Genomic DNA, 139,842 nt, shown 5'->3' on the forward strand with positions numbered 1-139,842 from the left:
CTGCCCCTTCTGCTTTTCTTCTCATCTTGGTTGCATTGCTCTTGTTTGTGCAAAACCTTTTTTATTTCATAGAACCAAAATCACCTGTTTTTTACCTCGTATTGCTCTCTGTCTCCCGTCTGGTCACAAGTTCTTCCCTTCTCCATAGATCTGACGGGCAAACGATGCCTCGCTCTCCTGATTTGCTTATTGGGTCCCCCCTTGAAGTCTAAATCACGTGTGCATTTTGACCTTATCTTGGTATGTGGTTTAAGCCAGCCAACAGGGTTCTTCACCCCGAGCCCATAAAACGTTTGCTGCTGTCCTGCATGTCCTCATTAACCAGTTCCATTTTTCTCAAAAAGTTTGCCTTGCAGATAGACAATGCACATCTGAAGTGCTACCCCTTCACTGAGGGGAAAAAGGTGGTTGCATGACAGGTGCACTCTTGGTGACGAAAGGGCCCTTTGGTGCAACAGTAAACCACAGGAAAACCCAACCTTGTGTTCTATGACTGACATAACTGAAATTCTCCCCCAAAGAGGCATCCACAGAACTTATCATGGAACTTATCCAGGGCGCGGCGCTCAGAGCAAGGAACTATGATGGAAGGAATGGGGGACTGCAGAGGGAGGGTGTGTGTTCAAATCCTGCCTCTGATGGTTACTTCCTGTGTGACTCTGCAGTAAGTCACTTAATCTCTTTGGGCCTCAGTTTCCTCATATGTAAAACCAGGAGGTTGGGCCAGATGGCCTGGAAATCCTGTCCAAGGTCTATCGATCCTATGAAATGCTTTTGCAGGACTATTAAAATGTAAGCCTGGTCACCTAACTGGCATCAATCATTGCCAGGCCCTTTGCTAGGTGCTTTGTTGTTATTCGGTCACTTCAGCCATAAACGACTCTGTGACCCCGTCTGGGGTTTTTTTTGGTATAGACACTGGCGTGGTTTGCTGTTTCCTTCTCCATTTTACAGATGAGCAAACTGAGGCAATGGGGGTTAAGTGACTTGCCCAAGGTCACACAGTGTCTGAGGCTAGATTTGAACTCAGGAAGGTGAGACTTCCCGGCTCCAGGCCTGTGCTTTATCCACTGCACCAACTTACCAGGCACTTGGGGTACAGATAAAAAGAATGAAGCAGTCCCTGCTCAGAAGGAGCTGATGAACACAGTCATCGTGGCCCTCTCCCCACCTGCTTAGTATTCTCAGGGGGAATATGCCCCGTTCCTCCCAATGACAGTATGTGGAATGGAGGCCCCTCCCCACCCTGGATGCCTCCTCTGGACACTCTCCAGCTTATCAAAGCCCATCTTGAACTATGGCACCCAGAACTGAACCACCCATTCTTGGGATGAGACCTGCTGAGGGCAGAGAACGGTGAGGTGTTGCCCCCCCTTCCCCAAAATGCCCCTCCCACTGAAGTCAGCCTTTTAAGCTGCTGCGTCAAACCGTTGATCTGCTGTTTCACAAAAACCCCACAATCTTTCCCCCGACAAACTGAGGCAAACAGATATGGAGCCACTTGGCCAGGGTCACAGAACTGCTGGGGTCACATTTGAACTCGGGTCTTCCTGACCTGGGCCTCCAGGCCCTGTGCTCTATCCACTGCACTATCCAGGCCCTGCCATGGTTAGAATGAATTTTTTGAATCCAAGTATAAAACCTGGATTTATATTTTTTCCCCATTGAATTTCGTCTTATGAGATCTGGCCCCGTGCGTTAGCCTGCCAAGACTTTTTTGGATCTTGACTGTCATCCAATGTGCAAGCTACAACTTATTATCATCCAAAAAATCTGATAAGCATGAAGCTGGGTGGGCAAATCACTTGACCGTACTCAGCCTCAGTTTCCTCATCTGTAAAAGGGGGATAATTATAGCCCACCCACCCAGGGTTGTTGTGAGGATCAAATGAGATCATGATAATTATAGAGCTTTGCACACTTTAAAACGCCATATAAATGCTCGTATTTATGGAAAATGACTTTGGCAGCAGTGTGTAGGATTCGTGCCATGTGGATTTTTCTCAGACTTTTGAGTCTAAGGTTCCTGGGAACTTGAACAGACCATGCTTGAACCTCTCTTAGGGCATCAGAAGACTGTTTTTAGATTAAGGGTTTAGATAATGGGCTTTAAATGTACCTCAGCTCTTTGCTAAGGACAGAAGTGTGAGGAGAGTTAGCTGGCTTGTGAGGGCCAAGCCTTGAAGTTGGCCCCGATGTTCCCTGCTTCGTTTCAGTCCAATAACCATAGGGAACCTTGGAAGAAGAGGATTTGTGCTCATGATGCTGAAAAGTCTTCTGATTGGCTGTGGAACTGGAAGAAGTGATGATTCATGGGCTGCTAAGCCAGACCTACATAGGTATACAGAAGCCGTGACCCTTCCCTGGGTCTCTTGGCTTTGAAGTTTCCACTGAAGTGAGACTACTTCGAGCCGGTTCTGAGAGTTGGGTGAGGGAGGGACAGAAGCCCTTTCTTCTTCTTCTTTTTTTAATTTAACATCTTATTTTTTCCCCAAATTTTCCCAATTTTAACATTATTTTTTTTTCAAAGTTTGAGTTCTAAATTCTTTCCCTCCCTCCTAATTGAGAAGGCAAGCAATTTGACATAGATTATACATGTGTAGTCATGAAAAACACATTTCCATGTTAAGTCATGCTGGGAAAGAAAACACAGATTAAAAAAACAAAACAAGAAAAATAAAGTAAAGAAAAAGTATCTTTGTCTGCATTCAGACTCTACCAGTTCTTTCTCTGGTGATGGACAGCACCTTTTTTTTTTTTCCTGCTTTTGGGTGATTGGGGTTAAGTGACTTGCCCAGGATCACACAGCTAGTAAGTGTCAAGTGTTTGATCTGAGGCCACATTTGAACTCAGGTCCTCCTGACTTCAGGGCCGGTGTTCCATCCACTGCGCCACCTAGCTGCCCCTAGACAGCACCTTTTATCATGAGTCTTTCAGAATTGTCTTGGATCATTGTATTGCTATCATTCACAGTAGACCATGATACAATGTGGCTGTTGCTGTGTACAATGTTCTCCTGGTTCTGCTCATTTCACTTTGCATCAGTTCATGTAACTCTTTCCAGGTTTTTCTGAGAGCATCCTGCTCATCATTTCTTATAGCTCGCTAGTATTCCATCACAATCATATACAACAACTTGTTCTGCCATTCCCCCCTGGACGGGAATCCTCTCAATTTATCAGCCCTTTCTTCTGCCTGGATGTGGTAGCTGTGAGCACATCACCACCTCAGTTTCTTGGTGTTTTTTTCCTTCCCAGAGTTTAGGTGAATGAATATTCCAAGATGGCAGTGCCCAGGTGATCTTGTGAAGTCAGGAGATTCAGAGGTGCCATCGAAAGTTCTACTGGAAGCTGGAGACGGATGGCAATAGTTGGGGTTGGCCCCAGATGGGTGGTGGCTGACAATGGTAGGTAGAGTGGATCAGTCCGGCAGGGAAGCAGACTGGACTATCAGAGGAGCTGCCTAGCCCCACAGCAGACCAACCCAACTGAGCAGAAGAGCAAATCGGCCATTATTGACACTTCATCCTAGAGTAGACTTAATGAGCACTCTCCAAAGGGAAAAATATTCTTCTAGAGCCAGGTTTCATGAAGTACCTGTTCATTATACACGTTCTCTACGTTCACTACTTAAGTTAGATGCCACTCTCCCTTCAGACACTGGTTTTATTGATAGAAGGTCTGGAGGGGAATGTTTGGACTACCTTTGCTCATGATACTTTCTTAGTAAATCTCTTTCCTAAAAATTAGTTGATGTCTACTGGCTAACTAAGTTAAGGATCACACTGGTGAGGGCTCATGAACAACATTACTAGAAACTTTAGGTAAAACTTAGGTTTACCCTTAAACTCTAAAAGAGTAGAAATCACTTCTCTGGAGACTCAACCTACCAGCTGAAATAGGAGTTGGGGAGGTGGTACCAGAGTGGGCGCGACATGTGGAAACATGGTAAGTTCTCTTTTTGGTAGGTGGAGTTTGAGTTGCCTCGGGGACATTCATATAGAGACAAGCACTGGATATGTTTATATTGGAGTCATCTGCACAGGAAAGATGGTTGAATCTATAGGAGTGGCTGAGATGACCTTGAGAGAGTCCGTAGAGAGAGAAGTGGAGAGTCAGTCCACTGGCATTTATTAAGCACCTACTATGGGCCAGGGACCATGCTAAATGATGGGGTTGCAAAGAAAGGCAGAAAGCAGTCCTTGTTATCACACAACTCATAGTCTAAGGGGGGGGGACAAACACAATATGCAAATAACTGTATAAACAAGATGTAGACAAGATAAATTGGAGTTGATTCTGAGGTTCAGGAGGGCTGGGAAAGGCTTCATGCTGAAGGTGTGCCTGTTGCTGAGACGTGATGGAAGCCACCAGAGGCGGGAGCTGGAGATGAGCAGGGAGAGAGAGTTCCAGGGACGGGGGCAGCCAGAGAAAACGCCCAGAGTCAGGAGCGACCTGGGCGAGGAGCCGCCGGGAGGCCAATGTCACTGGGCCAAGGAGTATGGAAAGGGAAGGAACATGGGAGAACACAGGGTAGGTAGGAAGGAATACCATCATGAAGGGCTTTGAAACCCAAACAAAGGATTTTATATTTGATCCTGGAGTAATAGGGAGCTACTACATTTTACTGAATGGGGAGGGAGAGTAACACGGTCAGATCAGTACTTCAAAAAGATCCCTTTGCTGGCTGAATGGAGGCTGGACTGGAGGCAGCAGACTCCCCCTCCAGCGGCTACTGCAACAGTCCAGGGGTGAGGGGATGAGGGCCTGCACCAGGGCGGGGGCAAGGGCAGAGGGGAGAAGGGGGAGTATTGGAGAGATGCTACAAAGGAGACATGAACAGGCCTTGGTCACAGCTTGGATAGAGGGGGTGAGAGTGAGCAGTCCAGAAAGACTCCTAGGCTGCCAGTCTAGAGGACTGGGAGACGATGGTGCCCTCCACGGTAACAGGAAGGTAGGATGGAGCAGGATCTGCGGGGAGAAGAATGAGTTTTGGACATACTGAGTTTAAGATGTCTACTGGGTATCTAGTTTGAGATGTCTGAAAAGTAGTTAGAGATGGAAGACTGGAGATCAGGAGAGAGATTAGGGCAGGAAAGATGTATCTGAGAGTCATCGGCGTAGAGATGGTAATTAAATCACGGAGCTGATGAGATCTCCAAGTGCAGTAATATAGAAGAAGCCCCGAGGGATGCCTGCATAGTGAGAGGGCGTGATCTGGCTGGACATCCAGCGAGTGAGGCAGAGGAGCGGTCAGAGAGGCGGGAAGAGAACTGGGGGGGAGGGGTGCCCCGAAATCCTCATATCGTCTCATTTTATCCCCACATCAACCCTGCCAGGGAGGGGCTATTATTATCTCTATTTTACAGATAAGGAAACTGAGGCAGAGGTAAAGTGACTTGCCTAGAATCACACAACTAGTAAGTACGTGCAAGCACAGAGCAGGGGTTCCGAGCTTGGACCAGCTGGCAGGGAAGGCCCCGCCCCTCCGCCCCCGTCACACACAGGCCCCGCCCCCGCCCCCGCCCGTCTCCTACGCCTTACAGTCACGCACAGGCTCCGCCTCCTCTGGCCCCAGGCCACGCACAGGCCCCGCCCCCACGACCTGCGGCCGCCCTGGGCCGGGCGGAACGCGAGCGGCTCGGCGTCGGGGCCGGCGGAGCGCGATACCCGGGACACCAGGCCGCCAGGCGCGTGCGCGGGGCACGGGTGCGGACCGAAGACAGGGCGGGCAGGGCGCGGAGCGGCGGCGGCGGCAGTAGGAGGAGTCGGAGCCAGAGCCGGGGCCGGGGCCTCGGCCATGGCCGCGCTGGGGGTGGCGGCCCGCGGGCTCGCGCGGCAGGGATGCTCCTGGGGGCCCCGGGCCTGGTGAGTCCGCCGGGCGGGGGAGGCGTCACGTGGGCTGAGGTCAGGACAGGAGCCCCTCCCCCTCCCCGGGTGACCTTGGCTCGCTCTGCCCCTCCCCGTTGGGGCTTCCTGTGCTCTGGCCTCACGGCGGGAGCACCCGGGTCACAGGGCCCAGCCACCGAACCTCCCTGGGCCTCAGTCCCCCCCCCCAGGGCGTCCCGGCCGCCTCCAGCTGTGACGCCGTTTGCGTGGGCGATGAGGCAGATCCCGGGGGGCTTCGAGGAGGAGGCGCGGGAGCTTATGGGGCCCAGAAGCGGGGAGATGCGCGTGCCCGCCGGGGTGTTGCCTGAGGGGGTGGGGGGGACGACAAACAGCCTCCCCGCCTTTTACACTGCCTGTTATGGGACCCTTTCTTGTCGTCCAGTCCTGTCTGACTTTCCGTGACCCCATTTGGGGTTTTCTTGGCAAAGATACTGGAGGGGTTTGCCATTTCCTTCTGCAGTTCACTTTATGGAGGAGGAAACTGAGGCAAACAGGGTGAAGTGACTTGCCCAGGGTCACACAGCTAAGAGGAAGTGTGTAAGGCTGGATTTGAACTGCAGGCCCTGGGCTCCACCCTCTGAGGTGCCCCCTAGCTGCCTGTGGGAACCCTTGGTGCAGCAGTTCCCAAACTTCAATGGCCTACGACCCCCTTTTCAAGAGAAAATTACTCAGGGCACCCCTGGAAATCTGCTTTCTTTAACCCTTTAACTTATTTTTAAAATTTGCATCATTTCTAAAAAAAATTGAAACTAATTTTTTAAAATAACAGTTTATTGTAAATTGTGGGTTTTTCTGCATTGGGGTTTTGATGATGCAATATTGCATCACGCAACCACATATTATGGTATTGTAAACAGGTCGTTACACACACACACACACACACACACACACACGTCGGTCTGCCAACATCTGCTTGTTAAGACCCCTTGGGGGACTTGACCACGGGTCAGTTATCACGTGCGCTTTATGTGTTTATTTGGAAAATAATGTAGTCACTAGGACTAACTCTGTTACCCAACAGATGAAACACCTACAAACGGCTTTTCAAAATTCTCTTCTTTCCGTATGCTTCTACCACTCCGTTATTTTTATTCTGGCACCCCAGGCTGCTGGGTGCCCCTGGATCGTTGCAGCACCCCCCCAGGGGGCTTAGTGAGTGGCCACGGTGGCCGGCAGGCCAGGTAGCATTGGAGCCAGAGTTTGCCTCCCTGTTAGAAGGCCTGTCCCAGGCCGGGGAGGACTGACCAGTGATTGGGATTGCATTTACTGGTTTACATGGCACTGGGGACATGTCCTTGACTCTCACGAAGGGGGGGCTCACGAAAGCCTGACCATGTCATTGTCTTCAGGCTGGGCTGGCCTGCCGCGCAGGCCCGAGAGAACCACGTCTGGCACACGTCGCTGCTGTCGCTGCGAGCCGCCCTCCCAGTGAGGTGAGACCTGGCTGCACGTGGGGTTGGGTTTGTGATCCTGGGAGTGTGTGGAGAAGAAAGGCCAGCCGGCTCCCTGGGCTCTCAAGGCCCGGGATGGAAAGGGCCTTGGTGGTGTCACCCCGGGGCCAGCCGGGCTGACCGTCCTTCCGATGCCTTTTGGGAGCCATGGGAGCCTGTGAAACTTGGTCGCTTTTGTCGGTGGATGGAGAGGGCCTGCGCCAACAAAGCTGCCAACTCTGGTGCATTTTCAAAGTGAGGATGGAAAGCAAAGCTCCTCATTTAGTGGGGGGCCTGGGGGCACCAAGCCGTAAGCCTTTTGCTGCCTGGCGTTCCTCGGTTCCAAACACTTTCTTACCTGAGACCAGCTCCTTCCGTGTCTAGTCTGTGCTAGACTGAGGAAGATGTCTGGCCTGGTGTGAGTCTCAGTGGCCTCTGGTGCACGGACCGTGTGCTCCACAGTGTTACAGGATGTTTTGATGTTTCTTTCGAGAGTCCGTCTTGTAGTATTAAGTCATTTCTTGTCTTGGCGATTTTTACAGTCTCTGGTTTACAATTCAGGGTCCCTGGCAAGCGTGTCTGTGAGAAGTGGGACACTGTGTCCATCACACATTGTCCGTCTTATTGGAGGACTACTGCTAGTGGAGGGGGGACGCAGGAGCTGAGTGTCTGCAGGCCCTCCCTGCACTTATGGCTGTTCTCATCAGCCTGGGGCATGGCACACGACTGTGGGACTTCCCCTTAATTCACAGCTGTGATTCAATGTACACGGTTGCACGTGGCTTCTCACGGAGGGGACAGTAGACCTTTGTTTGGGCCCCGGGTATACAAAGGAAGACAGTCCCTGCTCCCACACAGCACACCCGTGTCTTGGTGGGTCGTGTCTCACGCTCCCTTCCCCCCCCAGAGGAGAGCCTCTCAGAAAGAAGAAGAAGGTAGATCCTAGGGTGGAACAAGCTGCCAAGGACCGGCTGAAGAAGAGAATTCGGAAGCTGGAGAAGGCCGCGCAGGAGCTGATCCCCATCGAAGACTTCATCATTCCTGGGAAGTACCTGGAGGAGGAGAGGTAGGCCCGGGAGGGGCCTGTGAATAGGGAGCAGGGGCTTGCTCTGCGTTGTCCCCTTGGCCTTCTGGGCCTTGCTTTGGAAACCAGGAGAGTTGGAAGGTGGAAGGTAGACATAGACGTAGGTGCCCGCTTTGCGCTGGGCAGCGTGCTGAGGCTGCAGAGGAGAGAGAGATGGCCGCACAAAGAGTTTGTGCTTACTCTGTGCTGGGGATACAGATGGGACAGACAGGACAGGCCCGTCCTCAAGAAGCCTCCATTCTAGGAGGGAAGGCACCCATAAAGCAGAGCTAGAATATGGGGGAGTAGACGGGCCAGGCCTGGCTCCAAGTGCACTAAGTCAGAAAGCCACCCACACACCAGCCCCTAGGGTGGTCCCAGGGTGGAGTCCAAGGCTCCTGTGGTGAGGGCATGGTGGGGGGGGGTAGAAGGGTGAAATGGAAGGGGCAGTGTGGGGGTGGAGATTGGATCAAAACATAGCCTCTCTGTGTCCCCAGGCAGCGCCCAGATCGGCAGCTCCCCTTAGAGGACAGTGAGAGGAGGACCTTTCTCATGAAGAGGTGGACCTTTTACAAACAGCAGGAGCATGAAGCCGAGCGAGAGAAGATCAAGTCCCTGCTGGAGGCCCAGCAACAGGCCCTGCGGGAGCTGCGCCTGGAGTCTGAGCAGCTCTACGAGGCCGCGGCCCGGCGAGATGAGGGCTTGTTTCCCTTTGAAAAGGAGGGCCCGACCTACACCCCAGCCAGCCCCGGCTACCAGCCCCCCGAGGGCAAGTACAACGACATCACCAAAGTGTATGTACAGGTGGAGCACAAGAGGTAGGCCGGAAGCCAGGCACCCACCTTGTCCTGTGGACCTCTGGGAGAGCCCAGGCCCCGCCCACCCAGGAGTACGGCCTCTGTCCTGCAGTGTCTGGGCCTCAGAGACCTCCCTTTGTGCTGGGGAGAACAAAAAAGAACCTGCAGGGAGTTCCATGCTAAAGGAGGAGTCAGCCTAGACTGGAGAAGGCACCTTCGAGGAGGTGGGAGGGGGCCTCCGGGCCTCCCGCAGGGCTTGGGGGAGCAGTGGGTCCTGGAGGGTGTATTTCTTTTAATAAAAGAACTGTGATTCATAAACATCATGCTTAAGTATTTGAATGAGTTTTTATTGTAGAAAATGAATGGAAAGATTGCTGTTAAAAACCCCCAACCCTAGAGTTGCCTCTCCTGACCTGTCCAGGGTCACCGTGAGGGAGGATGGATCTGGGGTGAGCCCAGGCCTGCCCACCTGCAGCTCCTCCATCCCTGGTGATTACGAGGATCGAGATGGCAAATGGGATGGATGGATGGTGGCTGTGGAGATGTAGGCCCCGCTGCCTGCTGCCAGCCTGTCTACAGTGGAAAAGTGCTTCGTGTCTTGTGGGACACCCTGACACTCAGTGCCTCAGGCCCCCGCCAGGAGATTGGGCTTCTGAAGGCCCTCAACATTCCGCCTGACACGTCCTGTTGCTTTCTGTCTGTGGTCGTTGGTCTGGGCCTGATTTCGCCTGTGTGGGGGGGTTCAGGTCAGAGCTTGGGATGCAGAAGTTAAGGGGTTTGCACAGGGTTGGCCAAGGCTGGTCATTCCTGCCCCTGATCCTGGCCTCACACCCGAGGCCTCTCTCTCTCTGGGCCCCTGAGCCCCGCTTGCAGGGACAGCCTGGCCTTGGGCTTCATCCTCCCTGCTCAACGCAGCCAGCAGAAACGCTTCCCAGGAGCCGGGCACCAGGGCCCCCAGCCCAAGGACCACCGGCTGCATGTGAAAGACATTTTGGGCACAAAGTGGGACAATACGAGTGCAGATACATTGAAGGTTCACTATCGTGTGTGAGACCATGGGAACTAGAGAGCCTTCCCCAGCACTTTGATTTTTATTTTCCTTTTGGTGAGGCAAGTGGGGTTAAGTGACTTGCCCAGGGTCACACTGCTGGTAAGTGTCAAGTGTCTGAGGACGATCTGAACTCAGGTCCTCCTGACTCCAAGGCCAGGACTCTATCCACTGCACCACCTAGCCACCCCTGCAGTTTGATTTTTTAAAAATGAGCTGCCACTGGGTCCTTAGGAAGGTGCCAAGCCCATGTGCGGGCCTGTCATTTGTTTTCCATTGTACCAGGACCACCCACAAAAGTATGGAGACATTGGATGGGGATGGGTTTATTTTCAATTTTTGTTTAAAATCTGTTGTGAAAAGCCCGGCTCTTCGGGAGGGTCCTTCTCCAGAGCATGAAGTACATATGCACCTCTCAGCAAAGCGTGGCGGTCTAGGCTTGCCTCCTCTGCCCGCATCTGATGATGCCAGGGGAGGGAGGGCAGCTCAAAGCGCCCCAAGGAGCAGAGGCAGGTGCTGGGTGCCCAGGCTAGAGGGGGCAGGCAGGGCCTGGCAGTGGTCCCAAGCCTGAGCAAGCATCACGCCAGATGAGGACAGGAGGCGCCCTAGAGGTAACGCCAGGTCACTTCACACATACGTGTGAGGCGAGGGGCATTCTGATGTCCCCAGAACACAAGACCCTGGTATTCTGGATGCCTTTTCCCCAGGAGTGGGGGAGAGGGGACGGTAAATTGTGCTGTCTGAAGAACGTGTTGACCACCAGCTAACTGGGCAGGGGCTGGCTCGTGGCTCCGGATCTCTTCTGAGGGCACACGGGATGCCATGCTTAACTCTGAGGTGGTAGGGCCGGCCAGCTGGGCACGGGGAGCAGGAGAAGCCGGGTGGCCGCGGCCTCCTCGATGACATCAGCCCGTCTCCTGCATGGCGTGGCCCCTCACTTGGATTTCTCCTCCCCGGGCAGAGGCAGGTGCCAGTCCCTGGGAGGGCTCTGCCTCATGTGCCACACTGGGGCATGCTTCTGCTTGGCCAGGATGCGGGCTTGCTCACTCTTGCAGAGGCACTGCTGTATAAACAAGAGGCCGGCTCAAACCTGGCTGCCCGGATCCCTGCAGTAGAGAGCCCCTCCTCTGCCCTTGCGGACCTGGGCCTTCCGGGTGTGTCCAAAGGCCCGAGGAGGATTGTCTCCAACACGGTAGGCAGGTGCCTGGGGCAATTTGCCGAGCCTCTCTAAGCCTCCCAGAAGGGAAGCCCCTGGAGGGCAGGGCCTCTGTATCCCCAGCAGCGAGCATACAGTAGGAGTTTAATAAATGCTAACTTGAATGCAATCTGTAAAATGGACTTACTGCTTTTACTTGTACCAGCTAAAGGGCTCTGTAAGCCCTAGCTGGCCCTGGGATGGGGTCTCCTCTTACTGCTTAGCCGCCCCCCACAGCCCAGAAAGGTGCTGGACACACCCACCAGCACTGCCTGTTTTCCCAATTCTCCCTCCTCAGCTCCAACACCAAGCTGTGAACCCTCTCCGCCCCCCCCCAGCTACCCTGCCTAGCCCTGCCCCCACGGAAGCCCCCTGGAGAGCTCCAGGGGAGGGCGAGGCCTTCTGGTTCCATTGGTTTTCCCATTTCCCACCCGTGCTCCATTGGTGTAGACAGGCGTTCACGTCAGAGCCCAGGGCAGGAGGGTCACGCTCTTCCCTTTTCTGTAAATCTGGGTAACTGTAAGCCCCCACCACTCAGGTGCAGAGGAGACGCACCCTTCCCACCCCAGATCTCACGATCCTTCCTGTGGCCCAGCCCACAGAAGGGCACCTTCTCCTTCTCCTTCCCCAGCTGATCCCCCTCCCCACCTGGGCTGAAGGGAAGCCCCAGCCCCACTCCCTGGGCCCCTTCCTGACAGTCCCCGGTTGGGGTTATCTGGCTGCCTTGCTCCATCTCCTCTGTCCCCCAACTGCTCCCCATCCCTGGACCTTACCTGTGGTCCACACAGAAGCTCTCAATTGGGCTTCCCCTGTTCTGCAGGACAGGTGTTAGCCCAAAGGCTGGATCATTGCCCTCCCCCCCCACCAAGTGAATCCCAACACTGGCCCAGGATACCTTGGCCTCCGGGCTCCCGCTCTCCTCCCACTGCCGGCAGTGTCTGTAATCTCGTTTCCACTGGTCACAGGCCGGGGTCTCCCCGTACGTGTAGTAGTGGTGCAGGAAGTTCCTCACCGTCCGGCAGTGCTTCCACTCAGCCCAGTAATGCTCGCAGCTCCGGGGAGGCTGCAGAGGCCAAAGACAGACAGGTAGGGGAAGGCTCGGAAGGAGGGCCGCAGCCCAGGGGGGCCGTGCTCATGGAAGGAGGTGGCCATCAGGGTGTGCCGGCAGGGCCCCCTCCTCCCTGCCTGTCTCAGGCCCTCACAGTAGCCAGTCACAGAGGAGCTGAGAGCCCTGCAGTTGAATCTGGCCTATGAAACGCCAGGAGTGTGACTTCGGGCCTCTGGGCCTTGGTGTTCTCATCTGTAAAATGGAGACAACCTCCCATGGCCTCCCAGAGCGGACAGATGACTTCATTCCTGCTTTTCTAACCCCGGCCCCTAGCAGTACCTGGCATATAGGAGGTCTTTAACACATGTCTGCTGAATTGAAAGTGCTTGTAAAGAATGATGACAGCTAGCCTTTATATAGTGGTTTAAGTTGTGCAAAGTGCTTTACAAAAATTATCTCATTTGATCCACACAGTGACTGTGGGCGGTGGTGCTACTATGATCCCTAGTCTACAGTTGAGGAAACTGAGGCAGACAAAGGTTAAGTAACTTGTCCAGGGTTACACAGCTATTAAGAATCTGAGGCCAGGCGCAGGTAGGTGGCACAGTGGATAGAGCACCGGCCCTAGTCAGGAGGACCTAAGTTCAAATTGGGCCTCAGACACATAACACTCACTAGCTGTGTGACTCTGGGCAAGTCACTTAACCCCAAATGCCTCAGGAAAAAAAAAAAAAGAATCTGAGGCCAAATTTGAATTCAGTTCTTCCTGACTCCAGGTCCAGCTGTCAATCCACTGTGCCACCTAATTTACCCATCTTTAAAATTATCTTTTGGGCTGCTAGGTGGTGCAGTAGAGAGAGTGCTGGGCCGAGTCAGGAAAATTCATCTACCTCACTTCAAATCTATCCTTTGACACTTCCTAGCTGTGTGACCCTAGGCAAATCATTTCACCCTGTCTGCCTCAGTTTCCTCATCCATAAAATGAACTGGAGAAAGAAATGACAAACCACTCCAGGATGTCTGCCAAGAAAACCCCAAATGGGGTCAAGGAGAGTCAGACATGACTGAAAAACAACTGAACAACATCCCTTCCAATTTTAATATTTCTTGAGTCTCTTGGGCTTTGAAACTTACTACTTGTGTGGTTCAGCTCCCAGAACCTTGTTCCCACCCCCCTCCCATTCAACTTCCCCCCATTAGACTGTAAGCTCCTTGAGGGCAGCAACTACCTTTTGCCTTTCTTTGTATCCCCAGTGCCTAGCATATAGTAGGTGTTTAATGTTTATCATATTGTATCTCTCAACCTCAGTTCCCTCATCTGTAAAATGGGGATAGTCATCTATGTCAGAGGAAGGCTGAGAGAAAAGTACTTTGAAAACATTTTCAAAAGCAGTTTGGAATTATGCATATAAAGAGTCTAAAATGTCCACACCCTTAGACTCTGAGATTCCATTACCAGGCTTATCCCCAAGGAGGTCACTGATAAGAAGATTAAGTCCTCATATACACAAAATTATTTCTAGCAGCATATTTTGTGTTAGTAAAGAACTGGAAACAAAGTAGAAGCCCACTGATTGAGGAACAGATAAATAAGTTGGGGCACCGTTACATGTTTTAAGGAACAAGAATATGGCTTCCACAGAGAAGGAGGGGGAAGATCGCATGATCTTATGCAGAGTGAAGTAAGCAGGGACAAGAATACAGCATACACAGTGAGCAGTCCTGTAAACCCAGGAGCCACAACACAACATCCCAAGTGAATGCCACACAATGACATGGAGCAGGCATGGGGAGAGCTCCACCCGTGGACTACGCTGCATACATTTTCTTTGTTTTTTTTTCTCAAGGCATTAATCTGCTTTGCTAATTTTTTTTTCCTTAAAAATATTTGTTATACGGAATGGCTTTCTGGGAGGAGGAGATAAAAGGATACTGGGAGAAAATTCTGGTGATGTAAAATACAAGATATCAATACAATTTTATTTATTTTTATTAAAAAAGAGCCTACAGACACACGGGGGCCGCCATTACTATGTCTCCCCTCTGAGCCTGTTTCAAAGGGAGAGAAGATAGTCCCAGGGGTGTTGTTACTGTCATCACCATCATTATCACCTAGCCCTACTGATGGGCTCAGTGCAGGCCCTCAGCTCCCAGGCCCTGGCAGGCTACCCCCTTCTGTACCAAGCTACTCGCGCCTCCTGCCCCTAACCCAGGCAGGCTTGGGCCTCCCACCACCCTGACTCCCACCCCTCAGCTCTCCCCAGGTCCCCTCAACTGTCAGTTTCCTCTTGACCCCGCCTCCAGCCTCAGGTCCACTTCTTACTCCCGCCCCTTCAAGAAATCAACTCAGTTTCCCTCTTAGCCCCGCCCCTAGCCTCAGTCCAGGTCCCCAGCATTGACCACGCCCCCTCATCACCCTAAGTGCTGATTTGAACTCCTTAGCCTCACTGAAAGCTCCCATCTCAGACAAGCTCCGTCGGCCCCGCCCCCCAGTCTTAGCCCCACCCCTTAGCCCCCTGCTTCTGGTCTTGCGGGCTCAGGCTTTATCATCTCAACTGTCAGCTCCGCCTCCTCATTCATGAACACGCCCTCCTCCCTGCTAGCCCCGCCCACCAGAACACTGCCCCTCCCCAATTCCTCCCGCCCTCAGCCTCTCTTACACGGCACCAGCTAAGTCCCGCCCCTCGGCCCTTGGGCCCCGCCCCCTAGCTGCCTGTCCTAGGCCCGGCTCCCTCTGTCTCCAGGCCTGCTCGGCCTCGGGCCTCCCCATTGTTCCTCCTCCTGCCCCTCGCCCTGACCCCAACCCCAGCCTCGCTCCCGATCCCTCCCAGCCCCTCAAGCCGCCTCCGTGACCCCTCACGAACCCTCCAGAAGCGCTCGTTAGCGTCACCCATTTTGCAGCTCATGACCTGTCCCGTCTCTTTAGCATATTAGCCAATAGAAGGGGTTCAGCCTCTTGTAAGGAGATTGACATCTCTGTGAACCAATGATCTTCCAGCTCCAAAGCGGCCAACCCTTTCCCCGGTGAGGCGGGACTTGAGGGGTTACCTCCTGTCGGAGTAGGTGGGGGTGGGGGGTGGGTTCTGTTGCACGGAGGAGACTTGTACGTGCGCGAAAATTAACGCGTAACTCCTCCTGCCTCTCACTGGGTCCCATCCCGCCTCTACTTGAAGACTTTGTCTGATGGGGAGCTCACTACCTTTCTCCTAGTGTTTGTGCCTTACACCAAACAAGGCTGAGAACGGGGGCGAATGGAGGACCCAGATCCCCTCGTCCCCTCCCCCTTTCTCCCGGTGGTCTCCCCTTCCCTCCGGATTTGGCTTTTAAATAGTCCCGCAGGATACCCTGGTTCCCCTCTCCGAGCCTTTGCACTGGCGCCAGGGATTCCCTCCTCACCTCTGCCTGTCTGAATCCCTGGTTTCTTTCAAGATCACTGAGCTCGGCTCCAGGGGCACCTTTCACGTGGAGCTCATCGTGTCTCACCCCCAGCCTGGGGCTCGTTCACCCCCAAAATTCCCGTGTTTATTTTGTGCACAAAATGCACGTACATGTCTGTCCACAAGCGTCATCAAGCACCTACTATGTGGCCCACGACAGCCCCTTCCCTCGAGGAGCTCGCAGCCTAGTGAGCTGTGATAATGCTCATGATTGCGCATCATAACGTAATGACAACGACCCCGGCGTCTCCCTAGCCCGCCAGCCTGGGGTCCGGGACCTTATCCCCAGTATTTGTAAAGCGCGGGGCCGGGCACACAGTAGGCGCTTCATAAATACCCGTCCCCTTTCTTTTTCTCCTCCCTCCCCACGCCCAGGAGAGGGCTGAGCCTGGTTCTGGGCAGGGCCTGGTCGGCCGCCCCCCAGGAGTCAGGAGGGCGGCCCAGCCTGCTCACCCAGGGCAGGGGGCTGGTCTGGGGCAGGAGCAGGCTGCCTGTGGTCCTTGTGGGGCTGGGGCTCCTGGCTCTGGATTCATCCCGGGGGTCCTGAGGGCCGGGGCTGTCCTGTGCCCGGCTCCTGGACAGTGCAGTCTGGCACTTAGTCTGGTGGCATTATTGCCACTATTTTTATTCCTTCACCTCATCCAGAAAGGAGGGGGCTGAAATCAGATGGCTTCCTTGAGGTGACAAAAGCTGGACTTGGAAGGCAGGCCTGAATCAGAACTGGCCAGCCTCAGCTTTCCCTTCTGTAAAATCGGGTTATACAGTGACAGCTCCTGCCTCCCAGGGTGCTGGTAATGAGGATCAACCAGACCTTTGCAGACAGCAGGGGCGAGCCAGGAGGCCTTATGGAAATGCCGGCTTCTGTGATTGTCATGGAAACAGAGAAATCTGGGGCACTTGGAATTCCTGCGGACCGGGAAAAGGGAAGGGCAGGGCCAACAGCCTGAAGCAGCTGGGGGGGCTAGGAGACTGGTCAGGCCCTCAGACCCTGGACAGCCCATCCGGGACCCCTGAGCAGAGCTGATGGACCCAGGGGCAGAGCGAGACAAAGATGTTATTTTTGGGACATGGCAAATGAGGGAAAAGAACCGTTGTTGGGTCTTTTCAGTTGTGTCGGCCTCTTCGTGGCCCCATTTGGGACTTTCTTGGCAGAGATACTGGCACGGTTTTGCCATTTTCCTTCTCCGCCTCATTTTACAGATAAGGAAACTGGGGCAGAAAAGGTGAAGTGACTTGCCGAGGGTCACACACAATTGAACTCAGGAAGATGAGTCTCCCTGACTCCTCTATCCACTATGGCGCCCTCTAGTGGCTCTATCTGCCTACACATTTTCTTTCTCTGGTGAAGGGAGAGTGGGAGAAGAGGTGGATTTTCCTAAACTGAAAATAAAAATAAAATGTTTTCAGAGAGAGAGAGAGCCAGCCTTTCCTTTCCACGTGCTCCAGGCGTTGGCAGGCCCCCGGGTGGAGGCAGGCTATCGGCAAGCATTCAGACGTTTCCCAGAATGGGCGGCAGGCTCTGCGCAGCCAGACACGACTTCGGTCACACCGCTGCTGCGGGCGCGATCCTTGGACTCCAGTCCACGTGACATTTGAGGCGCCGCCATGCGTACAGGACTGTGACCCCAACAGCTCTCTTCTCAGCAGAAGACGGGGACCCTCCGGGCTGGAGCTGTTAGCTTGCGGGGCACTTTCAGATGGTTCGTAACCTTCGTGCCTCCTGGACCCCTTGGAAGTCTGGTGAAGCCTAGGGACCCCTTGTCAGAATAAAGTGCTTAAATGCATAAACTACATAGGGTTACAAAGGAAACGAATTATGTTCAAATTGGACATTCCGTCGTTTTCAGTTGTGTCTGACTCTGTGACCCCATTGGGGGTTTTCTTGGCAGAGATACTGCAGTGTTCGGCCTTTCCTCCTCCAGCTCATTTTACAAATGAGGAGACAGAGGCAAACAGGGTGCAGTGACTTGCCCAGGGTCACACAGCTAGGAAGTGTCCGAGGCCAAATCTGAACCCAGGTCCTCCTGACTCCAGGCCCAGCACTCTGTCCACTGTACCTAGTCGCCCCTACATTGACCTAATCAGAAAAAGATGTTTTTAAGTTCATGGACTCCAAGTCAAGAGCCTCTGATTTGGTGCCAGGGGACCCCTCAAAAGCAAACTTGAAAACGCTCTAAAAACATGGGCTGCCAAGGTTTAAGGAAGCCCTTTCCTTACAACCACACTGGGTACAGTTCGGGCAAGTCCTGACGATTCCCATTTTACAGATGAGGAAAATAAGACGGGACAGAAACCACAGCCCTAAGTCAGAAAGGATTCTGGCAATCATGTTAGAGCCGAGAAAATCAAGGCCGAGTGGTGGTGACCTCCCCAAGGTCCCAAGGCACTGAGCAGCACAGCAGGGCCAAGGATACCAAGGCCAGTGCCCCTTCCTCCGGCCATCGCCAATGATCAGAGCTGGGAGGGGGTGCGGTGCCCTCCCTCCTGCCTCCAGCCTTCGATAGTGACAATGGCAGAGGCTCCCCTTGGCACACAAACGTGGCTTAGAGTCACGACGAACCACCCTGGTGCTACGGTGATGCCCTTTATTATCTATTTAATCACCAGGTATCAGTTATCCAAGGCGTGAGAGCGGGCCGGTGCCTCTGGCTCCCGTAGGGTCTCACTGTGGCCTCTCAGCTCTATCTGATTCAGAGCACACAATCCTCCCAAGGCCTCTCGAGGGCCCCACACTGGGCCCCGACTCCAGACAGAAGGCATCTGTTCTGGCTAGGCTCAGGATGCCAAGATGGCATATGCTGCTGTTCTATCTAAGGAGCAGGAGGCACACTGCCCTCGTCAGAAAGACCTTCAGTGCCCTCCCTCCACGGGGGCCTGCTCAGCTAGTCTCTTCTCTTCTGGGGTGGGGTTTAATAAAAGCACAAGAGAGGGTCACCACCCTATTTGATTGACATGGCCAAGCCTGGCTGCACAGGCTCTCAGGATAGGCCAGGCACCAGGGATCGAGAGCCAGAAGGGACTCGGCATGCCTGGAGGGTCCAGAAAAATCTATCTCTGTGATCTCTGTGACCTCTTCTCGTCAGCTGGTACGAAGGGAGCACTGGCAGAAAGGAACCTGATGTGGTTCAGGGGCCCAGGACTCCCTGTTCTCCTTTGTGAATGCAGACTCTGAAAGCTCTTCCAACAAGCCAGGCCAGGATGTTGGAGACCCCACAGCTGTGCCAACACATTTAAAAAAAGCAAAATCTCAGAAAAGCCTGGGAAGATCTGCATGAACTGATGCAAGGTGGGGTGCGCAGAACCAGGAGACCATCATGCACAAACAGTAACATTGTACGAAGGCCAGCTGTGAGTGACCAAGCTCTTCTCAGCGATACAATGAGCAATACATTTCTGAAGGCCTCATGAGGAAAGGTGCTGTGGAGAAAGAACTGCTGAAGCCTCAATGCAGATCAAAGACACTTTTTCTTCACTGTCTTTATTTTTGGTTTCGTTCTGTTTTCTTTCACAGCATCACTTACATGGGAATGTGTTTTCCATGACTACACACATATAACCCATGTCAAATTGCCTTCTCAGTGAAGGAAAGAATTTGGAACTCAAAATTTGAAAAAACAGAGTGTTAACATTGCTTTTTAAATGTAATTGGGGAAAAAATAAAATGTTAAATTTTTTAAAAAAAGCAAAAAAAGCCAAGACCCAAGTCCAGAAAAACCAGTATTAAATCAACAGCAGAACTGGAGAGTCTAGAATAAGGCAGACCTCTTGTCCAACCAGCACGAATGAGACCTAGAACATTTAAGTGAGGCCAGTAATGAAGCCACATCAATAATGCCGATGAGAAAACTGGGAAATGTCCTCGGCAAACATCTGCTCCAATGTTTGGGTTCTTGAAACTCTACAAGCATGGAGACAGTTGCTACAGAACATGTTTATTAAGGGAACACAATGATTTCCACCATCAGCCTCAATAATGAAGAGTTTGCCAATTATCATCTTCTTTCTGGGGGGTTTGTGGCTTGGACAAGTTAAGAGAACAAACCCTTTCTAGGGGTGACCACTGCAGTCAACTCCACAGAGCTGAGCAATCGGCATTTCTGGGGGGGATAAAAAAGAAGCATGGAGAGAAGGTACTTGGGCACCCCCCACACTCAGGCCACGCTATCCCTCTCCGACCAGGTTAGTTGGAGAGATAGAGCCCATGCTCAGACCAAGCCAATGGAGACCCCCAGCTGCAGGGGTAAGGTGCAGAGGGCTCGCCTACTGCCTCAGTGACTTGGAGACAGTCCAGTCCTGCTGGTCCTTTCCCAAAAAGCACACTGCCACCGAGTCCTGAATTCTGGGCTGGGCAGAGGAGGTATTTCTTAAGAAACTCTAAAGGAAACGAACAGCAGGTCATGAAGTATCCTCTGGTGATCATCTTCTGTCCCTGACAAATCCAGTAACTAAAGCCAAAAGATTGAAATAGATTATTTTATTTTCTAATTAGCCAGGGCCCAAATTCACGGCTTCCTTCCCTTTTTGCGTAAAGACTGTCCTTCTCCTGAAAAGGCAATGAATCGGCCTCCAGCTTCCTCCTAGATGGGAAGAAAAAGGATCAATGTTGGGGTAAATCACCTTGGCTTCCTCCAACAGCCTAAGGGCCCCCCACAGACCAGCAGAGAAGCCTAACTCTGTCACCAGGTTTGTTACCATAGGGCTATACCTTCATTGGGCGCTGACCCAAAGAAAGGGGATACAAATGTAAAAACCGTCACAGGCCCGGCCCTGAAGCAGCTTACAACGTACAGGAAACGTGTACAGACACACAATATAAGGTACGGAGGGGGGGAGGGAGGAAGAGAGCCAAAGCATTTTGGGAGAATGTAAGGAATGACAGAGACTCTGAGCTGGGGATCAGGGGCCTTGAAGGGAGAGAAAGCTTATGAGATCTGGGAGTGGGCAGAGCAGCCAAGGCTGGCAAGTGGTGGGAAAGCCTGTATCCTGATTTGGCTGGACTGCAGCAAGCCTTTACGCCAGGCCGAAGGATCTGCAGAACATTCCTCCAAAAATCATTCGACCTAGAAAAGTGTCTGCTCCAGCAGGGCCCAAGAGAGATGACATACCGAGAAAGGGGCCATCACCCCCAACACCGCTCATCAGACACAAAGGATTCAAGAGTGTTCTGGTTTTGTTTCCAATTACAGCCATGGGATGCTTCCAGGATGAGAAGCATCAGCCTCCGCTCTAAGCATGCCAGCCAAACCTCACCTGCCTCTGTCCCAGGGCTACCAGACTGGCAGATCAGAGCCGGGGCCCGGCAGACACACTTCATCACCTTTTCAGCCAACACTCTGACAAAGGCCCTCAGGCCTGTCTTGTGGACAACACAGAGAGAATCAGGCTGGATGATTTGGCAGCTAGGTGATTTGGGAATGGAATGATGGCTGAACTGAGAGAGGCCTGAGAAGAGGGAAGCATTTCTCCAACTCCTTTATCAATGACGTGGATGACAGAGGCATACGTGCATCTTTACCACATGGGCAGGTGACCCAGAGTGAACAACTTGGATGAAGAAATCAGGGCCCAAAGATCCTGACAGGCTGCAATCTGGGCCTGAATCAAGACGGAATTTAATAGGGCTGAATGGAAAGCCTGACACGGGTTCAGAAAGTCACTTTCACAAGCACAAGGCTGATGAGGCGTGTCTACATAGCAGTCTGCTTGGACAAGATCTGCAGGTTTGCACGGACAATGCAAAAGTAAGCCAATTTTGGCCTGTGTCATGAGAGGAACAGCTTCCAGAAATAAGGAGGCAGTGGCTTTGCTGTACTGATCCAAGCAGACTATGCATGAAGAATTCTCCATTATGGCTGCCATATTTTAAAAAATGATATTTTTTTCTCCAATAAATGAAAATCTATTTTCTCTCTCCTACCTCCCCTTGAAACAAATGGAGTTAGACAAAACAAACTCATGCCACGCTCACATCCACAAAATATGTGCCTCCATCTACACCTGGGCACCCTGTTTTAGGAAGGACAGTGCTAAGTTCTGGACCACCCAGAGGAGGTGACAAGGCAGTGAGAGGACTAGCAGGTCATCTAAGAAGACCCAGAAGTGACGAGGACCACGCAGCTGCCTTCAAACATCTGACGGGCCATCGTGGAAGAGTGATCAGAGCGCTCTGCTGGGTGCCAGAGGACAGGTGAGCAGCGATGGAGGGCGGGAGGTGTTCCCTGAGAAGCAGACCCAACCTTCCTACCATTGAGTGCCTGACCCCAAGTGGGACAGGGCTGCACTGGAGCTACTGGGTTTCCCTTCATGAGGGGGCTTCCAACAAAGCCTGGGTGGGGGGGGGTCACTTGGGGATGTTGTAGAGAAGTCCTGCTCAGGCATGGACCAGCTGCAATAGATGGCCTCGGAGGGCCTTTCTGCACTTGGAATTCTGGGGCTGGGTGGCCGACAGGATCCCTTCCCACTGGGCCGCCCTGCCCCAGACCTGGTGTCTGGGAGACCCCCTGGTGGTCTCTGGGTCCCATGGCCCCATGGGCAGTAAAGAAGCAGCGTGCTTGACGCTTCACTCCCCAAAGCCGTTCCTAAATCTGAGGTGACGTCATCTGTCTGGTGACATGGACCAGAACCAGGCAGGTCAGCTGTCTTGTCACCAATCATGCCATTCATGTAAAACACCCCAAGGCAGACCGTTCTCATGTCGTACTTTGAGCTTGGGCTATTTCAAATGAAACTTCTTAGGCCGAGGAGGAAGGAAAAGGCACCTAAATGTAAGGGTGGAGAGGCCCAGACAGGCAGTGGTGATGCCCAATCCGCCTACTGGACTCTAGCATCTGGAGGGCAGGGATCTGTCTCAGCAAAACTTTCTCCTGCCCCCAGTAACAAATGTAACGTTCTAGACCCAGTAAGCCCCTCACACTTAAAAAAATATTGTAGGATGTAGACTTAAAAGGGATTATTCATTCTGATCATTTAACCCACAATCTTAGTTAATTCTGTCCCCACAGTGCTGAGTCCAACCCTTCCCTCCCCAGAGGTCTTGCCAGTCCTGCGGCACGTGGCACAGGTACCTCTGGGCACCATGAACAATTTCTTCATCAGGGAACATCTCCCAGCTCATGGAAATGTCTGGACTGTCCTTGTCTAGAGTCTAAACTCTGAATTTAGTCCTCTCCTTTCCTTTTTAGTTATTTATTTACAAAGTCCAACAGGGCTGGCCTGCAACAACCCTGTGGGTGATGGTAGAAGGCGATGTAGCCAGGCTTCAAGGCCTTGTGTTCTAGCCTCAAATGCGCCCTCAGCCCATGCCCTCATGCCCCAAGGGTGACCACACCATGTGAGCCCAGCTCAGGCAGGTTTTACAAAGAGCGCCAGTGACAGACAAGCGTCACCTGAGGACAGACCTTGCTAAGGAGAGAGGCTCATCTGCACTGGGGGTAGGCTCTGTGCCCGTCTCGGCTCAGACCTCAGAAAGGTAGGTCTAAGGAGTGCAAGGGAAGAAGCTGTTTGGTTTTTTCTTATCCCTGGTCTTTGATCAGACAACTGAGAAAAGCTTGGATTCAATATAAAAGTAATAAAATCATGAAAACTCACCTCTTCAACTTTTTTGACCATTGGACGTGAATTTCGAATGAAAGTGATCTTACCAAGTTTAAAGTCATAATTAGGAATTCCTCTGAAGAAAGAAGGAGGAAGAAACATTAATTGAAGAAAAACAACCCAACAATCCCCCCCTGGAGGCCCAAAGCCAGAGCAGCCCCCAACTGAGGCCAGGCTCTTCTGATCTACTGGCAGGTGGAAGAGTGAGGTCCTTGCTGTTTGGACGCGTGGGCTCATCAGAGCCTTGGCTGGAGAATGCAGAGGTAGGATAGACGACTTCTCTGACTCCAGATCATACTTGGAAGGGAATCACACCTAGATCGTCTGACCCTGTGAAATAAATTACCCTAGATCCACGGCAAGCCTGTTGGACGGCTGGGCTCACCATACACAGTATGTGGGAATCTGGAGTCAGGAGAGTTGTGCTTAAGTCCCAATTCTGACACCTACTAGCTGCACCTCCTTGACTCAGTCACGTCATCTTTCTGAACCTCAGTTTCCTCATCTGTACAATAGGGTTTCCATACTTCCCACTCCACAGGGCTGCTGTAATAGGATACCTGGGATAGGGCACACATGTTACAAAAAGAGCAACCCCCCATTCAAATTGTGAACCACTCGCTCAGAAGGTCGCAAAGTCAGGCCTGAAACCCAAGCGTGATTCCAAATCCAAGGCCGACCTTTCAAAAGGGCCAGAGGCCCAGAGAAGGCTCGAGCCTCCCGAGTGTGCTGCAGAAGGAGTGCCCCGAGGAGCCAGGGAGGCAGAACTATGCACAAACACTCACCTTTTAATGTCTCCAGGCTTAATTGGGGAAGGACTAGGTTCTATGCCTTTCTTCTTCCCGTCTAGTCTGTTTCCAGAGCCAGAGAAGGCCTAGGAAAGCAAAGGGCTATGAAATGCTCGTAGCCAACACATTCTATATTATGAGTACTTATTAAGCATAGACCTTGGGCCAAGCCCTGGGCTCAGTGTTGGGGACATGGAAAGGCCCTGTAACGCCGGAGGTAGTAGGGAGGAAGGTAAGCCTTCCAGGGCTGGGGGACAGCAGGTGCAGAGGCTGGAGTGGGAAGAAAAGCCTGGAGGCCTGCCTAGCCAGTCTAGAGGGGGAGAAAGGGAGTCACCAAGGCTGGAACAGTAGACTGGTGCCAGACAGGGTAGAGCTTTAAATACTAGGCGTTTGTATCTGGTCCTAACAGGGAGAGGGAGCCACAGAAGTTTACAGAGCAGTGCAGAAACACAGACAGCCCCTGCATCAGGAATACCACCAGCAGCTATGTGAAGGTTGATGCGGGAAGGCCTCTGGGAGCCTAGAGGCTAGATGGGGGCTGGCCCTAGGCTGGTGGCTACGTGAGCAGAGAAAAGGGGATGGATGGGAGAGATGTGAAAAAGGCAGAACTAATGAGGCTCAGCAGCCGCCTGGTCATAGGAGGCTGACGGAGGCCAGAGCCTGGCGGTGCCTCCACAGACTGGCTCAGGAGGGGCCAGACTGTGAGGGCAGCAGCCGGCATCTTGTCTGGTGGTGCAGGTATAACACGGGAGGGCTGTGGTCACGGAGATGCCTGTGGGCGTCCAGCCTGGAATGCCCAGGAGGTGGTGGGAGACCCTGAGGACGGCGCCACATCCTGTACGTTTCCTTGTGAGCCTGAAGGCACACCTTTCACGTCAGAAGTCAGAGGAGGTCTGGCTGTCCCCAAGGGGCAGTGAGGCAGCACAGTGAAAGAGAGCTGGCCTCTGCCCCTGGAAAAGTCCCTTCTGCACGCCCAGCCTCACTACCTCATCTATACAGTGAGCACAATGAGACGCCCGCCTCTCAGGGTTGTGAGGATAATTTAATATTTGTAAGTTCTTAAGCCTTAAAGCATTCTTTATATGCTAATAAGCCACAACCATCTTGTTGCTTAGCTTTTTTCAGTTGTGTCCTACTCTTCATGGCCCCGTGTGGAGTTTTCTCAGTAGAAATAATGGACTGGTTTGCTACTTCCTTTTCTAGCTCATTTTACATATAAGGAAACCGAGGCAAACAGGGTGAAGTGACTTGCTCAGGGTCACACAGCTGGTAAGTGTGTCTGAGCCCAAATCTGAACTTGGGTCTCCCTGACTCCAGGCCTGCACTCTGCACTGTGGCGCCACCTAGTGCCCAAACGACAATAACAGCCCTCTTGAACTCAAATGTGTAAGTTTTTGCTGATGGGAAACAGGCGGGGGGGGGGGGGGGATTGGGGGTGCTAAAAGCAGCTGTGGGGAGGGCAAAGCTCCAGGGGCAGACTGAGGCCAAGACCCCAGACCCCATGTCTCCTTGGGGGCAGGGTGGGGGTGGGGCTGGTGCACTAGTGGGCATCTCTCTGCCCCCCTGCCTTACAGACAAAGCCAGAGAGGCTGGCGGAGACCCAAGGGCCCCTGGCCCTGCACCAAGGAAAGAAGAGGGAGCAGACGCAGCTGGGAGCGTGTCTCCTGCCCCACAGGCCTGGGGAGGGGCCCTCACCTGTCCCCCCCAGCATGGAGCCTTCCCGCTACTGCTGGCATTTTTATTTCCCAAACCATGACCCTGCTTCGATCTTCTCCCTGGGTGCTCACGGGGCAGAGCAGCCTGTTCATTCAGGACCCTGCCCGCACAGCCCTGAAGGTTGCCCAGTGGGCCTCTCACCTGCCTCACTTTCTCGGCTTCTGCTAAGGCCCTCTCAGGTCCCCTCCCTCTGGCTCTGGCACAGGCAGCTCCCCAGCCGTGTCTCCCCCATTCTGTGCCTGGCCAGCCAACCCAGCTCCCCCACTTCGGCCTATGCCATGCCACATAAAGGAGCTAGGGGTTTTTCCACCCAAGTTTCCTGGTAATGTTTCTGCCCTCAAAATGCTAGACAAATGACTTCACTTCCCATGCCCACGAGGAGCTGGGAGCTGTGTGGGCACCAGGCTGACACTCTGAGGAGCCTGGGGCTCCGAGGCCAAGGGGAAAGGCAAAGCTGCCAGAGCTGGGCCCATGCAACCCAGAAGGTCCCCACCACGCTGGCCATGCAAGGACAGGCCAGGACAGTCGCTGATCTACAAGGGACCTGGGAGGGACTCAGAGGAGCTCGTCAGGGGCAGGTCTGTGACTCGGCCGGAGGTCTGACTCTCGCCCGCCACACGCCCCGGCGCCTGCTCGTTCCACTGCTTTAAAGACAAGTAGGAAACGGGACTTACCCGAAACCCGAGATCTCCAACATAGCCGCTGTGGTCGGCTTCCACGTCCTGCGAGAGCAAAGGAAAGCCAACGGTGGTTCATTCTCTTACACCTACAGCCACCCCCGCCCCCACGGTCCTCCCTCGGAAACCCTCCGAGCCTGGTCACAACAAGGTCCGCTGGCTTAGGAAGAGTCACCAGGAACTGTCACACACTAGGGATGACGCCCAGGAGCCAAGAGTAGCCTCGCAAGAAGGCACTACTGAGGCCCGGCCTGGCCCGGCCCCAACTCACCGTTGTCTCCTCGTGCTGAGCCTGTCGCTCCGGCTCTTTGTAGCCCAGGGGGGCATCGAAGTCAACCTGAAGATCCAAAGAGGAGAAAGTCCTGAGGGGCAGGTCCCAAGGCCTCAGTGTGCTCCTAGTAGAATAGGTCTTCGTAGCTCCCTGCCTCTCCTGACAGCGCCTAGTGCCCCACGTCACAGACAACCTTGGGGACCTTGTGTGGATGGGAGGGCTTCCAGGGCCGACCCCAAGACAGATGGAAGGCAGAGGCTCTTTGCTGGCTAACTTCATACCTGGCTTTTAAAGCTGCTGCCTCCTGGACTGTCAAGATTTCCCAGACACTTACCCTCCCCTCTTGGTCACTAACTCACAACAATGTCTGATTTGTACATGTGTGAGCTTTACACGCTGCCCACTGGCCTCCAACCCAACACTTGACAGGAGGCTCCGTGAAGGCGCAGGTGGACTGAGGGGAGGGAGCCAGAGCTAACGAGGCCTGGAAGGGCAGGGAGCAGCACGGGTCCACACGCACCCCTCTGGGAGGGAGGGACCCAGGCTCTCACACCCTCCCATTAACTGCTTGGGGGAAGAGGATGTGTGCGTGTTGAGTTGGGGGGGAGCCCTTACTCCAGGCCAGAAGATTCTGATGACTTTCTCTCATTAAACTTGTCTAGAAAGGGGTCAGTGAGCAATCTGAACCGCCAAGGGGACCCCAGACTGGAACATCTCTGGAAGGAGAGCCTCGCTCGGAGCCAGAACTGAACTTGAAAGACAACAAACCCAAGCCCATTCCACGGGGCTGATTACAACAACTGGTCTCAGACCCGACGTTCTGCAGGCCTTCCCTCCTGAGGCGTGACCACTGAGCAAGAGGTGGGCTCTGGCCCCAAGCATCCCAGCAGCCTTCTCTCCTCCAGGATGCCACCACGAAAGAAAGGGGCATCTGGGCGAAGGAACATTTTGACCCACACACTTGCTGGGTGACACCCCAGGATATAACAGCAGCCTCACTGGTCCAGGATTTGGGGTCACACTGGGCTTCCACACCCTTCCCCATGACTCTGGCTTTCTGAGTTAGTGCCCAAGACAAGACCCAGAAATGGCGCGTAGGGTTCTTTTTATGGACCCTCCTCTTGGTTCCTGATACGAATTCCTCTTCCCTCCCACACCCCCAAGAGGCCTCCTACCAGACCACAGGGTAGCTCTCCTCTGGGACACAGCACTTACGTTCATGTCACATTCTATGATAGACACGGCTTTATCTGGTTTTGTCTCCATCACACGAAGCTCATAGATCTGCGTAAGAGCAGAAACGTCACTGGTCAGAAGGCCGAAGGGAAGGGCTGAGGATTGAGAGCTGGCACAGAACCCAGAGACTGCCAAATCTGACCTTTCCATTTTATAAATGAGGAAACTGAGGCCCACAGAGGGCCCAAGGTCACACAGGAAATAAGATCTGAGGCTGGGCCTGCAGCCCTCACCCTCCAACTCCAGGACACAATCACAAATGAGCAACGCCAGTCCAGGAGGCCCAGGGGGCACACCCACCTCTACCAAATAGCTTTCCCAACCATACTGGTAAGCTCACCCTCCCCACCAAGTTCTGATCAGTACACCCACAGGTGCTGCCCACCTTTTGGGGGGCATTCCTTAGTTTAAAGGGTGCTATGGGTGCCAGTCATGCTGCTGTACCGTAGGGGGAAACTCCCTGAAGGAGAACTGTGCCCAGAAGGTGCTCAGGCTTTCCTTTGGCATGCAGCTATGATGCTCCACTGGGTCCAGGTGCCAACGATACCCAGGCCCCAAGGCCAACTGGGAACTCCAGGCCCTGGAACGGTAGGCATTTGGGGCACCTCTGGGCACAAGCTCGCTCTCTCTGACACTGGTGCCAACTTTACTTTCTGCTTCCCCCAGCTACCCCAATCTCTGGGGGCTGGGAGGGGCCCAAGAGGTCATGGGATTATAGGAGCTCAGAAAGAGCCTTAGGGAATGCCCAGACCAGGGTGTCTGAACCCAGAATCCATGAACTTGGGGTTTGTTTCTAAGATTTATTTTTATTCACTTTTGTTACATTTTAAGTTCCAAACTGTCTATTTCCTTCCCTCTCCACCCGGCACTAGAGGCCACTAAACACACACACACACACACACACACACACACACACACGCAAAACCATACTATTCATACTTCTCTTTATCAATTCTTTCTCTGGAGTGCATGGCATCTTCCTCCATGAGTCTTCTGTGGTTGATTTGAATGTCCCCATTACATAGAACAGCTCAGTGATTCACAGTTAATCTTGGAACAACACTGTGCTACTGTGTACAATGTCCTTCTGGCTCTGCTCATTTCACTTTTCATTATTTCACGCAAGTCCATGTTTTTTTCTAAATCAACAGCTCATCACTTCTTCCGGCACAGTGCTATTCTATCACAATCACAAACAACTTGCTCAGCCATTCCCCGGCATTCAATCGGCACCCCATCAGTTTCCACTTTGCCATCACAAAGAGAGCTGATAAGAATATTTTTGTGCATATGGGCCCTTTTCCCCTTTCTCTGATCTCTTTGGAGTATGCATAGTTTAATAACCTTCAGGCTGCAGAAGAGATGAATGTAGCTTTCTAAGAATGAATCTGAGGCAGCTAGGTGGCATAATGGATAGAGCACTGATCCTGAAATCAGGAGGACCTGAGTTCAAATCCAGCCTCAGACACGTTAACACTTACTAGCTGTGTGACCCTGGGCAAGTCACTTAACCCCAACAGCCTTACAAAAAAAAAATGGACCTGAGCACACCCGAGAAAATGACCACTCCCAGAGGCACTCAGCAGGTATGGCTCACAGCAGGCCACGGTGCTAGAAGACCACCCAATGATGAACAGAAGGGCACTGCCCATCCTATAGTCTGTATGTGAGGCTGAGCTTGAAGCAAACAGCAGACTCAGCGTCACAAACTCTGAACTGCTCCTGGGAGAACCTCCTGCCTTGCTCCGTGCCCAGTGGATGCCTCCCCCACAACAAGACTCACCTTTTCATTGTAGTTGATCGCAATCACATCCCCAGTAGTCAGACAGGCAAAGTTTCTCAAAGCGTTTTCCAATCTGTAGACACACAGTGTCAAGGCAGCATGACAAGAAGTAGAAAGTCCTGAAAGGGACTGGAGATCCCAAGGCCCTGCTTCCCGTGCAGAAAAGGGACAAGAACAGCTGGACTCTGAGATCACAGGAGAATCAACGTGGACCTTTCTTACCTTCTCACTCTAGGCATCAAAGCAATAAACTCAACACGAGTTACTCGGCAAAATTAAACTGAAGCAGATGGTGACGATTAAACAAACTCGAGTCTCTGTCCTGAAGGAGCGAGGCCTCTGAGCAGGCCCAGGAGAAGTCCAGGCACTGCATGCCCCAGCCAGCGCATCTCTGCATGGGGAGAGCAGAGAGGAGACAGGCCTTGGGACAGAGGGCGAGGAGGGGGGCCATTCCAGGCATGGGAGAGGGCACAGGGAAAGGAGGGAGTCATCCTGTGTGGCTGAAGGGAGCTGGGCCCAAGCCTCAACTCCTTAGCTCACACAGTGATGCTGTCTGTCTTCCAGCTTCATAGAGCCACAGTCAGGTGATGGACCCCTCTCACAGCCCCCTTAAGTCATCAGTTGTAGAGGGTCTATCAACCCGCAGTCAGGTCCAGGCCCTTCGTGCATGGCCCCCTATGCCCCAAGGACTAATAATGAGCATCTCCATCAGAGGTAACGGGCTGCATGCGCTCACTTCTTACTGTCGCCCTCTCACACGCTTCAGGCATCACCACACTGAACAGTCTGATCACATGGGCAAACTATCCCCACGCGGGCCAGCACTGCAGCAGCGGATTTCAGTATTACCAGAAATGGATTAGTGCTGGGGTTCGAATCCAAGCCTCCGATACCTGGAGCACTTCAGATTCTCTGAGGCACTGAGGGGCAGCCCCTCCCTTGGCTCCAGGTCCGCAGGCCACTCAGTTTTCCCCTGGGCAGTCAAGATGAGCAGTGATTCAACGGAGAGAATGCCAAATCCTCGGAGAGCGTAAGCTCTGAGAGGGCAGGGGAAGCTTCTCACCCCTCTCTCTGGCCCAGCAGCCCTGATGTCAGGACCCTGCACACAAGTGCTTAAGAAAGGCTGGTTAGCTGGGCCCCTCAAGTCTTCCAGCCTTTGCCTGGAGGGGGCAGAGCTGAGCTGACCACCCCAACCTCACCGTCACTGTGTACGTGGAGCGTACTGAAGGAGGCAGGTGGGTGACGGCCCTGGGGAAGTCCACCTGCCTAAGCCTCAGCGTGCTCTCGGACCTCACAAAATGTGTCAGTGCCTCCTCTAAAAGAGGGGCCTTGTTCCCCGGAGGGATTCAGCTTTTGTCCACAGAGATCACAAGCAGACCCAACAGTAAACTACGGCACAGCCAGGTCGGCTGCATTCAGGATGGCTGGCTGCAAACACTGTTCCCAGTGACTGGCCCTTTCCTGCCTTCAGACAGGGGCTCCTGAAGGTCACCACTTTCATCCTGCTGCTCACTGGGAAGGCCGGAGGGAGGGAAGGCGAAGGGAAAACAAGTCAGTGATACAAAGGAGCGGCAAAACCAAACACACAGAGCATAGAGCCCCCCACCCGCCAGGCCCCCAAAGGATACACGGCCTTTGGGTTGGTGATGTCCAGAAAATCTGGGCTCTGGGGCTGGAATTTGGAATAAGTTGCCACTTGCAGGTTGACACTCTCCACTTGCACCAGGCCCCCTTCTTCCAAAAGCAGATTCTGCATCATCTACAAAGAGAAGCAGAGGCAGTAATGGGCCCCGGGCCCTGCAGCCCCTGCTGCACCAGGACCACCTCTCCCAACTCGTGCTGATCCACATTCCCACCCACATTTCCAGGACCGTTCTAGCTGACAGGCCACAAGCACAGAGAGCTGACCTTAAAGTGTCCAAGGCCTGGGGGAAAGCCCTGCCTCTGACCTCGCCAGCTGAGTGACCCGGGACAAGGTGCGTCCCTCCCTGTCTGAGCCTGAGAGGCGCTGACTCTCATTGGGAGAGGTCAGTCCCTAGCCCTACACAGTTGAAGGCAGGCAAGAAAGCACTGGAGAAAGGGCCCTGGAGTCAAAAGGCTGGGGGTGGGCTCTGCTCCTTGCCCCCCATGTGAGGCTGGATGAGTCTTCCACGAGAGCCTCTGTGCATTCTTGGGCTGGATTGCGGCTGGGTGAGCCCAAAGGTTGCATCCAGCTGGCTGTCAAGCTTAGCATTTTAGGATGGAGCTAGGGCAGACACAGTACCCATCTTACAGATGAGAAAACTGAGGCTTTGTTAGTGAGGTTAAGTTGACTTACGTCACCCTAGGATGATGAGAAAGAACTGACGGAGTCTGAACGCAGACAGAAGCAGGCTTTTAAAAATTTTTTTTAAATCCTGTGTTTTCTTTTGCAACATGGCTAATATGGAAATGTTTTGCCTAACTGCACATGTAAACAAAGAGAGAGGAGAGTCAGGGAGACAACATGGAACTCAAAATTAAAAAAAGAAAATGTAAAAAATTTTTGCTTACATGTAATTTGAGAAAAAATAAAATAAAAATTACGTGTAAAAAAAAACACCCTTGGTAAATGGTGGAGACAGAAGCCACTCAGCTCTCCTGGCCCCAGGTTTGGTGTTGTTTTTCACTGAACAACTGGGATCTCTGGTCCCACTCCACACTAGAAGGACCCAGAAGGCGCTGGGATCTGCAGCCCTGACAGAAGAACGTCACAGGCTGAGCACTTGGCCCAAAGGTCACGTGCAGATTCTGCTTCCCCTCACATCCTGCCCAGAGCCCCACACCTCCAGTCTGCCACCTGTGCCACAGCAAGGGGCCTCAGAGAAAGAGCAGACAGGAGGCGGCCTTGGCACCATCCCCCCCCCGGCCAGGCTGCTGAGGACACGGCAGCCAGGGACAGCTGTGGTCACCTCGGCCACGGGGCCGAGTCGGACAGGGCAGTGGTCCGATCTGGACGGAATGGGCTCGGATGGGGAGGGCTGAAGAAGCAGGAGGGAAGGCCGGCTTCCTTCTGGCTGCCACGGCAATCATGGGAGGGCAATGCCTCAGCTCGAGCCTCCCCAGGACCAAACAGCCTATATACTGGAAACAAAGAGACGACGCAATGTCCACGGACTTACCCGACCTGACTGGACTGACTGCTTCCTGATTCCCACTCAAGGGAGGGGCCCTCATCAATAGGAACTGGACCCAAAACACTCTCAGTGGAAGACGAGATGGGGGCTGGGGGCAGGGGGGGGCTGGCGCGGCATTTCTGACTAGAGATAAGCAACCAGAAGCCACCAGGCATTTCAAAGCAGGGCTGAATGCTTTGTGAATAAAACACGTTTTGGGGCATTCCACCCAAGGAGGCTGGCTGGGAGGGGGGCCCAGCTCAGGGTCAGCAGCCCTGGTTTCACAGCTCCTTTCCGGTGCAGAGGCCCTGTTCTCTCATTGAAGAGAAATAAAACCCCCAGAGGATGAGCGTTATTTCACTTTTGTCTTCATATTCCCAGTCCTTAGAATCATCCAGACGCTAAAGAAACATTTAATAAGCTGCTACTATATGCCAGGCAGTGTGCTAAGTGCTGGGGATACAAAGTAAGGCAGGAGACAATCCCTGGCCTCCAGGAGCTGCCGTTCTCTGGGGGACATGACACGGACACAAGTGTAGAACGTAGAACCTGAGGGAGGAAGTGGCACCCAGGCCAGATGCTCCAATGCCCACCCTCAAGGCCCTGGATCCCTGGCTGTCTGCCTTTGGCTGCTCTCCAGATGGGGCCTGGCCAGGCCCACGGAGCCTCTTCATGCATCCTGCCACGGTCCCATGACTGATGATTCATGCTGAGCTGTGGCTCACAACTGCCCTGCCCTCCTCGGCCTCCCATGGATTTTTTAGGCCAGTGACTTCCCAGGGATTCCCCTCCTCTTAGTGAAGCAGATTCCACCTCGAGAGATCTCTTTGTATTTAAACAGAAATCCATCTGGCCCAGGAATTCTTTTCACTGGTAACTCCTCCAACGCGAGTCCCATTTCTGAGTTTTACCTAGATCTTTAAGAATTCTGGCTGCCCTCTTAGCTCTGCACCATCTGCAAAAGGGAAAGCATTTCACCCTCGGCTTTATCCAAGTCTCCATTTAAGTTGGGAAACAGCAGCAGACCACAGCTGACCAACAGGCCCACAGGGCCACCAGGCCACGGCACAAACCCCGGGATCACTGTTCTGGACAGCATCTGCTGGCTCTATGGACCCAGGGCACTGTGGGTCACTTTGGGCAGAGCAGGGAATGACGTTACCCTGGACTCACTCACCCAGTGGGGAAGATAACAAATGCCCTCGTCTGCCACAAATTCCAGCACGCCGCAGTGGGTCGTCCTGTCCGAGTTCTTATTGGTCAGTTTGAACAACATGGGATAGGTGATATTAAGTCGGCCTAGAAGAGAAGAAGGCTGTGTAAGACAGATCCTGGTGGGGCCAGGGGGGCAGGTGTCTGTTAAGGAGAAGAGCCAAGCTCATCACGATACTCTCCCACAGGAAACGTCCTCGGTCAGTTCCCTCACTTTACCTTACTCCTGCTCATTTTAATTTCTATTTCCAGGGAGACAGAAGAGAAACAGGCCCCTCCCAAGACAGGTTGCTTCACCCTCGCTTCTGGCCACCACACCTCTGGGGCCAGTGATGAGGCTGAGCCTGTTGCGTGAGGCCTGGCTCACCAAAGTGTGGAACAGCCCACTGCTGAAGGAGCCCTGCTCCTCCAAGGATCTCTTTTTTTTCTCTTTGGCTAGGCAATCAGGGTTCAGTGACTTGCTCAGGGTCACACAGCTAGTAAGTGTCAAGTGTCTGAGGCTGGATTTGAACTCAGGTCCTCCTGACTCCAAGGATCTCCAAGCCCTGCTTCCTGGGGGATCGTGTACAAAGACAGTTGGCAGCCCCTGCTCTCTGGCCATCTCTTTCACAGCTTTGCCCACCTTAGCTTTCCTCACCAGTCGCCCTCATTATTCTGGAACCAGGGTCCCCTGCTCTACTCATCACAGTGGTGTTCTTGGACCGTTCCTGGTTGGGGGAGTGCCAATCTGCTGTCCTATGGTCCCACTCCCCATCCCACACCAAGGGTGCCCCCTCCCCAGCCACCACTCCTCTGCGTCTAGAGACAGACTCTGCTGTGGGCAGGGACTGTATTTACTTTTGTAAACTGCTTGTTTACTCGCTCACTCATTCATTCCTGCTCGAGGCCAGGATTCAGTCTGAGTCAGTTCTGTAATTCTGGTCTGGGGAGTCCATCAGTGACATCCCTGGTTCACTGAGGGCAGCATGTGCCAGGAGGATTTCTTTACCAGCTTCTCTAATTTAAGCCAAATCTTTCAACCAGTTTCTTTTGCAATTACGTGTATGTAATTACGTATGTATTACATGTACATGCCTCCTAAAGTGAAGGTTAGTATAGCCACCGCCACATAGGATTCCCAGGTGTCAAAAAGAAACACCAAAAAATCACTGCGTGGGGCAGGGAGAAGACAGAGCTCTGGCTGCCGCTAAGGTGGCACGCTGTCTCCTGCCTCGGCTTCAGCTGGCACCCCACCCCCGAACGAGGGGCCTCCCCTCCCCCAGGCCTTCGTTCAGCTCCAGCACTCTGACCCCTTCGGTAACTGGGGGAGATGCCATGCTCTCTTCTCTGAATTCACGAAGCACGGACGCCACAACCTGGTGCTGGCTGGTTCTGTTTCAGGACTGTCTGTCCTGTTTTTGCAACAAGACTGAGGTCAAGGAATGGCTACGAAAGCCCAAGCTTTCCCTGATGGGAAAGGGTGAGGTCGAAGGGCCAAGACCCAGCCTCCACGTCTTCACAGGGCAAGGAGAGAAGAGGGCGCTCCTGGAAGGCTCCACAGGAGGCTGAAGCTTTCTTTAGGAAAAGCTGAATTAACACAGCCAGAGCCTGACCCTGCCTGAATCCTGCCCCGGTCGGGGAAGGCCTCTCCCAGGCTGAATCTCGGCTCCATAGCTAGACTGCTGCTTCTGTCTCCAGCCTGATTCAGGCCGTATGCAGAAACCCTGATGCTGACCCAGCCTGGTGTTCTGGTGTAGACCTGCTTGGATTCCAAATCCTAGATCAAGATGTACAAGCTAGAAAGGATCTTAGGGAACAGCTAGTCCAATCACCTGATTTTCGAGAAGGCAAAGGCCCAGAGAGGTTAAATATTTCCTGGTCCATGGGTGCACAGGTAGAAAACAGCAGAGGCCGGTTTTGAACACAGGCTCTCTCAACTCCAAAACCCCTGCACGTGCTACAAGTCACATCCCAGCCCCTGTGGGCAAGGCAGGATGGGGTGATCCTGCGGCATGCTTCAGTTACACAGACCGAGCTGGCTCCTGGGACGAGACTGGGCACTGGCACCTGGCATGTGCTCAAAGACTTCCTCATCTTGAGGCAGCAGTGGCACGTCAGGACACAGACTCTGCCACTCTTGGGCTACGATGACACTCCAGGCCAATCTCTTGGCCCTCTGAACCTTGGACTTCTCATCAGCAGAATGGGAATAACACCCACCCTATGTACAGCCCAAGCTGTCATGCCCAGTGATGGACAATGTATGCTGGAAAGCCTCCTGGAGATGCCGGCTACCATCATCATGATTACTGCTGCCTACCTTCCTTACTTTCAGCCACCATACAGAAAGAGGGAGTATGACTCATGTATTCAGTAAGCTAACCCCTCTGCCCATGAGAGTGGCTCCACATGGGCTACAAAGAGAAGACCTGGATGCTTCCATATGACCTAGCTGTGGAGATGATGCACCCTGAGAAAGGGCTCCCCAACAACATGGCTGAGGACCATGCGCTGAAGGAGCAGCCCCGTGGCAGCTACCTGGGAGGTGAGGAGACCCCAGCTTCACTTCCAGCACTGCCCCTGAGGGGTCTTGGGAATGGTCCTTCTTTCCTTTGAACCTCAGTTTCCTTGAGGAAGGTGCTAGACTAGATGAGCCTGAAGGCCCTTCTACCCATCTGCTTTCAAGAGGCCTAGAGGCTAAAATGAACAGACATGCAGGCTGCTCCCGAAGGGGAGAACCCGCCTTCCTTCCCAGGTTCTGGCTCTAGAAGTCTTCTGGCAGCTCCAAGTTCTAACCTCTTCTTGGGCACTCTGGCAGCTGGATCCCCCAGCTGGTGGGAACACCTAAGCTGGGACCACTTACAGACAGCTGCCTCGTCTGCCTGACCATCCTGACAAGAGGCAGTGTGGCTCAGTGGAGAGAGTGTGAGCTGCAGAGTCACACAAGCTAGCTCTGAACCCTTGTGAGGGATGCATATTTCTCTCTTACATTTAATAAGTCATTATTTTCTTCTTCCTCATCCAGAAGCCAACCAGTGTGGGAAATCCCTCTTAAAGATTTCCCCAGACCAAGATCTAATCAGACAGTACAAGAAATTCAAGTTTGGGCTGATGGGTGTACTCCTGCTCACTGGGTTTACTCAGACAGGTCTGTAACGTGCTGGTTCTCCCTTTCTTTTAAGACAGGTGACCTGGAAATGGCTAAGATTTGAGTGACCCAAGGCCCTCACTATAATACAGCCCACCTCCCACTGTCTTATCCAGTCAGAGTTGACTGCCACCCTCAGGAACACCTACTCTGTGAAGGGTGTATGAACCCACCGCCGTGACCGTCTTTGGTCTAAGAGAGATGGCCAAATGACCACCCTTTTATTAATAATGTGCTGGCCTTATTAATAAAACAATTAAATTACCCAGACACTATGTCTCTCAGAATTTTTTAACTGCCACACCATGTGAAATCCCCTGTAATCTGTGTGATTAGTCATGTAACACCATCTCCCCAAGCTTCAGTTTCACTGTAGACAGAATGGGCATTATCCCCGTTCTACTATCCCAAAGCTGCTAGTAAATACTCAAATACTATACAAAGGGAGCTGCAGGAATGGTTAGGATCACAGATTTGTCCCAGAAGGGCCAGGGAGGCCATCTCGTCTGAGCCTCTCATGTTACAGGCCGGGGGAAGGGAGCGGGGTTGTGACCTGCCCCGATGACAATAAAGGCCAGAGCTGGGATGTGAAGCCAAGGCCTCTGAGCCCAAACCCAGGACTTCCAGCGCATCAGCACACTGCAGGGCAGATGACGTTTATTACCAAATTATCAGATAATTTAGAAAATACTTACTAAGTTGATCCAGGGCCGAGGGTGGCATAATTACTGCAGAGAGAACATGAGAAAGATTTTTTTAAAAGGACAACATAAAAACAAAGGGCCTTTCTATTTGTTACACTAAACTTTATTTTAAAAAAACCATTTATAATGGCAGACAACTTCTGTCTCAAGGGTTGTTCCCATACATAGTTAGCTCTGGGGAGGCGCTTAAGTCTATTGGCCATAACGAGAGGGTCAAGCCTCTGGTCTGGTCAGAAATTTCTGACTGCATTTTTCATAAACTGGGGCAACAAACGCTTTTCATTATAACTCATGGTCCAGGTACCCAGACGCACAAGAGGTATTCTTGGAGGTTACTAAAAATGTGGATTTCATGGGCCAGAAAAAGTTATTAGTCAAAAGAAAAACGAGCACATACTCTTCCCTCCTTTCTCCACATCTGACCTGTCATTAGGTCCTGCAAGCATGGACACGGAGAAGCACCGGTACTGGGTGGAGAAGCGGTTCTGGAAAACGCGGGGGATGGGATGATCAAACATATTGAAAGAGAACTGGAAGCAAAAAGAAAGACACACGTGTGAGACACACTTAACAGACATTCCAAGTCAACGCTCCACTTAATCAGGGTTGGCAGAACTCACAACAGGAGTTAAAAATCAAAAAGGGGCAAACAATTGCGAAAACCAGATTAACCCGATTCCTCAGTGTTTGAGCTAAATGTGCTTTCTGGATGATTGAGGGTGATTCCAGAACTCCTTTTGTGTTCTACCCCATGTTGCTGACCGGCACTTGTCCTGACCTGCTAGAGCAGCCAGTCCACGGCAGGCCCTGGGCTTATGAGGCCCCACCTGGCCCCCAAGCCCCCTGTGCACTCAGGGCCCCACCTGGCCCCCAACCCCCTTGTGCACTCAGGGCCCCACCTGGCCTCCATGGCTCACACAGGGGCCCTGCCTGGCCTCCCAGCCCCCTGTGCACTCAGGGGCCCACATACGGCTTCCATGGTCCCTGTGTCTGCATGGGCCCTGCCTGGCCTCCACTGCTCATGTGCACACCGGGACATCTGGGATGAGGTTTGTTTTTGGGGGCATTGCTAGTAACCTGTACTCTTCAAAGTCAAGTGCAGAAGGCCTCAGGGGAAGGGAGAGACCCTGGAGAGAGAGTCACAAGTCTCATCTCCAAGCCAAGCCTTTGCAGCTTTCTAGCTCAGGCAGCATGTGAAATCATTCACCTGTCTGAGCTTCAGGACTCCCCCCGGCCCCAAAAGGAGGGCGCACTCGGCCTGACTTCCCAGAGTCAGTGTGACGCCCAATGAGATCACTGCACTCATGGGAAGTGCTTGCTGACAAGCTGCTGACAGCAGGGAGGAGTGCATGGACAGCCCCTCAAGGCTAGCTAGAGCTGTTCCCATTGGTAGCTGACTTTTCATGGAGCTCCTCAAGTGACTGTCCAGAGGGAGATGAATCAAGGCTGTACTATGCTAAATAGTCCCTGTCCTCACCTGATCTTCCTACCCCAATGAACACCTACAGGGGGCAGTCCACCACCTATGCCTACTTTTCTCCTCATGGTGCTTAGCCCAGCGCTAGGCACACAATAAGAGCCTGCTAAATGTCTGACTGACTGAACTGGGACTTGAAGGATTGCCCAAATTAAAAGCAAGAGCTACAGAAAGAGGGCCACTTTTCTTTGGAATAGATGGTGTAAAACTGGCAAGTCGCCATACTGATTACAGAAAGCCAGTTGGGAACCAGCATTCATCTAGTTTTCTAAACCAGGGTCCACACAAAGATTGGTAGGAAGGGGGTGTCTGTGAACTTGGATGGGGGGAAAAAACCCTGTGTCTTTATTTTTCTTAATGGCTAGCTCAAATGACTTCCATTATTCTGAGAAGGGGTCCAGAGGCCTCACTAGGTAGCCAGAAGGGTCCGTGACACACGCAAAAAAAATGTTTGAGAAGCCCTGAGCTAATGCAAGGCCCTCATTTTACTGAGGAGGAAATGGAACCCCAGAAACTCAGGGTCCTGTCAGGTCACCCAGCCAGTAAGCAGTGGGGCTGACCCTCTATGAGAAGTCTCCATTAGCAGAAGAGACAATTTCCAAGATCTCTCCACTGGAACTAAACAGCTCAGCCCCACTCTGGGTCTTGGCAACTTCTTCGCCAGCTGACCTTTTCCTAAGGAGGCACACAGGCAAGAGAGTCAGGGAAAACATTACTTATCCTGTGATGTATAAAAAGTTCGAGAGACATAGTTTCTGGGTAATTAATTATGCTACTATATAATTAATAAAAGGGGTCGGTGACACTCAACACGTATACATCCTTGGAAGAGAAGGTGTTCCTGTGGGGGCAATCAACTCCAATTGGTTAACAAGTAATGAGAGAGAACGAATATTATAATAAGGGCTGGGGGATTCTGATCAAATCATTTACTTCCAAATCACTCCCAGCCTTGGACAATCTAGATGAAGGCTCCACTCCAATCCACTCCACTCCGCCCCCCCCCCCCCCCCCCCCCCCGCAACCTGCCTTAGATTAAATTCTGTGTAAGGTTTTCTAGCTGGCTGGGGCAACAACCCCACCTAGATAGGATAGTCTAGGAGCAGTCAATTTTGGGGAAAGGTCAGAGATCTCCCCAACAATTTGTTATTTAATAACCATTTCTCTCAATCTCAGGGTGAGCACTGCACACTGTGGCCAGGGACATGGCCCCAGAGTGACCTCCCACCAGCATTTCACCTTGGTCATTACTGGGCAATGATAACACATCCCATTCATAGCGTTGGAAGGTTTACAAAGCGCTTTTCTCACAACCACCTGAAGTAAGGGGTCTGTCTATTACCACCCCCATCTTACAGAGGGAGAAACTGAGGCTCAAGAAGTTAGGTGGCTTGTGAAGGGGCACAAAGTACGTCCTGGAACCCAATGACCCCGGGCCTTCACCGCGCCCAAGACTAATTCTCGTTCTACCATTCACCACCAGAGAAGCCTCTGGGAGGTGGCTGGTCTCACAGTGGAGATTGGGCTGCCCAATTCAAGCCCTGCCTTGGGCCATGGGACCCGGGGCAAGTCACCAGTGGAAGAGGCACTGCTTGGCACAGGTGGGGGGCACTTCCCCTGTTCCAAAGAGGCCGGGGCAGACTCCATCCCTCTCCTGTCTGTCTCTGAGCACTGGCCCCTTCAAGAACGAGGGCCTTCATATCCCCTTTTGGGGGGGGGGCTAGGAAATGGGGTGAAGTGACTGGCCTAGGGTCACAGCTAGTAAGTGTTATGTGTCTGAGGCTGGATTTGAACTCAGGTCCTCCTGAATCCAGGGCCAGTGCTCTATCCACTGTGCTACCTAGCTGCCCCAAGGGCCTTCACATCAAAGCAGCAGTCATGCCCCATTCCCGGGCTGGCCAGTCCCTCCACCTCGTCAGTCTCCACTCCCGGGCCTCAGTTCTATCCCCTCTGGCAGCATGGTCCCACTCTGAACTCCTGGCTCTTCCCCTTACATTTTCTGCCTGGGTGACCCCCAGCAAGTTCCTTCCCTTGGTGTCCCTGACTGATGCGGAGGTTTCCAGGGCCCCTCCCCGGTTGGAATCCTTGAGCCTTTGGCCTCCCGTTCGAGCTCTTCACTCCACCAGCAGCAGAGGTCAGCCGGCCCAGCATCTTTGGTTTCTTCCCCATCCAGTACACTACAGCTGGGCACCTGCCCGCTCTCTACTGAACACGTCAGGCTCCAGTGCTTTCCTACGCTTGGGATGCCGTCTCTTCCCAGTGCTAAATTCGGCCCTAACCTTTATGGGCAGCTAGGTGGCACAGCGGATAGAACATCGGGCTTGCAGTCAGGAAGACCCAAGTTCAAATCTAGCCTCAGACATTTACTTTACTAGCCGTGTGACCCTGGGCAAGTCACTTCACCCTGTTTGCCTCCGTTTCCTCATCTACAAAATGAGCTGGAGAAGAAAATGGCAAACCACTCCAGTATCTTTGCCAAGAAAACCCCAAATGGGACCACAAGGAGTCAGACACAACTAAACAATGACCAATACTTTAAAACCCCAGCCAATGGTCACCTCTTCAAAGAAGCAGTGAAAAAAAATTTACCTCTATTGTATTATTATCTATAGCTGTTGGCATGTGATCCCCCTTAGAGCATAAGCTCCTTGAGGGTAGGGACTGTCTTTTGCCTCTTTTTGTATCCCCAGAGCCTAGCACACAGGAGGTGCTTAATAAATGCTTACTGACCGCCACACGCAGATAACTCTAATTCCGGATGGGTCTTAACGCCTCACTTCACAAAGGCCAAGCTTGTCTTTCCCACAGCTCCCACGGCACAGGGCCCTGGACACAACCAAGCTTAATGGCCACTGTGCAGACCTAAACAAATACAGTCAGGCAGGAGGACTGCTCCTTACGGCTACGAGGAGAAAGGAGTCTGAGGCAAAAAGTGGTCTTGATATAGTGAGACCTCCCAGAACAGTCTGAGAAGGCCTGCAGAGCTAAGACACGCTGGGACGGGGACCACGTCGTGGGCGGCAGAGCCCACGCAGAGGGAAGAAGAGGAGCAGCTTCCGTTAAGATGTGTCAACTGCTACTACTTCTTAGCAACAGTGCACGGAGGGATCAAAAGAGCCTTGTGAAGAGGGGCTGCTCCATGCTTGTATTTCCACCCCGGTCCCTGGCACACAGGAGGCCTAATAAATGCCTGTCACGACTAGCCCTATTCTACAGAGAGAGAAACCGAGGCTTAGGGAAGCCCAGAGCAGTGGAAGCTCTGCCCACCATGGTCACACAGCTGGGAAAGTGCCAGAAACAAGCCATGAGCCCAGGTTGTGGTGCCGCCACACCCTGTTCACAGCCCCACCACAATGTGTCAAATAAACCTCCAGGTTGTGGGCAGGTGAGGCTGGCAAGTGTCAGAGCCAGGATGAGCCACCACGGCCAGCTCCCTCTAGCAGATGGGGTCCTGAACACCAGGAGGGGGGGGCAGTATGGGGTAACGGAAAGAGCCTGGCTACAAGCTGGGCCTCACACCTCCCTGGCCTGAAGCTGCGTGACCTCTGGGAATCCCCCGCCTTCTCGGTAAAGTGATTCTGAGAAGGCCCAACGGGGTCTGCTGGCTATGAGATTCGGTGACTATAAATCGGGAAGAAATAAATGACTGAACCAAAAGAATGCCTTGAAGGAGGAGACAAAAGGAGCTGGATTTAATTTTCCTACAACCTTGTCAGCTCCCTGGCTCTCTCTGGGTGAGACTGGACAAACCTGGCTGGCCTATGGTCACCTCTGTCAATCACTCAATCAATACTCTTACTACTCTGATCCTCTGCATTCAAGTCAACTGGGTGCTGGGCACCCAAAGACCGAGAGACCCGACTTTCCAGAAGCTAACTCCCAAGAGCAGGACAACATCTATGGCAGGTCTAGAGCCAAAAAGGCATCCCCTCCTCCCCCCAGCTAGGCGTAGGGGCCATAGTTGCCACTCGTTAAGGTGCCATCTCAGCCTCGGGAGGCATTAATCACCCGGTCAATCAACAAGCTTTTATTAAGCACCTCCTACTGTGCCAGGCGCTGTGGATGCAAAAAGAGGCAAAAGAGAGTCCCTGCCCTCAAAGGAACTCCCTGATTAACACCATTTTGCAGAGAAGGGTCCTCAAACCAGGGTCTGAAGCAGAATTCGAACTCAGCTCTTTTCCAGACCCTGAATCCAGTGCTGGGGGTGGAGGAGGTGGCACAGTGGGAATGTTACAACATTTGGAGCCAAAGGCTGACGGTTCAAATTGTGCTTCAAGTGCTTACTAGCTGTGTGCCCCTGGGCAAAGTCACAGCATCCCTCACCTTGTCGGCCCCCTTCCTTATCTGTAAAATGGGGATGAAGACAGCCCTGGCCTGGGGTGGGTGAGGTAAGACGGCTGCACGTGTGTATATATGGGGATGCACACGTGCAGACTACGTACACGGTACGTCCGTGTGTTCATGTGTCCAGCGTGATCGCCCAGAAGGTGGGCAAACTTGCAGCCCCTCCGGGCTTCGGGTCATGCTGTTAACAGCTCACACTGATGTGGCGCCTGCTGTATGCCCTGGGCTAAGCTGACAAATACGACCTCATCTGACTCACAACCCTGGGAGGGAGGAGCCACTCCGACCCCCATTTTACAGAAGAGGAAACTGAGGCCAACGCGTCATCGTTCCCACTGACGTGACACCCCCGAAGTAAAGGGAGGAAGGGAAGATCCCGTTTGATCCTCCCAACAGCCCTGAGCGCGAGTGCTGCTCTCGTCCCCATCTGACAGAGGAGTAAACTGAGGCAGGCCGTGTCCAGGGTCACGCGGCTAGGACCGTCCGCGCTCCACACTTCTGGACCCCAGGCCCTCCCTCGCTCCCTCCACGACACCCCGCGGAGGCTTGGGGGGGGCCCAAAGGCGCTTTAAAAGGGCGCCCACCATCTGATCTGAGGGGCCGGGGAAACTGAGGCGGGGGAGGGGAAGCAAAGGGGCGGCCGCCTCTCCTTCCCCAAGGGCTGCGGGCCTTGGGGGCGGGGCGCGCGGCCGCCTCCCGACGTCTGGAAGGTCGAGCCCTGCGCCGGTCACACCGGCCCGGGGGCCCCAGTGACTCAGGCCGCGGGCGAGCCTCCCGGGCTCGGGAGCCGGGGAGCCGGGGAGCAGGGCCTGGCGGCGGCGCGCTTACCATCGCTGGAGACGGTGCGGGAGCCTGCGGCTCCTGAAGAGAAAAGCCCAGCCGGAAGAGCGAGCGACCTGCCCGAAGAGCCTCGGCCCGAGCCGCGTCTGCGCAGCGCCCGCCGGAAGTGGCTCATCTGAGTCGGGGGGGAGCGGAAGGAGGACTAGGGATTGAGGAGGACAGATCCAGCCAAGCGCATCCCTCCCTTTGGCTCATAAATAGATAGTGTGTCCTTCACCACCCATTCACTAAAGATCGCGTTTTGTTTATAGCGAAGATTTGGATTCCCATTGAACAACATTTCCCCCCCACGAAGGATGCTATGGTAGTTCCCATTCTCCCGCTGAAGACTACACTACCCAGAGTACTAAACGAGCAGAGCCGCCCTACTTCCTCTTCACTGCGAACTTGGGCGGAAGTGAAGGGGGCTACTTTCGAAAACAATCCACAGGTGACAGAGAAGACGAAGAAGGAGAAAATCTTGACTGGACACGATTGAAGTGGCTCACATGATTTTTACTGAACGGGGCATTGTCCCAAGTAAGGTTTTTTTCTGTGGTAGAGTGCTGAGGAAGAAGAGAAATCAGATTGTTTGCCCAGAACAAAGATGGCGCCTGAACTTCCGGAATGACAGTGAGAGTCCACACAACAAAACAAGGACACTGAAGATGAATTGTCTCCTGCAGGGGCGTGATCGCCCAGAACGTGAGGGAGGAGGTTCTAAATGGCTATTGGCTGGACTTTAAGGACCGCCCCTCACGCTTTTCCAATCACAATTAAGGAAGCTCCGCGGTTGCAGCGGCGATTGGTGAGCGGCCTGCAGCCAATGGGAAGAGGCCAATTTTGGCGCGAGTGTTGAGGGGCTTCCTGCTCCGCGCCTTTGCGCCTAGCCTGGGTCCTGACCGAGTCTGAGTCCGAGTCTGAATCTGACTCCGGGCTCGCCGCCCGCGCCATGTTCGTGACCGACTTTCGCCGGGATTTCTACGACGTGATTGAAACGGAGGTGAGTGCATGGGAGAGACGGGAGAAAAGAGGGCGCCTGGGCACCTAGAACAGGGAATGGCCGTGGCGGGCAGGGGGAGGGTCATGGAATGTCAGCGCTGGGAGGGGCCTTAGGACCGAGAATGTCAGCGCTGGGAGGGGGGCTTAGAACAGGGGATGTCAGCGCTGGGGGGGGGCCTTAGGACAGAGAATGTCAGAGAGGCGAGGGAGCTTAGAACAGGGGATGTCAGAGCTGGGAGGGGACTTGGAACAGGGAATATCAGGGCTGAGAGAAAGGCCTTAGAAGACGGGATGTCCCAGCTTGGGGGAAGGGGCCCTCAAGCTGGGAATGTCTGGGCAGGAGCTCAGGGGTCATCCCAGGCATCCTGAGCTCTCCTTCGGTGGAGGGCTGGATTGCTGGACATTGGGGGAGGATAAGCGTGGGTTGTGGTTCTGGAGCTGCACCTTAAGGGAGGTTAAAGGTTCTAAGAGGAGGCAGGGGTGTGTTCTAGACTGGGGGGACAGTTGTCGTGTGAAGAACATCCAGGGGGTGGGTTGGGCTGGAACATAAAGTCTATGAAGGGGAGTCATGTGCAGTGAGTCCTGGAAGAAAGAGGTTGTTTGGGACTCCCAGTGAGAGCTTTTGTCCCCAGTGCAGACCAGCACCTCATTAGCATTTAGAGCCTTAGAGGGTTGTGTGGGGCTGGGAGATGTTAGTTAACCTTCCCAGTATTTTATGTGTATAACACGGGGAGAATTTGAACCCAGGTCATCACGGTTCCCAGGCTGGCCTGCCCTTTGTCTCTTAAAGAAATACAACTTGGATTCATAGTCAGGATCTTCTGCTCCAGAAGAGCAAAGGCTTCTCACAGCACCCCTGCCCCTTCACCACAATGTCTGTATTTCTCAGGGAGGGGGCTTTGCGTGGTCCCAGTGTGTAGTGGTCACAGGAAGCCCCAGCTCGTCAGCCCAGAGCTTCCCAGGAGAGAAGGGGCTCCCTTCTCCCGCCCCTCTGCTCTTTGTCTGAATGGGCAGGAGAAAGGTGGTGGAGCAGCCCCCAGGAGCCACTCTGAGCCTCTCCTCTTTCACTTAAAAATGTCTGATTGATATTCGCCTAGTCCCACCTCTGACTGGACCCCACCCCCATAACAAACAGAGTCTCTCTTCTGGACCCTCGGACACCGTCCCCTCTGCCAAGAAGCCGAGGCTTGTTTCACCCTCAGCCCTTGGGGATCGTGATTTTACCCCTTTTAAAGCCCACTTTAAGTGTTCTGCCCACCAGGGAGCCTTCCCCTGCCCTGGAATAAGAACCATCCTAGTATTTCTGTTTGGGGCTGTAAGGTTTGCAAAACACTTTACAAAAATCCCATTTTCTCCTCCAAACAGCCTTGGGAAGGGCGGCCCCTTTATCATCCCCATTTTACCATTGAGGAAACTGAGGCAGAGAGGTTCAATGACTTTCCTAGGGTCCCACAGCTAGGAAGTCTCTGACGCTGGATTTGAGCTCCGGTCTTCCTGAGTCTAGCCCCAATGCTCTCCCCACTGTGTCCCCTTGCTGCCTAATCATTTCTCCGGGCCTGTCTCTCCCAAGGCACGTTTTTTCTTTTGTGGCTTGTGTGTGGCACTCTGCCTATGCTGGCATCGACCGTGAACTTAGGGAAGGCAAGCCCCGGATCTGTCCTTGGTGCTGAACGCTGCCTGCTCGCCCTTGAGGTGGCAGAGGCCTCTCAGACCGGTGGAGAGGGGTTTTTCTTTCAGAAATTCAATGCGATTAAGCGAGTCATTATCATCTGCTCTATGTTAGATCTCTCCTTCCCATGGGGGATACAGAGGTAGAATGACAGCCCCTGCCCCCAAGGAGATTACATTCTGTTTTTACACACAGAGGTCTCAGGGCTAGACCCTTGATTTTTCTGATATAAGAAAGTTGCCAGTGTGGAAACTCCTTCCACCAGCTAGAGGCAGATAAGCGTTTTGGTGGTTGGGGTGCTGTGCCTGGACTCAGGAAGTCCTGGGGTCAAATGCGGCCTCAGACATGTCCTAGCTGGGTGACCCTGGGCAGGTCGATTAGCCGCTCCCTGACTCAGTTTCCTTATCCGTAAGAATAGGGATAATAATACCACCTGACAACCAGAGTTGTGAGGATAAAATAAGTAAGTGCTTTTCAAACCTTCAAGTGCTATGCACATGCTAGCTATAATAACAGTACTAGGAAAAATAATCGCAGCAGTGACAAGGATGCTGCTGGCTAGAGCAGTCATGGGCGAAGGAGCCCGCAGCCAGCACATGTCAGAAGCGGGCTGTGACCATGTGTCTTTGCGGTCCTGGGGCCAAGTCTCTCTGGAGTGAAGGAATGAAGCGCTTATACAGCCCGAGCACAGGGTTAAGTGCTTGCATGCAAACAGGAGAGCCCGATGCTCCCCGTTTTGTGTACAGATGAGCAAACAAGCAGACACCATGTCCTCTTAGCCCAGTGAGGAGGAAGGAGAGTGACAACCCCCTGATGGGCTCAGGAGAGCAGCTCCTGTCAGACATTTCCTGAAGGTCTGCTACGTGCTCTGGCTTTGGGGGGATGAAATATGTCGTCCCGGCCTGAGGAGCTCCTCCTCCCTCAGGGGAGAGGAGACCTTGATGTATAACTACAGTGATGCCTGGGGGAGCACGATGAGGGCTCTGAGAAGTGCAGAGCGCTTTGGGAGCTCTGAGGAGGGGAGAGCTCAGGAAGTCTGCATGGTGAATACTTCCTGGAGAGGCGGCCTGTCCGAATGCCTATAGGGTTGGGTTTTGGAGTCAGCGAGGACCTGGGATTCCAGCCCTTAATTAACCCCTCTGTTCATTGCCTTCACCCCTACACAGGTGCTCCTGGGTGGAGCTGGAGACTATTACACAGCTATTCTGATTGGGTCCACTACACGTTGGTTACTCAACTTCACCTGGGTCCTCATGGACCCAGCATGCAAGCCTGCTGCTCGGCAATCCTCATCAACCCTTTTACCCTCCACAGTGACTCTTCCAAACCTTCTTATCCTCCCATGGCTCCCCCTCCTCCCACCCTCTCAGCTGAGAACCTACCTCATATTATATGGAAAAAATGGAGGCCATTCAGCGTGTGCAATCTCTTCTCCTATCAGCCACTGGCCGACTCTCCTCCACCCCATCTCTATGAAGAGGTGGTCTTACTCCTTGCCAAAGCTAACCTCGACCTCATCACTCAACTGGAATGTCTCTCTTCAAAGTTACTTGAATCTTAGATGCTAAATCCAGTGGCATTTTCTCCATCCTCACTCTCCTGGACCTTTCTGCAGCCTTGGACACTGCCGATCCCCCTCTTCTCCTGGGTTCTCTCTTCTCTCCAGGTTTTTGGGACATGGCTCTCTCCTGCTTCTCCTCTCTCAACTTCCTTCTCAGCCTCCTTTGCTGGCTCTTCATCCAGGTTGGGCCTGCTCACTGTCGTATCCCACAAGACTCTGCCCTGGGCCCGCTTTTCTTCTCCCTCTGTAGCACTTCACTTGGTGATTCAGTGACAATCTGTGGACAAATGATTCTCTGATCTATATGCCCAGCCCTAACCTTCCTCCCAACCTCCAGTCTCACGTCTCCAACTGCATAGTAGACATCTCAACCTGAATATTCCTTAGACATCTTAAACTCAACATATCTAAAATGGAACTAATTTTCTTTCCCCGCCCCCCAGCCCTCGCCTCTTCCTAACTTCCATATGACACCACCATCACTCAGGTTTGTGACCAGAGCGTCCCCCACTCCTCATTTTCTCTTATGCCCTCCATCTAGTCCTGTTGATCCTCCTTTCATGATGTGGCTTCTGTGGGCCCCCTCCCCCTCTTTCCTCTGACACCGCCCCCTCCTTGGTGCAGACCCTCATCACATTCCCAGTCTCTCTCGCCTCCCTGACTCTTGCCTTCATACTTGGGAATTGCAGTAACAACCTCAAACTGCTTTCTAGCTTCCTGTGCTGCCAAAACTTGAAACAAGATGGGAATCTCTATTCCCACAAAAACTGGGAGCAGATGTTTTCTGAGCTCAAACTACCATTCCAGCAGCAGCTTTTGGACTTTGATGAATGTGCAAAAGAGATGTCTCTATTTTATAATCCATTTAACTATGCATTGGAGGAGCTTCTACCTGACCTTCAATTGGAAGCGATTAATCAAGAGAAGAACCTAATAGAATTCTAGGAATGCCTTCCAAGTGATAAATGTGCTCAATTAAAATCCCATGCTTAGGGGCAGCTAGGTGGCGCAGTGGAGAGAGCACTGGCCCTGGAGTCAGGAGGACCTGAGTTCAAATCCGGCCTCAGACACATGACACCTACTAGCTGTGTCACCCTGGGCAAGTCACTTAACCCCATAACCTAGCCAAAAAAAAAAATCCCATGCTTGCGGGTTGATGTCAGTATTTTGCAGTGCCCATCTGTATGAAAGGGCATTTTCAAAGATAAAATACATAAAATCTAATTGCAGGGCAGCATTAACAGGTAAACATTTGCATTCGATTTTGATGGTAGGGATCACTGACTTTGAACCTTGGTTGAGCAAAATGTTATCCCCCCCCAAAAGATGCCGTCTTAGTGGTAGACCTATATTACCAAAAAAAGTACTCAATGATTGTTACATTTTGAATTTTATCAATAAAATATTTGTAGAATTTTATTTTTTCTTGTTATGTAAACATATAATATCCTCAATTTTGCCTCTTTGCAATACCCAAAATATTTACTATCAGTCCCTTTACAGAAAAATGTTTGCTGAGCCCTGGGCTCCTTTATGAGAATGCAAATTCATTGAGAGGAGGCAGACCTAAGTTGGCAGAGTGATAAGAAGCAATACTGTGGGCTCCTCTCTGCGAACTTCTCTAAACGTCTAGAAAATTCATGGGACTGAATCCTGATGGAGATATCCAGAAAAAGTCACAGTGAATCCTTTGTCCAGTGCAGCTTGGCATAGCAAGACAGACAGGGAGGTCTGAGGACACTGAGGACTGAGCTTGCCCAGATGCTCACCCCAGGGCCCAAGGAAGGGCTGTATATTAGGGCAAGAAGATCTCAGACCCATACCAGGACATTCACAGACCCAGGTCAGGGCATTCCTACAAGGACAGGTACCACTGTCACCCACAACTGAGGCCCATGTTGTAAATCCATGGCAGAATGCAAAGGGGACCTGCCCATGGCATGGCAGTGACTTACCAGAGTAGGGTGGCCCTGGGGGGTATGCAGAGGAAGGAGGAAGCTCAGAAGCCAGCAGCAGCAGCAGTGATGTGGGTTAGACCCCAGGCCCAGAACAGAGCCTGACTCCCAAGTCTAGCCCAGCCTACAGAGAAGTCTGGAATCCCAGACCCAAGGGAAACATACAGTTCTGACAACAGAGCTTTTTTTCCATCTGGCTTATAGGGGCAGAGTCCATCATCAGTCTACTTTTGTAGAGCTCAGACCAGGGGGCAGCCAACTGACTTTGCCTTGGATCAGACCACCCTGGGAAGACTATGACCTTTCAGGTCCCCAGCCTGTCCCTGAGGTCCTGGAATAAAACAACAACCAATACCGCAAGAAAGCAGGAATAGAACCAGGCCAGATCTTTTCTCCAGAAGTGTCACAGAATGTCAGTCTGAAGCCAGTAAGCAGACTGGAAAAGTGCCCCCTGCCACCCCAAAAAAAGCACCATAAGGAGCTATCCTGGTGGCAGGATGCTCGAGACACATAGAAGAGAATGACTCCTGACTTCTGCAAGCAAAGCCTCAGAGAAAAGCACAGCTTGGGCACAATCTCAACTAGTTTGGAAATGATGAAGCAAGAGTTAAAAATATATATATATGTTTTTTATAAATGGAATGAAAGTGCTTGAGGGAAAAAATAGGAAATTTTAAAAATGTTTTTATAAATGGAATGAAAGTGCTTGAGGGAAAAAATAGGAAAGAAATGAGAGCTATAGGAGAAAGCACTGGGAAGGGAATATACTGCTTGGCACAAGGTACAAAGCTCACCCAAGTGAGAGACTCCCTGAAAATATGAATGGACCAACTAGAACCAATGACTCCATGAGACAAGAATAAATAGTAAAGCAAAGTCTAAGAACTGAAAAAAATAGAAGAAAGTTTAAGAAATCTCATAGCAAAAACACCTGACCTGGAGAACAGATCAAGGAGAAAAATATTTAAAGATCATTGCCCTGAACTCTATACCCCCCAAACAGCTCAGAAATATTTCAAGAAATCTTAAAAGAAGACTGCCTACATTTCTTAGAATGACAGGGCAAAGTGGAAAAACAATTCACTGGTCACCTCCTGAAAGAAACCCCAAAGAAAACTTCTGGGAACATTATAGCCAAAATCCGGAGTTTCTAGGTTCCCCCAAAAAATACTCAAAGCAGTCATGAAGAAAGAATTTATGTACTGAGGAGCCATGGTCAGGATCACACCTGATTTAGTAGCCACCACTATGAAGGAGCAGCGAGCTTGGAACATAATACTCCAGAAGGCAAAAGGTGTATAGCCAAGAATAACTTAACAAGCAAAACCAAGTCTAATGCTACAGGTGGGGAAATAGACCTTTAATGAAACAGAGGACTTCCAAGCATTCCTAATGAAAAGACCAGAGCTGTGGAGAAACTTTGAATTACCAATGTAGGAGTGAAGAGAAACAAAAAGGTAAACATGAATGAACCATGATAAAGTACTACATATGGATACACTGCTTACGTTCAAATACGGGGAAGCCATATACTTGTCCCCTCTGAATGCTGTCATGACCAGAGTTCATAGAAGGAGTCCAATTAGACGAAGCCTAGGCATGGTTCTCTTATATCTTGATGGTCTTAGGGAAAGAATGGGAAAAGCAAGAGGAAAAGGGGGGGTGGAAATGGAGAGGTAACTTAGGGGAAATTGTCTCACATAATGAGGGTGTGCAAATCTCTCTGTATGTATGCATGTATATGTGTGTGTGTATGTGTGCATGTATGTGTGTACATATACATATATACATACGCATATACACACACATACATATATACTGCCAGACACATGTATAAACAAGGAAGGTATAGGAGGAGCTGCTTACACTTTAACTTCACTCTTCTCTGAACTAGTCAAAAGAAAGAATACATACACACACATACATACACCCGCATGCACACACTCTAAGCACACATACATGCATGTGTGCACACACATGGACAGGTGAGCACAGAAATACATATCATTCAGCAATGAAGTAAGAGGGAGAGGAGAGAAGAGGGAAGGGGAAATTAGAGGGAGGATAGATTAAGGGAGGGATTAGTCATAGGCAAAACAAATTCTAAGGATGCAGAAAAATACTCATAGCTCTTTTTGACATGGCAGAGAATGGGAATCTGAGGGAGCGCTTATAAACTGGAGAACGACTGGACAAGTTATGGTATGCAAATGTCATGGAACACTGCTGCACTAAATTCTTATTGGCACAATGATCAACCAGGATCCCAGGAGGAAATATGAGGAAATATGCTGTTCCCATCCTGATAGAGAGGTGAAGGATTCAGAATGCAGGATGAGACATGGGACTTGGCCAATGTGAAAATATGTTTTGATTGACTCTGTGTGGTGTGTATAATGGGTTTTGTTTTCCTTGTGTCCTCAAAAGGGGAAGTTGTTAGGGTGGGAAGGTGAGAAGGCAGATCTTGGCTAATTAAAAAAATTATATATGTATATATAAAAGCACAAAATTAAGACATATACATGCACATTCGTGTGTGCGTGTGTATACATATATACATAGATATATAATATGTGTATACGCACACACACGCACACAACTTGAGAACTCGTGCACACAATGACCATCCATTTGAGGACTCATGATGAAACATGCCACCCACCTCCTAATAGAGAAGAGAAGGTCTCAGAGGGATGTTGAGACACATATCTTTTTAGACATAGCCAATAAGAAATTTTGTTTTGTTTGATTTTACATACTTGTAACAGGAATTTTGTTTTTCTTGCTTTCTCGATGGGCTGGGGGGAGAAGTGGGAGAAAGAAGGCTGATTTTTGAAAATGAAATTTAATTTATAAAATGAACTCTTTGGAGGCAGCAACTTTCTTTGCTTTTGTTTTTGCAACCTCAAAGCTTAACAGATAGTAAGTACTTTGTCATTCATTTTCCTCCAATACCGGCACCATCATTCTCTATTTTTCTTTCATTCTTCCCGTTACAGCGAGTTCTCCTCTTTGTTGCTTCTGATGTTGATGCATTATGTGCCTGCAAAATTCTTCAGGTAAGCTGATCCATTTTTCCTTCTTGCAATGGGACTATAGGGAAAGGAAAAGAATATTGACTAGGGGGGAAAAATTGGTCGGAACTAATCAAAAAGAGAAGAAAATGTATAGGTCATCCCGCATTAAAGATTCAAAGCACTTGAAATCTAATGCCTTTTACTGTGATTCTCAGTTACAAGACTTGGTGACTTTGTGGTTATTTGCATTGTAGGTGGAAATATGTGGGGTTTAGGTAGCTCGATGGTGCAGGGGATAGAGCACCAGCCCTGAATTCAGAAGGACCTGAGTTCAAATCCGGCCTCAGACACATAACACTTACTAGCTGTGTGACCCTGGGCAAGTCACTTAACCCCATTGCCTAGCCAAAAAAAAAAACAACAAATATTTGGGGTTTAGCCTTAGAGCCCAAAGCTGGCCTGCCCTGCCAGGCTGGAAAGACTTCCAGCCCGGGCCTGGCTGCAGTCTGCTTGCCTGGACCAGTGAAGTCTGGGAAGGCTCATCCCCAGAAGGCTGGTCACTGAGTGGTCATGGGGTTTTGGACCCCCTTAACTCAGAGAATGGTCCACTAAGGTGAGGCAGGGTTCTGCTTGCTCTTATCAAGGGTTTGGATATAGAAGGATATAGAAACTGACTTAATTCAGCCCCAGATGGTAGAAGCAGGAACAGCGGCAAAGCTCCCCATAGCAAATGTCAGCTTGTTGTCAGGGTGAAGTGGGTTTGGCGGCCTCAGGGTGGGGGGTTTCTATTCCCCCTCCTCTGGGGCCCGGCTGGAGGTCTTCTGGTAGAGGCTGAATGCCTGCTTTGAGGTGGGGGTGGGGGTTATAGAAGAACTTTGTTCCGTTCACGTACTGCTAAGGCCCCTTCTAGCCCTGCCCTTTCCATGGGCAGAGCTCCGGGCTGTGGAAGGATTAGCCAAACCAGTGCAGTGAGTGATCTTTCCAAGTAAGGGAAAAGGACTTTTGTATTAAATAGGTGGTGGGAGGGGGAGGCAAGGACGCTCGCAGGGCCCCACTCTTACTGCTGCCCGGGCCTCCCTCCTCTCCTGTGGGCAGCGTTCACTGTCCAGGGCAGGTGAATCCGTGGGAATAATCGTAGCTGGCTGTTGACCACATCCACCCTTCTCTGCCCAGGCCTTGTTCCAGTGTGACCACGTCCAGTACACTTTGGTTCCCGTTTCCGGGTGGCAGGAACTTGAAACCTCATTTCTGGAACACAAAGACCAGGTATGGATGCTTTGTATTAAGATGACATTTACAGAAAAAATCATTAAAATCTATCATTTCCAGGGCTTGGGCTCCTGCTAGTTTATGTCAGCCTGTTCATCACATCATGGCCATGACCCCTCGGCCTCCAACCCTTGGAACAGAGAGGTCATAGTACTGGACCTGGAGAGGCCCAGCTGCAAATCCCTGGGACCCTGGGCACATTGTTTCTCCCACTCAGTCTCCTCGTGTGCCCAGTGGGGGAGGGCATACCTGTTGTGTCTACTGCCCAGGTGGTCATGAATCTCACATGAGATCAGGTGGCTAACGCCTCGTAGAAATGCCAGTTATTCTGACAGTATACGTGCCAGCCACTGGGATGCAGGGTGCATTCACAGGAGTTAGGAGTGAAATTGAAGGGTTGAATAGCCTAGTGTGATCCAGGCAGGTGTCTAAAATCCTCAAGTGTCTATACAAAACTGGGTTCCCTTCCCCTTGGTAACTTATGTCTCCTGAAACTCAATGTGTAGATAATGTACTTTTTCCTTAGCAATTTTCATTTTTAGGCCTTGGCCTTGAAGGTCCAGGGGGCAGGGGAGAATCTTGGACCAGGTTGGGAAACTCTGAAAAGTTGATTTTGATTTTTTTAGCTTAAAAATATCACAAGCCTGGGACAATGTTAGATTTTCAAAGTATTCATGATGATGTGAATGAAATCACTTAAGACTGAGGCCACAAATATGAGGGTGGCTTCCTGGTCAGCTCACACCTGGAGGCTCTTTGGAGAAGAGCATTGGCAGCCGGGGTGAGATCATGAGATCATGCCCTGTGAGGATTGGTGGGAAGACTGGAGAGGTCGAGCCTGAAAAAGAGACACACGGCCTGTCTTCCAGAATCTGGAGGTCCGGCCTGGGCTGAGGGGCTGCACTTGTTCTGTGCATCCTCCAAGGGCAGAAACAGTTGGGGGAGGGTGGCAATCAGGAATGCCCAGGAGGAGGGGGCTGCCTCGGGGGGTTGTGAGCTTCCCTCTGGCTGAGCCTGCAGGACTGCTTGCTGGGGCTGCTCCAGGTAGGTCTTGGACCCAGTATTCCCCGAGAGCTCTTGCATGCTCTGAAGTAGTGTTAGTCCTGAGGCCTGGTTGTCAGACCTCACAGCTCATGGCATTTTCTTTTCCCTTCCAGTTCCACTATTTTGTTCTCATAAACTGTGGGGCCAATGTCGACCTCTTAGATATCCTCCAGCCTGAAGAGGACAGGATTTTCTTCATCTGTGATACCCACCGGCCCATCAATGTTGTGAACGTTTACAATGACACCCAGGTGAGTGAATCCTCTGGAAGTGAATCAACAGGCTGGAGGATCTAGGACTGGGAGAGCCTTCAGAGACCACCTTGTCCAACCTCATTTTACACAGAAGGGGACGGAGGCCTGAAGAGATGAAATGACTTACCCAAACCCAGCCAGGAGGGTTTGGGGCTCACCCATCTTGAAGATCCTGTAGGGCTCCTGTATATGATACCCATTGTGGTGGCTTGATGCCAGGGGAGGTTTTCTTTGATTCATTTTCTCCCCTGCCATCCTCCTTGTAGCACAGGTGTGAGTCTGGGCTCCTGATGGCAGGGGAATTCCAGATGTGGCAGGTTCTCTGAGCTGGGAGGTTTCTAGTCCTGAGTTCTGGGTCTGCTGTCAGAGCATCAGCCCGGCTGAGGAGGCTCGTTGCCAGGGGCATGGCCATCTACCTGGAGATGAAGCTCGACGCCGTCACCTTGGCAGGTCACTGTCCATTTCCCACACATGTGATTGGGTCCATTCCCCCAACCCCGTGGGTCAGAGAGCTCAAAGTCCTTGCTTTGCCGTGGAAGGTGAGCTCTCTCCAGGGCACCAATGGTTTTTTTTTTAACTTGACTATGTTCTTAATTAACTTTATTACTTGTTATCAATAACAGATTATGTCTCATAACTTTGTGCTGCCTGACACAATTTTCTCAAAATTGACACGCGATACCTTTTTCTTGGCCTTAGGCAGATGTTTTTGGCAAAAGCACGATGATATTTTCACTAAATAGAACAAGAAGCTGGTAGCTAACTTTTAAAAAGTGCCCTCTTTAAGAAATTTTTTATTGAGGTTCCCTTTGCTGTGGCTGCCACTGCCCAGTGACATGTTCCTGCCCCAAAGGAGCCCGTCCTTGTTACAAAGGACGGTCAAGCAAACGGTAAACGCTTGCTCTGGCCTTGTCTGAAAAGACGTGGCTCGAATGACTTGACGTGGGGCAGAAGCCCTCTTCATGACGATGTCTCCCAGGTGACAAATGACCTTTGACTTGATCAGAATTCCCAGGTTTGTCAGGTCGTTCACCATCGTGAGCCACCACGTCATTATTCTACTCGATCTACGTCAGGCCTTGGAAGTCTTCCCAAGGTCGTGTGAATTCTTCCTCTTTATCCTCACATGTGGCACAGTTATATCCCATTTCTTGTTCTGCTGGCTCATTCGTCCATTCCACAGTCAATAAACACCCACTTTCTTTCCAGTTCCTTGTGACTCCCTAGAAAAATGCTGGCATAAATATTGTTGTTACTCTTTTTTTCCCCTTTCCAATTAGCAAGGCTTTATTTTCTCTCTCTCCCACCTCCTCCACCCACTGGGAGGAAAATACCATCCCTTGTAACAGATACTCAAAGTCAAGCAAAGCAGATGCTGTATTGGCCCATTCAGAAATGTAGGTCTCGCTCTGCATGTTTATTCCGTCGCCTGTCTTTCGGGGTGTGGGTGGCATGTGTCGTCCTCTGTCCTCTGGCTGTGTTTGTCATCTCTGGTCTTTCAAAGCTCTTATTCTTCCTAATGGTGTTGTTGCTGTTGAAATTGTTCTCCTGGTTCTGCTCGCTTTACTCTACATCAGATGATACTGGTCCTCTGGGTTTCTCTGAAATAGCCCTTCACCATTTCTTATGACTCAGTAATAGTGCATTATGTCCACATGCTGTGATATGTTTAGCCATTCTGCAATAGATGGCACCCCTTAGTTCCCAGTTCTTTTCTGTTAGAAAAGGAGCTACTCTATTTTTATACTTAGGTTTCCTCTTTCCTCTTTGATCTCTTTGGAGCTGAGGATTACTGGGTCAAAAGGAAGGAACAGTTTAGTGACTTTGGGGGCATGGAGCTAATTCCTTTTCCAGAGTGGCTGGACCAATGTATGACTCTCCACGGTGCATTAGTATGCCTCTTCAATCATTGCCATTTTCATTTTTAAAATTAACTATGTTGGCCTCACTTCTCAAATATATAGAGAATTGAGTCAAATTTATAAGAATACAAGTCATTCCCCAACTGATAAATGGACAAAGGATATGAACAGGCGGTTTTGAGATGAAGAAATCAAAGTTATCTATAGTCATATGAAAAAATGCTCTAATCAGGGCTTCTTCAACTGTGGGTCACAACCCCATATGGGGTCCCACAGCTTAAGAAGCACTGAAGGGCGTGTGTGAAAAAAGTTTAAAGAGGCCCTGCTCTAAATCGCTGTTGCTTAGGGAAATGCAAATTAAAATAACTCTGAAGTACCACCTCCCACCTATCAGATTGGCTAATATGACAGGAAAGGAAAATGACAAATATTGGAGGGGATATGGGAAAATTGGAGCACTGATGCATTATTAGTGAAGTTGTGAACTGATCCAACCATTCTGTTTTTGTTTTGTTTTGTTTTTGTTTTTGTTTTTTTTTTAAGGCAATTGAGGTTAAGTGACTTGCCCAGGGTCACACAGCTAGTAAGTGTCAAATGTTTGGTCTGAGGCCAGATTTGAACTCAGGTCCTCCTGACTTCAGGGCCAGTGCTCTATCCACTGTGCCACCTAGCTGCCCCTGATCCCACCATTCTGGAGAGCAATTTGGAACTGTGCCCAAAGGGCTACAAAACAGTGCATACCCTTTGACCCAGCAATAGCACTGCTAGGGCGGTATCCCAAAGAGATCATACAAATGGGGAAAGGACCCACATGCACAAAAATATTCATAGCAGCTCTTTCTGTGGTAACAAAGAATTGGGGAATGGCTGAGCAAGTTGTGGTCTATGAATGTGATGGAACGATGAGCAAGTGGATTTCAGAAAAACCCGGAAAGACTTACATGAAGTGATACAGAGAATGTTGTGCACGATAACAACAACACTGTGTGATGCTCAGCTGTGAGTGACTTAGCTCTTCTCAGCAATGCAATGACCCGTGTCCAGAGAAAGAGCCGGCGGCCTCTGAATGCAGTTCAAAGCCTACTTTCTTTTTTTTCCTTTTGTTCTGTGTCTTCGTTGACAACATGACTGATGTGGAATTACGTTTTACTTGATTGCACGTATATCACCTATATCAAATGGCTTACCTTCTTGGGGGGAAAGAGGGAGAGAGAAAATTTGGAACTCAAAATTTTATTTCTTATCTTTTTTTTTGGAACTCAATTTTATTTAAAAAATGCATGCTAAAAATTGTCTTTACTTGTAATTAGAAAAAATAAAATTAATTTGGCACTGTGTCTGGCACAGTGCCCAGCACATAGTAGGTGCTTAATAAATGCTCCTAGAAGATGGCATGGCTTCCGTCTTTTCCTAAGCTGAAATGTGGACCTATTAGGTCAATGAAAAGAGCCATGGATTCAGTCAGAGGACCTGCATTCGAATCTCAGCTTTGCTTCTTAAGAAGAGGAAAAATAAGAATAGATAACATTTTCAGAGTGCCTACTTTGTGCTTTACAGTTATTACCTCATTTGATTCTTGCAACAACCCTGTGGAGGTGCTGTTATTATCCCCATTTTATAGATGAGGAAACTGAGGCCAACAGTAGTTAAGTGACATGTGCTAGGGTCACACAGCTAGGAAGTCACTGAGGCGGGATTTAAACTCGGGCCTCCTGACTCCAGGCCTAGTGCTCTATGATACTGCCCTGCTTGGGCGTCTGCTTCCTCCTCCATCGCCTGAGGGGGCTTGGATTAGATAGTGTCTGAGGCCCCCTCAAGCTCTGGACCTAGCATCCTATAGCAGGGACGGCCCTGTTTCTATAGGGAAAACAGGCCACGAGCGGCTGGCCTGCTCTGCCTGCGCTCACCGCCGGCCTTTTTCCTTAGATAAAGCTGCTCATCAAACAAGACGATGACCTGGAAGTCCCTGCCTATGACGACGTTTTCAGAGACGAGGAGGATGAGGAGGACGAGGACGAAAAGTCGGGCCACGAGAGCGACGGGTCGGAGCCTTCTGGAAAGCGCGCTCGGTTTGAAGAGGTGTGTTTGTAGTGGCCCTCTGTGGTTCTGGGGCTCTGCCTGGCCCCGCTGAGGAGGGGCCTCACCAGCTGTGTCCCAGGCTGCCCTCAGGCCAAAGAATTGTCCTGAGAAGCTGTGTATGTCTGCGTGTGCATGTGTGAGTGTATAGTGTATGTGTATCTGCGCGTGCATGTGTGTATGTGCGCACGTGTATGTGTGTGCGTCTCTGTGTGTGTCTGTGTGCATGCATGTGCCTGTGTGTGAGTGTGTATCTACATGTGCATGTGTGTCTCCGTGTATGTCTACACGTGCATGTACGTGTGTGCGCACATGTGCATGTGTCTCTGTGTGTGCACGTGTGTCTGCATGTGTGAGTTTGTGTACGTGTGTGTAAGTGTGTTGTCTATGTGTGCGTGTGAGTATATGTGTCTGTGTGCATGTGTGTGAGTGTATGTGTGCGTGCATATGCGCATCTGCATGTATGTATATGTGCATGTGTGTCTCTCTGTGTATATGTGTATGTCTGCATGTGCGTGTGTGTATGTGTGCATGTATGTGTGTGTGCGTGTGTGTCTCTGCGTGTGTGTGTGTGTGTGTGTGTGTGTGCGCGCGTATTTATGTGTCTGTGTCTCGGGGTGGCGATGTATATTTGTACTTGGCCCCCACCCTGACTAAATCACAGGGCCCAGAAACATTGACGGGTTTCCCACAGACGACCTCTAATTTCCCAGAGTCACGATGGAAACCCCATTTCTTAGCAAGCTTCTTCAGGGGCATCAGTGTTGGCAGAGTGGGCCCAGAGGTTGCTGCTGCCCGGGGGAGGAACACCGATGGCAGAGTAGTGGTAACAAGCGACTGTACCGATGAGGGAGCTGGGCCTCGGAGAGGCTCATTAGTGGATTTGAGCGAGCTCTTCCTGACTCTCAGTCGCAGCCCTTGAAGGTCCAGGAGCCTGCCTTTGAGAGCCCAGTCCCCCTGTAAGTTCTGGGGAGTCCTGGTTAGTCACTGACACGCTCAGGAAAGAGCTGGCCTCTCCTGTTCATCCAAGAGCAAGAGAAGGTCCCGTTCACTTGGGGAGGAGAGCGTTTGAAGCCCAAGGGCTGCAGGGGGGTGAAGTATTGCAACACTTATGTGCAGCTAGAACCCGTGGTACCTGCAGCCCACCTAGTGGACTGTCCTTGGTGTCGGCATCTCAAGGACGTCCCCTCTCTCAGTAAGATGTTGTAGGCATGTGAGATGCCCCTGAGCCCTGGGGCAGGGACAGACTCATGTGGCTGTGCCCTGCAGGTCAATCTGGTCCAGCCACTATGTGCTGGTGTGCCTGGTCCTGTACTGGGAACCTGGGGCACAGGCAAACCACAGAAGATTGCCTGCCCTCCAGGAGTTTCCATTCACCCTCGGGTCACTTGTCTGGGGAGAAGGCAGAGAAGGCCTGTCACTCATTAGTGTCAGGAGGTCTGGATGAAGACCCTCCCTGGTGCAGACCAGCAGCTTCTTTGCCAGCTTAGGCCGAAAGCAGCCTGGGCACCGCAAGGGGAAGGGTCATGCGGCCAGCATGAGGACTCTGGGGCCAGCCCTCTACCCACCAGGCCACCCTCGAGGCCTCTCACGCCTCTGTGTGGGCCACCCTTGGCCTGGAAGTGGGCATCAGTGCAGGCCTTCTCCTCCTCCTCCTCTTCTACCTTCAGGTGAGCAGTGGCACAGGATATGGCCCCGGGCTTGAGGTCAGGAAGAGCTGGGTTCAAATCCAGCCTCAGCTACTTACCACGTGTGTGACCTTGGGCAAGTCACTTAACCTCTACCTCCCTCTGTTTCCTCATCTGTAAAATGTTTGTTTATTTGTTTTCTGGTGAGGCAGTTGGGGTTAAGTGACTTGTCCAGGGTCACACGGCTAGTGAGTGTTATGTGTCTGGGGCTGGATTTGAACTTAGGTCCTCCCGACTCCAGGGCTGGTGCTCTATCCACTGTGCTGCCACCCTCATCTGTAAAATGAAGGCTTGGACTGGAGGCCTCTGATGTCCTTTCTTTCTCGAGGTCTGTGATTTCTTGATTTCATTGAGCCTCCATTTCTCCTGCCTCCTAAAATGAGAGCCTTGTGCTAGATGACCTTCAAGGTCCCCGCCAGCTGCAAATATCTGATCCTGTGACTGAGCAGTAGGCCCAGAGCCAGGAAGGCTGGGTTCAGATCCTGCCTCAGACCCTTAATGACTCTGTGACTGTGGGCAATCTCTCCTCTTCTCTACACCTCAGTTTCTTCATCTGTAAAATGGGGCTAATGCCTCACAGGGTTATCAGGAGCCTCAGATGAGAGTGGTAGACCAGAGCATTTCTCCACATTTAAAGGGCTCTGTACATGCCCACTCGTCTTCTTGTTCCCCATGTCCTCTCTGCCCAGAGCTGGCCTGCCCTTGATGACCGGCTGGCCCTGTGGCAGGCCTGCCCCGCTGGAGAAATAAGCCCAGAAGGAGGAGTCACTCCTCTTGAGGGCCCTGGCCAACCTTTCCGACCACCATCTTTTCCCTTTGTCCCAATGGTCAGGACGTGATCGAACGGACGATGAAGAGGAGGCAGCGAAGAGAGTGGGAGGCCCGCAGGTACGAGGCACGTGCTGTCCCTAACCCCTTGATGGCCTGTTTGGGAATGAGGCCTGACCGTGAAGTCCGAGCTCCCTCTTGTCACCGGCTTCTTCTGGATTCAGTGTCCAGAGAGGCCTGGCTGTAGGAGTCTGAGTCTCCCTCACCCAGCCCCTGACCTCTGCACAGTGTTGATGACGTCCTTCGAACCTCGCCAGGCCCTGGGGGTAGAAGGGGCTGGGGTGGGGTTGCCTGTGGCCCTCGCAGGTCCCTGGGCTTTGTCCTGCCTTCCAAAGCCTTGACGTTGTGCCCTCATGTCTTCCAGGAAAGAAATCCTCTTCGATTATGAGCAGTATGAATACCATGGGACCTCAGTGAGTGAGATCGCGGGGCCCCTCTCAGACCTGAAGGCCCAGCCTTTGTCCTTGGGGGTCCTCGCTGCCCTTCCTTTTGTGTTTGTGAGCTTTTTATTTTTACAGCGGTCTCCTCATAGAGAGTTCCCTGCCCCCTTCAACCAGCATGACCTGACGGAAAGTCACTTGGCTTTTCTGGGCCTCGGTTTCCTTGTCTGGAGGTGACCTCTGAGGTCCTTCTAGCTCTCTGTCCTTCCCTTGAAGCAGGTGTATGCACCTCTGCTCCCCTGTGGCCCCTCACCTCTGTGGAGAGGACTGGGCACGGCAGTGAATTGGTGTTTTAGTTGTGGCCAGAGTTGTCCTGTAGTCCATTCTCTTGGCCCTGGATCAGTTCATAAAGGTCTCCCGGGCTCCTTCGCCTTCCTCACACTCTTCATTTGTTTCATCGTTGACATGGGCCTTTGGGTTCCTCTGCTGCCTTTTCTCATGGCAGTTCCCCGGGAGCGGGGCAGCCACCTCGTTTCCTCTCTCTGCCCTCACAGAGGATGCTGCCGTCTGTGGTTACTAAGGCGCGAGGCTTCCTCTCTGAGGTCAGAAGGTGTGGGGGGCGGCCCCCACATCATTGATCAGGCAGGAGCCAGAAGCTCTCAGTCTTGGCCTTGTAGCTTAGACGTGGTCAGACTCCCCCTACCCTGGGGCTCTGGGATTTCACCGACATGGGCCTTCCCTCCTGTCAGGCCAGGCCCAGACTGTTCTGGTCAGCTCTCGTCCCCGTGACCTCCCATTCCACACGCATCGTGGCACCAGAGAGCCCTTCTCTGGAGGGTCTGCCACAGAAGAGGCAGCAGAGGTTCTGGGGGCAGAGGGCACCTGATCCCCGGCCCCTTCCCCACCCCCCGCGGGCAGCCCAGGCTGGGAGCCTCTGTGTGCAGCCCTGAGCTGGTCCTGACCCGGAATCCCTGTTCCCTCCTCTTTTGTAGTCAGCCATGGTGATGTTTGACTTGGCCTGGGTCATGTCCAAGGATCTCAATGACATGTTGTGGTACGTAAGCAGGGCCCCTGCGGGGGCTTCGTTCCCTGTCCCTGGTGCTGCCCGTCCTCTGCCCTCGGAACAGTGTATGCCGATGAAGGGGGTGGGGCAGGATGCTGCCGGGCTGGAGGACGTGCTCGCGAGCACCTCGGCCCTCCTGGCTCCCCGGGCTTCTCAGGAAGGAGCCCTATGGTCAGGCTCAGTGGGAAGCCTCCATCCTCCCGCCTCCAGGCAGCACTGGAGGTCAGGCTTCAAGAGGCCCCGCCTGGGGCCTGGGTTCCAATCCTGACTCTTTTGCTTTACTCCCTGTAATCTCGGGCAAGTCCCCTCCTGTCTCTGGGACTCAGTTTCCTCATCCGGACTAGATGACCTCCCACATCCCTTTCAGCCTTAAATATGGGAGGTTCTTCTCCAGCTGTGTAGAAGAGGCTTTTCTGGGCTGGACTGGCCTAGACTGGTCTCTGGACCCCTTTGCCCTCTTAAAAAGGAACTTCCTTCCCGCCCCTCACCCCTCGCGCTCTCTCTCCTTCCAGGTGGGCCATTGTTGGGCTGACCGACCAGTGGATACAAGACAGGATCACTCAGTAAGGCGACTGTCCTCCTGCTGGGCTCGGGGGTGCTGGGCATGGCACATGTTGCGGCCTGAGGCCCGAGAGGCTCGGGCCGGATGACTCTGAGTGACCCGGAGAGCCTGGCCCCTGGCTGGGAGGTGCTGGGGTGGGTGGGGGAGACCACTGGTGGGGCCTTAGCTTTCCCTTCCCAGGCTCTGGGAACAGGGTCTGGCTAATAACATGCACATATTAAGCTACTACTGTGTGCAAGGCCTTGGGGATATGAAGGTGAAACAAACCCCATTGCAGTCCAGCACCTTCTTTTCTGCCTCAGTGGGCAGGACGTATAGAACGTGCACGCTGATAAGTATGTACGTGATGACTGGAGATGGTCCCTGAGCAAGCCTTGAAGGACGTCATGGGGTTCTAAGAACTGGTGGGAAGAGGGAGTGCATTACTGGTGGGGGCACAGCCTGAGCAAAGAGCTGGAAGTGCACTATGGGTTTGGGGAATGGCACGTAGGCCACTTTGCTAGAATGTAGAGCGTGAAAGGGCTTTGGACCCCGAATTGGGTTGTGTGGATTTTCATCCTGGTTCCACCTCTGACTCAGTGACCATGATGAAGTCATCTTTATCTCCGTGGGCCTTAGTTTCTCAGTCTGTCAAATGGGTTGAATAACCTCCCCTCTGTGTATCTCCTAAGAGCTGTTCTGAGGAGCGAGAGGGCTCTTGGGAAAGAAATCTGAAAATGAAGAAGTGTGTTCTGAACACGTGGGACTGTCCCCGTGGCCAGGATCATTCACACCCTCTGTCCTCACCCCCAACGTGGCAGCAGCCAGTGACACAGTATGCAGGGTTTTGCAGTGGCGTCTTCCGTCCAAGCAAGGCCAAGGCCTGGAGTCTGAGTTGCTTCCATGCTTCCTACCACCAGACCTTTGTACAGGCTGTTCCCTGTGCCTAGAACACTCTCCCCCTCTGCTCCTGCACATCCTTCCTTCAGGGCTGAGCTCCCACACTACCCTGACTCCCTCCCTCCTGTGCTTACTTACCTGGTGTCTACTCATCTCTATACTCGTGGTAGCCCCCAGGTGGATAGAGGCCCCTTGAAGGCTGGGAGGGCTTCAGTTTCATCTTTGTACCCTCAGGGCCTAGCCTAGTTCCTGGTACACAGTGGTACATAATAAATGTTGGGTCTTCAGCCTCCATGGCTATGGTGGGATGATGCAGATAAATCTTCGGCTCTCAGAGCAGGGGTTCTCAGCCTAACATCCGTGGGCCCCCAGGCATTCTGCCTGAGGGCAGATTGCAGGCCATCTGTGAATGTGGATGGGGGAAAAACATGCCACCTTTGTTTTCCCACCTCTGGCTTCCTTGTTTTATCCTATGCATTTTGGAGAAGGGGTCCACAGGCTTTACCAGACTGCCAGAGGGGTCCAGGACCCCAGAAAAGGGAAGAGCCCTATTGGTGACTTGGTTCCAATCCCTGCCCTGTGTTCCTAGGCAAGCTAAGCTCTGCCTCAGTTTCCGTATCTGGATGTTCTGAAGTCAGAAAGGACAGGGCCCCCACGGACCGAGCCAGGGCTTCCCTCTGCAGGACAGGGACAAATGCCCTTCTAGGGCCAAGGAAACTTGGGGTCCAGTGTGGCTTGGGGGGCTGGGATTTGAATTTGTGGCACCTCCTGATGGGGTGGGCTTGGGGCCACGTTGAGAAACATAGAGTTTTGGGAAATGGCTTTAATTTTCTTTCTTTTTTAGTTGAGGTAGGAGAGGTTCTCTGTTCTGAGGCCTCCCAGCCTCTGACCTTCCCAGTTCTAAGGCCCCTCCCAGCTCTGACATCCCCTGTTCTAAGGCCCCTCCCGCCCCCTGACACCCCCTGTTCTAAGGCCCCTCCCAGCTCTGACATCCCCTGTTCTAAGGCCACTCCCAGCTGTGCCATCCCCTGTTCTAAGGCCCCTCCTGCCCCCCCTGCCATCTCCTGTTCTAAAGCCCCTCCCAGCTCTGCCATCCCGTTCTAAGGCCCCTCCTGCCCCCTGACATCCCCTGTTCTAAGGCCCCTCCCCCCTGACATCCCCTGTTCTAAGGCCCCTCCCGCCCCCTGACATCCCCTGTTCTAAGGCCCCTCCCAGCTCTGCCATCCCCTGTTCTAAAGCCCCTCCCAGCTCTGCCATCCCCTGTTCTAAGCCCCTCCTGCCCCCTGACATCCTCTGTTCTAAGGCCCCTCCCAGCCCTGCACACAAGCGTTTCCTCTGAGATCGTGTCTCCTGACATGACTGTCCTGCATGGTGGAGCCCCAGTCTGGAGCACTCCTCTCCATCCTCTGCCTCCTCCAGATAAGGGATGTCAATGAGGGTTTCTGCTTTTCCTGCAGTTGCTTGGGTGGCTTCTGGCCAAGCTGGGCCTGGTATCTCGGCGTCTGGGCCCCAGCTCTCAGTCCTCTGTGCCAAGAGCATGAAGGACACACAAAGCCTCCTGAGGACAGACTCCAGGAGGGGAGCTAGGCCCTCTCTAGAGCACCCCACTGCCCCGCCCGCACCCCTTCTGCTCTCCCCTCCGCCCCACAGTGATGGTGCTCGCCGGGAGGTGGGGCAGTGGCACCTCCTGGGATGTCTGAGCCTGGTGGGAAGGGCCAGGAGAGGGCGTGAGCTGTACGCAGGCACGGGCAACCGCCATCGTGCGAGGAGGAAATCCTGACGGCCTGGGCCATTTTTGTTTCAGAATGAAGTATGTGACCGATATTGGGATTCTGCAGCGTCATGTCTCCCGACACAACCATCGCAATGAAGATGATGAGAACTCCCTCTCCATCGACTGCACACGGATAGCCTTTGAGTACGAGTATCCTTGTGTGGGGGAGGGGTGAGCAGGGGCTGGGCCGCTCCCCCCCATCCACCTTCCTTAGACCCTGGGAATTGGGCATCAGGGGATTGCCCCCCCCCCCCAGCCCTCCCACGGGCTCTGGCCCTGCACAGAGCCCCAAGCTTGGCACTGAGGGAGGGATGGGACATATGAACCTTAGGGCCCTCACTCTGGGGCAGCAAAGGCCTCACTGGCCTTCATGTTCTAGAGGACGAAACTGGGGCTCAGTGGGTCATGTGATTTGTCCAAGGTGACCCAGGCCATAAGAACCAGAAGCCAGAGCTGTGCTAGGCAACCCAGGGTCCTGCCCAGTATGGGATGGGCCCCTTGTCAGGAAGGAGCTCCGGAGGAGGGTTGGGGGGGGAGTGTCTGGGGCCCAGAGGGGGTGCGAGAAGGGAAATCGAGGCAGTACCACTGGCTGAGAGCGGCAGGGACTCCCAGCTGCAGCTGCCCCTGTTGGGAGGGGGACCCCAGGACTTCTGGACGTGGCCTGCCATTGTCTTTAACGCCCGTGGTGTTCCAGCCTGCGCCTGGCCCTATACCAGCACTGGTCTCTCTATGACAGCCTCTGTAACACGTGCTACACGTCAGCTAGGCTCAGGCTTTGGTCTGTCCAGGGCCAGAAGCGGCTTCAGGAGTTTCTGGCTGACATGGGGTGAGTTGGCTTCAAAGTCACAGCGGGGCTGATGACGATGACCCCATTCTGCCCTCGGCCCCGCAGTGAGATAAGGGGTGCAGGGGGCAGCCTCACTTTACAGAGGGAGGCTAGGGCTCGGACAGATGCAGGGCCTGGCCCATGGTCACACAGCTGAGGCTCAAGCCGGGTCCTCCCGAGGCCGACACCAGAACCGTCTGGTGTTTCATCCGCTGCCCCATTTGCCCCCACCCCCAACATTTCTCTGCTAGCTAAGGGCTGAGCTCTGGGGTAGTGGCTTCATGGACAGCTTCTGGTTTCATATCACAGTGATTTCTAAATACAGTCCTCCCCGTCCCTTCCCCAGAGAGCCCCCCAGCTACAGAGGTTCTGGAAAGAAGAGCCGGGTGTGGTGGCAGATGGACCCTAGCCTCTGCTGCTGTGGAGACAGGGACAGGTGGATGGCTCGAGTCTGTGGGATCCGAGTTGCACAGGGACAGACGCTCGTGGGGCGTCGCTGCTAAGTCTGGAACTGAATGTGGTGGGCCACCACCGAGGAGGGAGAGGGAGGGGCCCCAGGATGCCTGAGGAGGGAAGAGACGGCAGTGTCAGCAAAGAGCAGAGTCTGAGGTTCTGTGCTGATGAGGGAGAGACAAGAGGAGGGAGGGGGGGAGAGAGACAAGAGGAAGGAGGGAGACAGGAGAGGGAGGGAGGGAGAGAGAGAGACAAGAGAGGAGACAGGAGAGGAGGGAGGGAGAGAGACAAGAGGAGGGAGGGAGACAGGAGAGGGAGGGAGGGAGAGAGACAAGAGAGGGAGGGAGACAAGAGGAGGAGGAGACAGAGAGAGGGAGGAGAGAGACAAGAGGAGGGAGACAGAGAGGGAGGAGGAGAGAGACAGAGAGAGGGAGGAGACAGAGGAGGAGACAGGAGGGAGGAGAGAGGGAGAGAGACAAGAGGAGGAAGGGAGACAGGAGAGGGAAGGAGGGAGAGACACAAGAGGAGGGAGGGAGACAGGAGAGGGGGGAAAAGAGAAGAAAGAGAAAGGTAAAGAGGGAGGGAAGGGAGAAACAAAGAAAGAGATGAGGACAGAGGTAGGAGGGAAGAAGGGAGGGATGGAGGGAGAGAGGAGAGACAGGATGGAGAGAGGAGGGAGGGAGGGAAGAGAAACACAGAAAGAGAAAGAAAGAAAGAGATTTTTAAAGAAAAAGAAAAACCAACAAAAGCGTTTCCTCCAAACTAGCCACTGCGTGTGCAGGGTCTGGGTGTGCATGTGGCGTTTCTCACCCGTAGCCCCCCACCTCCCAAAGGAAGGAGGGTGCCCTGTCACTTGTGGCGTCGGGCCTTCCCGGCATGTCTGTTACAGACAAGTCCCTCTCCGCGCTCTGATCAGGCATGTGTAGGGATGGCCTCTTAGGGAGGTCTGGGTCTCAGATTTGATCAGTGTGGGGCTCCTCCCAGTGTGGAAAGCCAACCAGTAATCTGGTTATTACTCAGAGACTAGGCTGCCTGGGCTGCCCGGAGGCTGTGACTTGTCTGGTCATTGGCCGGGATGCCTCAGAAGAAATCAGTGGAGCAGCATTTATTTAGCCCCTGCCAGGCCAGGCTGTAGGAATGAAGCAATCTTGCCCTTCAGGACTTCTGTTCTGGGGGAGCCAAGACATGCCCAGACTTCTCAGTGCAAGGCCAGGTAATCAAAGATTTATTAGGCGCTTTCTATGGTGGGGGAGGCGCTGACAGCTGAGGCTCTAAGAAAGGCCTCATGGAGGAAAGAGGGGGATGGGTGCAGAGCCTTGAAGGAACTCGGGGATTCTTCAAGATGGAAAGACAGAGGGCATTCCAGGCAGACTGCCTGTGCACAGACCCGGTCATGGGAGACGGAGAATTAGGAGTGCAGAGGCCAGCAGGCCAGTGTGGCTGCGTTCTAGAGCCCACGAGAGAAGCGGACAGGGGGCCTGGAAAGGCAGATTGGAGCTGACTGTGGGGGCTTTCAGTGCCAAACGGGAGGCGATGGGGAGCCATTGATGGATATTGAGCAGGGGAGGGATCTTCACTGTCACATGTGGAGGATGGACTGCAGAGGGGTGGCCCATTTGGAGCCAATGCATGCAGTGGTCCAGGCAAGAGGTGACAAGAGCAGTGGGGCAGTTAGAAGGGGCCTCAGGGGCGGTCAGAAGGGGCCGCCGGGGGGGGGCCAAGGGGCTGGGGGGGGGGATCAGAAGGGGCCGCAGGGAGCAGGGCTTCTGGGCTGCGTGTCTGAGTCTACAGAGATAGTCAACCGGGGAAGAGAGGAGGGAGTCGGGGGGTAGGCTAACGAACAGCCATGTTGAGTCTGAGATGCCGGCAGGCATCCAGGTGGAAGTGTCCAGTAGGCAGTTGGTGATGGGGAATTCAGGACGAAGGGACCTTGGGGTGGAGATCATAACTGAACCTGTGGGAGCTGTGAGGTACCTACGGGAGGGAGAAGAGAGAGGGGGCAAGGACAAATCCTTGGGGGATGCAGGACGTGGGTGGGGACCCAGCCAAGGAGACCAAAAAGGCACAGCAGGATTGGCACCTGGGTTTTCCTGACCTCAAGCGCGGCCCTCTCTCTGCGCTGCCCTTGCCCCCCTTAGAGACGATGAAGCCCAGCAGACATCTGTCCGTCTGTCCGTCCCTCCGTCCGTCTGTCTCCCCTTAGCAGGAGATGATGGATTTCATTCCTTGTCCTCACGGGGCTCCTGGTGTCCCGTTATGGGGCGAAGGCTCTTCCTTTTAGCCATGCTCACGGATGTCACCGATTCTCTCTGTCTTTGCAGGCTCCCACTAAAACAGGTTAAGCAGAAGTTTCAGGCCATGGATGTCTCCTTGAAAGAGAATCTGCAGGAAATCCTCGAAGAGTCTGCAAACAAATTCGGGTAAGAGTGGCTTGTGTGGGTGACTGTTGGGCACGGCGTGGCTCCCCTGGGCCGGGCTTCTCTTATCAGAAGTGCTGTCTCCTGTCCTCCCTTCCTTTTTAACAAGCTTAGACTGACGGCAGGAATACTGTTTGATCAATGCCGTTTGTTCTCACGTCACAGTGATTTCCCCGCTGACCCCTCCCTGGTAACAAAAAGAAAGTTCACAGAGTCCCAGTGTGAGAGGTTTGGAGCTGGAAGGGACCTTCAAGGCTGTGGAGTCTGACTGACCCACTTCTCAGATGAGGAAACTGAGGAAGGTGGAGGGTGCAGTGGCGTGCCCACAGTCACACGACTGGTCAGTGTCTGTGGTGGGCCATGCTGCCTGGTCATCAAAGATTTATTAGGCACTTTCTATGGGCCAGGCACTGGGGGTACAAGCGGGCAGAAGACAGGCAGGCCCTGCCCTCAGGGAGCTCCCAGTCTAGTGGAGGATGGGCCAACCAGCCAGAGGGAGGTCCCGGCATCACCAGGCTTCAGAACAGGCATCCTGCAAAAGGTGAGATCAGAGCTGGGACTGGGAGGTCAGTGGTCCAGGCCTGGGGGCAGCCAGAGAGAAGGCCCGGAACCTGGGGTGGGGGGGCATTGTGCTTGGCGAGCACATTCCAATGAGAGCTTTATTCTGTCCCTCCTCCCAGGAAGCCGGCGTCGCTAGATGGTGGACCACGTGTCAGGGAGGGAGGTGTGAGAACACTGGAAAGGAGGAGGGGGCCGGGCCATGGAGGGCTTTGAATGCCAAGCAGAACTTTTTATGTTTGATTCTGTGGGCCATAGGGAGCCACAGAGTTTGTGGAGTAGGGGTGGTGTGGTCTCACCTTGGTTTTAGGAAAATCCCTTTAGCAGCTGATGGAGGATGGTCCAGAGAGGGGGGAGACTAGAGGCAGGCAGACCCCCCCACCCCAGCAGCTGTTGCAGTAGTCCAGGCGGGAGGGCGTGGGGGCCTGTGTCGTGTTGGGAGCGGATTGGAGGGCCATCGACCCACCTTGGCACCCGCCTGGATGTGGCTGGGCATCCCTTTCAAGAGGTCTGACGGGCCCTTGGAAATGCGAGACAGGAGGTCGGTGAGTTAGGGCGGGATGAGTGTTATCTGAGAATCCCCTGCTAATTGGATCTGTGGGAGCTGATGTGATCACCAAGTGATATGGTGTAGAGAGAGGAGAGGAGAGGAGGGGGTGCCGGACAGAGCCTGGGGCCCCTCCCCCCGCTAGCAGGAACAACCTGGATGATGAGCTCAGAGGGAGAAGTCAGGCAGACACTGATAAGATGACTGCCGGCTGGCGGTGCATGCCACATTCTGCACCTGTAGTCCCCCACCTCTGCCGCAAGGAGGGTAGTAAGTTCAGCCAAGGACACAAGACCGAGGAAGGCCCTGTCTCACCCACTTGGGCAGCGCGCGGAAGCTGGTCATTGCCTGAGGGAAGCGCGGCCTCCGGCTCCAGCTTCCAGGTGCTCACCCATGGATCCCCCTTCCCCCACGGCAAAGACAGATGGGGCCTGTAAGGAGCTTCTGGCTGGGAGTCCAATTTTGAATCTAAATTTAGGCTTCTGAGGCTCCACGTAATTGTTTGGTGAAATGATTGTGTCTGTTCCTGCCATAAGCAAACAGGAGCCTGTTTACATTTAGGAGAGCCTGTTTCCTGGAGCCTGGCCTGGTTTTTGGGCCACCCTTTGCACAGATGTGGGTTTTAAGTTCCAAAGATGGGGGTGGGGTGGTGTAGACAGAAGGGCCCTCTGACTAGATGGAAGCTTTGGAGACCTGGGCTGTGTTCCTGGCTCCCAGAATCCCTCAAGTGTGAGATTACAGAGTCAGAAGGCCCCCCAGTGGCCATATAGTCCAGCCTATGCCCCACCACAGTGGCCTCTGCTCAAAGACCTCTAGTGATGGGGAACTCACTCCTTTTCGGGCAGCCCATGCACTCCAGGGCAGCTCTGGTGGGAAAGAATATTTCCCTTGGATCAAGCCTAAAGCTGCCTCGGTGGCTTCCACCTTCAGGGTGGGTTCCTTGGACCCTCCCTTCCCCTCCTGGAGACCAGACGTGGCCAGCTCTAGACTGCCAGTGGCTGGCCAGACTCCCGGCCTGGCAGAACCAGATTAAAATGAATAAGGAAATGAAGTGCAATACAACATAGATGACAGTGTTAATACACGGTTTCCTAAGACAACATGCGGCCTGCAGGGATGGCTTCTGTTTGAGTTCGATGTAGCCCAGCCCCTCCTCTCTCCAGTGTGGGCATTGATTGAATCCAGGAGCTGACATTTCCATGGTACTTTACCCATGTCTGTTCTTCTCTGAGGTTCCCTCTGCTTCTAACATTCTAGTGGCTGGAGTAGGCTTGGGTTCTAGGTCTGCCTCGGATGCAGTTGGTTGTGTGACCCCAGGCAGGCCCACCAGCCCCCCCACCCCCAGCTGCCTTGTGGTAGTTTGGTGACCTCAGTCCTCTGGCAGGGAAGTGGATATTCCAGAACCAGAGGATTACAAGGCCAGAGTAATTTCATTTTCCCCTTCTTTGTGGGAATCTCTCTGAATTGTACCACATGCTTTTCCAGCTGCTTCATCAGATGATTCAGACTTTCACTGAGTGTGTTTTTGTTACCTGTGGGGATCCTTAGGAAGTGACATGCCCAGCTCTGCTCTCATGCTGGTCTACCCTTTAGGAGCTAAAATCTAGAATGCCAGAGCTGGGAGAATTTAGATCATAGAATGTCAGAGCCAGAGGGGTCTTAAGACAGGAGATGTCAGAGCTGGGAGGGGCCTTAGAACAGGGGATGTCAGGACTGGGGTGGGGGAGTGGCACTTAGAACAGAGAATGTCAGGGCTGGGGAGGGGGGTGAGTGGCGCTTAGAACAGGGAATGTCAGAGCCAGAGGGGCCTTAGGACAGGAGATGTCAGAGCTGGGAGGGGCCTTAGAACAGAGAATGTCAGGACTGGGGGGGGGTGGCACTTAGAGCAGGGGATGTCAGGGCTGGGAGGGGCCTTAGAACTGAGAGCCTCTCTCACCTCAACTGGAAAATAAAGAAAAATAAAGGCCTTCTAACAAATAATGTAGAGTCAAGCAAAACAAATCCCTGCCCCAGTCATTTCCTCAAACTCTGCCTTTCTCAGTGTGCCCCCAAGCCGGTCCCCCTGTCAGGAGGTGGGTGACATGCTTCATCACAAGACTCTGGGATCCTGGGTGGTCGTTCACTGCTAAAGGTTCTGGAGTCTTTCAAAGCGTTTGTCTTTATGGGGTTGTTCTCACTGTATACGTGGTCCTCCTGGTTCTGCTCACTTCCCTCTGCATCAGTCCCTACAAGTCTTCTTGGGCTTCTCAGAGCCCTCCCCCCATTTCTTACAGTCCAGTTCTGGCCCCCTGCATGTTTAGATGCCATGACCTGTCCCGCCATTCCCTAGCTGATGGGCAGTGGGGGAGCCGCTTTGGAGCCGAGGCGTCCCCCTGTCGGGTTTCCTGTTTCCTTTGGCTCAATCACAGAGGACTCAGCCTCTTTTCCTTCTCCCTTACAGGATGAAGGACATGCGGGTGCAGACTTTCAGCATCCACTTTGGGTTCAAAAACAGGTTCCTGGCCAGCGACGTGGTCTTCGCCACCACGTCCTTGCTGGAGAACGTTGAGAAGGACGCCTCCGGGACGGACAACTTCATCAGGGCCTTGGACAGTCTCTCCAGGTGCTGGGCCAAGGGGACCCTCCTCTCCTTTCTCCTCGCCTTCCTCTCGCCATCGCAGGCACAGACCCAAGTTCTCTGTGATTAGTTATTGCCGCCTCCACAGTGAGGCAGCACAGGGAGGCCCCAGCATGTGGCAGAAGCCATCGGTCCAACCCCTCTTGTGTCCAAAACTGAGGCTGAGAGAGATGGAGGGGGATGGCTGTGGTCACATGGCTCCTAAGGGTCTGAGGCAGGACTTGAACCCTGGCTCCCAGCCTCCCATTCCAGTGCTGTGTGCGCAAGTGAACGGCTGATTAATTTATGAAATGGGGCAGGCACGCCCGGTTCTTTGGGTGTGCACCAGGAAAGGTCACAACCAGCCGCAGGAAATGAGGTGGCAGTCACCATTTAATAAGGCATAGAGGGCGTGGGGGCAAACGGCAGAAAGCACAGAGGCGGATGGCGCAGGGATGGGCGAGGGGATGGTGGAGGAAGGCAGGAGGGGGAGGAGGAGTATGGACCGGCGAGTCACTCACGTGACCACGCCGGGCCCCATGGAGCTGCTGGAGATGGAGGAGGCCTGGGGAGTGGAGCCTGAGGTCCCTTTTCATGAGGTCTTTGGGGCACAGACAGTGTCTCGTCTGTCTTACCTTCGGGTGTTCCAAGGTTGTCGGTAAAACCTCAGCATTACCCTGGCGACGGCCTCTCAAAGGCAGTATGCCTTTGGTGACCTGCCAGAGGTTCACTTGTGGGAGGCCCAAAGGCCCTGGCAGCAGTGCCACTTACCCAGAGGCGATTTGGGGTCGTCTCTAGTACAGTCACAGACTCTACCCTTAGATCTTCGGGTCTTTGTGTGGGCGTTCCGGGCTTCCTTCTGCTGTCTTATTCCCTGCCCCTGCCTCTTCGTGCTGGCTGCTTAGACACTTCCTCATTGTGCTGTCTACAACGGGGGTGGGGGTGCTTGGGGCCCAGAACGAGGTTCAGTTTTAACACATCAGCCCCCCCCCAAGGGAGTGTCTGGACTCTCTGAAGCCCTCAGCCTCCTCATGGCTTGGAGGCCGTGTCCATAGAGATGCTGAGGAGGAGGGGGCCAGAGGGCAGGTGCCCAAAGTCACAGTATGAGGCTGGGCCACTTAGAGAAGAGGACACAAGCAGCGAGGTGGCACCGGCCCTGGAGTCAGGAGGACCTGAGTTCAAATCCATCTCAAACCAGACACTTGACACTTACCTAGCTGTGTGACCCTGGGCAAGTCACATAACCCCATTGCCTAGCCCCCAAAAAAGAGGACACAAGCCCAGGAAGGGACAAGACTGGTCCAGGGTCACCCAGCTAGTGAGTGATGGGACCCTGGGCCTCTGGGTCTGGGCCATGGTTCTTTCCACCCTAGCACACTGGCTCCCTTAGACCTGGAGTAATGGGCCACGGGGCCTCTCGGGACCAGTCCAATAATCCCAGTAACAATAGCGAGCGTTTGGGCAACACCATCAGGTTTGCTGAGCGCTTTACAAACGTTAGCTGATCTTATTGTCCCAATGGCCTTGGGAGCTAGGTATTATCCCCATTTTACAGGTGAGGGGACTGAGGCAGGCAGCGGCTAAGGGACTTGCCCAGGGTCAGAGCATGAGGGGTTGGAGGAAGGCTTGGCCTCTCTCAGTGCGCAGAGAACAGCCCCACAGATGCCTTTATTTGGCCACAGCAGCTCACGCCTCTGGAGGATCTGCTGAGGCCTGGAAGGGCTGGGACCCCTTGCTCACACTGACTTAGCGCTTGGGGTCTGCAGAGACCTTTACCGACACTTAGTTACTTGATCCTCACAACGACGGATAAGGAGGTGTTGGCCCAGGGGAGTCAGGGTCCTCGTGGCTAGCTGGAGTCAGGTCTTTGTGATTTCCAGCACACAGAGAAGACAGACAGTGGGGCAGCCTTGGAGTTGGGGGACCTGAGTTCAAATCCGGCCTCAGACATGTGACACTTACTGTGTGACCCAGGGCAAGTCACTTAACCCCTATTGTCTCACCAAAAACAAAAACAGAAAAAAGAAGGCAGACAGCACTCTCCACTCCCCGACCCAGAGGCCAGGATGCACCTCCGTCCCTGCACAGACTCTGGCAGGGCCCCCCCTTGGGAGGGACTTCAGGTGGAGGCCCCAAGACTGACCAGACTGTGGGTCATCTGAGCGCCAGCCTGGCCTGGCCTGGGGAGGCTTGGCCACGTGGTTGGCGGCGGCCTGGCTGCTGGGGGATGACTTTTGTGTGGCCAGAGCAGCTCCTTGGAGAAGGGTTGCAGTTCCGACGGAGGGACGGGGTGAGCCCACGTCTGTCTGTTTGCTCTGCCCTGCAGGAGTAACCTGGCGCAGCTCTACCAAGGCCTGGAACTGGCCAAGAAGCAGCTTCGGGCCATCCACCAGACCGTGGCCAGCTGCATCTGCACCAACCTCGTCATCTCCCAGGGGCCTTTCCTCTACTGCTACCTCATGGAGGTACCCCAGCCTCTCCCCTCTCCTCTCCCGGCCGGGGACGCTTGCTCACTCGCGTTTCTAGCTCCAGGCTCTGCGCAGGCCCCCTCACGGCTCCTCTCTCCTCCCTCCTCAGGGCACGCCGGACGTCAAGCTGTTCTCCAAGCCAGTGTCACTGGGCCTGCTCAGCAGATATCTGCTGCAGTCCTTCATTTGTTCAGTAAGTGCCAGTGGCGAAGTGAGCTGGGGCAGGCAGGCACTGGGCCCCAAAGAAAGGCCAGACGGGCCCCTGCCCGTCTAACAGGATGACAAATGACGAGGTGCCCACACACTAAATGTAAAGTGGGGGAACGGCTGGGGGCACCAGGAAGCACCTCCTACAGAAGGCAGGATGGGAGCTGAGGCTTGAAGGAAGCCGGGAGCAGAGGTGAAGGGGAAGAGCATTCCTGGCCTGGCACACAGCCCGGGAAAACGCCTGGAGGTGGGAGATGGCCCCTTGTGTGTGAGCAGCTCCAAGGAGGCCAGTGTTGCTGAGTCACAGACCGTGTGGAGCAGTTTTAAACGTCCATTAGTGGCCTTTGTGTCTGATCCTGGGGGGTAAGAGGGAGCAGGGAAGACACGTGGCCAGCCTGAACTGTAGGAATGTGACTCAGGTAGCGGAGAGGATGGATCGGAGCAAGGAGAGACTGGAGGCCAGGGCACCAATCAGTCAGTTGTAAAGTGAATTAGAGGGGGCGCGGTGTGAGTGGAGAGAAAGGGGCACATGGGGGACATAGCGTAAGAGAGTTACAGTGAGACATGGCCGTAGGTCAGATCTGTGGCCTGGGGAAGAGAGGAGTACAGTCTGACCCTGACTGAGGAGGAGAGCCTTGGTGACTGGGGGGCGAGGCAGCTAACGTTTCCAAGCACTTGCTATGTGCCCGGCACTGTGCTGAGCCCCTTTACCAATGTTATTTCATCCCCCCAACAACCCTGAGAGGTGGGCACTATTAGTAACCTTATTTTACAGATAAGGAAACTGAGGCAGGCAGGTAAAGTGACTTACCCAGGGTCACACAACCAGCACATCTGAGCAGTAGGTTTTATAGCCAAGCCACTCGTGTCCAAAAGCTGCTCTGAATGTGTTTGGGGGATGGGTCTGCCACGGTGTCATGGCACCCACTGACGGGCTTGCACAGAATGGACGGTGTGTGCACACGCTGTTCCTATTCCATTTCCAAAGGCTGAGGTCACGTTGTCAGGAAGATGACAGAGCAGAGAAGTCACAAGATGTCCCCAAACCTCAGCAGAACAACTGAGACCCAGTTGCCAGAGGCCAGAAGAAGAATGTGGGTAGGAGGTGAGGAAATGAGATTGTGCAGAGAACAAAAGCCCGAGACGGCCTCCGAGCCATACGGCTCCCCGCCGAGAAGAGCAGGCCCTCCAGGAGAACTTCAAGAAACAAGCAGCTCACCCGGGCTAAACTAAGATCCCATCAAAGGCGAGCTCCAGCGGGAAGCCAGACAGAGGCCTTGGGGATGGACACCTGGCCTTGAGGCATTTGGGGATTTTCGTTAGAACTTACCGGGCATTTTTTAGAAGAGAGACAGAAAAAAAAATTTTAAGGTGCTCTCCGGATACAAGTGAAGGTTGTTTTTTTTTCCCCTTAAAATGTGAAATAGAAATGGAAAGATCGACCAAGAATTGGTAATGGTGGTTAAGTGGCTCAGAGACGTGGCCAGCGGGACGCCTTGGGAGGAGAGGTACACTCCAGCCCCATGTGAGAGTGTGGAAGAGATCCCAGCTACCTGCCTGACGGCGCAGCTCATTCCAGGACGTGCACCATGTTTTTCTAGTTACAACCTAACCATATCATTGCCCCTGATTAGCCTCCGAGGACGGAGTCTGGGTTTCACTTCCTCCAAAGGCCTCCTTGGAAGTTTCCCCATGTATTTCGGAGCCCGCCCTCCACCCAGGCCCCACCCAGCTGGGAAGGCCTTGGCACCGGCTTGGTGAGCCCCCCTTGGTCTGTCTGGGGACCGGCCTTATCAGAATAGTTTGGCCTCAGTGATCTCTGAGATGCTGTGAGATTCAGACATTAATCAAAGACTTGGCCACCAAATGAACTTTACTGACCTATGATGCCGTCTGGGACACGCAGTGTCCATTGGCTCTTTATGTCCTCCTTCTGCGGGGACTGTGTCTATGTAGTGAAGAGCAGGCAGAGGCCGTAAGGACCTCATCTCTTAGACTGTGGGTTGTTCTTAACGTAACTGTTGATGCACTCGATGTAGCCTTTTTCCACTGACCAATGAGGGGAAACAGCTAGAAGAATATAATCACTTACAGACTGACCCACGGGGGAAACGTGGCCGGAAGAATGGAACCCTCCAGACTGACCCACGAGGGGAAACATGGCCGGAAGAATGGAACCCTCCAGACTGACCCACGAGGGGAAACGTGGCCGGAAGAATGGAACCCTCCAAACTGACCAGTGAGTAGGAATGTGGTTAGGAGAATGGAATCCTCCAGACTGACCCACAAGGGGAAACATGGCCAGAAGAATAGAACCCTCCAAACTGACCAGTGAGAGGAAATATGACTAAAAGAATGTAATCACTTACAGACTGACCCACGCAGGGCAATGTGCCGGCACCACTTCCAAAGTTGTGTTCTCACCAAGGAAACCAGCAAAGTTAAATAAATGGATTGTAGTTAGAAGAGAGCATGGCCCACGGCCTCCCCTTGGGGACCCAAATACAGGAGTTGGTGGCATTGATTTTATCATTGACCTAAAGGGAAGAAGATCTGCACGTGTTTCACGGGGACCTCGGTCCTGTCCCCTTCCCTATAAGGGCACAAACCAACAGGAAGTTGATGCCACCTTCTGCATCAGCAGAACAGACACTGTACAGAACATGGAAGGGCCTCCGCTCAGCCCACATCCTTCTTAATAGCTTCTGGTCAGAGGATTTAGGATGGAAGGCCCCTCAAAACTCCTTTAGTGGACTGTCTGTGCTTGAGGAAAGGGAGACCTGAGAGGCTGCAGGACCTGCCCCTGGTCCCACAGAGCAGGGATTCAGGCCTGTCCTTCCTACACGGGATGGAAGTGGACCTAAGAGGGGGACCATGAAAATTATGTTGGAAAATTAGGCCCAGGATCAGGAAATCCGAGAGGCCCAGCGCTTGCAGACCACTTGGAAGCCTCGTGCTTGTGCAACCACGGACCGTTCCCTGGAGAAGGGAGCTGGGGGCACTGGCCGTGGTGACAGCGACTTCAGGCTTGTCTCATCCGAGCAGTCCCTCGGCAGGGATTCTTTCTGTGACATCAGCAACCAGGCGTATGGTACGGGCATCGGAGTGAGCTTTGCCAAAGCAGGAGGAATAGAATGTTGGAAGAGTCCACAAGAGGGTGAGCTCACTTCTGGCTGGAGAGATGGTGGAGGAGGAGCCAGTCCTGCGAAGAGAGGCAGGACCTCCAGTCCTGTTGGTGAAAGGAAGGTCGTTAAGCGCCAGCACCATGCTGTCCCCTGCCGTGTGCCTCCAATCGCCTCTCTGGCTCTGCTCCTGCTAACCCGCATGCCTTCTGTGCCCTGAACGCCTTCCCTCTCTCCTCGAAGACTAACCGGTACGTGGAACCTGCAGCTTCTTCCACTGGCGGATGCTTCCGATGATGTCATGACACTCACGCCTTCAGGGAACTTCATTAGCACCTAGCCTGTGCCATGTTTAAATGACCCCAGGTCCCTACCCTCTCTGGGCTCGATGCTGTAGTAAGAAGGGGGGCTTGCAAGGAGCAGCTTAGAAATCCTGCCTCTGCCATTTTGTTACCTCCTCATCCGTGAAAGGCAGGGCTTGGACTCGGCAGCCTTGGGGGTCCCTCCCTGCTCCCCAGCTCTCTGATGGCTCCGCCTTTTGTGCAGATCCGTCCAGAGCCTCGTAGGCAGCCCAGGAGGGTGCCAGGTGTGACCGCCGCTCTGGGTGAGGCCTGACCAGGGATGGACACGGGCCTGGGGGAGCCTGGTGAGGGTCCTGGTGGAGGATGGGGGGCATCACCAGGATCAGTGACTCTGAAGCGTCGGCCGGGAGTCCATAACCACGTGATCTCTGTGCCTCACAGACAAAGAACAAGCGTTGTAAGCTGCTGCCTCTGGTGATGGCGCCCGATGAGCGTGGAGCACGGCACCATGATCATGGTGGGGATCCCCCCTGAGACGGAGAGCTCCGACAAGAAGAAGTGAGTGTCTCCTTCGTTCTCCCTCTCTGGGCTGGCAGGGCAGACAATCTGGGGAGGGTTCGATCCCAGCCCTGAGGTCAGACGCTGAACCCCGGGCAGGGCTTTGTGAAACCTGCTCCTCTTATGGAAGAGCAAACCGTCTCAGACTGAGCATGTCCTGGGGTTTAAAGTGAGATGAAACCTAAGACGACATCTTGGGCCAGTCACCCCATTTGTAGATGCACAAGCCAAGGCCTCGGGAGGGAGAGGGGCTTACCCAATGTCACCTGGCTCGTAGTAGCAGAGTCAGTCGGGGTGAACTGAGGTCCTCGGGCTCCAGACCAGCATCCTTTGCCACTGGTCTCTCTTTTTTTTGGAGGGGGAGGGGATGCAGAGGACGGGGCTAGGGCGTGCCTGCTTCCTATGTTCTGGTCCTGGGTCAGGGGGAGGATAGGGACAAGCGGTGTGGCCCCACTGCCGCTGACCCTGGAGGATGCCAGGGGCCGAGCTTCCTGGGGGCCCTGGCAGACCCCTGGGCAGGAGAGGGTTGGCTGTGGCCCCCCCAGCTGAAGAAGCCTCCCTGCCAGGGCTGCTCCTTGTCTTGTAGCTTTTTCGGGAGGGCGTTTGAGAAGGCCGCCGAGAGCACAAGCTCCAGAGCCTTGCACAATCATTTTGACATGTCCGGTAAGAGCCTTTCCCTCTTTGGTGACCCAGGGGGCCAGGGGGGATGTTTGGCGAGTCAAGGGACCATCCTGACCTCCTCCCCAAACCTCAAGGACGCAGCCTAAGCTTCCACCCCATGAAACAGGCCCTGGGAGAGACGGGAGCAGGGCAGGCGAGAACAGCTGTCCTGAGCTCTCCCAAGCATTGAGAGATGGGAGGGGCCGAAAGGTCAGGAGCCGGAAGCCCACCATGTCCTTCTCTGTCCCCTGCTGGCTCCCCACCTCCCACATGTTTCTGACACCCATCAAAGCATGGGTACATGTGCTCTGCCACGTGAGGGTCCTCTTAGCTTTTCTTAGCCTCAGTTTCTTCATCCTTAAAATGGGAGCAGTCATACATAAACTACCTGCCTTACTGTGTATGTCGTGAGGACAGAGCTTTGTCGGTCACAAAGCGCCATAGTAATGGGAGTGGTTCTTCTCCATCCTGACCTGGGGAAAAGCGCCAAGGAGGGGAAGGAGGGTCCTGGGCTCCCAGGTTGTCTTACCTGCGCCTTGCCTGTGTGACCTTGGGCAGGTCACTGACCTTCCTAGACCTCGGTTTTCTCATCTGCAGAATGAAAGGGACTAGAGAGATAAATCCCCAAGGCCTCTCCCAGCTCTGATATCCCCTGTTCTAAGGCCTGACACTATCTGTTCTAGGCTCCCTCCAAGCCCTGATATTCCGTTTTAACACCTCTCCCAACTCTGACGTTCCCTGTTCTAGGCTTCCTCCCAGCCCTGACATTCCCTGTTCTAAGGTCCCTCCTACCTCTGACATTCCTTGTTCTCAGGCCTCTCAGTCCCCCCTGGCTCTGACATCCCCTGTTCTAAGTCCCTCCCAGCTCTGACATCCCCTGTTCTAAGGTCCCTCCCAACCCTGACATTCATGACATTCCCTATTCTAGGCCTTCTCCAAGTTCTGACATCCCCCATTCTCAGGCCTCTCAGGCCCCTTCCAGATCTAACATTCCTTATTATTAGGCCCCTCTTAGCTCTGACATTTCCAGTTATAAGGTCCCTCCCAGCTCTGACATCCCATGTTCTAAGGTACCTCCCAGACCTGACATTTCCTGTTCTAGGCTCCCTCCCAGCTCTCATATTCCCTGTTCTAAGGTCCCTCCCAGCCTTGACATTCCCTGTTCTAGGCCCTCTCCCTGTTCTGACATTCCCTGTTCTAGGCGCTCTCCCAGTTCTGACATTCCCTTTTCCAAGGCCCTTCCCAGCCCTGACATCCCCTGTTCTGGGCTTCCTCCCAGCTCTGACATCTGTTCTCAGGCCTGTCAAGCCCCTCTGTCTCTGATGTTCTCTGCTGTCATAGCCCTCTCAGTCTCAAGCCCATGGTTCTCTAACCCGTACTGAGCCTTTGAGGAGTGTATACCGTGGGTACCCAGACCAGGAGAGGGTGGCATACTCTCTCTCTCTTTTTTTTTTTTAAGAAAAGCCTCTCTAAGAACTGGCCTTGCTCCTGGGTCTGACAGCTGTGAGTTCCTCATTGGCTCCCTGTCCTGGGCTCTGCCTCCAGATCATTCCCTTGCCTCAGGCTGGAGCTGGCACAGAGCCCGCAGGGGACCCACCAGCCCACTATAATTGGGGGGGAGCCTGTGCCTGCTTGGGCCCTGCTGCCCCCTTCCAGGCCTCCCATGCATAGCCTGGCCACCAGGCTCTGATTAGCTTTTGTACACGTTTCCCTGGACCCGCTCATCTGCCTGGGGCAGATACAGGGGCTACCCCCTGGGAGGGACGCCCGGGGGACCAGAGGCCACATCCTGACCCACGGTGGTTACATGAGCAGAATGACCGCCGACCAGGTGGGACCCGCGGAGCAGCGGCCGCCCTCTGTTGATGAGAAAAGCGTCTGCCTTTTCAGGAGATGCAGAGAAAGAAAGAAGGAAGGACGGGGCAGCTAGGTGGCACAGTGGATAGAGTACCGGCCCTGAAGTCAGGAGTACCTGAGTTTAAATCCGGCCTCAGACCAAACACCTGACATACTTACTAGCTGTGTGACCCTGGGCAAGTCATTTAACCCCAATTGCCTTTAAAAAAAAAAAAAGGAAGGAGAGAGAGAGGGAGAAACAGAGACAGAGAGAGAAGAGAGGGAACCTTGGGCATGTCTGCCTTTGCCGTGTCAGGCGTGTGCAGGGGCAGACCTCCCGTGGACCGGGCCATCCCTCCCTTTTGGGGTGGGGAGGATTTGCAGTTGGGGCCCATGGGACCAGCCCAGACCCTGCTCCCCCCTGCCTGTGGGACCCTGGGAAGTCTCTCCTAGGGAGTGGGGGCGGCCTTGCTTTCCCCTTCCATCCAGTGAGGGCCTGCAGGCCTGCCTCCCGGGCGCTTGCCCTTGGGTTCAGGGCTGCTTTTCATGGTGTGGAAGCTGAGTGCAGCCTGCAGATGTTTCAGAAAGCCCCCTTTGGTGGTGGCTGCCTGTGAGGCTTCATCAAGAGGGTCATCGTCATTAGTAGCGCTGTGAGAACTCTCAGTCCCTGTCCCCTCTGTCCCTGCAGGCCCTTCTGTTTACAGGCCCTCCCTCCCCTGGGCCCGGCTTCCTTTGCTTTGTCAGACCCACATGCAGCTCCTGAGGATGACGAGGGTGGGGGTGAAAGACCTGGCAGCCAGAGCCCCCCCGTGACCTTAGTGATGTGGGGATTATTGGGGGGCAGGAGGCCTGGCAGCTGCACCCCCAGACCTTGGGGATGTGGGGATCTTAGGTGGGGGGAGCAGAGATGCCGCCTGGCTTCTGAGCATGGCTTCTGGTGGGGGGTAGGGTTTCCCCATTAGTCTTTTCTCTCCCTCATGTGCATTTCCTTCATTCATTCAGTCATTGAGCTCAAGGTGGAAGACCGAGGCAAGTTCCTGGATGCACTGATTTCTCTGCTGTCATGAGGGTGAGTGTGGGGGCGGCAGGAGCGTCCCTTGGCCGGCCCTCGAGGGCAGGCCTTTCTGCAGTGTGAGGGGCCTAGATCTGGAGCTGGAACGAGGATAATTACTGATGATGACAACGGTCAGCGTGTTTATAACGCACTTCACGTAACATTGTATCTTCCCCAGGGAGACAGGTGTCATTATTGTCCCCATTTTAGAGATGAGGAAACTGAGTCCAAAGGAAGCAAAGTCAGTCAATTGGGGTCTTACTGGTAATAAGGGTCCAAGACAGGACTTGAACTCATATCTTCTAGACTGAGTCCAGAAGGGGAGACGCGCCAATGCAGGTCTAAGGGATTTGCCCAGGGTTACCCAGCTGGCGGAGGACAGGGCTGGCCGTGGTTCAGCTCGTGAGCAAACCATTCCTCGGCTTCGGGAACGAATATGCCGACCCAGACTTATGTCTGACAAAGGCCAGATGGGCAGCCTAAGAGTGAGCCCCCCAGCCTCCCCAGGGTGCAGAGGTGGAGCGTCGGAGCCAGGTGATGTCAGGACTTGAACCTCCCTGGACTCTGAAGCCTTTGGATTTTGAAAGGTCTGAAGCTTGTGTCCGGGGGCTCTTCCCAAAGAAGGCCGAGGCAGAGAGAAGCTGGAGGGGGCTGTGTGGAGCAGTGGACAGCACTCACTCCCGAGTCAGAAGGGACTCCGCCGTCTGATGGCCCCTAAACTGAGAGCCCTTGGTCAGCATCTCCCCCGGGGCTCATCCACACTTCCCTGGGCACACCCCCAGTGAGGGGAGAGCCCACTCCGTGTCCTGGTGGCCCTTCGGGGCTGAGATCTAATCCTGCCTCAGACACTTCTTGGCTGCGTGACCTGGCCCATGTAGCGTCACTGCTGTCTGCCTCAGCTTCCTCATCTGTAAAATGGGGATCATAAGAGCATGTCCTTCCCTGTGGGTCGTGTGTGTAAAGGGCTCTGCCAGCCTCACCCGCTGCGGAGATGCTGGCTCTGACTATCCCGCTCTGGGACGCCTGGTTAGGCTCCGTCCTGCCCTCTGAGGCCAAGCAGAGCTAGTCTGGCCTCCCTCCCAGAGGACTGCCTCTGGAAGTCCTCTTCAAGCTAAGAATCTCCAGGGAAACTGCCCCCACACACCTCGAGGCCCCCATCTTCTCTTCGCACCATTGGGCACATCTGGGGAGCTCTCAGGCTTCAGACTTCTCTTCTGTAGGGGGCGCTGGCTAAAACCCAAGACTTGGAGATGGGGAGAATGGAGCGATTGATCGGGTGGGGTCTGGTCCTGCTAAGTGCCTACTGTGGGCCAGGAATCCAAGGGCAAGAATGAGAGGTCCCTCCTTGTGACGGGTTGGGAGAGCTGCGCCTTTGGGGGAGGAGGCGGGACGAGGGGGAGGGGCTGAGGCTGCACAGGGGCCCATTCTGACTCAGCAAGGCAGCTGGTTTGATTTGGAGGGAGTTCTGTGTCCCTGGAGGTGTGCAAGTGGAAGCTGGAGGATCGGGGATCTGTCAGATACTTGCCGGAGGGGATTCCTGCTCAGGCCCCCATTGGACTAGATGGACCTTGGAGCTCTTCCAAAGGAGCCTTAGATCACCCTTCTGGGCCTCAGTTTCCCCCTCTGTAAAATGGTTTCTGAGACCCTCCTTCCTCTCTCCACCAATGCTGCTTGACTGTCCGGGGCCTGGAGGAAGGCAGGACTCGAACCCAGAGCTTCCTTACTCCATGGCCAGCCCTTCCTGTGCTCTGCCTCCCTGCCTTTCTCCCATATACTTAAGGCTTCCCACCACCTCCAATAATCCACTCAATCAATCAGCAAGCATTTATTAAGCACCAGCTGTGTGCCAGGCACTCTATACTGAGTCTGATGAATAAAACTATTTTGTTTCAAAGGGGCTTCCCGCTAGGCCACCAGGCCCAGACTGTGGGGGAGTCGCCCTGCTCTTCAGATGCTCAGATTTCCCCTCAGTGAAATGGGCGTGCTGCATCCTTCCTCTCCCTCGGCTCTGAGCTCAGGGCTCACCTTGCCTTTTCTTTTTCTCCCTTCAGCTCCTGGAATCCTTCCGACGAATTCGTCTGGATCGTAAATACTGGCTGCACGTTTGTGATGCTTTTATAGACTGGGTGTAAATTATTAACAAGATTTTAGCTCTAGGGAAAAATGATCATATCCTTTGAACACAATAAACTGCGCTTCTTTGGGGCCTGTATCTGTTGTTTTAATTCCTCACCCAGGCCTGGTTCCCACGGACCCCAGAGGCTGCTCCATTCTCATCTGGTGGAGATGAAGCCTGGCCTGGGCCATTCCCCAGGAGCCAGGCACAGGAGTAGAGGGGCCGAGGAGGGAACCCCCTCGGGTCAGAGACAAGAGTCCTTTCAGTCTCTGAAAGATGCGTTTAGGTTCCTGTTGGCGCAGCCATCTCCTGGCCCAGCGGCATCCACTCGAAGGATTTAACAGGTCAGAGACCTCAGCTTCCAGCAGGGACAGCTGGGCTGGCCTGGCTCTGTACAGAGTTGTAGGAGAAGCGAGGTCTTTGGGGCCTAGCCAGGGCCTTTACTGACCCTTCCGTACCCTTGGAAGAACCCACGAGCCTCAGTTGTTTTTCTTCAACCCTGTTCTCTGCTCGCTCACCTGACAGCCAGGTGGTGGGGGTACATTGCTCCCATCCCTCCGTCCCTCCCAGTGGCCTGTGGTGGGTCATTACCAGCTGGGTGACCTTGGCTGCGACCTGGGATCCCAGGAACCAGAGCTGGCTGGGACCTTAAGATACTCTTATCCTACAAGGGGGACCATGAGGCTTGTTGGGGACAGCCCAGTGGAGGGGGCCTTGGGTGAAGCATGTCCCCTCCACAGACCTCCATGCTTCTGCAGAGCTGGGACTCTGACCCAACCTGTCTGACCCCGCAGCTGGCCAGCAGTGGGCACAGTCAGCCTCAGGGTCGGAACACTGCCGTTACATCCCTCCCTCTGACTGTGAGGGGTGGGGTCATTTGCTAGGGACGGGATGGGCAGCTCAGCCAGGGTGTTTTGTTCCCCAAAGGGTTGGGTTTTCGGGATCTGTCCAGCCAGTGAATATGTTTTGGAAAAGTACAGGGCGGTTGACCTGTAGAGATGCCCTTGGGGAAACCCAAGAGTTTGGTGATTTAGGGCTGAGTTATGGCCTCGCACTTAACTGGCTTTCCAAGGTTGGAAAAGGGCCTCCCTCCCTCCTCTTCCCCCTTCCCTGAGCATGCAGGGGGGACAGATAACATTGTTCTGTGCTCAGATGACCGCATGGGACCAGCCACTGATGAGAAGGGCATCAGCCCCTCACAAATGTCACCATGTGGGCAGAGACCTCCACTTAAGGCAGCCTCCGCCCGAGGGCCCATCACTCACTCACTTGCCTTGGCCTCCACTTACCTCCCAGCTTCCTCTCTGCAGCCTCTCAGAGGCCGGATGTGGTATTGTGAGGGCCCCAGCGATAACCCGCTCAGGCCAGCAGGGAGGCTGACTTGGCCCCTCCCTCCTCCTCCAGCTCCCTCTCCTTTCGGTCCTCCCTCATCTACCAAATTCCATCCCTTCTCAGCCTGGTGATACAGTGGACAGAGCGCTGGACCTGGGGTCAGGAAGAGGTGTGCTCACATTCTGCCTTAAGACACTTACCTCAGCAAGTCATTTCAATCTCTGTCTGCCTCAGTTTCCTCATCTGTAAAATGAAGATCTTAATAGCACCTGCCTCCCAGGGTTCTTGTGGGGCTCAAATGAGATAATATTTGTAAAGTACTTTGTAGATCTTAAAACACTGCATAAATACTAGCTATTAATAATAACAATCATTATTATTATTACTACTATTATTATTATTATTATTATTATTATTTCCTTCTGCCTTCTCAGCTGATCTCCTTTTTCCACAGTCTCCAGAAGGCCAGAGGGATAAGAGATGGGCGGGGAGAGTAGGGAGGGCCCAGGGGCTAGCCTTCGCTTCTTACAAGTGGATAAGCAGCAGCCACCGGAGGTGCCAGGGCAAGGTTTGGGAAAAGCATCCGCACTAGCCCAATAGCTGGCACTGTCTCACCTGTGGCCACACTGGAGGAGACTGATCATATTCACCCTGTAAGAGCCAAGTGGCCCTTTGAGATTTGCTTTGTGGGCCCCCAGCCGGCTTGGGTTCAAAGGGCTTAGAGTCAGAATTTGCAGAAGGGAAGGGACTCACAAACCAGGCGTCTGTCACCGTGGCTTTTGTACCTGTTTTGTATCAGACCTTGGGCTTGGCTGGAACGCTGCCCTGTCCAGGCTCTGTGGCCTCCACCCATCCCCTGCCTCCCAAAGTCCCTAAAAGGAGAAGCCGATGTGTAATAATAAGAGAGGGCTCTACTGAGGTAATGTGTTGGCACTGGGGCCTTCCAGATGGTGCCGCTGCCCTTCTGACCCCCTGGGAGCTAACGGTGATTTTCAGCCCACGGCCGTGCTGGTCACTGGCCTACGCCCCTGGGTCGTCGGGAGAGAATGAGAGAGGAGCAACCTGGCTTCCAGGGAGCCCCCGCACCCTGTGGCTGCCTTGTTCTCGGCCCTCCCCGATCCTCTGTCTCGGCCCCATGCTTCCTGCTTGTCCCCTTATCTCGTCCTCCCTTCTCTTTCCCTTTTTCTGTCTGTCCCCTCCCTCTCCCGTCTTTTCTCCTCATTGCCCTCCCCCTTGAAGCCCTCCCCTCGATTTCCCCTCCTTTCTCCCAAACCTGAACTTCTCCTTGGCCCCTCCTCCTTCCCTTGGCCCTCTCTCCTCTCTCCCTGGCCCCTCCTTGTACCTTTCCTACTGTTCTCTCCTCTCCCCCCAAACACTCCTGTCCCCTCCCTTCTCCCAGACCTTCCCTTTCTTCTGTAGCTTTCTTACCCTTCTCTTCCATCTCTCCTCTTCTCCTCCCCTCCCTTTCTCCCTCTCCCCTCCCTCCCTTTTTCCCTCTCCCCTTCCCTCTCTCCTTTCCCTCCCTCCCTTCCTTTCTCCTGTCTCATCTCCCCTTTCTCCTCTCTCTACACACTCCAGAGAAGCCCAGGGCTCTGCTCTGGACCCTGGGAGCAAGGAGGTGCCTGCCTGGGGCAGGGTGGGGCAGAGTGGGCAAGGCAGCATTTCCCCTCCGTCTGGTTCCTATTGTTGTGGGCACTGGGCTAGTACACGGTGTTCTCACCCCGTGGGATAGGGAGGGGGCCAGGGAAGGTCCCGAGGGACTGGAGGTGTATGTGTTGGGGAGGGGGCTGGGGAAGGAGACAGCCTGATTCACCTTGCCCTCCCATTGCAGCAGCAGCAGCAGCCCGATGTGGGTTGTGCTAGGCGCATCCTTGGTGGGGGGAGGCTCAGAGTCTTTCCCTTGCTCCCCCTCCCCACTGCCAGATGGGCTCTGCCTCTGGGGAATGTGCTGAGCCGTCTTTCTGAAGCTCCTGTGTTTCCAAGCACATTCCTGTGGCTTCCTCCTCCAGTCTCCAACCTGGGCCTTCTCCCTCCCCTTCAACTGCCTGGGGAGAGGACACCAGGGCACTGGGAGGGAGGCACCAGATGGCAGAGGGGGTGCCCAGGGAAGGCCAAGGACCCACAAATACCTCCAGAACCCTGCATCTTTTTTTCCACTTGTTATTGGGGTTTCTGCAATACAAAACACACTCTGGAGGTCGAGGCAGGGGATCTGGCTTGAGAATCCCAACGCCGGTCCCTTCTGGCTGTGTGATCATGGGCAGGTCACATCCCTTCTGAGCCTGTTTCCTCAACTATAAAATGGGTGGGATGAAATATGCAGTTATCACCTCATAGAGTGGTTGTGAGGTAAGCCAGAAACATCATAGGAATATCTCCACAGGGGCTGGAGCATGAGGGGGAAATCTGGCACTTGGATGTTTTGGTCTTAGGACTTAGAAACCAAATAGCTCTACCTCATTTTACAGATGAAGAAACTGAGCCCCAGTTTGAGTGGCAGTGAATTGTTGATCACCTACAGCCTCTGACTCCAAGTGCAGGGCTTCTCTAGACAGGGCCTCCCTGGGGCTGGCAATAGGCAATGATTCTGGGGAGGAGTGGGGGTCCATCCTCATGCCCCAGCAGCCCCTGCCCTCTAGCTCAGTAAAGACTATGTGGCCACAGTGGAGCCTTGGGATGTGCCCTAGGCATGTAGAGTGATGCAGACATAAGCACCAGAGGGATGGACACACCCCATACAGCTTTGCACTGTTCACTGAGGAGTTCTGGAACCCTCCCCACTCCCCAAAGTGAGTCTAGATATGAGGAATATGCCCTTTCCTAGACTTGCATTCAGAAGCCTTTGGACCCCTTCTGATCAGCTGGCTCCTCAAAGATTCCTGAGAAGGAAAAGTGCCCAGGCTGCTGTATTCCCATTCCCCTTTGGACTTTGCCCACCATAAGCCACCCTACTCCCGCCATATTCCTTTTGTGTTATCTCCTACCACCAGAATATAAGCTCTCAGAGCAGGCCTGGCTTTCTGCTTGGATTGGCATTCTCAGCGCTTTGCAGAGAATCTGGCACACGTAAACACTTAATAAATGCATATTGACTTGTTAGCCTAGGTTACTGGCTCTGCTAACAACTAATTGTAGGATTTTTGTGTGGGACTTACTTTCTTAGGGATGCATCGGTAGAATTGGGTGAGTGGTCTTCTTGCAGCTTGGACACCATGTTCCTCCACACAACTCCCTTTTCTCCGCACTGTACCTTGTTACCTAGGTTAGGTCACAGGGGCAGGCTCAGGGTCCCTCTAAAGCCTGAAGAGGATGAGGACTTGGGGATATGTGACAGCTGCTCAGTGTCCGAGCCACGAATCTCCTCCCCACCTTGAACATGGGCCCGGGTCTCTTCACCCTAGGAACAGAAAGCTGCCGCCCAGGGGCCCCGCTGCAGGGTGACACCAAGCTGCCTAACAGACAAGACCAGAGGCTTAAATCATAAAATTTAAGAGGAGGGATTTTTTTTTTTGGAGGCAAGGAAGAACCATTTTTTTTCCAGATGACATTAATTATTCCAGATAAATAGTACAAATGTATGTTCATGAAGAATATTTCAATAGAATTTTATTTTTCCCAATTACATGTAAAGATAGTTTACAGCATTCATTTTTTATAAGATTTTGAGTTCCAAATTTTTCCCCTCCCTCCCTTCCCCCATCCCCAAGATGGCAAGCAATCTAAAAAACTCCTAAAGCTACTTTCTGCCGTAACCTCTGATCTGATATTTTATAGGGAAGGATGAAAAAAAAAAGTCCGAAACTTCCCCAAGGCAAAAGTTTTTCAAGTAAGCTTGGGCTGAATGACATCCCTCTGATCCCGATATTTTTGGACTTCTCAGCCATTTGATTTAACATCTCACCCCACCCCCACCCCTGTCATTTTTTGGTAATGTAGAAATATGAGCAGGCCACACAAATTTCTCCACTGGCCGTTAAGTGTCTAAAATGCTGCCCCACTCTGTGCTCTGAGTCCACCTTTCTCTCATCAGTGCATCTCCACTCAATCATGATTAGCCATTGTGTCTAACCCCCTGATTTTACTGGGGAGGAAGAAGACCCAGAGAGGAGAAAGCAGTGCTCTGAGACTGAGAAGAGGCAGGGATGAAGCGCTCTTTGGGGAGGGTGGAGAAAGGAGCTAAAAAGCTCAGAACATCAGCCTTCTCCAGAGCCAGGTTTGCCACTGCGGATTCAAGGCCTTTCTGTCGATTGACCTTCCCCTCCCCGCTCTGAGTGACCTCTCAAAGCCTGTGCCCCTCAGTCAGACCAGGCACAGCTCCTCCCTCCATTCCCACAAGGCCCTTCCATAGGCTGCTTAACCCAGGAAGTGACTAGGAAGGAAGTGGCAGGTCCCCCGTCTTTCCAGCAGTCCTGGGAAGCCTCAGACACACAGAATCCCAGACTGTCAAAGGGGGAAGGAATTTTAAAGCTGAAAGTTAGAATAGGGAGGGACTTTAGAACAAAGACTGATCTGAGCTGAAGGGAGCTTAGAACCTAGAACACAGACTGAGCTGGAGGAGGCCTAGGAACAGAGAATGCTAGAACTGGGAGAGGCTTTAGAACAAAGAATATCAAGGCTGGGAGGGGCCTTAGAAGTTGTCTATTGCAAACATCATTTTACATAGGAGGAAACTGAGGTCAGATGGGGAGGGGGGTTAGATCCAGGAAGGAAGCTAGATCCCCGGTGGGAAGTGTGTATGAGAGAGAGGGAGGGATGTACAGATAGAATCCAGAGGGGACCCCCCCCCCCATTCTACGCCTAGGCCAGTAAGGAAACAGGACAGGGGCACATTGAAACTTTTTACTGAACAGATTACACAACATTCAGAGCTGGGTGGACTGAGAAGCACCTACCCCGCTTCACTCCATCCCAGAGCAACCGAGACAAGGCAGGCACAGTGCCTCACCAGCAGCCTCCTCCCACTCTGAGACAAGTCAAGAAGGCTGGAAAGGGGTGTCTCTTGCCGCCTAAAGCCACCTTTCCCGATGAAGGAAGGGGGCAGCTGTCCTCCCCGGCAAGGGAGGGAGGGGGCGCTGGTCATAGCTCAGCCAGAAAGCCAGGGCTAGTCTCCAGCAAAAGCTAGACAACCGAGCTCCTCCAGCCCAGCCCTCCTCCTTAAGCCCAGGATCCTGGGCCTGAGGCTGACGGAAGGCAGTTAGTCTCTCTACCTTAACACCGATTCTTTGGAATTAAAACATTTCTTCAGCATCTCTGAAAACACGAAATACTTGGCAGGAGGGACTGTTTCCAAATCCTCCCAGAGTGGAAGGGTCGGGCTAGTAGATTTTCCCTCCTCCCTTGGGGGGAAGGGAGGCAGGGAAGGAAGGAAGAAGGGTTGCGGGCTTTGAGCTGAAATCTGTAGCTAGGGGCAGGTGCCGAGGCAGACCCCAAAGGGCACATCCCGAAAAGCTGCGGGCTGGGGAACCAAGTGTATGGGTCAGCTATCCCACAGGAGAGCGTCTCCTGATCGAGGACAGAGTCTCCCGAAGGGCGCCGCCCCCTCCAGGGGTGGGGTGGGGAGCAGACCCGTTGCCACCTGGGCTTCAGCCGTTGGCCTCTACTGCCCCAAGAAGTCGGGTTTAGAGGGTCCTGAAAGTAACGCCCTCAATTCCCTTCATGGATCCCAAAGCGCAAATGGGTCGTGGTAAAGTAGTAGGGGAACAGGAAGAAATCCATGGCCTGGGGCCTTTTCTCCCTCCTACACCCTGTGCCACCTGGAGTATAAAACAAATAAGGGTATCAAATATATACCATCTGTTTCGTATAAACAGTCTGGAAGGCTGGAACCCGCGGCTGCTTTCGCCTGGCGGGGGTTAGTGTAGGGAGTTAGTAAGGCGCAGTTTCGTTCAGCGGCTCCACAGGAAAGAGCTGCAAAGTGGGACACAGGGGGGGGGGGGGGGCGTGACCTTGGCTGCCCATCAGGATGGCTCCCTCCCCCTCCTCAGGCTCGTTCTCCGTGGTTCTCAGGGGCACCTGGACCTCCCCGAGCAGTCTGCGGGGCCCACACCGCTGGCCCCTGAACCCTTATTTCGGGGCTCTGGGCATTCGCGGGGGGGTGGGGTGGGGGAGGTGTTCCCAGCCCAAACCCTATCCTCCCACAGGTTCTCAGATGGCTCTTTAGTTCCCAGTTTTCCGGACTCTTGGAGAGGATGGCCCTGAGCAGTCGGAGGGGGCGTGGGGGGCCCAATCCCCCGCGCGCCCTCGAGCCCCCAGCCCCAGGGCCTGCAGGTTGAGCGCCAGGCTGCAGTCCGGGTCTGTGCGCCCGCGCCCTGCTCTCCAGGCCGGTCCCTCGCGCTCCCCCGGCCCTTCGTGCAGCTCAGACGTAGTTCTTCTTGTCGTAGTCCCCGTTCACGGTGGGCCGTCGCGGGGCCGAGTACTTGACCGGGAAGGGGAGATCCTCGCGGGCTGCGGCCGAGCAGGCGCCGCAGCAGACGAGGCCGCCTCCGAGCAGCAACAGCGCCGTGGCTGCCCAGCCGATGTAAAGCGCCGAGCCCATCTCCCGCTTCTGCGACGCGGGCACCGTGGGGTCGTAGAACTCGCTGATGACGATGTTGGCGAACCAGCAGAGGGGCACCAGCGCCAGGAGGCCACAGAGCACGTAGAGGGCGCCGCCGGCGGCCGCCACCCGCGCCTTGGCCTTGCCGGGCGCCACGCACGTGGTGCACTGCGCGCCGGCCACGGTCACCATGAGCGCCACGAGCCCCAGCAGCGCCACTAGCACGGTGAGCGCGCGGCCCGCCTGCACCTCGGGCTTCAGCGCCAGCACCGAGTCGTACACCTTACATTGCATCTGGCCGTGCTCTGCACCACGCAGTTCATCCACAGGCCCTGCCAGATGGTCTGCGCCGTCACGATGTTGCTCTCCAGGAAGGCGGACACTTGCCACATGGGCAACCCGCACGCCACGATCATGCCCACCCAGCCCACGATGCACAGCCCCAGCCCCAGGATCTCCAGCGCCACCGAAGACATGGCCACGGCGCACGGACAGGCAGCTAGCGGTTTGAGGAGGAGGGGAGAGAGGAGAGAGGCCGCTCTCCCGCGTCCCTCCCTGCTCTCTGACTCAGCTCCAGACTGGGGACTCAGATCACCCGGGGCTTGGCATTTAAAGCTTCGGGGGCCGCCCTTCCCAGGCCAGGGCAGCCAATCCCTGACCACCGCGGAGGGCCACAGCCAATCGAAGTAGTCGGGGGACGCGGAGCCAGAGGCAAAGAAACAAAAGCGCGTGGGAATCCTGCCGCCGGATCCTAAGAAGTAGCTGAGGCGTTGGGGTCGAAGGTGGCCCGGGGTGGTGGGGGTGGATGGAGGTGGGGGAGGGTGTCTCTGCATTGCCTCGTCCTACCCCCACCCCCTCGAACCTAGCCTCTCTCATTCAGGTTTCCTAGACTCTCAGGAGCTAAGATGTAGAGCGGGGAGGGGCAAGTCAATCCGTTTTAAAGACTAGGGTCCAGGGCACAGCGCTCTGAAGCGAGAATCTCTCCCCTCCAGCCACCTTGAGTTCCTTAGACCGCTCGGACTGGAAACGCTCCGATCAAGTTTCCTCCTTGCCTCGGACAAAGACACCTTCATCCCCCTCCTGTCGCCTGCCACATAGTCCGATCTACAAGCGTCCGGGACACAAGAAGCCATCGAGTCCTCTCTGGATCTGCGGGCACACTCCGTCCCCACGTTTCCCTCCCCCCTCCATCCGCCTTCGGCGCGCAGATAACGGCGCACGCACCTGGGGCTCAGCACAGAGAGCTACAGGTCTGGTTTGCCGCGCGAGGGCACGCACACGCACACACACACGCGCGCGCGCGCGTTTGGAACCAAACTGGTGCTTTCATAGGTACAGAACACTCCGACTCGCTTTACCAATTTAAATCAATACGTTTGCTGCTGATGGACCTAGAAAATGCCTTGGGGCACTTAGGGGTTACCTATCCACCGTCACACAACCAGTCGGTGTCCGGGGGAGGACTCGAATCCAAGTCTCTCCACCACTTCATTCTGTCTTTCCATATACCATAATACAGCGATAGGAGCTGGACCTGTATTTGCAGAGATAACCAGGAAGGCGAGGAAACGTCCTGTACTGGGCAGGTCCGCACTTTTTACAATCTAGGTGAGCTCTGAGGTTAGTGACTAGGCCCTGCGAAGATGAGGAAGGCCAGCTCTCCAGGCATCACTCCCCACTGCCTCTCTCTACAAAAGAAAATGCTGGTTCAAGTTGCCGATGGCCTTAGCTCATTGTTTTTTCTTATTTGAGCTTCATAGCAACCCTGTGCTGGTGTTTGCACATTGCTTAACAGAGAGCCTGGCATGTAGTCGGTGCTTAAATGCTTGTTGTTTGGTTGATGTGGGGATCATTTCCTCTATTTCACAGGTGAGGACAGCGAGCATCTAAGGACCCAAGAGATCACACTCAGGCATTTTACCTCCCACCCCTCACCATAAGGTCCTCCAGACACCCTGCCCCTGCTGCTATGGGATGTGGGTGTCAACTCAGCTGGGAGCTGGGTTTTCCCTGAGGATTGAAAGACGACTCAATCCAACCCTGGGTGGCCCCTCTGTAACCTGCCATGCCCCTGGCTGAACCCCAGCAGCACCCACTGCACCCCACCACCCCCTTTCCACAGTTCACTCGGGAAATAATAATCAAATCAACATTACCTTGGCAATGGGGAAGGGTGTGACCCTCTATGGGCTCCCTAAGGGACTGAGGTGATTCAGAGCTGCAGGCAGCTTGGACTGAAGCTCTCCTCCCTATTCCCCCCACCCTCCCCATCTCTCATCCCCAGCTATCTCCGTTCTACTCGTTCCTGGCCCTGTTCCTCTCTCCTTGCCTTGCTTTGCACCTTCTGTTGTTAACAACTTGCCCGCTATGGAAGACAGAGAACTCTCTCTCATATTCCTGTCTCTTTGCGTGCGCGCGCACACACACACACACACACACACACACGTTTTGTGGTTATTGCTGAGTCATTTTTCAGTCATGTCCAACTTCATGACCCCATTTGGGATTTTCTTGGCAGAGATCCAGGAGTGGTTTGCTATTTACACACACACATATTCACACACACATCTCTACATATACATACATACATACATATATACACACACACACACACACACATAATTTGTAGTTGTCTGCATGTCTGCTGCACTAGCCTGTGAGCTCCCTAGGGGCAAGTACTAAGTTTTGCCTTTTTTTTGTTTCTCCAGAGTTTAGCACAGTGCCAGGCACAAAGTAGGTGCTTAATTAATGCTTACTGATGTTCAGACAGTCTATTCAATGTCTATAATGATGTCCCCTCATAACCCTCTGGCTTCTTGTTTCATTGACCTACCCCTTCAGTCCAGCTCAGTCCCACATCAGGACAGTCATGCCCTTGATCTCATCCCCACCCACCAGAATTCCACCTGCACCATCCAAGACCACACCTGCTCACGTAGAAATCAACGAAGAAAGTGGGCAGGGGGATGGATCACAGAGAGGAACTGTCATCAGAGATGACAGATGAGGAGCTGAGGCAAATAGGGGTTAATTGACTTGCCCAGGGTCACACAGCTGGTAATTGTCCGTGGATGGATTTGAACTCATGTCTTCCTTACTGCAGGCCCTGTGCTCTATCCACTGCCCCACATTCTAATTGCCATCTTCCAGTGATGGCTGACCTCACTCTTCTCAAATGTAGAATCTGTGCAGCTCAGCCCTCTACTGCCTACCATTCTTCCCTAGCTGGCTGGTCGTGAGTAAATGAATGAATGATTGACTAGTTGGATGAATGAAAAAGTATCTAAGTGCACACTCATCGCTGAGCACTTGCTGCCTGTGTCTTGTGTCCAGCGCTTAGCAGAGCTTGGCACACAGTAGGCCCCTAGTAAATGCTTGTTGACTAAACTTGATTTATTCCCTGAAGGAGACAGTGAGGACCTGAGGGCAGAGACTTTGCCTCCTCTCCTAGCATGAGTTGTATTCATTATTAATTGTACTCCTAGCACTTGGCACAGTGCTAGCACACAGTAGTTGCTTCATAAAAGTTTATGGGATTGGAGTAGATTAGCAGCAGCAATCCTCAGAGCATCATCTCCTTTTGTTTCTTTTTTTTTTCTTCGGGTAGGCAATGCGGTAAAGTGACTTGCCCAGAGCCACACAGCTAGTAAGTATTATGTGTCTGAGGCCAGATTTGAACTCAGGTGCTCCTGAATCCAGGGCCTGTGCTCTATCCACTGTACCACCTAGCTGCCCTTACCATCTCCTTTTTCCTGCCCAGCCCCTATAGCCAGGGGAGCAATTCTGGTGGAGAAGGGGCCAGCCATGCCCACTAAATGCCACCCTCAGGGAAGATGAGCCCACCTAGGCACTCTGATGGAGAGACAGAAGGAGGCCTGTGCCAGGGAGTCAAAACACCGCTACCACCTCACCTGCCATCTCCCCCAGCCCCGATGGAAATAGCCTAGGAGCCTGAACCCTGTACCCTGGGGAATTAATCTCCCCGGCCCCCAGTCCTGCCTCCAGCCCAGCCCTCTGCAGCCATCCTCCAGAGAAATGACCCTCACCCCCTCAGCAGCCACAGCCCCTGTAGACCTGGCAAAGAGGGCTTTCAAGACCCAAGTCCTGGGCACCATCGGATGGCTCAACGTCAGAAACGGCGGTTATTCTCTCCGCGGAGATGACATCAGCAGAGGAGCCTGACCGTCCGTCTGCTCTGTGCCTTCCCATGTGTCTTCCCCTCTAGCAGAGTGTTAGCTCCTTAAGGACTTTCTGGTCCCTGGGGCTTGGACCAGCGCTTTGTACACAGTAGGTACCTAAAATAAATGCTCTGTCACTCATTTGTTCATTACAAGACAGCCGATCCTGGGGCATAGAGCAGGCACTCGGGGAAGACTGACTCACTCTGTGGCTTAAGGAGGTCATGCAAAAGTGATTATCTCTATTTCACAGCACAGGAAACTGAGGCCCACGGAGGGGAGTGACTTGACCAGGGTCACACTGCTAGAAGGCAGGACTTGAACTCAGGTCTTCCTGATGCCACGACTCCACATTGCCCCTCACTCCCACCCCAAGAGCCACAACTCTATCTGTTGGCCACAATTTCTATTAGCCCACAATCCCCTGGAACAGGTTGTAGGCACGTGTTTTTCCATGGGGTTTTCTTGGCAAAGATACTGGAGTGGTTTGCCATTTCCTTCTCCAGTGTGTCCCCGTTTTACAGATAAGGAATTGAGGCAAGTAGGGGTTAACTGATTTGCCCAGGGTCTAGTAAGTATCTGAAGCTGGATTTGAACTCAGATCTTCAAACAGTGAATAGAAAGTCACAGAGGAACAAAAGACAGGGAAAACGAGGAGCCCAGTGCCCACCGTGCCCACCCCCTTCCCTTCTACCCTCTCAAGGCACGGCAGGGGCTACCTGGCCTTGGGAGCCAGGCCGAGTGGCCTCTTGGGGGTGACATCACCAGCCCTGGGCTGGCCGTCCGGGGCCATAATGCTGCGGCAGCACTTCCTGGCAGGAGAGAACGAGATTCCCATCCGTGATTCAGTAGGTGAGAGGCGAGGGATTTCCGGTCATTCTTCTCCACAATGCCTTGGATGGCTCTTGAAAGAGGACTCTTTGGTCCTTGGAAGGAGGGGCCTTTTTGTGCTAGTGTGGGCAAAGGTGACCATCAGTCAGCCTGGAAGACTGTGGGCTCAGAGAGAAAGCCTGCTGGGGACAGTGGGGAAAGGTGGGGGGGGGATGAGCCCTCCCATTTTACAGAGGAGGAAACTGACACCTAGAGGGGTCAGGAGACCTGCTCAATTGGAGACAGGCATTGGACCCAGGTCTTTGGACACAACATTCAGTGCTCTTCTCTTCCCAAAGCTGCCTTCTAGAAGGAGGGGGAAGGAGGCAGGCATAGTCCTGGAAAAGTTGGGAGTGGGGGCGGGTTGGCTCTTTGGACCAGTGCAGGAGCCCCAAGGCTGGTCCTAGACAAAGCAGCAGAATCAGAAAGGAGCCCCTGGGCCCCGCCTGCCTTCCTCTCTCCCTGGTTGATGCCTGCTGATTTCATGCCCAGCAGTCTGTGCGGCAGAGGGTAGTCTGCAGCATCCCTGAGAGCCCCTCTTTCTTAGCACAGACCCTCATTGACCTCTCACCTGCCCTCCTGCAATGCTGTCTTCACTCACCTCAGGCTACTGTCTTCCCTCTCCTTCCCCCCTTCACTGCCTGGTCAGCACTGTCACCGTGGGCTCCCTCAAACACAGCTCTGGGCAAAGACAGAGGTCCTGGAGTCGGAGAATGGGGAGGCAAATCAGCAAATCGCACGGCTGCCACAGCTACCTGGATGACCTTGGGCAAGTCACTTCACTGCTGTTTGCCTCAGTTTCCTCAACTGTAAAATGGGGATCATACCAGCATCCTCTTGGCGGGTTGTGTTTGCAAAACACTCAGCGTGGTCCCCTACACAGAGTAGACATGTAATAAATGCTTTTTCTTCCTTCCTTCTTTCCTTCTCTCCTTCCCTCCTTCCATCACTTCCTCCCTCCCTCCTTTCTTCCCTCCTTCCTTCTTTCCTTCTCTCCTTCCTTCCCTCCTTCTCTCCTTCCCTCCTTTCCCTCTTTCTCTTTTTCTCCCTCCCTCCTTCCTTTCCCTACACTCTCAGATGAGGACCTCTCCTCACATTTTATTTGCTGGGAACTCCCTCCTCTCCCTTCCTTTGCATATCTCAACCTCTTGACATCACACTCTCCACCCCAATCATTTCTTCCTTTACTCCAGTCTCTGACAATGAGGTGACCCTGCTCTTCACCAAGGCAGACCCCTATTCAATTCAACCTCACTCCCTCCCATTTTCTCCAGCAGATTGTCCTGTCAACCATCCACTCTTTGTCTAATACCAAACCTCTCCCTATCTACAGGCTCCTCCATTTTCTTTTTTAAGCAATTGGGGTTAAGTGACTTGCCCAGAGTCACACAGCTAGTAAATGTATGAGGCTAGATTTAAACTCAGGTTCTCCTCGCTCCAAGGCCCTCATTCTTTAAAATACAAAACAAAACAAAGGCCCCTCACTTAGTCTGACCATCGCCTCCACGTGGTATCCTCTATCTCTCCTCTCCTTCTCAACCGAACTCCTGGAGAAGGCGCCTCTGCCTTCTTTCCTTTCACTCTCTTCTTAACTCTCTGCAGTCTGGCTTCTGACCCCGTCATTCACCTGGAACAGTCCTCTCCAAAGTGATTGATGACTTCTAAACTGGCAAACCCAATGGTCTCATCTTTGTTGAACTCCCTGGAGCCTTCGGCGCTGTTGATCACCATCTCTTGCTGGATATACTCTCCTCTTTGGGTTTTCATGATACTCGTCTCTCATGGTTCTCCTCCTCCCTGTCTGACAGCTCCTTCTCAGTTCACTTTGCTACCATACCTACCTTGATATGGTTCCTTCCAAGGCTCTGACCTGGGCCCTCTTCTCTTCTCCCTCTATACTATCTCACGTGATCATGCCACCAGCTCCCCTGGCTTCAATGATCACCCTTTATGCATAGGATTCCCAGATCTATATTTCCTGCCCCAGTCCTGAGTTCTTATTTTGAATTACAAATTGACTGCCAGGGAAACAGAATCAGATATCCCCCACACATCTTAAACTGACATATCCAAAGCAGAGTTCATTATGTTCCTTCTCCCCCCAAACTCTCCCATCTTCTGAACTTTTCTATTATAGTCAAGCACATAAGCCACTCACCCAGGCTTACAACCCGGGTTGGAGTCAACAACTTGGTGGCATTCTTGACTCTCATTCTCACTCATCCCTCCCATCCCATCAATTCACAAAAGCTGTTTCTACTTCCATACATTTTTCATATCTATTCCTTTCTCTCCACTAACATAATTGCTACCATAGCTCAAATCCTGATTACCTCTTGCCTGGACCATTGTAAGAGACTTTTAATTGGTTCTCTTGCTTCAAGTCTCTCTCTACTCCAATCTACTCTCTTTCTTTCTTTTTTTCTTCCAGCAACCTCCCATTCCCCACATTTCCTTGTCAACAGCTTATAGCTGTCAATACCCCAGCAGCTACTCGTCACCCTGATGAGTTCCCAACCACATTTCCTACACAATTTCCCCACATCTTCTCAAGCATTTATCATTTTCCTGTTTTGTCATATTAGCCAATCCGACAGGTGTGATGTGTCTACTCTCTAAAAAATAAATTAAATTTTATTTTCTCTACATTTCATTCAACAGAAGCCAGCCTTCTTTTCCTCTCACTTGCCCTCCCCCTTTCCCACACCAATTGAGAAAGAAAGACAAAACCCTTGGAATATATATATATATGTATAATTAAGCAAAACAAATTCCAGCATTAGCCATTTCCAGAAAATGTCTCAGTCTGCTCTCTGACTCTCTCACCCCTCTATTAAGGGGTGGGCAGCATGTTTCATTATGAGATTTTTGGAGTCATGGCCAACCATTGCACTGATCAGAATTCCAAAATTTTTCAAAGCTGTTTCTTTTGAAAATATGATAATACTGTACTACAAAAACTGTTCTCCTGGTTCTGCTTATTTTACTCCATATCAGTTCATACAAGCCTTCCTAGGTTTCTCTGAAACCATCTCCTCCATCATTTCTTATAGCACAATAGCATTCCACCGTATTTATATACCATAATTTGCTCATTCATTACCCAGATGGGCAGCCCCTTAGTTTTCAGTTCTTTGAGACCTATACATAAGTTTGTATATATTCAGTTAGAGTTGTTTTGCTTAGGACTAATCACTCCCTTAATCTTCCCTGCTTCTAATTCCCCCTTCCCCCTACTTCCCCTTCTCTCCTCTTTTCTTGTTGAATGATATGTATTTCTCTGCCCAGCTCTGTGTGTGTGTGTGTCTGTGTATTCTTCCTTCCTTTGACCATTTCAGATAAGAGTGAGGTTGAAGTATCAGCTGCTGCCCCCAGCCCTTCCTTCTTGGTTGTATAGACTTCTACTCACACACAGTAATTATGTGAAATAATTTTCTCATGTTCTTCTTTCCCTCCCTTTTCATTCTTCTTTTAAGATCATCAAGATATAACAAGACCACCCCTAGGCTTTGTCTAATTAAATTCCCTCTAATACCCCTGATGATAATAGTGTTCTAAAGGGACACATGTATCATCTCCCCATGTTAGAATATAAATAGTTTATCTTTGTTTTGTCTCTTATGGTTGTTTGCTCATATTTACTTTTTTGCTGTTTTTCTTTTGACTCTTATGTTCCATTTCAAAGTTTCTATTTGACTCTGGTCTTTTAATCAGGAATTCTAGAAAGTCCTCTATTTCATTGAAGATCCATTTTTGCCCCTGTGACATTATGCTCAGTTTTGCTGGGTAAATTATTCTTGGCTGTAAGCCCGTATCTGTTGTTTTATTCAGTATCATATTCCAATACCTCTGCTCCTTTATCATAGTGGCTGCTAAATCTTGTGTGATCCTAATTGTGGCTCCTCAGCATTTGAATTCTTTTTTAGTTGCTTGTGGTATTTTTTTCTTTGATCTGGAAACTCTACATTTTGGCTATAGTGTTACTCAAAGTCTTCATTTTGTTTTTTTCTTTCAGGAGGTAACTGGTAGATTCTTTCTACTTCCATTCTACCCTCTGGTCCTAAGAGATCTGGGCAGTTTTCTTTTATGATTTCTTGAAATATGTCTGGGATCTTTTTTTAAATTCATAGATTCCAGGCAGTCCAATTATTCTTAAGTTATCTCTCTTTAAACCATTTTCCAGGCCAGTTGTTTTTGCTATGAGATACCTTACATTTTCTTCTATTTTTTCACTTTTTACTTTTTATTTTAATTGGTCAATAAGCATTTATCGAGCACCTCCTATGTGCCAGGTACTGTGCAAAGTTCTGGGGATACAAAAAGAGGCAAAAGATAGTTCCCGTCCTCAAGCAGCTCACAATCTATTGGGGGGAAGGGGAACAACATGAAAGTAAGTATATACAAACAAACTATATACAGGATATATAAGAAATAATCAACAGAGGGAAATATCAACAGAATTAAGCGGGGTTGGGAAAGGCTTCTGTAGAAGCTGGGGCTTCATGGAAGCCAGGGAAGCCAGTAGGCAACAATGAGGAGGGCAAGCATTCCAGGCATGGAGACAGCCAGAGAAAGTGCCCAGAGCTGAAAGACTGAGTGTCTTGTTCATGGAACAACCAAGAAGTCAATGTCGCTGTGCTGAAGAATACATGGTGAGAGGTGAGGTTTGTAGGGTGTAAGGAGACTAGGAAGGTGGAGAGGTGAAGATGGTGCAGGACTTTGATTGGCTTAAGGTTTGCAAAGTGGTTCACAGACATGATCTCATTTGAACCTTACAACAACTGTAAAAAGATATTAAGACAAAAGTGAACCATTACCTGCCTTATAGGAGGTTTCATCCTACTGGCTGGCTATGCATCCTGCTTAGAACCATGTTTGAGTCTGGACCATGGAACACAAAACACGTCAGTGAATTTGCTTTTTAGGACAAATTTAGTTGGAGGATGAGGAAGACCCTAGGATCCTGCCCTGTAGAGGGGAAATAGAGAGACCGTGTGGTGGTGCTTGGGGACAGGGTGAAGGTAGGCAGAGCCAAGCTAGGGAGGAAGGAAAAGAGTCATCCGTCAGCTTCCTATTTTAAACTACTCATTCTTGCTAAGTAGGTTCTGAGCTTCATTGTTTTTCACTGACAAAACCCCATTGCCCAATCCTAGTTACAGCTCAGCATTTGGGACCTCTAAAACTCAGGGGTGGCAATGACATCTTCCCTGCCTTTCTCAGGGACTTGGTGCTTAGAATGATAGAGGTAAAGGTTATGAACTTCCCTCAAAAAGGGTGAAAAGCTATAAAAATGCATGAAATTGTTATTAGGCTGTTATTAAGGAAATTCATAAAATCTTCCCATCTCATAAAATCTGCTCCAGACACTCTTGTTTCTGTGGACCCAGCAGCCCTAGAGAGCAGCTTCCTGAGTTTCCTCCAGGGCGGTGTAAAGACCAAATTGTGTCTACAAAATTCCTGAAGCTGCCAGCCAGGGCTTCCTGGAGGTCTGAGCAACATGGGATGCAACGAAGTACTTCTCCACCTTGGATTTTGAATTAAGAGAGCTGGGTTCAAATGTTGGCTCTGCTATTGATGAACTGTGTGACATCAGGGGAGTCACTATTCCTCTCTCAGCCTCAGTTTCCTCAACTGTAAAATGGGAATTTTTTTAAAAAAAGTGTATTCAAAGAACAGAAAATTGTGCAAGAAACTGTGGGCTTCAGTTTAAAAATAAAAGTTGTATGTAAAATTGAACACATAAGGAACAAGACTTCCCTGCTTGTCTCAGTCCTGCACTAACTTCTGTTCTCTCTCTCTCTCTCTCTCTCTCTCTCTCTCTCTCTCTCTCTCGGCAAGGCAACTGGGGTTCAGTGACTTGCTCAAGGTCACACAGCTAGTATCAAGTGTCTGAGGCGGATTTGAACTCAGGTCCTCCTGACTCCAGAGTTGGCGCTCTATCCACTGGGCCACCTAACTGCCCCTCCTCTGCTCTTTTGTGTGTAAAAATCCGAGTGGAGATGTGACTCCCGAGTGGCTGAGAGACGACTGTCTAGAGGATGACGCTTTCCAAGAAGAGTCCAGGGTGGTGGGCAGGAGAGGAACATGTGGACCTTAGATCAGCAGCTAGGAGATCTCTGTGGAGCCGCTTGCAGGGAAACTGGTCTCCAAGGAACAGACTCCTCCTGGTGAAATAGTTCTTTCCTCAGGAGCTGAGATTTGATCTTGTAGGAACTCATTGACTCTTGGGTATTCTTTGGTTTACTCTAATCTGTATAACTTCCAAGTTCTGTTTACTGCTGGGCTGTTTGGTATTGGTTTTTGTGTGCCGAGTGTTTAGCGGGAGGGAGGCCAGCTGGAAGAAGTAAACCAACTGTCTTCTTCTTGAGAATGATCAGAGAAAGGGATCTTGATGCTGACCATCTTAGCTAAGCCATGGATGTGTTCTAGAGAGCTGTAAATCAATGCCCTTCTTGGCAGAGGAGAGTGAAGGAGAGCTCAGCTAGCGGTAACTGTCCTTCCCTCCCCAGTAAACTGTTGGAAGAGTAGCCCTAGGAGGGGGCAGATAGACCACCCTTGCCCACCATGTGGGTTGGGGGGGGCGTGATCCTAGAGATGGGCACTTGGCAAGGTATAGGGTGCCATGCGGAGGGCTCACGTACACCCTTCCCCGCATCCCCGCACGAGAGCCCTGGGACAAAGTTCCGTTTGCCGCTTCTGGCTCTGCCCTCACTCATTCCTCGGGGCACACTTTGCCAGACTCAGACGCTATCCAAGGTCTCAGCTATCTCCCCTTCTCGCCCCATCCTCCCTCCACCCCCACCCCCCTCAGAAGGGCACTGGCTTGCTTGGGGACCACAATTGTTCTTCATCCCCGGGGGAAACAAAACAGGATCTCATTAATTGCACAGAAAAAAAAACCCCAACAAAACAACTTATTTGACAAAAACAAAGTTTCTCTGAAACAGCTGCTGAACTAACAAGAGTGACCTGGTGTCACTTAAAGGAAACTCTAAATTTAGACTCCAGGTTCCCGGGAGTTTGGGCTTAGGGTTAGCCAAGAGTTTTCACTTTGGGTGAAGCAAAGGACCAGTTCTCCTTCTGTCCTTGGGTTTTTTTCCTCCCACGCCAAAATATTTAGCGTTCCATGAGTTGTTTGAGAAGACAGTGCCTGGGGGACAGGAGATGAGCCTGGACACCCGAAGGAATGAAGGGGATGAAAGTGAAAATTCTCAAGATCCGCCCCAGGGGCAGGCTGGAGACCACTCATATCAGAGAGCCGATTGTTAAATTATCATTGGGAACACTGACACCGCAGAAATCAGCAAATGCTACAAATTAGGGCTTAATTAATTGTTTTGTTCAGCCTTAAGAAGGTGATAGAGAAAATGCTCAAAATGCAGATTAAATTTAAAAGTGTGCCCTGCTTACGTCTCTCCCTCCTCTCCCCCCAATTCACCCCCACACTAATGTTCTGCCCTTAAGACCCTTGCTCCAGGCAGAGGAATTGCCTGGACAAAAGAACAGTGTGGGAAGATGGTGTTGTGTGCAAGGAGCCCCAAGGCGGTCCGGAGTCATAGACTCCGGGAGTGGGCGAAGGGGAGCGAGGTGTGAGAAGGCTGCGAAGGTGGGAAGAAGCCAGGCTGTGAAAAAGGCAAACAATCAGAGCACTGGGTATTCCATCCTGGAGGGCCGAGGCAGGAGCCACGGGACATTGCAAAGGCGGATCGTTGTCATTCTTGTATCCCCAGACTTAACACGAAAGCTTGTTAAGTGATGGATTGATCTCCCACTTGGCAGACGGCTGTGTTTGAGAGTATCCTCACTGTGCTAAAAATGACGAGCTCCCACAGGCGAGTCCCGCTTGTCCTCCTGGCTAGCTGGGTGACCTGTGTTCCCTCCCTCCCTCGGTTGTGTTTTCAGGATGTTGTTCCAGAACGTCACTGTGAAGGTTTGGGACGTTTGTCAGCCTTCAGTATCACTCCCCTCTTTGGATCCTACTCATTGGTGAGGTTAGCACTTAACAGATGAGGAAATTGAGTCACAGAGCAGTTTAAGTAACTTACCCAGAGTCACAGAGTTAGGAAGTGGCTGAGGTAGGATTTGAACTCAGGTCTTCCAGACTTTATGTCTACTCCTCAATCACCACATTAGACTCCCTATCTCTAATTGGCCTAGGCTGCTAAGATTTCTTTACAAGTCAAGTCTTTGGCTTGACTCTGGCTGGGAATTTTGGTTATAAGAGACACAAGATTGTATAGTGGAAATAGGAGCCAAAAAGGCTTGAGCTCAGATCCTGCCTCCTTCATTTACTAGCTGGGCCAATCATTTAAATGTTCTGAGCCTCAGTGGCCTCATGCATAAAATGGGGATAATAATAGTTATGAGAAGCATGCGAGATGACGTAGGTAAAGTACTGTATACAGTACCATGGTGCTATCAGCTACTGCTATTGTTACGATGCTCCTTTTGGCCCTTGGGTCCTTCCCTCAGGTGCTCTCCTTCAGGTCCTTGAAGGGGACCTTGGAGGACTCTAGGCCAATCCTTTCATTTTACGCCTGAGGAGACTGAGGCCAGGAGAGGGGAAGTGACATCCCAAGTCTCATGGCTAGTAAGTGGCAAGGCTAGGATTTGAACTCAGATCCTTGGGCTCCAGATCTCTTTCCACGATTACCCTTACTCACCCCAAATGGAGGTACCACTGGCCTAGGTGTCTGTTACAGACAGCTGGGCAGAGCCACAGGGCTTGGAGCAGAAGTCAGGAAGACCAGAGCTCAAATACAACCTCAGAGACTTACTAGCTGTGTGACCCTGGGCAAGTCGTTTGCCTCAGTTTCCTCATCTGTAAAATGGGGATAATAATAGCAATAATAGGTTGTTGTAAGGATCAAATGAGATGATAATTGTAAAGCACTTAGCACAGTGCTGGGAACCTAGTAAGGGATCTATAAATGTTAGTCGTTGTTATCATACAAAGGCCAGCCTTGGTCAGTTTGGGGAGGTTATCACTTGATACCCAACCACCCAATGGTCAGGTTTTTTTTTTGCTTGCAGTAATTCATGCACCGAGGTTCATGGGAAGAGTGGTCAGGCCCAAGTGGTCAGGCCTGGGCTCAAGCCTTAACCCCTGGGCTGTGACCCTGCCCCTGGTGTGGCCGAAAGCAGAGGCCCTGCTTTGACCCAGACTTCCCAATGCCAGGATTGTCACCAAAGAGGCCATGGCCAGCAAGGGCCAGGGCCACTTACAGCTGCAACAGCCTAGGCCAGTGGGGAGCCTGCAAGTTACCGAATGGGCCACCAGGGTGCCTTGCAGCCATGTCCCCAAGGGGTTTCCTTGACTTGGAGAAGGCCAGCTCCATCATCCATCCCCTGCTGGGCCGAGGAGCCTGCAGGGCACCCCTTAAGCTGTTGGGGGAGGGGGCAGAGAGGCTGCAGCACATAAGTCATGTCTGCATTAGGGAGGAAGTCCCACATCCGCAGCCCAACCCCCACCACTGGACCAGGGAAGGAGGAGGAAGCAGCTCCCACTTTGAATTTTCCTGGTTTTGTCCCAGCTCACCAGCACACCCAGGTCTTTGCTTCCCACCTTATAAATGTCCCGGGCCTCTTCAATACAGTGACCTCATTTCTCCACTCAAAGATCAGCACCACATTCAATCCAACTGATCTACAAGCACTAATGAAGCCCCTGCAGAGCCCCATGTTTGGTTCTAGGGTAGGTGGGAGTTTAGAGGACAGAACCCCCAGTTCTCAATGAGTTCACAGTCCAGGAGGGGAAGAGGAGACTCATGCATTAAACACAATATGACCTGACTCTTTAATTCCATTCAATGAGCTTTAAAAGCCTACTGTATACCAGGCACTGAGCCAGGTGGAACCCCCTCATTTTACAATAAGGAGAATGGAAGTTATCTGCCCAATTCTGGGTAAGCCTATCTAACTGCTGCAATCAGGGAGGGCTTCCAGGGCAGCTGGGCTTTAAAGGCTGGGCTTGGCCAAGGGCTATGAGGATGGGTGAGGGCATCTCAGGCATGAGGACCAGCCATGAGCCAAGGTACAGAGGCTGGACTGGGTGGCTCACATACGAGGGAACGTGAGAAGTCAGGCCGTGCTTTCCCAGGTCTGGGCCGCTCTCCTAGCTCAGCTCCTCCTCCTGTCTGTGTCCTCCCCCTGCATCAGGGCCATCTCCAGTTGTCCTGATCCATACCTGGCCACTGGCCCCAGATGGCTCGGGAGCAGAAGGTGAGGCTGGTGTCTCTGCACAGCCCTGCCTCACTTACATCCGGTTCACTTGCACGTCATGGCCTCACCTCTTGGAGAACGAGGGACAAATCACAACAACAGCACCCGTGGACTTCCCTGGGACTGCATCTAAACTGGAGGACCCCTGGGCCTTGTTGGACAAGAACAGTGCCTAATAAGTGTTTGGTATACAGTAGGTAGTCAATAAATGCTTGTTGCCTTGCCTGCTGATTAGAAGTGCTGGAGGCGAGTTGCCACGGGGGAATACTTATTACTTGCTTGAAGGGGGTGCAGATAAATGTTAAACAGTCAGCTCCCTGAAAAACAACAACTGTGCACAGCACAGTTAGTAAGCTGCCTCCTCCAGCCCCAGCATATCCTGCTCCCTCCCGGGCTATGCAGCCTGGGGCTGGAGTGGGTTCACCTGGGTAGACACTGCTGAGCCGGTGGTGGTCCCAGCCAGTCCAGGAGGGCCCAAAGTTTGCTTGTCACACATTCAAGACAGCTTCTGCTGGGGAGCAAGGCCACCAGTAAGCATTTGGGCACAGACACATCTCCCACAAATCAGATAAGGACTTCATGGAACTCAGACTCATTTTCCAGGGAAAAAATCCATCACATCAAAGGGGAATTCCTTCAGTAGAGGGCTGCTCCTCTCAACCTTTGGCTCTGACTCCAGCCTCCCCGTAGTTTTGCTTGGTCCACGAACTTCTTCTTCTTTTTTTTTTTTTAGGCAATGGGGTTAAGTGACTTGCCCAGGGTCACATAGCTAGTGAGTGTCAAGTGTTTGGTCTGAGACTGGATTTGAATTCAGGTCCTCCTGACTTCAGGGTGGTGATCTATGCACTGCACCACCTAGCTGCCCCTAACTCTTCCATTTTTCTACCATTGGCAGCTGAAATTGCTGCCTGGTCCTGGCTCCTGAGCCCATGCTCATGATTTCTCAGGGGAGGTTGCTGCTTGCACCCCACCCCCCCACCCAGGTCCCACCTTGACTCAGGAAGCCTTTTGGCCCATCGAATGCCTCCACAGCTGCTGCTGTCACTCATCTAATCTCAGAAAACCTTTCTCTTTTCCTCCTCTCCCATGGCTCATTTTCTTTCCCAAACAATTCCTCCAGCCTCAGCTCTATGCTTCTCTTATACCATTGGTCTACAACATCCTAAGAATTGTGGACTTTTTCTACCATCACTGCTCCATTAATTACCATGGCTCCCGTGGCAACTAGGTGGCGTAGTTGGCCTGGAGTCAGGAAGACCTGAGTTCAAATTTGGTCTCAATTGTGTGACCCTGAGTAAGTCACTTTACCCTGTTTGCCTCAATTTCCTCATCTGTAAAATGGGGAAGGAAATGGCAAACCACTCCAGCATCTTTGCCAAGATAACCCCAAATGGGGTCAGGAAGCGTCAGATACGACTGAAAAGGACACTACCACCACCACAATAGCATGGCTTGTCAGCCTCTGATTCTCCTTCATTCAGGGCATCGGATCCCTTGATGCTGGTGCAAAATTCGGTAATGGTTGTTAGGGATGTTGATGACTGCTAAGACAATTAATCAGAACTGTGATTTCATCACTGTGGTGTCAAACTCAGATAGAAGAGGGGGCATTAATTCCTACAGGAGGATCCCTACAGGTGCATATTGATTAGAAAACCACATATTAACATTATGTTTTGTTGTATGTTTATTTTTTAAAATATGGGGCAGCTAGAGGTGCAGTAGATAGAGTACCAGCCCTTGGAATCAGCAGGGCCTGAGTTCAAATTGGACCTAGCTGTGTGACCCTGGTCAAAGTAAGTAGATCAAGCTGGCTCCAGCATATCCCTGGACCCTCTCTCGTCCTCAGTTTTCCTCATACTGTATTGTGTGTGTGTGTGTGTGTGTGTGTGTGTGCACACATAATAACAATAATAATAGTAATGACTAGCATTTAGATAGTGTTTTAATGTTTGCAAAGCACTTTAATGTTATTGCATTATATCCCCTCTCACCCTCCCCTCACCCCTCATACCTATTATGTCACCAAAATGAAAAACAAAAGCCCCTGCCCTCAGAGGGCTTACATCTTTTCCAGGGGGAGAAAACGAATTTTAGAGAGCTAAGTATAGTCCAAGGTAAGGAGGGACGGGGGTCAAGGAGAGATCCAGATGAGGGGATCCAGGAAAATTTGGGGAGCAGGAGGAAAGCGCTTTCAGGGGCTGCTTCCCTGAGGGGGAGAGTCTTCAAGCCCTCCACCTTCCCAGTGAAGCCCCATGAATGTGGATGTGGAAGACAGAAACTGGGTGGGGGTGGGGACTCACATCCTGCCTGTTCTACTTCCTTGGTTTGTGACCTGGGATGAGTCACATGCTGTCTCTGGGCTCATCACACAAAGGGTCTGGACAGTCGGTCCCTTTTTATATCTGATCTTATAACCTCACATAAATACTCATTGACTGATAGAAATAAACTGTGGTCATTGCTCCTGAGAGCTGCAAACACAATGCACTGTGGGGAATTCAGAGGGAGGAAGGGTCTTAGCCAGACTGGGGAGTCACGGTGAAGAGCTCATGGAAGGCTTCCAAGAGTTGGTGGCCTTCGAAGAAGCGGCTAGATGGAGCGGCTCATCAGATAGAGCGCCAGACCTGGAATCAGGTCACATTCAGGGAATGATCAATGATCGCTTGGGTGGGTCAAGATGTCGGTGTACAATGGGACAGGGCACAGACAGAGAAGAGAGATTGAAGTCAGTTCACCACTACCAGGACCCTGCCTTCCCTGCCTCCCCTGCCTCATAGACTTGTCAATCAACCAATCAATTCATTAAATGCTTCCCCTTCAGGCACTGGGAATGCAAAAACAAAGAACAAAATAATCCCTGCCCTCGAGCAGTTTACAATCTTCCTGGTGAGGTGTGCATCAGATTGGAAGTTCCCTGAGGGCAGGGACTGCAGGCCTCTTTTTGTATCCCCAGTGCCAGGTACAAAGTAGGTGCTTAGTAAATGTTCATTGATTGGTTTACTACAGACAGAGAGAGAAGGGATTTTCAAAATCATTTAGTCTGACCTGGCTATTTGGCCTGGAGAAAAGAAGGTTCCCAGGGATCAGAAGTACTTGCTGGAGTCAGAGGGCCTGGGTTCAAATTTCATCCCTGCAGCCTGCTACCTGTGTCACCTCGGGCAAGTCACTTAACCTCTTCGGCGCCTCAGTTTCCTTCTCTGTGCGATGAAGGGGGGTCGCCCTCAATGATCTTTCTGAAGGGATTAGACTGGAGGTGTTCCAAAGTGGAGGGAGGGGGTCTCCAGAGGCTGAAGGGGATTCCCGGTCCGCTCTCTCTGGGAGTCGAGGGCCCTGTGAGCCTTGCTCAGGACTGCGCCATCCTGCTTTCCTTACCGAAGTCCCTGCTGTGCCCTGCACACAATGGCCCTCCGGGCTTCCCGCCTTGCTTAGGGGGCAGGAAACAGTGTATAAACAACAGGAACCACCCTGGAGGGCCCCCAGACTTTTTCCCATCAGATCCTATCTCTGTGGCCTGGCCACAATGTGGCCATTGTCAGATCTATCAGGGCTCAGCTGCACACCTATCCTCCGCCCCAGGGGCTGAGGAGCCAAAGGAAAGACCCAGCAGGGCTTTGCCCACGACCTGCTCCCTCCCTTTCCTGAACAGCCCAAGGTAGATTTCTCGGGCTCTGGACATCAGGGGGTCCATCTGCCTCATTTTTATCCAGGTGGCATTCGCCTTCTCTCCTTTCACTCAGCATCCTGGCTCTGCCCCTTACTAGCTGGGTCACCTAGGTGAATGGCTCACCCTCTCTGACCCTCCAGTTTCCTGATCTGTAAAATGGGGGAAGGGGAGTGGATTAGATGCCTTCAGGGTCTAAATCTCAGCTCCAGCGATCATATGCATGCTCAGAATACTGTTGTCCTTTGCCCTGGTCAGTCTCCACCTGGAGTGTTGGGAAGGGAAGGAAAAACTTTTTTTTATAAAGTGCCTACTATGTTCCAAGAATTGTGCTAAGTGCTTTTTTTTTAAAACAAATATCATCTCATTTGATCCTCACAACAACCCTGCCAGGTAGGTGTTATTATTATTTCCTCTGTACAGTTGAGGAAACTGAGGCAAACGGGGTTTGGTTCTGGGTGCCGGGTTTTAGGAGGGTGAGTATGAGCTGGAGAGGGTCCGGAGGAGGCCCACAGAAGGCCCTGAATCCATGACGTAGGCAGCTGAAGTCTCGGGGGCACATGGGCTCTGTCACTTAGAGGAAGGATCAGTCTTGCTTTCCATGGTCCTGGCGGGTAGCACCAGGAGCCGTTGCCGAAGCTGTGAAGAGTGGTGTAGGCTGTCAGGAGACGCCTCTCCTCCGAGCTCTCCCCAGGTGGGTGGTAGCGGTGGTCTCCAAGACAAGGCCAGCTGGACGCCCAATCAGGTGGCGTGTCCAAGGGAGGGAACTCTCTGGCTCCTGAAGGCTCTGCCCACCCGGGCATTCTGAGAATTCCTCCCCATCGTTTAAGGCACAATTCATGCCCCATTTTCTCTAACAGCTTTGCCCAGTCTCCTTCCCACCCTGTTTTCCATACATATTCAAGTCTCCCTCTATCTAGGGAGCAAGGTAGCCTAGTGCTCAGAGTCAACAAGACGGGTTCAAATTCTGCCCCAGACACTCACTTAGTTGTGTGACCCTGGGCAAGTCACTGAACCACTGTCAGTCAGCCTCAGTCTCCTCATGTGTAAAATGGGACCTCCTGACAGTTGTTGTGAGGATCAAATTAAATGGGATAATCTAAGTGAAGCACTTTGCATCCCTTAAAGCACCACATAAATTCTAGATATTATTATTGTCTAACGAATACACTTGTTCAATGACATCCAATAAGCATTTATTAAATGCCTACTATGTGCCCAGGACTCTGCCTGGGGTCAGGGATGGGAAGACAAACCAACCTCCGAAGCCTGATCTCCAGTAATTTACATTGTATCCAGTAGTGTGTATTTACAAACCACAATAACAAGTAACAGCTGGGATGGATCTAGATATTAACATTTGCAAAGTTCTTCATGGAATAAATATCACCATTTTAAGGGAAAAGAGCACAAAAAATAAAAGAGATCAAGAAAGCCTTCTAATAAGGGCCATCTCATGAGAGGGGCCATCAAGGAACCTGAGGGTTCTCAGGAAAGCGTTGCAGGCTTGGGGCACTGCCTATGACAATGTGTGGAGGTGGGAGGGGGGTTACAGCAAGCAGCCAGTTTGTCTGGAACAAAGAGTTTGTGACAGTCTGATGTGCAATACATGGGCCGGCCCCAACTGGTAAAGGGTTTCAAATGCCAAGCAGATGGATTTGGCTTTGACCCTGGAGGCAAAAGGCAGAAGCCATTAGAGATTTTTGAGCAAGAAGGTGACCTGTCAGTACCCTACTTTAGGGAGATTATTTTGGCAGCTGCGTGAACTAGGTAAGATATCAGAAACTGGGAGTCCACTTAGTAGTTGTTGCAATAACCTCCACTGGAGGTGGGGAGAACCTGAATTAGGGTCACTATGGTAGGAGTGGAGGGGAAGTCAACTTGAGAAAATGTTGAATAGATGGGGGACGAGAAGGCTTGTCCTCCAGGTTCCATCAGTTCTTTTGAAGCCTCAGACACTTACTAAATGTGTGACCCTGGGCAAGTCACTTCATGTCTGTCTGATTCATTTTCTGAAACTGTAAAAAGAGGGTAACAATGGCACCTATCTATCTCCCAGGGTTGTTGTGAGGATCAAGTGTGATAATATTTGTAAGTTAACACATTGCCGGGCACATCGTAACTGTCTGAGGCTGGATCTGAACTCAGGTCCTCCTGACTCCAGCCTCAGTGCTTTGTTCCCTGCAACACCAGCCACCTCTAGATAGACTAGCGTTGGTGAGGGTGGGGGATGGAAGTGAGGGACCGTGAAGATCTGAGGATGAGTCCAAGGTGACAACTGTAAAAATAGTGATGCCCAGGGGCAGCTAGGTGGCACAGTGGATAGAGCACTGGCCTGGGAGTCAGGAAGACCTGAGTTCAAATGTGGCCTCAGACACTTGACATTTACTAGCTGTGTGACCCTGGGCAAGTCACTTAACCCCACTGCCTTGTGCAAAAAAGAAAAAAACAACAGTGATGTCCTTGATGGAATTAGGGAAGCCGGAGGACAAGCAAGTGCATTGGGGAAGATAAGGAGTTCTGGTTTGAACATGTTGGCTCGGAGATGTCTATGGGACATCCAAGCAGAGACACCTGCAGACCGCCAGAGTGTCAGGACTAAGGCTTAGGAGATCTGTGATCTCATCCGTACAGGAATTCCCCGATGAGCAAACTCCCTCTACTACTGAAGGCCAACCCCTTCTCTTCCTGGAGAATTGTCTGGGGTAGAGGTTAAGGGACTTGTCCAGGGGCATACAGCCAGTGTTTGAACAAGGTGGGGCGGAAACCCAGATCTGGTCCTGCAGCCAATTCTCTATCCATTATACCACACTGCCTCTCTCCTAGTACGGATGACTACATACGGGGGGGGGGGGAGGGAGGGAGGGAGGGAGCAGGAGGAGAGAGAGAGAGAGAGAGAGAGAGAGAGAGAGAGAGAGAGAGAGAGAGAGAGAGATGGAGAGAGATGGGGGAGAGAAAGAGACAGAGAGATACACACATACACAGAGAGAGACAGAAAGACAGAGAAAGGAGGGGAGAGAGGAAGAGAGATATAGAGAGACAGGCAGAGAGAAATAGAGAGAGAGATGGGGGAGAGAGAGACATATTCAGAGACAGAGAGACAGAGACAGAGGAGAGACAGACAGAGAGAGGAGGGGAGAGAGACAGAGAGAAAGAGAAAGAGGAGAAAGATGGAGGAGAAAGAGAGAGAGAGACAAAGAGAGAGACAGACAGAGGAGAGAGAGACAGAGAGAAGAAGGGATAGACAGAGACAGACAGAGACAAAGAGAGGGAGGGAAGGTGGGAGAACAGTAATTTGAACAAAGTAGGCAGTTAAGAGAAATAAGCTTACTAAAAGAAAGGAAAATGGCTGTGGAAATGTTAGGAGCAGAGGGTCCCTCAGTCTCCCTCCCTCCCCTGCTCCAGCTCCAAGCCTTCTTCTCTGCCCCCTGCCTTCCTCATCCTTGCCTTTCCCTTGCTTCGGCCTCATCTCTCTTCCTCTTCCCTTTCCGGCTGCCTCCTTTCTCCATCTCCTTCCCTCCTGCATCTCTTTTGGCTCCCACAGGGAACAATGCAAGTGAAGGAGCACAGGCACTATGGGCCAGAATGAACAGAACAGTTTAGCCAGAATGTAGATTTAGTGGAGGGGGTAGTGGGAGACTTGGATGGGAAATAATAATAATAATAATAATAATGATGATGATGATGATGATGATAATATCCATCACTAGACAAATATCTAATTTGATCCACACAATAACCCTGCTGTTATTATGCCCATTTTACAACTGAGGAAATTGAGGCGGACAAGTTAAATTACTTTCCCAGGGTCACTCAGCTAGTAAGTGTCTGAGGTCTTTTTGACTCTAGGTCCAGCACTCTATCCACTGTATCCTCAGTCAGGGTCCAATTATATAGAGTTGCACTATCTGTGTGACCTTGGCAAAGCCATTTTCTGGGCCTCAGTTTCCTTCTCTGTAAAATGAAGGGGGTGGATTCAGTGACTGCTGAGGTCCCTTCCTTGCAGCTCTTATGGACCTACAAGCCTAATACCAAGCCCCCGGCTCCCTGTTTGGAGGCCAAGCAAAGATGCTGGGCAGGGGTTGGAGGATGAGCTTGGTTTCAGTTAAGAGATGCTTCCTCCACACTGATGTTTGTGCAGGTTTCAGGCAGCTTGCTGCACTAACAGGAAGGGTATACAGGGAAATCAGCGGCGCCCAAAGCCTGTGTTTTGGAAATGGAGGTGGGTCATTGACCAGGAATCGGTGGCAAAGCAAACACCTGAGAACTCTCTAGGATTTATAACCTGCGGTTTCCAGCCAGTGGGGAGAGTGCTTTGTGAGACAAAGGTTATCCAACAAAAATTGCTCTCTGTCCCTAAAAACACAATGTGAGCAGTTGGTTTATTCCATGGCAGGGTCCCCATTTTCCTTCACAAAATGTCCTGTGCCAAAATAGGAAACTTTCAACAACAAAAATGTGGAAAATACACTTCATGCCCAGGACCGAAAATTCCTACCCATATCAGGTTAGGGAGTAAATGTGAGTGGTAATCATAAAGGGGTAGGGTGCTATAGGGTGGAGACAGAGGTTTTAGGGTGATGATTATTAAAATAAGAGTTTGTTGAAAGTCATTTAATGGATGAGATAATTTAGGGCTAGAGGAGAACAAGTCAAATCAATAAGCACCTATTGTGTGGGGGAAGGGTGAGGGGAGGGGCTAGGGAGATAAAGAAAGGAAGAAGAGGGGCCGGGTCCTTGAGGAGCTCATGGACTGATGGGGGACACAGCATGCAAACGAGTCTGTATAAACAGAAAACAGACAGGATAAATTGAAGATAATTAGCAGGGAAGGTATTAGCATTAAAGGGGATAAAAAGCTTCCCAGAGAAGGTGGGATTTTAGCTAGGAAAGGTAAGAGGTGGAGATGAGGAGGGAGAGCATTCCTGGCAGGGGCACAGCCAGAGAAAATGCCTGGAGTCTGGAAATGGAGTATCTAGAGCAGAGGTGGGGAACCTGCATCCTCAAGGTGACATGTTGTGATGTGACATGGGCAGCCACCACTGCACTTGAGGACCTAGAGGGCCATGTGTTGCCTTGAGACTGCAGGCTCCCCACCCCTGCTCTAGAGTGAGGCATAGCCAGGAGGCCAGTGTCAGTGAATGGAAGAGTACTTGGGGGTGAGTAAGGAATAAGAAGACTGGAAAGGTAGAGAGGGGCTAAATTATGAAGCATTTTGAAAATCAAAGAGAAAATTTTATATTTGATCCTAGAGGTGAGAGGGAGCCACTGGAGTTTATTGAGTGAGGGAGGTGACATGGTCAAAGCTGTTGTGAACTGGTCTAACCACTCTAGAGAACAATTTGGAACTATGCCCAAAGAGCTATAAAACTGTGCTGACCCTTTGACTCAGTAATGCTGCTACTAGGGCTATACTCTGAAGATACCAAAGAGAAAGAACCTATATGTACAAAGATATTCACAGCAGCTCTTTCTGTGGTGTCAAAGAATTGGAAATTGAGGGGATGCCCATCCACTGGAGAATGGCTAAACAGGTTGTGGTCTATGAACGTCATGGAATACTATTGTGCTATAAGAAATGATGAGCAGGTGGACTTCAGAAAAACCTGGAAAGACTTGTAGGGACTGATGCTGAGCGAAGTGAGCAGACCCAGGAGAACGTTGTGCACAGTAACAGCCACGTTGTGCATAACTAACTTGGATAGACTTAGGTCTTCTCAGCAATGCAAGGATCTAAGACATCTCCAAAAATCTCATGATAGAAAATATTATCCACATTCAGAGAAAGAACTATGGAGTTTGAATGCAGGTCAAAGCAGACTATTTGCTATTTATTGTCTTCTGTTTTGTTTTGTTTCCTCTTTCTGACGGTTCCTCCTATTGGTTCTAATTTTTCTTTACAACATGACTAATGTGAAAATGTTTAATAGGAATGTATATGTATAGCCTATATCAGATTGTGCGCCATCTTGGGGAGGGAGAGGGAGAAAAATGTAAAACTGAAAAGCTTATGGAAGTGAATGCTGAAAACTAAAAAGAAATTAATAAAAAAGAAATTAAATAAAAAAGAATACTCTTGTGCTGTAAGAAATAATAAAGGGAATGGTTTCAGAAAAAGCTGGGAAGACTTACATGAACTGATGCAAAGTGAAGTAGCAGAACCAGAACACTGTACATAGCAACAGCAATATTGTAACAGTGATCAACTGTGAAAGACTTAGCTATCTGATCAATAATCCAAGACAATTCTGAAGGACCCATGGTGGAAAATGCTATCCGTTTCCAGAGCGAGAACTAATGAACTCTGAGTGCAGAGTGAAGCACATTTTCTTCATTTCCTTTTTTTTCCCTTGCTTCCCTCCCCACTAACACACATCCACCCACCATGGCTAATGGGGAAATATGTTTTGCATGACTTCATATGTATAATGGGCATATTGCTTGGGAGAGAAGTGGGAGGAAGGAAATAATTTGGAACTAAAAATTTTAAAGTGAATATTAAAAAAGAAATTTAGAATTATGCTTCAAAAGTTACTAATCTGAGCTTACCCTTTGACCCAGTGATACCAATACTAGATCTACACCCCAAAAAGATCAGAGAAAGAGGATAATGACCCAGTGGCAAAGAACTGGAAACTGAGGACAGGGTGCTCATCAACTGGGAAATGGCTGAACAAATTATATTCTATGATTGTGATGAAATACTATTGTGCGGTAAGAAATGATGAAGGGGGGCAGGCAGGTGGTGCAGCGGATAGAGCACTGGTCCTGGAGTCAGGAGGACCTGAGTTCAAATCCGGCCTCAGACCAGACACTTGACACTTACTAGCTGCGTGACCCTGGGCAAGTCACTTAACCCCATTACCTAGCGTCCCCCTGCCAAAAAAAAATGGTGAAAGAGAGGGTTTCAGAGAAACCTAGGAAGATGTGTACGTACTGATTCAGAGTGAGGTGAGCAGAACCAGGAGAACAATTTATACAATAACAGCAACAGTGTAAAGACAGACAACTTTGGAACACTTAAGTCAATATAATTATATGGAAGTTATAGTGATGTAAAAACAGAAAACGTTCATAAAAATTTTGAAAGAGCAGATCATGCCATAACTTGATTCTCTTTTTTAACTTGAACCATATATAGATATTTCCCTATCTTCTTCTGGTCTACCACTGAGATGCTTTAGGACCAGAAGGAAGCAGGGGATACTCATTTGGCATCTTCTACACTAACCTTATAGATTAAGAGAATGGAATGGAATGAAATAAGATTATTTTTGGTTTTGGGTTTTTTTTTGGCTAGGCAATGGGGTTAAGTGACTTGCCCAGGGTCACATAGCTAGTAAGTGTTATGTGTCTGAGGTCAGATTTGAACTCAGGTCCTCCTGAGTCCAGGGTTGGTGCTCTATCCACTGCGCTACCTAGCTGCCCTGAAATAAGATTTTATTAAGCATGTACTATGTGCCTGGTACTGTGCTATATCCTTTATAGATATTATTTGATTCCTTGGAAGGTAGCTGAAGGAAGGTTGATACAGTTTCCTCAGATTCAAGAAATGCATTTGTTAAAGTTTCATATGCAACTCTCATGCATTAGATGGAGAAATGTGGGCTGGGAATATCCCACTTAGGCTGGTCTCAAAGAGTAGCCGCTGATGGCTCCATGTTGAATTAGAAGGTCTCTACTGAAGGGCCCCAGAGATCTGTCCTGTTTACCTTCTTGTCGATGACTTGGATAAATGCAAAGAGAGCATGTTCATCCATTGGGCAGTTGACGCAAAGCCCAGAAGGATACCTAGTATACTGGATGAAGGAGGTTAGAATATGATGGGCAAAGGGGAGATCTGGACAAAGAGCTCTAGGATGGTTTCATGAGGGGAAGGGTCAGTTGGAGGGCATCAAGGAAGGCTTAGAAGAGGGGGAACCCAAGCTAGGCTACAAAAGAAGGGACTGATTGAGACAGAGAGAGACAACATGGAGCACAACAAGAATGACTATTGAACTCAAGAGCTGGGAGGACTGGATTTTAGTCATGGAATCATGGACGTTAGAAGAAATACTGGAGGCCATCTACTCCAGTCCCCTCATTTTAGAGATGAGAAAACTGAGGCCCATGGAGATATGACTAGAAACCCTCTTACCCTGGGCGAAGATGGTGTTTTGGGGAGAAGCAGCTTAGGGGATTGTCTGACCATGGGTTCATGCCCATAGAGAGTGGGTGAGCTGGCACTCACCCTGTGGTGGGCCCATGAGGGGATGCCATGGAATGATAACTGGGTGTGGCAATCCAGGCCCAGGTGGACCCCCTTAGATGCTGGTGCCTCGGGGCAAAATCCCCTTCTTACATGCTAGTTATGGTTCTGAAAATGATCTTCGTGTTTTCCATCTCACAAAGTCATACACAGGGTCATAGGTTTAGAGCTGGAGGGAACATCAGAGGTCAACGCCTCTTTCTTTTATAGATGAGGGATTTGAGGTCCAGGTTAAGCAACTCGCCTGAGGTCACACAGGAAGTAAGTAGCAAAGTCTAGATTCCAACCCAAGCCCAGGTGTTCTGGTTATGCGTTTAGCCCTCTCTCCACCACACCAAGATGCCTTTCACTTCTGAAGAGAGCACTTTGTCAACTTTACCTCATTTCTATGATGTATTAAAAAGTTTGAGAGATATAATTTCTGGGTAATTAATCATTTTTTTAATCTTGCCACCAGATAATAACTATATACCCTCTCAAATGCCAAAGACCCTCATGGAACCCACTCAATGCTTATTGGAATTATTCCAATGCCTTCAGAAGAGCAGGTGTTCCTGAGGGTGGAAACTGAATCTGATGGGTTAACAATCAATGAGAAGTCCAAATGAGAGGCTGGGGGCCACGACTTTTATCACTCTCACTCCCAGACCACCCTCCAATCTTGACAAAGGATCTGCCCCCACCCGAGCCTGAGTAGAACCCAATGGGTTGGAATTCACCTTCGATTAAATTCTTTGTAAGGTTCTCTAGCTGGGTGGGGTTTCCCACCCAGGAGGAAAAGCATGTTCCCTGGGGATTTGGGCAATCTCATCCATCAACAATGTCCTTCAGTTCAATATCCTGAATAACCTACAGGTTTCTGAAAAAATCCTGGTCCTTATTCAATAATTGATTATTAATGTAGAAAGAAATAATTATTTCTCTCATTATGGAAATGTGAGTTATTGCTATCATTGTATTCCATCACATCTGTCTGACTTCTCTTCTCAATCCTCTTTGCTTAATCATCACCCAACTCCTGTCCCCAGGTAGGGGTATGCCCCAGTACTCTGTCCTGGGCCACCTTCTCTTCTCCCTCTCCCTCTTCCTCTCTTGGTGATCTCATCAATACCCCATCTTCAAGCAGATGAACCTCAGATCTATATATTCTCCTGATAGCACTCTGCCAGATTTACTCCACCAGCTTTCATCAGCCCTGATGGGTTGGGTCTGCAGAGAGCAGCTGGGCCCTCAGGATCTCATTTCTTAGATGCTGACAGTCTTCCCCTAACACCGCCACTCCTGATCTCCTACCTGCCATGCGGCCCTAGGGACCAGCTGTTGCTGGGCAAACGGGGGCTACTGGGCTGTATGGAGCATTCCAGGAGGATTAGCACTCTAGTGAGGGCTGGGAAGAGGGATGAGAAAATGAGCAGGGGGTGAGGTGGGGTGAGGGAAGAAGCAGGATTTCTAAGTCTGGCTACAAGGCAGCAGAAAGGTAAATTATGTAGTCCAACAACATTGGATTTAGAGTCAAAATACTTGGGCTGGAAGCCTGCCTCTATTAACCACGGGTTGCCCAACCTTGAGCAAATCATGTCTCTTTCCTCAGCCTGGGTTTTCTTCTATGTAAAACAAGGGTATTGGACTGGGTAGTTTTAAAGTTCCAAACCCTATATTCTTATGACTCCTTTCCGTGGCTTGAGATATTTCTATATTGTTTTAAATTGTGATTAATAATAAAATTTATAGCTTTTTCTTTTTCTAAATTTATTTTACCTTGAAAAATTCCCCTTTTCTTACTCTCTCCGTCTTTCTCCACGCACACACACACACACACACACACACACACACACACACACACCACACACACACACGTTCTTTAAAAAGGATAATATAAAAATGGCCAAACTGCCTTTTGCCTGGCACAACAAAGGTTTGGTGATCCACGAAGAGCACGTCCCATCTTAGCCTAGGAAACCCCCTCCCTGTTAGGAATGTCGGCTTCTCCCCTTGGCCACCTCTCTCTGAGGAGACCTTGCTCTTGGCCCTTTGTTGCTCCAGGATGGGAGGAAGGATCCTGGCTTCTCTTGGTGTTTTTGGAAAGTTCAGGCTACTGGCCTTGGGTACTCCCCTTCATGAATGAGGACGAACACGGCATCAAGGTCAGCTGCTGCACTGATGGCCAATTCTTCAACTTGAAAAGGCCACAAGCCAAGAGCAAAGTGGAGGGAAGTGTTGGTGCATGGTTTTCTGTTTGCGGATGACTATGTACTCAATGCAGCCTCTGAAGCTAAGAAGCAACAAAGTAGGGATTGCTTCTCTGCTGCTCGTGCTAATTTTGGCCTAACAGTTAACACCAAGAAAACACAGGTGCTCCATCAGCCAGCACCACACCATCCATATGTGGAACCATCGGTTACAGCAAATCACTTACCTTGGCAGTAGACTTTCCAGGGAGGTACACATAGGTGATGACGCTGATGCACACATTGCCAGAGCTAGCTTAGTGTTGGGGAGGCTCTGAAGGAAAGTGTGGGAGAGAAGAGGTGTTAGACTGCCTACCACACCGAAAGTCTACAGAGCCACTGTGCTGACCTCATTGTTGTATGCCTGTGAAACCTGGACACTCTACCAGCGCCATGCCAGGAAACCGAATCGCTTCCATTTGAATTGTCTTAGGAAGAGTCTGAAGATCGCCTGGCATAAGATACCAGACGCTGAGGTCCTTTCTCTAACTCAACTGCCAAGCATTCAAACCCTGCTGCAGAGCGCAGCTCTGATGGGTGGGCCAGGCTGTTGGAATGCAAAACCTTTTAGGCACTTGCCTAAGAGACTATTTTATGGAGAACTCCCACAGGGCAGAAGCTCACATAGAGGTCAGAAGGAGCGATACAAGGACATTCTCAAGGTCTCTCTTAGGAACTTTGGAATTTATTGTGACACGGGAGACACTGGCACAGGACCACCCAGCATGGCGTGCCCTCATCAGAGAAGGTGCTATGCTCCATGAGCAAAGCAGAATTGAAGGAGCTCAAAGGAAACACAAGATATGCAAACTTAGAAAACCCACCCAAAGGTTCACATGGATTATTTGTGCCCGACCTGTGGGAGAGCATTCTGAGCTGGTCCTGGTCTGAGCAGCCCAGGGCGGACACATTGTAATTTGACTCTAGCACAGTGACGTCATTTTGGTCCTCTTCAAGAACAAAGGACCACAACCACCCAATCACCAATCATGCATGCATCAGGGTCTCAGTTAAGAAGTTCCTTCAGTCATCCTTCAGCATAGCCTACATTTTTAAGTAACGGCCTCGGAGAAGAACAGAATGGATACACTGATTGACTTCTTCTGACTTCTCCTGAATGGGAAGTCTGGGAGGAACGCATCTCAAGTCACAGGGCCTCCAAGCTGGAAGGACTTTCAAGGGTCCAACCCTTCCCTGACCAAAAGTCCCTTCTCCAACCCCCCCTACAACTGGCTAGCCAGCCTGTGCCTAAAGCCCTTCAGTGAGGGAGAGTCACCGCCTCCTGTGACAGCCCACTCCACTCCCAGAGAGTTTTCATTGTTAGTAAGACCCGCCCGCCATCCAGCTTAAATCTGACTTTATCTAACATCTACCCCTTCCTTTGAGCTTTGCCATTTGTCCAAGTAGAACAAATGGAATCACAAATACTTGAAGAAAGCCATCCCGTTCTCCCGAGTCTCCTCACTCCCAGGCTCATAATAATCACATCAGCTAATATTTACATGATACTCTAAGTGATTTTTTCCAATGCTTATGTCTGACCATGTCTCCCCCTCCTCAACAATCTCCAGTGGCTGCCTATCACCTCCGGAATCAAATAGAAAATGCACTGTTTGGCTTCAAAGCCCTTCACAACTTGGCCCTTTCCAATCTTCTCATACTTTCCTCCCCACCACCGACCCTATGATCCAGCTGTTCCTCACACATGATCTCCCACCTCCATGCCTTTGAACTGGCTGTTCCCCATGCCTAGAATGCCCTCCTTCCTCATCTCTACCCCCTGGCTTCCCTGACTTCTTTCGAGACTCTCCTCAAATCCCCCTTTCTAGAAGCTTTTCCCCAAGCCCCCTTAATTCTAGCACCTTTCTTCTGTAGCTTATCTCCAATTGATCCTGTCAATAATAGCTTGAGTAACTTTTCCATCCTCTCCTTCCCATGAGATTGTAAACTGGGGACCGCTTTTTGCTTTACATCTCCTGAGAGCTTAAGGCAGTGACTGGCACACAGTAGGTGCTTAATAAATGCTTATTGATGTGACTTGAATTTGAATCAATGATCTCATTTGGTTCTAATCCTCCCTAGTCCCTTCAGTTGGTCCTCGAAGGGTGTGCATGATCTCAGGCCCTTTGAAATCTTCATTGCCTTGGATTGGAAGCTGTCCAATTCATCAGCATCTTTCCTCAAAAGGTGGCACCCAGACCTGAAATGGTGGTGAACCTCCCAGGCTATCACTGCTCCCACTCCCCTGGGACGGTCAGCCAGGGTTATTGTTTTAGTGAGCTGGATTCCAGACAATACAAAATGAATTCGTTTACATTTCCAAGGTTATCTCTAGCAACAGAAGGGACAGAAACCTCCCGGGTAGAGGGAGGTGGTGAGAAGGCCTGGGGGCAGCCAAGGCTCCAAGAACCCTGGGAGCCTGTGGGTTTGGAGATTTCTCACGCTGGTGGGCACTTCTCTTTTCTCCCCAACACCTTTCTGGACCTGTCACCATGTTTTCAAGTTCAATATTTCCTAGGGACAGGTAATGTGAAATGAAATGAAGACGTTATTTTAGTCCTTATCGAAAGGGACAGCAGCAGGAAGGAAAGGGAAGACTGGGCTTTTTCCTGATGTGCTAAAAGACAAAAGGATGAGACAATGCCTCCTGGTATGTCTTTGGCCAACGTTGGTTTGTTGGGGTTTTTTTCCTCTAAGACAGAAATTACTGCTCTCGAACTTTTAAAATTGAGAATAACAACGACACATAATTAAATCAGTTATCAAGATATTTCAAAACACCATCGTGGAGGGTGCGGTGTGCCTGCTTCTCAGCAGAAGCATAAGAAAGGCTTTCCTTCACATACTCCTGTAGATTTTTTTGTTTCAGATTTTCTAACAAAGTGAATTGGATTTCAGTGAGAAGGGCTGTGCAAAGTCACCCACCTCACTTTTACCTCCTGAGCCATCTGGGTCCAGTGGCCAGATATAGATCAGGACAACTGGAGATGGCCCAGGATGCAGTGGGGAACCTAGCTCTTTCAAGCTAAGGTCCTTAAAGGATCTCAGTTTGAGGCAAAGCCTATGATGATGACTTAATAAGAAATGAAGCAAAGAATGACCTCTTTAAAAAAAATAGATCTGGGAGGAAGACTCTCAAGGTTTCTGGCCAAAATAAAAACAATTGCTATTTACATCAATTCTTAGCCAATCAGAGCCTAAACAATGACCAAGCAGGGCTTGTCCTGGGCCCTATTATTGTCCAATCAATGACAGTCTGAGTGATTTGGGGTTAAGGCTGGTCTTTAAGAGAAAAAGACAAAAAAAGAGTTTCAGAGATTAAAAATCCTTTGGGAAGAGTACCGGCAGGTAAGGATGTGATACCTTTTCTTTCTTTCTTTCTTTCTTTCTTCTCCTCCTCCCTTCCCTCCCCTTGGTCCACATAAGGTATCATACCCTTACCTGAGGGTACTGTGCCCAAAGGAATGTAAATTTTGATCCTCAAGATATGTTGGAGTTTAAGGGCTATATTTCTTTCTTTCTCTCTCTCTCTTTCTTTCTTTCTTTCTTTCTTTCTTTCTTTCTTTCTTTCTTTCTTCTTTCTTTCTTTCTTTCTTTCTTTCGCTTTTTTGGGGAGGCAGTTGGGGTTAAGTGACTTGCCCAGGGTCACACAGCTAGTAAGTGTCAAGTGTTTAAGGCTGGATTTGAACTCAGGTCCTCCTGATGAAGAGGTCTAGGGGTTTTGGGGTGCTGGGACCCCAAGATCGCGGTACCCGGGCCCTGCTGAATGAATTCAACTCAAATCTTCAGCCAGAGAAAAAGTTTATTAGTGATAAATCACATTGGCCAGATGACACCCGTAAAGGCGAGCATAAAGGCGAGCGGGCATGAGAGGTTCTCAGCCTTGTGGGCCTGAGATTCTCAGCATCTGAATGAGGCCAAGGTGGATCTTAAATACTAAAGTAACTTTGGGTGGCCAGAGAAGGGGGTTGGGAAAAGGGTCTAGGTAAGAATTCTAATTGAGGAGGTCAGAGAGATTGAATAGACAATGGGAATAGATAATGGAGGGAACAGGAAGGCAGAAGTTTGAAAGGTATCTGCACAAAATCAAGGTGGGGCTAGGACTTTCAAAAGGAGATAAAGGAAGGCCTTTCTGGGGCCTATAGACAAGAGGGAGCCTAAGGCTTTCAAAGGGAGATGAGGGGAGTCGATTAGGAAATTTGAAGGTTTAAGGGTTTTTCTGGGTCCTGTAGACAAACAGGAGCCAGATTCTATTCAGGGCAAGGGTTGAAGGTGCATCTGAATAAGATCTAAAGGTAAGCTAGGGCTTTCAAGGGAGATGAGGGTCTGGGGCTGGTGAGTCAGATTTCCTTTGAGGCAAAGGGTGAAGATCTTGGCTTGGGCCCCGCCCCCATCACTGACCCCAAGGCTGGAGCTCTATCCACTGCTAGAGTTCCTTCTTAAGGACCATAGTCTAAACCCAAATCACTCTGGCTCTCATTGATTGGCCAACAATAGGTCCCAGGCCAAGCCCCATTTGGTCATTGTTTGGGTCTTCCCCTGTCAGATTGATTTTTTTTTTGTCTAGGTAAAAGAGGCCATTCTCTGCCTCATTTCTTTTTTTCTTTCTTGGCAACTGGGGTTAAGTGACTTGCCCAGGGTCACACAGCTGGAGTGTTAAGTGTTTGGTCTGAGGCTAGATTTGAACTCAGGTCCTCTTGACTTCAGGGCCGGTCCTGTATTCACTGCGCCATCTAACTGCCCCTTCTGCCTCATTTCTTACCTAGCCTTAGTCACTGAATAGGTGTTGCCTCAGTCAAACTTGGACCTGTTAAAGACCTTAGCTTGAAAAGGCCGATGTCCCCCATTGCATCCTGAGCCACCTCCAGTTGTCCTGATCGATATCTGGCCACTGGGCCTGATGCCTCCAGAGGAGAAGAAAGTGAGGCTGGTGACCTTGCACAGCCCTGCCTCACTTCAATCCAATTCACTTGCTAGTCATGGCATCACCTCCCCGATGTCATGGTCCTCTTCGAGAACAAGGACAGACAACAGCGACAGCAATAGTATTTAGAGCTGAATGTGACCTTAGAGATCAGGTCCAGTTATCTCATTTTACAAATGAGGAAACTGAGGCACAGAGACAGGCAAGGTCTTGGCTCAGGCATCTTAACAGGCTTTCAGTAAATACTCCTTTATCGATGAGAAAGGCCTATGGCAGCAGTTTCCTCAGGGCTTGTATAAGGGCTAATGGGACCACAGAGGGAAGGATTTTCCACACTCTTGGAAAGGAGGGGACCCAAGGTCATACACAGACAGCAAGTAGCCAGAGCCAGGACCTGACCCCAGATCCTCTGTGTCCAGATTCAGGGCCCTATTTCCACTTGTCCCTTGGCCAACCCTTTCATTAATTTGCTTGGTGACTTTGTGTGACTTAATATGCCAGGGTGGATTTATATTCCTCTCTTCCCTCTCCCTCCCAGGGTAAGTAAACAAGTGAGAAGTTCCTTCCTGGCTTCCGGACTTTGGAAAGAAGGAGGCAGAGGCAGAGTGGGGCTGGGTCCTAGACTTCGCTGACACCTTTGGACCCTGGCCCCTCCTGGGAGGGACCGGGAGGCTCACTGCAGAGCAGCGAGAGACCCTCTACATCTGGAGAGCTGGAGAGCAACTCACCCCCCCCCCACCGCCCGGCCCTGGCATTTTAAAAAAAGGCATTTGTTTGAGGGCCATTTTAGAAACTGTCCCAATATTTTTTTTTCCAGGCAAAGCCAAGGTTTATTAAAGATTCACCATACTGCCCAGAGTCTTAAGGAATCTGAACATTTGTGACACTTGTATTGGCAAGCAGGGTAGAGTGAATCTCAGCTATTGGCTAGATTTTAAGAATCTGAGCCCCAATATATTTTTTATAAGCTGAGTTGAAGGCATGTGCAGAAATGTGTCTGAAGGACTCACCATTTCCCAACATTAGAATCCTGACATGCTAATAAATCAGTCAACAAGCATTAATTTATAAAGCCCCTCCTCTTAGTCAGGCACCATGCTAAGTTAGGGAGATACAAGAACAGAGAATGAAACAGTCCTTGCTCACCCGGAACTTATACTCTACCACAGAAGATAATGTGTATATATCCATAAGCCATAATCCATATATTAAATACAAAAATATCAACAGTCATCGGCATTTATTCAACACCGACTATGTGCTGGGCATTGTACTAGTCACTGAGGATACAAAATGAAATTTCCTGCCTTCAAGGAGTTTACCCTCTGTCAAGGGAAACAATGTATACTCACATAAATATAAAGAACAATATACAAGATAGATACAAGGTAACTTTTTTTGGAGGGGGAGGGCAATCAGGCAGGAAATGGGATTCTAAGAGATAGAGGTAAGGAGGAAGGGCACACCAGGGATAGGAGATGGAGGACCTTTCCTCCCCAAACTTTTTCAGTTTTCCTCTTCGTCTTTCCCCATGAGAATGTAAGCTTCCAGGAGGGCAAAGACCTTCTTTTCTTTTCTTTCTTTCTTTCCTTCTTTGTTTCTTTCTTCCTCAGCACTCAGAACGGTGACTGGCACATAGTAACAGCTTAAAAAATGCTTTAATTTAATCTCACCTAAATCGGTAGAAAGTCTTATCAATATTATTCTTCCTTTTCTTCCGTGCTCTTTCTCTCACATAACAAACTGTGGACCAGTGCAGGAGCCTCTTTCTCATTCCTGTCCTGGCTTGACCTTCGATAGCACGCTGGCTGTCTATGAGACTTCCTCGAATGTCCATCCATCTGTGTGGATTTGCTCTCCTGGCTAACTTTGGCCCAGGGACGCAGGAAAAGCAAAGCCCATTGGCTTCTGTCAAGGTCTGTGGCTTATGCTCAGGACGTAGTGCCCATCAGCAAAGGCTTAGTAGGTGCTTCCTGCCTAGAAGGCCTTGGGCGTACCCAGGTCACAGACAGCTTGGTCTCTACCTGCACACCTCACGACTTCAAGGAGAGGAAACTGTAGGACTCAGTTTCTAAAATCAGCAAGGATTTGTGAAGCACCTACTATGTGCCAGGCACTGTGCTGAGGGCTGGGGCCAGACCTTCAAGAAACTTATATTCTCTCAGAGGAGACAGAATATACAAATAAAAGAGAACAAATAGAGTAAATACAAGCTAGGTCAGGGAGGGAGGGCAAAAATAGTTGGAGGGGGTCAGGAAATATGTAAGAGCCTCAGGGTGGTGCTTGCACGTTGAAGGAAGCAAGGGATTCTCTAAGGTGGAGGTGAGGAGAGGGGGTGGACATTACAGGCTGAAGGGAACAGCAGTGCAAAGAGAATGAGGCTGGACGTGGAGAAACTTGGCGAAGTAATAGGGAGCTCTGGGAAGTAGAACGACATCCTGAGACTGCACAGGCAGGTCAGCCAGGTTGCAAGGACTCTGTAAGTCAGACCCTTGGGGATGCCCTCACTTAGGAGCAGGATGGGGACGAGGCAGCAAGGAGACTGGAGAGAGCCCAGCAGAGGAGATGGCGAAGCTCTCGGGGATGGGAGAGGTCCATCTCCCTGCGATTTCAGTGCTAGAAGGAGCTCCCAGGGAAGGAGAGCTGTATCTGCCCCGCTATGCTCACAACTCCACTAAGCATCAGAGACATTTGGAGAACTGTTTGAGGCACCAACCCCAACAGATCATTAGCTCCCTGAGGGCATCGCTTTTTATTTATTTTTAAATCCTAGGAGCCTAGCACAGTGTCTGGCACACAGCAGGTGATTAATGAATGCTTCTTGGACCTGGTGGAAGTAGGATTACACTGGGAGACAAATCCTGGGGTCGGGTCCTCTCCTGACCTCCTATACTATGTTAACCTCCCTAAGCCTAAAGGAAGAGTTCAAACAAAGTGCTTCACATCGATTCTGTCTCATGTGACCCTCGTGACAGTCCTGAGAGGGAGGTGCTGTTTTATCCTCATATATGAGAAAACGAGTCTGTGAAAGGTTCAGCCACTTTTACAGTGTCACACAGCTGGCGAGTGTCCAGGGTGGGATTCAAACCTGGGCTTTAGAATCATAGACTTAGAGATGGAGGGGAGCTGAGAGACCACCTAACTCAGCTCCCCTCATTTCACAGATGAGGCCACTGAGGCCCTGGGAGGTAGTAATTTGCTTGAGGGATATCACATTATTTTTGTGCCAATGCACTGTGGAAAGTCAGTCTTCCTGACTCCAGGGTAGTTGCTTTGCCCATCTGCTGCCTCAGACAAACTGAGACGGGAGAAAGACCTTAATTTAAAAAGACCAAGGTCTCCCACTGCATGGGGGCCACCTCCGGGCGTCCTGATCTATGTCTGGCCACTGGGCCCTTATGGCTCCAGAGGAGGAAGTGAGTCACCAGACTTTGCACAGCACTGCCTCACTTAAATCCAATTCACCTGCAAGGCATGGCATCACCTTCCTGAGGTCACTGGTCTTCCTCTGAAGGACAAACAGTAATCCATCCATTATACCACGCTGTTTTCATACCTTACTTGTCTGAAGGTTCATCACCACTTTGGCCAAAGGGTGCTGCATTTTTCTGTCTGATGTCATAACTACTCCCTTTCTCTTTTCCTCCTTCAAAAATTTCTCCTTCCTTCTCCACCTCCTTCCTGCTCTCTCCCTCCCTCTTCCTCTTCCATTCCCTCCTTCCTGCAGTCTGTCTAGAGACCTTCCTCCCTCTCTCTCTCTTCCCCTCCCTCCCTTCTCCCTCATTCTCTGTCTCCATTTTTCTCTCTCTCCAACCAACAAGCATTTATTAAGTATTTACTACATGCCTGGCACTGTGCTAAAATCTGGGAATACAAAGGAAAAGTAAAAAGTCTACCCTCAGGGAGCTTCCACTCTTCAAAAATTTTGTTTTAATATTTGCCAAACACCCACTAAAATGAGCATGACCATGTTGAAAAGGAGGCGTGAGGATCGTAGGTGACACGGTCCACGCCCCATCCATTCCCCTTCGACCTTTCAAAGCTTCCCTGCTTGTCTGTGACCCCTTCTGTCTTCCCCTCGGACCAGTGGCCCATTTGTCATCCATCCGGTCTCCTTGGACACAAGCCCCAAGGCTGAGGATCAGAGGAGAGGGAATGTGGCCCCTGGGCCGGGCTCTCTGGACACGGAGGCGACGGGTGACCGCCTGTCTGCGGCTCAAGGACTTTGGGCTTCCCATTCTGATCCCGGACTCAGTCTGCCAAGCTGGACCCCTGGCCGGTGGAAGCCCTCGGCCCAGACTAGAGGGGTGGATGCCTGCACCAGTGAAGGGGTCACCCAAGGGAGAAGGCTCTTAAAGCGCTGGGACACACGTGCAGGGCAGGAGATATGGGGAGTGGTGATGTCTCGGGATCTTCCCCTGCTGGGGCTCCCTGACCAGGGGCCCTGGGGGGCACTCTCCTTCCCCCCGGGCCATTTCAGGGGGGCAGTCTGGTCGCGTCCTCACCCCCAGGAGGTGTGGCCCAGAGAGGGGGCCCCGGGGCTCTGTCAGGTTTGGGGAGATGCAGGGCACCGACCCCTCTCCGAGCCTCAGTTTCCCCATCTGTAGAATGAAGGATTGGGCTCGAGGTCTGTGCTCAAGGTCCCCCCGGCTCTGAGTCTCTGACGGTGATTTTTGGGCGCCTACAGTTTAGGGGAGCTGGGGGGGGCCCAGCGCGGGGGGCGGGCTGGGCGGGGCGGCACGTGACGGGCGCGGAGGCGCGCGGCCGGGGCTGGGGCAGGCCGTACGCCTGCGCGTGCCCGATCGCTCTGGACAGGAGGCGCGTGCGCGTGCGCGGGCCGGGTCAGGGCGGGGGAGGGTGGCCTGGGAGCGCGCGGTGCCCTGTGGGAAGCTGGAGGAGCAGCGGGCGGAGGGAGGTGCAGACTCCGGAGTCACCTCCCCCTGAGGAACCGCAGGAGCTGAGAGAGGTGAGCGCTCGAGGCCAGGGGAGGTGGGGGGCGAGGCCTGGGCCGGGCGGGGGGCTCTGCCCGGTGGGCCCCGCTACCCTCGGGGAGCTGCCGGCCTGTTGGGGGGGTCAGCCCCTCGCAGCCCTCCAATATCTCCCCACCCCTCCCATCCCTAGCGCCTGGGCGGGGGTGGGGTCCTCGGACCCATTTGACCGCGGAGGGCACAGCTTGGGCAAAGGCGCGGAGGCAGGAGAGCGGCTGCCTTGCAGACAGTCCTGGAGGCGGCCCCAGAGGGGTTGAGGGGCCCGGGACAGGGGGGGTGTGTGCGGGAGGAGACTCGGGGCCATCCTGGATGGGGGGGCGGGGACTTTAGTTCGGGGCACATGGAGCTTGACGTTGGGGGGGCACCCCCAGGTGGACGTGTCCTGCAGGCCTGCGGCTCCGAGAGAGGTCAGGGCTGGACGGGGAGAGGGCCCGGGGTAGATGACAGCTGGGGCGGGGGGGGGGGCAGGAGGGGCTTCTTCCCCTCCTGCCATTTCGGGGTGGGGGTGGGGGACTGGAGCGTGCCCGGGACCAGGTGGAGCCCAGGGCCAGAGAAGACCTTCTTGGGAGGCCCCCGACCCCGACTCGGGGAGCCCCTTCCCCTCCTTGGCCCTCACGTGTAAAATGAGGAAGTGGACCCAGACAGGTGATCGTGGGGGCTCCAGGCGCCCCAGCCCAGCTGGGGGAGCCCGGGCACGGAGGGGCACGTCTGCGTCTGCCAGCCTCCTCCCGGCCTCCCCTGCCCTTCTCCTCCCCTTCTTCCCTCTCCTCTTCCCTCTTCCTTTCCTGCCTCCTTCCCTCCCTTCTTCCCTGCTTTCTTCCCTCCCTTCTTCCCTCTCTCCTTCCCTCCCTTCTTCCCTGTCTCATTCCCTCCCTTCTTCCCTCTTTCTTTCCTGCCTCCTTCCCTACCTTCTTATGTGCTTTCTTCCCTCTTTCTTTCCTGCTTTCTTCCCTCCCTTCTTCCCTCTCTCCTTCCTTCCCTTCTTCCCTCCCTTCTTCCCTCTCTGCTTCCCTCCCTCTTCCTTCTCTCCTTTCGTCCCTTCTTGCCTCCCTCCCTCCCTTCCTCCTGTAAGGGATGGATGTCTGGCTGGAGGTGGGAGGTGGTCCCGGGGCCCCCCTGCCCATCCCCTTTCTCCCACATCTTGGGCCCCAGGAAGTTGCCACAGAGATGGCGGTGAGACACCTGGCATTCACTGATTGCACTTGTGGGAGGCTTAGTTTGAGATTGAAAATAAAGCATTTAGGAAAAGGAGAGAGACAGAGGGAGAGCGACTCAGTGGAAGCTCTCCCCCTCCCCTCTCCCCCTTGGCCTTGTCACCGTGAGGACGGATGGCCTCGGCTAGCTGGGAAGGCTGAGGTCTTGGACTCCTGGAGTCCTGGCATTGGGAGGCTCCCACCCTGGCTCCAGGCCCCTCCCCCAGCCTCATCCCCTGTAAAGGAAAGACTTAGCACCAGGTTGGGGGGCCGGGCAGAAGGAAGTCTCCCCCGCCCCCCCAGCTTGGGCTTCATCCTTTTCTCGCTTTGGGCCCAGCGGTCTCATCTGGAGCGTCAGACCCTCTTCTCTTGGGTTAGCTCCCCCGGCCCCCCTGCCTCGGGTCATCAGCCTCCTGTAGATGAGGAACCTGGGACTGAGGTGTGTACGCTCAGGGCCTGACAGAGCCAAGGTGTTGAATGGGAGTCACCCCAGCTTTCCTCCTCCGTGCTTCTCCTAGCTTCGTTTTCCTCCTGTCTTTGTGGAAGAGCAGTCAGAGGGCCGTGGACTTAGAGGGATCTGGTACAACCCCCTCACTTTAATTATGGGGAAACCGAGATTCGTCGATGTTAAGTGACCCCAAGGTCAAACAGGTAGGGAATGGCAAAGTTGAGATTCGAACCCAGGTCCTTGGACAGGTGTCAAATGAGAAGGTCAGAGCAGATGCTTCCAGAGTCCCTTCCAGTTCCTGTGCTGTGCCCACTTGTCACGGTGTCATGATGCCCTTCGGCCACCTTCTGCCTGTACTGTCGATGCTATTCCTGGCTTCTGCAGGACAGCCTTGCTTCACTTATCCCATTAGGCTATGAACAAGCTCAGATCTCCCCAGGCCTGTGCCCAGAAACCCTGACCCCATCCCTGAATTTCTGTCCTCAACTCATGTCCCTTCTGTGAAGCCCTGCCTCCCTCTCATCTCCCAGCTGGGACCTCCACCCATTCCTGCCTGCCTGGACTCCTTTCTCCTCTCCCCACCAGGATCTCTGACCCCCTTCTCTTCCCCCTCTCCTCTCCCATTTGGGACCTCCGCCCCCTCACTGCCTCCCTGGACTCCTTTCTCCTCTCCCCTCTGGGACCCTTGCCCCGCTCTCCTCTCCCAGCTGGAGCCTCTGCCCCCTCCTGCCTCCCTTGACGTGCATTCTTCCTGTACTCTTTCACCCTGCAGCTCTTGGGGCGTGTAGGATAACCCTGTGCTCCAGGAGGGTGAGGGCCATGTCTGATCCAGACTTCCCTATCTCACCCAGAGCTGCCTCCTGGCCTGTGGTTCTGCACACAGCCAGTGCTTAATAAGTGTTTGGTGAATAGTGCTGGCACAGGCCAAAGGAAAACCCAGGGCACCAACGGAAGGCCCGAGGACACAAGGGCCTGCTGCACAATAAGTTGCCTGGCTTGATTTTGGAAGTGATAAGTGCAGACTCACCTTCCTCCCAGATCTTGGCCCTTTGTACAAGTTAGCTGTTGTCTCAGTTTTCCAATTATCAAGATGTGGCTGTGACACACCCAGATGCACATTCTCCTGGTGAGGAGCTCCTTTCCCAAATCCAGTTTCTTTTTGTTGCCAGCCCTTCTCTGTACATTGCCATCTTCGTTTCCAAGTAGATCCTCCCCCCTTTCTCAGACTCATGTTGTTACTGTTCGGTGGTTTCAGACTCTCTTGTGACCACCATTGGGCTTTTCTTGGCAGAGATACTGGAGAGGTTTGCCATTTCCTTCTCCAGCTCATTTTGCAGATGCGGAAACTGAGGCAGACAGGATGAAGTGACTTTTGCAGGGTTATACAGCTGGTGTCTGAGGTTTGATTTGAACTCAGGTCTTCCCAACTCCAGGTCCAGTGCTGTATGCACTGCACCACCTGGCTGCCTGAGGCTCATGACTTCCAACAAAGACTGCAAAGGAGGGAGAAAAAGCCATCATCTTAGTCTGACGACATATGTAGTGTTCCCGGGTGGCAGCGTGGAATTTGGGAAAGCTCATTTTTATTTTGAACAGTAAAGAAAGAAAAGATGATAGAGAGGATGAGAAGGAACTTTAAAAAAAGTTCTCGGGGGCAGCTACGTGGTGCAGTGGATAGAGCACCGGTCCTAGAGTCAGTGGGACCTGAGTTGAAATCTGGCCTCAGACACTTGACACTTACTAGCTGTGTGACCCTGAGCAAGTCACTTAACCCATTGCCTAGCCAAAAAAAAAAAAAGTTCTCAATTCGATCTTACATCACTGGCCTTTCAGTGAACAAGCCAGTGGGAATTCGAAGGTAGCCAAAGCCAAAAGAAAACTTTCACACTATTAACAGCGACAGGAAGGATCATTCCAAATGACTATGAAAAGAAATAGAAATAAAACAGCTCTGAGGTTTTACCTCACGCCCAGCAAACTGGCAGAGATGGCAGAAGATGGGAATAGTTAATGCTGAAGGAGTTGTGAAAGACAGGCACATGATTGCAGACTTGCTGGAGCTATGAGCTACTCCAGCCACTCTAGACGTTTGGTGATAGTAACGATAACATCTGGCATGTTGCTAAGTGTCTGCAAACGGGATCTCATCGGAGCCTCCCAGCAGCCCTGGGAGGTGGGCGCCGTTGTTGTCCCCATTTTACAGATGAGGAAGCTGAAGCGAGCAGAGCTTCGGTGTTGTTCCCAGGGTCACGTAGCTAGTAGTGTCTGAGGCCGGAGGTGAACTGAAGTCTTCCTGACTCCAGGCCTGGCATTGCATCCACTGCGCAGCCTAGATGTCCTAGGTGGATGAGATCTACGAAAGAAAATGTCTACGTGTCTACATTGTTTGATCCAGAGATTCCACTGCTAGAAACATACCTAAAGTATAGCTAAAGTCAAAGAGGGGAAAAAAAGGTCTAATAAAGACAAAAATATTTACAGCAGCACTTTTTGTAGTAGCTAAGAACTGGTAACCAAACGGATGTCCATCAGCTGGGGAAAGTGTAAGGCAGGGTGGGGAACCTGGGGCCACATGTGGTCCTCTAGGTCCTCAAGTGCCCCCAAGGGGATCTGTTCTGTGAAGTTTGGATTCAGTCAAAGGGCCGCACTTGAGAACCTTGAGGGCCACACGTGGCCTCAAAGCCCCAGGTTCCCCACCCTTGCTCACTCAACCAAATGTGACACATAAATGTGAGTATGTATTACTGTGCCCTGAGAAACAACAAATATGAAGAAGTCAGAGAAACATGGGAAGACTTTTATAAACTGATATGCAGTGAAGCGAGCAGAACCAGGAAAACTAGATACATGATAACTACAGCATAAGTGGCAAGTGTATTTATAAGGAAAAAAGGAAATCAAAACCAAATGATTATAATGACCAAGCGTGGCCCCAAAGAAGAAGTGGCTTCCCTCCCTTCTTTACAGATGTTGGGGGCCGTGGATGTGGAACATGTCAGACTCGGTTAATGGGTTAGTTTTGCTGGACTTCTTTCTTCCCCTCGTTTATTTTCCTTGTTACAAGGGACAGTCCTCTGGATGGAGGAAGGGAGAGGGTCATATTGGGAAATGAAGGCGATGTAGAAACAAAAGATTATCAGTAGTGTTTTAACAGAAAGTCAGTGGAGGCTATGAATAAACCAGTACCAAAGTTGTCAGTCACTAAGACATGTTGGAGCAAGCTTTTGTGATCTTTTGACAGTGCTCCATAAACTGGGCATAGGACAAGTTTAAAAAAAAAGGTTCCTAAGTCTGTTGTTTTGTTGGGGTTTTCTTAGCAAGGTTACTGGAGCAGTTTGCCATTTCCTTCTCCAGCTCATTTTGCAGATGAGGAAACTGAGGCAAACAGGGTGAAGTGACTTGCCCAGGGTCACACAGGGTCATATCCCATGGCTCCCCTTTCCTAGTTCTAATCGCTGAAATCTCATTCTTGCAATGCCATCTCACAGTTGGGGTAGGAAGGAACCTTCAGGTCAGTGGTGCAGGTCCTTCCTGGATCAAAATCTTTTCTTCAGCAGCCTGGACAAGTGGGCGTCCAGCATGGATGGGGGTGTGTGTGTGTGGGGGGGCCCATCACTCTAGGC

At 52.0% G+C, this 139,842-nt stretch overlaps 6 protein-coding genes across 7 annotated transcripts in view; 3 read left to right on the forward strand and 3 right to left on the reverse strand.

Annotated features, from left to right (window-relative positions):
• Positions 1–5,615: 5,615 nt before the first annotated feature.
• MRPL40 (mitochondrial ribosomal protein L40) lies at positions 5,616–9,501 on the forward strand. Its single transcript, XM_020996643.2, has 4 exons — positions 5,616–5,867; positions 7,238–7,321; positions 8,226–8,384; positions 8,879–9,501. The coding sequence occupies exons 1-4, from the start codon at positions 5,800–5,802 to the stop codon at positions 9,201–9,203; spliced, it is 636 nt and encodes a 211-aa protein (XP_020852302.1). The 5' UTR covers positions 5,616–5,799; the 3' UTR covers positions 9,204–9,501.
• A 3-nt stretch (positions 9,502–9,504) lies between these two features.
• CUNH22orf39 (chromosome unknown C22orf39 homolog) lies at positions 9,505–15,434 on the reverse strand. Its single transcript, XM_020996714.2, has 3 exons — positions 15,334–15,434; positions 12,317–12,484; positions 9,505–11,289 (listed from the first exon to the last, which is right to left on the reverse strand). The coding sequence occupies exons 1-3, from the start codon at positions 15,373–15,375 to the stop codon at positions 11,161–11,163; spliced, it is 339 nt and encodes a 112-aa protein (XP_020852373.1). The 5' UTR covers positions 15,376–15,434; the 3' UTR covers positions 9,505–11,160.
• A 4,931-nt stretch (positions 15,435–20,365) lies between these two features.
• UFD1 (ubiquitin recognition factor in ER associated degradation 1) lies at positions 20,366–44,898 on the reverse strand. The gene is made up of 12 exons (XM_020996316.2): positions 44,797–44,898; positions 38,545–38,677; positions 38,139–38,171; positions 34,282–34,403; positions 31,599–31,729; positions 29,971–30,043; positions 28,167–28,235; positions 26,952–27,017; positions 26,678–26,725; positions 24,285–24,373; positions 23,494–23,575; positions 20,366–20,483 (listed from the first exon to the last, which is right to left on the reverse strand). Exons 1-12 carry the CDS (start codon positions 44,797–44,799, stop codon positions 20,409–20,411), a joined length of 924 nt encoding a protein of 307 aa, XP_020851975.1. The 5' UTR covers positions 44,800–44,898; the 3' UTR covers positions 20,366–20,408.
• Positions 44,899–44,908: 10 nt separating this feature from the next.
• Positions 44,909–87,479, forward strand: CDC45 (cell division cycle 45). The gene is given in 20 exon segments (XM_020996315.2): positions 44,909–45,790; positions 53,974–54,033; positions 55,165–55,257; positions 56,418–56,555; positions 60,347–60,499; positions 63,017–63,072; positions 63,377–63,425; positions 64,385–64,446; positions 64,968–65,018; positions 67,701–67,820; positions 68,365–68,496; positions 71,271–71,369; positions 74,912–75,073; positions 77,394–77,532; positions 77,645–77,728; positions 81,608–81,648; positions 81,650–81,724; positions 82,311–82,387; positions 85,223–85,289; positions 87,326–87,479. Coding segments are annotated over 19 exon segments (1,707 nt in total). The 5' UTR covers positions 44,909–45,739; the 3' UTR covers positions 85,288–85,289; positions 87,326–87,479.
• Positions 87,480–93,547: 6,068 nt separating this feature from the next.
• Positions 93,548–95,854, reverse strand: CLDN5 (claudin 5). Its single transcript, XM_020996636.2, is given in 2 exon segments — positions 93,548–95,559; positions 95,562–95,854. Coding segments are annotated over 2 exon segments (654 nt in total). The 5' UTR covers positions 95,734–95,854; the 3' UTR covers positions 93,548–95,077.
• Positions 95,855–134,451: 38,597 nt separating this feature from the next.
• LOC110215189 (septin-2) overlaps positions 134,452–139,842 on the forward strand; it is a 137,569-nt gene continuing 132,178 nt past the window's right edge. For both annotated transcript variants that reach the window (XM_020996431.2, XM_078154453.1), the window contains exon 1: positions 134,452–134,556. The gene's annotated coding sequence lies outside the window, so the exon portion shown is untranslated. The remainder of the gene's footprint in view (positions 134,557–139,842) is intronic.

The sequence above is a fragment of the Phascolarctos cinereus genome, unplaced genomic scaffold, assembly GCF_003287225.1.
Source record: "Phascolarctos cinereus isolate Bilbo 61053 unplaced genomic scaffold, phaCin_HiC Scaffold_4;HRSCAF=312, whole genome shotgun sequence".
Taxonomy (NCBI): Eukaryota; Metazoa; Chordata; class Mammalia; order Diprotodontia; family Phascolarctidae; genus Phascolarctos; species Phascolarctos cinereus.

What these genes read in the sequence shown, in the direction of transcription:
- MRPL40 (XM_020996643.2), top strand. Translation starts at nt 5,800, where the DNA reads ATGGCCGCGCTGGGGGTGGCGGCCCGCGGGCTCGCGCGGCAGGGATGC. An exon ending in TCCTGGGGGCCCCGGGCCTG is followed by an intron (nt 5,868 to 7,237) that starts GTGAGTCCGCCG and finishes CATTGTCTTCAG; the next exon opens with GCTGGGCTGGCCTGCCGCGC. An exon ending in CGAGCCGCCCTCCCAGTGAG is followed by an intron (nt 7,322 to 8,225) that starts GTGAGACCTGGC and finishes TTCCCCCCCCAG; the next exon opens with AGGAGAGCCTCTCAGAAAGA.
- CUNH22orf39 (XM_020996714.2), bottom strand. Translation starts at nt 15,375, where the DNA reads ATGAGCTGCAAAATGGGTGACGCTAACGAGCGCTTCTGGAGG. An exon ending in CTAACGAGCGCTTCTGGAGG is followed by an intron (nt 12,485 to 15,333) that starts GTTCGTGAGGGG and finishes TGGCCTCTGCAG; the next exon opens with CCTCCCCGGAGCTGCGAGCA. An exon ending in GCGGGAGCCCGGAGGCCAAG is followed by an intron (nt 11,290 to 12,316) that starts GTATCCTGGGCC and finishes TTGTTTATACAG; the next exon opens with CAGTGCCTCTGCAAGAGTGA.
- UFD1 (XM_020996316.2), bottom strand. An exon ending in CTCGGCCCTGGATCAACTTA is followed by an intron (nt 34,404 to 38,138) that starts GTAAGTATTTTC and finishes CTTCTCTTCTAG; the next exon opens with GCCGACTTAATATCACCTAT. An exon ending in AAGCCTGGAGACATTAAAAG is followed by an intron (nt 23,576 to 24,284) that starts GTGAGTGTTTGT and finishes TTCTTTCTTCAG; the next exon opens with AGGAATTCCTAATTATGACT.